This window comes from Amblyomma americanum, chromosome 1 (assembly GCF_052857255.1).
Source record: "Amblyomma americanum isolate KBUSLIRL-KWMA chromosome 1, ASM5285725v1, whole genome shotgun sequence".
Lineage (NCBI taxonomy): Eukaryota > Metazoa > Arthropoda > Arachnida > Ixodida > Ixodidae > Amblyomma > Amblyomma americanum.
Genome location: NC_135497.1, coordinates 173,536,385 through 173,647,891, shown reverse-complemented (window position 1 = coordinate 173,647,891; position 111,507 = coordinate 173,536,385). Strand labels below are relative to the sequence as shown.

The window sequence follows — 111,507 nt, the reverse complement described above, 5'->3', positions numbered from 1 at the left end:
ATTCTTTTAACCCAATTTTATTTTATCAGAGTAGCCTGACGCATAAGCTTGCGTTCAATACGTTATTAGAGCGAAAGCTTCACTGGCTGCGAACGCGATTTAGGCTAACTGGTAATTGATCATTGTAATTTAAAGGCGCCAAAAGCCACACACACAGACACGGGGGAAAAGAACGAAGCAGTTGTGAAACCCGTTGGGAAAACCAGTTGTGAGTGCCGCTCTGTCCCTTTCTCTTTTCTCTCTCTCTGTCTGTCTTTCTGTCCCTCTCTCTCTCTCTCTCTCTCTCTCTCTCTGTGTGTGTGTGTGTGCGTGTGTGTGTGTGTACCACGCAATGCCGCTGTGGGGACTGAACCGGCCTTTAAGAAGCTTGCATAGTCTTCCTTTAGACCCCGCTACATTAATGGAATATAAAATAATATCTGTGCAATCTGCGGGTGATCACACGCAAGTGCAAGTTGAGTCACATGACTGTTCGGGGCTAAATTATGAACGTTTTAATTGTGCAGTCTTTCTTACTTTGTGCAAAAATACCCTGCCCTTGAAAGGAAGCTCTAAAATAATGCTGAGTTTGTAATCCCTGCATCTTGACAACGAATTATGTGAGTAAAAAAGATCATCCCACGCTGAACTGAAAAAAAAAAAAATCTCGCAGTGGATCACGCGTTGTCGACCCATTCGGGCCGATGCCAGTGGTCAGAAGAGTAAATAAAATTGTTGATTCGAATATTTTGCGCCACCGATGCATACTGTGCGCCTTCACGCGAAGTTTTTGTGCCGTCCCCAAGCTCGTTATCCACAACGAGAGCCGGAACAGCGTCTTGCAGCACGGTGCCAGCGCGCCGGCAGTCGTCGGAACCAGAAGGACCATGTAATTCTTTCCTTCCTCCATGAGAAGGCCCGAAGAGCGACGATGGCGGAAAGGTCACGTGACCAAACATGGCGGTGCGCATGCTGTCGGACTCTGCAAAATGGGATAGGGTTACCGTGGTGTGAAATGTCAATATTGGACAATTTTTCTCTTTGTTTCCACGAAAATGGTGTTGAGCAATAGAAATATCACAGTCCCTGTTCTAGGCCCTTAGAATAAAATTATTGAAGCTGTAAATTCTCTAAATATCGCGTTTTTGTCACCAAAAACGGCTCTCATAGCCTGAAATTCTGGACCAGCGTGTTTGTGAACACAAATTTTTCGCAAATCATAAGATTCCGCCGTAACGATAAAAATATCCTCATATCCCTTCTGGAATATTTGCGGATATTTATGATTTTCTGCTATTTCTTTCAAATACGCATCCCTTTGGTTTCATATGGCAGTCTTAACTACTCGGTGCCACAGCAGGACAAATTTAAATGCAAGATTCTACTACGCATCGGAAGATTCGACTACTCCCATCAATGTGTTCATAACAGTATCTTACAATATACCACAGTTGTTTCACAATTAAAAGTTCATGTTCAAGAAAGGTGGACTTGAGAGAGCGAGAGAGTAAAGTTCTATGACTGGAAAGGCAGACAGGTCGTTTCCCTATACGCCCATTGTTTGTTTATATATACTGGAAACGACTTCAGAATAAACGTTAGGCAGGGCATCGAGACCCGCTGCCTTCTACGTGTGCGGCAGATCACCTAGAACCGAAATCCTGCGGAAAATTCTTGCACGTTATCTATACGAGTATTTACACGAAAAAAAGCGACTTCTCCCATAGAAGCGCCGCAGGCCGCAAGGCTTAACGACGGTTGCTACGCGCTTTTCCAAATTCCTGATAGCGTCACATTGTTCACGGCAAGACCAACCAAAAAAACTGTACTTCATTGCGTAGCGCCACGGAAGCAAAATAGTGGCGCGAGCTGTGCTAGTCTCACACGGGCACTAGCGGACGACTAGGTAACAAGTTCCACAGCGCCTTGTTCTGTCAAGTGACTTTCCGAAATCGTTCATTACAAACGTTTATTGCAATCTGTGCCATATATAACATCGCTTTCTACTATGGAAGACATAGGTGAGGTGGGTGTAGACGCCTTATTAGCCGCTGCACCTTCACATTAATTGGCTATGGACAAAAACCCGCCGCGGTGGCTCAGTGGTTAGGGCGCTCGACTACTGATCCGGAGTTCCCGGGTTCGAACCCAACCGCGGCGGCTGCATTTTTATGGAGGAAAAACGCTAAGGCGCCCGTGTGCTGTGCGATGTCAGTGCACGTTAAAGATCCCCAGCTGGTCGAAAGTATTAAGCAGCCCTCCACTACGGCACCTCTTTCTTCCTTTCTTCTCTCACTCCCTCCCTTATCCCTTCCCATACGGCGCGGTTCAGGTGTCCAACGATATATGAGACAGATACTGTGCCATTTCCTTTCCCCCAAAACCTATTATTATTATTATTATTATTATTATTATTATTATTATTATTATTATTATTATTATTATTATTATTATTATTATTATTATTATTATTATTGACAAAAAGCGCCTTCCGGCTGCGCGAGGGCGACGAATTTACGCAGCTAATAAAGCCACTCAAGGAAGTGCTTTGCAGCAGCGCAGAAAGGGAAGAACAGATGCGATCAAAAAAAAAAAAGGGGGGGACGGGGGGGGGGGGGGGGGGCAGGCGCCGCCAACGTACAAAAAAAAAAAAATCAGGCGCATAAAGGTTAAGTGCCTCTATGATAAAAAAAGAAGCCTCATGCACTGACCATGAGAGCGGGAGCATATACATTCGTCGTTGCTGCAACTGAAGTGGCTCCGGAGGTGACGGTTACGTCCCTCTAAGTTATCGAATTACAATTAAGAAAAAAAGAGGATAAAGTTAGAAGTGAATTGCGTGGATAAAAAAAAAAATTCTCACCGGCACAAGGACTTTTTACTCGCGTTTTTCTGATGGCGCTGCGCAGGTGTATGGCTGGCAAATGTCGTACTTGGACAAAGAAGAAACTTTCAACAACGACAGACAGACAGACAGACAGACAGACAGACAGTAGCACGCCCTGATATCGGAGCGTTTGACAGCGTTGTTACCTGAAACCTACCTAACTACTAACGCCTGGTTTTAAATTGACTGTGCTAATTTCATTGTCTTCCAAGCCAAGCTACTCTCTCGCTCTGCTCTACCAATCCTACAATCCCATCTCCTCAAAAATAACACCCAATCGTTCATGTTTGTAAATCTCAAAGCATCTACAACCTGGGAGATGAGCCGAGCAGGCCACTTCGATGCGCGCACCCTACGGCCACCGCATCGAGAGGCCCTGCTGAGCGTGGAGACGCAGCGCCATCTCTTAGAAAATATTCGTACTACGAATTCACAATCTCGTGTTTGCATCGTTCGATAGATGGCGCCTAATTCTTTTAAACAGGCTTTAGAGACAAGCGTCTTTTGTCCTTATGTTTCATGATAGAGCGGCGAGATTCCAATATAGAGTACGCCGCGATTGGATAGGATTTTTTCTGGCGCTCATAAAATAAAATCCCGGCACTTCCTTCCCTGAACGCATGACTAAACCCCTATCAACTACATGACTTTGCACCGTCCGTTCTGGCAGTCTTCCTAAGCGGCTGCATTATACCGCGAGTGCGCCGCCTTGCATGCGTTGTAACTGAGTGCATGGCAAGACAGGAGCAGATTAGTGGGTTACCCCGTTCCGCATGTTCATGACCGCATTGCGGTCAGACTGAAACTCTGAACCATGCCGTTTTTCAATGCCCAGTCGCGCGCAATTTCTGGCGCTTGGTAGCGCGCATGTTCCAGGTGCGCAAGCGGTGGCAGAGTCGCGATTTTTTTGTTGAATTAATAATGTGTGTGGGTGCTTATGTACTCTGGAAAAGGAGGGAACTTGCTATCTTGTGGGGACGCCCGCAGAAAGCAATGTTCCCTTTACTGTACCGCCTTAGAACTTTGATGCTGAAACACTTGAATGAAGAACTCGTCGTGTTGGTGTCAACAAGGTTCATTGTTGTTAGCGATAGACGTGTGTCCACGCCCATCCTTCCGTATTAGGAAGTTTGGCGAGCGTTGCTCATTCTTTCCTTCCTTGTATTCCACATAAGCGCATAATGAAGCGGCTTTAAGCCAGCTCGTTTAGAAACCACGAATTGTTCTCTGAAATGTCATTTGCATATATGTAATACCTGCACATTGATGGCTCATTGTGATGCCCTTGGAAACCAGACCACTTGTGTAAAGAGTCCTTGGCACTGTAGATATTTTCGGAAAATAAAGTTCTCTTAACAGGGTCATCCCGTTCCTCCATGCGAGATATTTTACAATGAGAAAGCATGCTGAACTCTTTTTTTTTACGAAAGAAGCCGAAGAGAATACATGGTTGAAATTAACCCTCCCCCTCCTCCACCCGCCCCCTCTAAAAGGGACCTATAAATCCGCCCCTGCGGCGTGGTCGATAGCTCAGTAGGTACAACTGTGCAGACCCTTATATACTAAGGCACTTCTCCCGCTAGTTGTTATCCACAACGTGTTCATACCTTAAGGTTACGAACATAAAAGAGATTTAGTCATGAAATCCGTACACACATTTGCATCAGCCCACTGTTGAGGAGCAGGAGGCATTTTGAGTGCCATATAACAGCTACCACTTCTGTTAAATACAGCCTATGCAGGGTTCCTTATTCTAGCAGGAGGTGGAGCTGAAAAAAGAGCCTACTTTATTATTGATCCAAGACGTGAATTGGTCTTATAGGTGAACTGGTCCTTTATAAGTAAATTGGTCCCAACAGTAAATTGGTCCTATATGTGAATTGGTTGAATAGCTGCATTGGGTTCGACGACCTACAGGCCATTAGCAGTTTTGGTCACTGGGCTGCCTCAGGACGCACCACCAAAACAACGACATAGGCAGAGGTTTTGAAAGATCCATATTCTTCATTGGTTAATTATCCATGCCTTTGACAACTACGATCAGCACAGGAATAATTTTTTAGATGATTCGTCGCCTTGTCAATCCTCAGGGGCGCTCCGCCTCCAAATCAGGCAATGCCTGAAGGAATCTGCATGAAAAAAGACATCTTCATAAAATGTAGTTTTATTGTTAATTTCTAAAGCAGCCACTCAGATAACAATCGCACATTTGTTGACAATCCAGATAGTAAAAAGCAAAACGCGATACTCAAGCCCTTCCCTTCAAGGTGCTTGGCGCTATGTGATGCCTTGATGTGAAACCTTTCACTCTGTGGAACAAATGGACCACTCGCAAGCACTCTCAGAGCATGCACATTTCACAACGTGCACATTGTACGAAATGCGACGGACGCCTACGATTTTCATTCATTGAGCACCGATGACACCATGCCTCAGAACAGACAGCGAGTGCGTGGCCTTCGCCTAAAGTGACTTGTGGGAACCATTGGTGTTATCAGTGCGGTTATAGGGACATCCGGACCTGGCTGCTCAATGGAGCAGGCCTTTATGTTTGAAATGTTGCTTGTGACACAGAGCATGCAATGCCCTACAGTAGCAGTCCTCCATTGATCAACGGACACTGGAAGCCATTGCCTACATGGTCTTGAGCTTGGGTCGGCATTAATAAGGCCATTAAAGTGGTATACCTTATGGTATATATCGAACTCGAAGGGGAGTGTAAAATAGTTGGATATATCGAAATTCGATATATAAAAACAAACAGTAGATAGGCTTATCTGTGACCTAGAAACAACAATACATTGCACCCACGCCACTGATGCCGTTCTTGCAGTGACGTGCCACCCGCCGGCATTCTGGCTGCGCACCCGTCGCTGGGCGTTGCGAATTTGCTATGCCTAATTTGCTCCGCATCGAAGGCGCAGTGGGCGGCAGTTTGAAGCTAGACAGTGTTTATCATAACAGGTCTAATCCCGTTACCAGTATACTATTAACTGAATAATCAGTCAATAATATTTAGGTACAGCCAGCTTCGGCAACTACCCCTGAAGCGCAGCGAGCCAAGCACTGCAGGCGAGGTTCGCCGCAAGGCTTTAGTTAGTTAGGTTTGCTTCACCGCATGACATTGCTGTGGCGCGGAAATCGAGCACAAGAGGCCAAAGGCCACCCTCTAGCCCTTCACGCGTTCCCTTCGTCACGCGGTTTCAAAGCGCGGCCAGCAGGTTTCCAAAGCCGCGCAGTCGACCCATCTCAGCGCTCGAAAAATGATTGAAAAGTTCTATTAGGAGAAGCGTCACTTGCAGGGGAACAGCACGCAGCTCGATATATCGAACGACTTGTGAAGTTGGAGTTCGATCTACTCCGCGACTTTCCTATACTTCTGCATGGGATTTGTAATGGGATACTCTGTGCGTTCGATATAGCCAATAATTAGAAATATCCGGGTTCGACTTATCCGGACATGACTGTAAAGCCAAAATAATCCTGTAGAACAAGTACAGATATTCTATTAGACCAATACAAATCTATATTAGAAAATTTCCTAGGGATACGTATATGAGTTGACCCGACCAAGACGGACAACCTCACGTTTTCTAGTGTGGTCTGAGCTTGCATTCGCGCGTACCGCGAGCTCCTAGCTTCGGCAGTGACCCGGTCAACAGAAAGGCAGCTAGTGGAATTTCGCATCAGATGCATTGCCACTAAAATGAACCGGCTGTAAAAAATTTGCGCTGTAATTCCTGTAGCGCCTGGACTACCCTTCAGCAGGAATGCATGCGTGCTGCGTCGTGTATCGTTGCCATCGGGTCATGCCGCCATGTTGACACTAAGCTTGGTCAGTCAATACACCACTGACATGTCCACCGGTGAAGCTGCCTTCGCCGGCGACTGTACAAGGGCTTGTGAAGACTTGGCTGCACTGCATGTAGGCTGTAGACGCCACTGTATATAATGTTCATCGCTTCTAGGCTCTCGGCCGCTGCTTGTGAAGGAGATCCTGCTGCCACTTCGTCTGTGCAGAAGCTATGGCATGCAGTCGCTTCATTCAGGCGTTCGTGTCACCAAATTTCGCCGCGAACGCATCTTCACTCATCTTTTTTCATCCGGCGCAGGTTTCTCTCTACCACGGTTAATAGCGTCAATCTTGCGTTTGTGTCTCTTGGCTACGTTTCTTGTTCTGTTTTGCTACTTTTCTGCATGAAGCCGTCATGGTGCGGATCAATGTTTCTGGCGCAAGGGCAGCTTTGTCCAAAGAGAGAGATGGCACAAGGTGTTTTTTGTCGACACAATATGGGGTGTAGTCGAAAAACGTTCTGGGAAATGAGTCAACTGAATTGAAAGTATTTGAAATCTATTAGTTTTTAATACGTCTCCGTGAATACCTCTTAACATCGAAAGCAAATCAAGATTTCTGAGAGTAGTTTTTTTTTTTTTTTTGCTGAAGTTCGACAGGGCGTACTAAAGAACGATCACCCTGAAGTTCCTTCAGTAAATTCGGTACATCAACGGCGAAACGACAGAATAGGTTTTTATCCTTGATTTGTCTGCTTCAAGAAAATGTTTAACCCTTTAACGCGTAGTGTCGCGAATTGGCGACCTACCATTGGCACGCCGTAATTATGGAGCATGCATACAAAGTTTGGTGCGAACATGCTCTCAGTAGCCAGCGCTTTGCAATGAAAATGAAATGCTTAACGTTATTGTGAGGAGGCCGTGAGAAGAAAAAGGGACGCGATTGTGCGACTTCCAGCCAGCGCTCAGGAAATCGCCGTCTCTTATCCTCTGTTAACTCTTCTGAGAAAAATAGGCAGGCATACCTTGGATAAAAAGTTCTCTACTGGCCTGGGCCTCGGCGTTGGGTCGGGGACTTCGAGTTGGCCTTCCTCACAACTTGAACAAGCTACACTAATGTACCAAATACCAACTGTTGCTAATTGGCGACATACCAATTGCTTAAATTTTAGCGGGCCTTATAAAATTTTCATATTGGCTTTTCAATTGTGGGGCTTAACGTCCCGAAGAGGCACATGGGCTATGTGTTGAGGGCTCACTGTTAACTTAGACCAGCAGGGGTTCTTAAACGGGCGCTTACATCGCACAGCACACGGGCGTCTTTTGCGCTTCGCTTCAATCGAAACGCGGCAGTCGCTGCTGGGTCTGAACCAAGGTCTCCTGCTCAGCAGCCGAGCGCACTGACCACACAGCTTTCGAATGTGGGCGCATTAGCTGAAGCAATGCGGGAGTATAATAATTTTTCTTTCTGATTTCTTCACAAATCGGACATTAAAGGGTTAATAGGGAGAAAGACGTCAATAACACTCCTCACTCCATCAGTTATCTGCAATATCAAATGACGTGACACAGCTCTCTGTCCCAACTGTCCGGAGATTTGGACAGATAAGAAAAAATTCTATACATAAGTAACGCTGCCAACACTTGCTCTTATTTTCATCACCCTTCCCATTTCTTCTGGAGTGCTTGGCTGATGACCATCGGGCCTCAGCGGAGCAAGCATTCTTTTTTCCTTCTCTTCAGTGCCAGCCTGAAGTAATTCAATAAGCACGTACCCAGAGCTACTCAAGCACGTACCCCGTTCTCAAACACGTACCCTAGCGTTTTTCGCGCCGTTTGCATAACAATCAACTGTTACCAACTCGCTCTACTCCTACAGCAGGCTATGCATTCTACTCAGGGACACTTGTAAGGACTGGAAGGTGAAAAGTTTTAGACGAAGAATACCGTACCGACAGAATACGAGGGCTTCTATGAGATCGGTGGACAGTTGCGACGAGCATATCGAATATCTGCAATATTTACTTGAATAATGAAAATTAGGATAAAATACGTGCGCCCACTGCCCAGTGTAATGCTACTGGAGCTTACACGTTTATTTCTTTAATAAAGAAAGAAAAATATTTCAGCAGTTCCTTCGCTTGCCACCAGTGTATTTTATCGGTGCCCTCAAGCTAGGCACGCGGGAACTCTGCTGCAGTTCAGTTATTACTTTCCGGGTCCCGTAGAATATCTGTTACGGGTCCCAATTGGACTTATTTTTGGAAATGTGGCGGTAAGTTTGAAGGTTGCTTCACTTCCGCCACCGGTTGGCCCGGTATTGCACTGCCTCCAGGTTCGGCCTCGATCTTTATACCGCGCGTCTTTACTATCCTGTCTTTCTAGCCCATCTTTCAACTCTCCTACTATCTGCACGTGGTAGCGATTGTGGCTCGGCTTGAGCCAGTGGGCAGGCCTGTGCACTTTCCTTTTCTTTCTTCCTGGCAACAACAGACAGACAGAGGCAAGTCAAATGTCAGCGCCCTCCGCACACGCGCTGTAATACCCTCTACGACCGAAGTCCACACACCATCCCATATTCCAGCACAGTCTTAGGTCACGCCTAAAATGCGCATCTGTGCACACCACTGCAAAGGTATCGCACATGTAATACGTGTCCGAGGAGACCCCACAAAAAAGTAACGGCTCTTCGAGTAATTAAGAGCAGCCCCACACATGGAGGCGCACTCACGAAAAACGTTTAAATTAAGCTTCGAGCAGGCTGCGTTCATCAGCTAAGTAGAGTGTGATGTCATCTGCATAAGCGGTGACACGTACTGCCTCACTGCCTGGCAAAATCAGATCCCTAATAAGGGAGTGGCGATTGACTGCCAAGAGGAAAGGCTCTAATGCTAAGACAAACAAAGGAGGGGAGAGCGGACAACCTTGACGGACACCGCGGCCAGCATCAAATGCGGCACTTTCCAAGTCATCGAGGAACACAGTGTTTGAAATATCCCTGTACAGTATATATGGTCCACTGTTAAAGGGAACATGCGGTCGCGTGTCGTTCGCCTTCCACGAGGCGCTGCTGCTGAAAACCGGGAAGAACGCCGCGCTGATTATGGACCGCAGTTTTTTTCGGCATTCTGTCCCCTTGCATGGATCTCACTTTTCACACCCACAACGCATCGATTACCTCTTCTCGCTGCTGAATTGGCTTCTTCCATTCTGTGGTCGCGTTTCTTGCGAAATAAGCAACATTTTGTCCGGACTAGATTATCCATGCGTGAGTGCCTTGTTTCATATGCCACTCAACGTGTACAGTACGCGCTGAGTACGCCCAACATCACAACGTTACGTCCTCCAAGAAAATACACATATAGATCTTTAAAGAATAAGTTTACCAAATTAGAATTCTCAGGCGAAGTGCGTTAAGCGTGCAGTCGAACGGCAGCACGCATCCAAGCGTATCGTATACGTGACATGATGGTCTCGCAGATGTAGGCGGTTCAAAACAAGAACGGCAACGCCGCTAGAACGCGTGCTGGTGTACGAAAAGAAAGTATCTATGCCAAACCTAGGCTTAAATTCCAATTGCGTCTGCCAAGTCTGCAGCCTTAAGGTTACCGCCAATAAACCCGTTCTGTGCCGCGAGGGTTACCTCATGCTTTTGCAGTGAGCGCTACAACATATGACGGCTGAGTTGGCACTCTATAGTTATTTTGTTTTAGCCTGGCTGCAAGAAAATCATTTTTGATGCCATCGGCAGCAGTGCACTTCACGTTTGCATCAAACTGATAATAAGAATTCGCCTACAGCACACGGGCGCCTTAGTGTTTCGCCTCGATGGAGGCAAAACTCTAAGGCGCCCGTGTGCTGTGCGATGTCAGCCCTCCACTACGGCACCTCTTTCTTCTCTCAGTCCCTCCTTTACCCCCTTCCTTTACGGCGCGGTTCAGGTGTCCACAAAGATATGCGAGACAGTTGCGACGCCATTTCCTTTCCTCAAAAACCAATTTTCAGTTTTTATTCCCAAGCCCTCCACTACGGCAACTCTTTGCTTCTTTCACTCGCTGCTTGGTGGTGGTAGTGGTTTTATTAAAAATAATAGTAAAAAGGAAGGAAAAGATTTTTGCTAGCCCCGGCATCTGCCACCGATACTGAAGCACCTGAGCTGGGGCAGCGGAAATAAAGGATAGCAGGCAGAATGAAGAAATGAAATGAAAGAGGTGAGGGGACAGGAAGAGAGGATAGGGGGAGAAGTAATATGTACAAACTATTTACGCAATAAGAAATGTAACAAACAAACAGACAGACAGACAGAGAGACATACAGTTCAGTTAATTGCGTTGAGAATGTTGACGGTAAAGCTACAGTGTTTTATTGTAGTGTGATAGCAAATTTTATTCCTTTATGTATACTACAGCTCTCTTGGACTATTGCAAGAGTTGGTTTCGGAACTGTTAAATGGGTTGTGCTTTATTGTAGTGTGACAGCAAATTTTATTCTTTTATCTATACTACAGCTCTCTTGGGCTATTGCAAGAGTTGGTTTGGGGACTGTTAAATGCGGTATCAGGGCAGCGATGCGTTTTACAGTAGTTAAAATCAGTATCACCAGGCAAATTATCCCAAGTTCTATTGGCTTGGCAAGAAACTGCTTGAAAGTGTTAGCACGGAAAACTAAGAGGCGGTGCCGTGGTAATCGGGATTCTTTTGTGTGGTCGGTTTAGCGGGAATCGTGTAGCGGTCTACAGAGTGCCGACAGGAGGAGTTTATATTACCGCCTATCCCGCCTCGCTCCCAGTTGTCTGCTAGAGCCGTTCATATCACGCGCGCAGACGGCCCGGTCACACGGCGGAGGAAGCTCCGCCGCATATGGATTCTTTACGCGAAAATATAAGTAAAAACAACCCCCTCCCTATGAGCGCGCGCCTTCCGCGCTATTGGCTAGCGTCGCCATCTGGTGTATGCCGAAAAAATTATTTTTGGGTTCTCTAAGGCGCGCTATTTGGATTTTGTGCACAGGCGCATCTCCGTGCGCCATAGAATTCATATCAGTGCGCACAGACATGTAGTACTGCGAATCTTGTGCTGAATTCGATTTCGACTGCATTCATTTCGCCACTTTATACCAGGTATGTGGCGTCAGGTATGGCGAAGTCTGCTGTGCGCCATGAGTGTGTAGAACGCTTTTTCGTGGGGTAGGGGGAGGAGGAGTAAAGTTGTTCCAAGGGGAATTATCTTGAGAGGGAAGCATGTTAAGCTCCTTCTTGGAGAACACTGTGGGAATGTCTGGGAATGGGTATTGGGTTCAACACAGAATTATTGCTTGAGCCTCACATTATAAATTTGAAGTCTACCGTTTCTCCGAGATGGACGTAAAGAGAAGTCCAGGCCGGAATGATGGTTACAATTCGTCAACTGCTTATACCGTCGAGGAAACCTCACAACACGCGCCCCTCACAAACGAAAAAAATTGAAACGTGCCGAGCTTCATTTAGGGGTTTCAGCTCACCTTGGATAAGGATGCCATCTGTCGTACAAACAAAGAACCAAGTGTCTAGTGCTCTTTTTGTTGACGCTAAGTGGCGCAACCATATGTTGCGCGATAGGTTGGCGATTGTTTATTATGATATACTTCTTAGTGTGCTGCAATATATGCGCATGCATACAACTCACTAAATGTATGTGCGGGAAAACGTGTGCATATGTGCGTGTGGTTTTATACGTTCTAAATTCAGCAGTCGGCAAAAGCGCAATGGCTCTCTTTAATGCCATGTGGCGCCACCTTGTCATAGCTTTCTGACTCGCATCGGTGGGGAAGACCGTCAACGTACACATGTCTATCTACTGTGAGGAGCTTTTGGGTGACAGCTCATGTGCGCACCGCGATGACGCGCTAACAGCCATATTTACACGGATCAGCACCAGTCACCTGAGGCGTACGGGAAGTTTTATTTCAAGTAAATTCATTTGACAGCCCAAAGGTGGCGCGATAGTTCTTGGCTCATCAAATTTTGGTGAAACGAATGGGCCGTTTTTGAAATGTGTAGCGGGCAAGGAGTTTTGCATCTCGTAACATTTGAAAAATGCGTCCATTGTAGCAGCCTTTGCAGATGACTCTGACTGGTTGGGCATCGTCATCCTGGTTCCTATGAAAATGATAGCGTCAGTTCCGAAAGAGCCTGCTGTAGGCGGAAGAATAGCAGTCATGATCTGTGTGCGTGTTCAAAGGAGCGCTGAATACTGATGCACGTTTGTTTCATGCTACGCTGTTAGTATGCTACCATTTGATTTTTCTCCGGAGAGGAAGGACAACGTTGCGTTTGGTCAGCGCCTCTTGCGTTGCAGCGCAGTCAAGCGTACAGTCAGCGACAAAAGTGTTCCGCGAACGAACCTGACAGCTCCACTATTAGCCGGCGGCAAGACACCACACTTGTGGAGGTTAAAGTAAAAATTTTGTACGTTCTCCTCCAGAAGTGTAGTCGCCGGCTTCGTTTACGGAGCACGCGGTCCAGATGCTTTTGTGCGCGACTGTACACGGACTCTGACAGTTACTACAGACGCAACGGGCAGGCACAATGGTATCTATAATCGGCTGCATAGCTGACTGTGCAAACCGTAACTGCTGCGCAGATTATTGTTCCGTTTTGAACTTGAGCATGCAGGATCGCTAGTTCCACCTTATAGCCATACAGACATATTCAGCCACGGAGACTAACCCAATCTTTCTTGCGCTGAGTGTGCACACGTGCAAGAGTCGCCATCATCTACCTCATGGTTCAAAACAGTGTAATTAAACGAGTGTCCCGATCTCGTTGTTGAGGGCCGTGTGCAGATTGCTACATTTCGAAGCGAAAAAATAAGAGGGCGCTGCTAACAACAGGATTTAGAAGGTTTTAAAAGCGATTAACAGAGAATATATCTGTTCTCGTGTTTTAGAACAATGTCGAGCGTAATTAGCCTTTGACTTTCGCAAAGAAGAAGTGTGTAAGGTTTTAAACATGACAACCAGTGTGGTCGTAGAATGGAAGTCTAGACGAGTAAGTGGCCTTTAATAATGAAGTCATCAATGTTCTTGCATTGCCAGGAGAGCATCTTACTTGACTGACCAGCATCCGTGTGGAATTGCCCACGTTATGCGAAACGAGACAGCAGCTGCTCTACTGACCAACCAAGAATATGTATCATATGCAAACGGCACTGCTTCCTGGGGTCACGGTGGTACCTGGGGTACCTGTCTACCCACAAAACCTCCCATAAAACTCACCGATTTACGTGCACGTGCTGTGTCGTCAAGGTATCACGATGTGTGGATAGCTGGTCTATTGGTGGTTTGTAAACTCTACGACACTAGCTTGCAGAAAGTTTTTAGATATGCAGACGACTAGCTTGTGGCAATTACCATGACAGAGGCTTAGGATAGAGGTGTTATCGTGAAGAGCGTTCTTGGTATTTTTTCTTGTAACACTCCAGCGGCGTCAAGTTCACGGCTGAACTCCTGTGGAAAGGCTGAATCCAGTTCCCCGATGTACAAGCCACGGTCAAACAAACAAATTCTTAACAAATGATGAGTAACGACAGGTTCAGCGGGTGAGCACGAACACACTGTCCAACTAGAACACATGCTGACTCATTCAATAACAAACTTCCATACGAATAATGGGAGCGTATCTTGACCAAGACGGAAAGGTTACACTTACAACATGGCTCAGGAAAAAAAGGTACTAATTCAAGACCCTCCGGCGCCTTATCAGCAGAATGACCCGTCTTCAGTGGGTCGCAAGGGAAAAGGAGACCCGCCACCTGGTTACAGCTATTCTTAGCTCACGCATTACGTATGGATACAGTTTCCACGTCATCACAATAAAACAATGTGACAACCTTAAGTAGCTAAATGACAAGCCATCCGCAGTCACGAACCTGCCGAAGCACACACCTCTCAAAGCTTTACGCACACAGTGGTATTCATCTGCTCTCGGAGGTTGCTGAACAGATGAATCGCGCCCAAGGGACCGGCTGAACTGCACCCCAGATGAACGTTATGTCTTGGAATAACTTCATGGTGCACCTGAGAAGTCTGCCCTTCAAATGATTGCGTTCGTCCTCCATGGGCCCCTACAGATGTGCTCACAGATAGGAGACCATTGGTACGAAATATGTGTCCAAGATGTGGCAACGCGGAGTGGCCTAAGCGCTTCAATATAGGCGCAAAGTCGTAGCATACTGCACAAACCATCGGCTACTACCACTGTCACATATGATGATGTGGAAAAAGCTGAACTCCCCACATACGGGAAGACTAATACCAGCGACAATGCAGTTCCCAAGCATGTCCGCACAGTGGTGTAGGTCGATACCACACGTCTCAGGGTTATCCTCATCATCAGCCAGACTACGCCCACTGCAGGGAAAAAGTCTCTCCCATGTCTCTTCAATTAACCCTGTAGATTGCCAGCTAACATTCAGATCGTCTTCCTCATCTAAAGCCGAATATCTGTTCTGCACCGATATCATGAATTCGTCTACTTTCTCTCTTACCGCTTCTTTGTTAATGGACTTCCGCTTCGCTAGCTTCTTCCGTTCCCTCTTCGTCTAAGCTAATTCTAGACCTTACCATTCTGTGGTCGCTACAACGAACCTTCCCGAGGACCTCAACATCCTGCACTATACCAGGGTGAGCGCATAATATGAAGTTTATTTCATTTTTAGTCTCACCATTAGAGCTCTTCCAGGTCCACTCCCTGTTCTCTCGTTTCCTGAATATTGTATTTATGATCCGTAACATATTTCTCTCTGCGAACTCAGCTACTCAAGCTACTTTGCAAAATTCTGATAGATTGGAATTCTCCTCGGTGGTACGCATCGCCTAGTTCCTTGCGCAAGACAATCCGCTGCCGTGTTACCAGCGGCTCTTATGTGAGAACGCAGTCACCTGGAGCACGTCGTAGGTCCTTTAGGCTCGAATTCCGTTGTCCAGGTTAACGATCAACATCTGAATTTGTTCAAGGGAGCCCCATATTTGAAACGTCCTAACGCTGAATTACAGACAGCGAGATTCACAACGCCTTGAGGTTAACACAAAAAGAGCCGCTTAAGAGCCGTTGCAATGGCTGCAGATTCTGCCGCTGTAAAGTCATTCTCTGAAGTTGACTTGCCCAGGACATCCCGAGGCCAGGGATCACAGATGAAACAGAGCGTGATTTGTCTGTTTTGTTCGCTGAGCCATCGGTTTACACTTGCGGATTACCTCCATAGTCATTTCTGCGATGCTTAGCACCGGAAAGCTGCCCCCCCCCCCCCCCCGTGCGCGGCTTTGAGCGTATATATATGCCTGAGCATAGCGTAGGCGTGGAATGACTACGTGACACTTTGTTTTCTTATGTCCATGGAGGATTCCACCGACGCTTTTTCGTCGTAGAAGATCACCCTAAGCGCGGAGAGTGCGAGGGGCAGCAAAGAAGTGACTTTTAGTTCTAGTCCACAGCCTAAGTCCATGTCAAAAGAATTCTGCAGTTCATCTGTTTGTCACATTTCAACACTTGAAGCTGCGGCAAAGGACGACAACATCTACAATAAGTCAATCTTCCGAAAATGCTGGTTCAAGTCAAATCGCTAATATTCAATCTTCGGCCGGTTTCTTGGTGGCTCTTACTAGCCACTTCATGGAAAGCTCTGAAGGCACTAGTCGACAGCAGCCGTTTGCGCTAAGTCTGATATATTGTATAGGTCTCTGTGGTAGTGTTAGGAAGTAAGGAAGGAAGGAAGGAAGGAAGGAAGGAAGGAAGGAAGGAAGGAAGGAAGGAAGGAAGGAAGGAAGGAAGGAAGGAAGGCCTCAGACTTTGCTCGCTGCGTTGTCCTTAAGTTGAGCTGAACCCTTTTCGCTGGCGTCCACGTTTCTTCCCCCTAGGTGAGTGCCGGTAAAATACAGCTATTGTATACTTTTCTCTTCGGGGATATTGGTAAACTGCGATTCATGACCTGAGAGAAAAATGACATATGCGCTCCACTCCATTCTTATTCTTCTAGTTATTTCCATCTCATGAACCTCATCAGCGGTCACTACCTGCCCTATGTAGACGTGTTCCCTTACCACTTCCAGCAGCCCGCTGCCAATTGTGAACTGCTGTTTCCTTGCTAGTCTGTTGAACATTACATTGGTTTTCTGCATGTTTTTTTAGGCCCACCGTCCTGCTCTGCTTTGATCACTGATCATGCTTTGCAATTCATCTCCTGAGTGACTCAGTAAGACAATGACATTGACGACGATGATGATGATGATGACATTGTCACACTTTAGATATGTGCAAAGTTTGTTAAGGGGTGCTTCCATGCACCAACCAATTCAAGTGTCTCTGCATACTGTTGAGCGTAGGGCTAACATTTTTACGTTAATATAATAGGAGAAGTTCTGTCAGCTTTCCTCAGTGGCTGCATCTCATGCTCAGCCTGCTTCTCTACTACTTGCAGCAAGCTGCAGTACTACATGGCGTCGAAAGTAAAGTCTTCGTAATACTAATGCCATGTTATTGTCACTCCAGCTTTCTCGATCAGGCCTGCCTGGAGAAAGAGCACTAAGAACAAACCAATCACTGGACAATGGTTTTCACAATTTAAGTGCCGTCTAGTGGCAAGCTCAGCAGCCTCGCTCTCAGAGGTGACCAGCCCCATGCGACACAAATCAGAATGGCATAAAAAGTTTACTTTGAAATTTATTCAAAGCTCTCTACTCATCTTCTACCTGACGGAATCCAAATGCGGCCCTCTGAGAGACGACGGCGGTGGCAGTGCCGAAGACTGCCCGGCATGAGTAGGTACCTGTGCAGCTTTCAAGCGCTGCCAAGTATTGTCGGGTGTTCGGGCGTGTGCCGTAGCCTCGCCGCCAAAACGGAGCAACAATTTTGCTTTCATTTTCACAGCAACAAGGGAAAAGGCTCTCAAACTTGGAAGTTTAGCTCTCATCTGAAGAGGCTGCCGTAAACGCTGCAGTTATTGCGAGAAAACGTACAACAGTGATCATGTCTCTGTTGTTACACGCGACAGCGAGTGGAGCACTCGGTCCTTATTAGCTTTTTAGTGAAGATGCACCATAAAGGCACGAGGAAGTTTTTTCTTCTATTTTATTGACACAAAACAGGAAGACACATGAAAGAGAAAGCGGAAAATTGCGGAAACTCAAGAGTCCACCGCTTGTTGCTACGCCCTGCCTTCAGAAGGAAGAAAAAAGAGAAGGGAAGACCTTGATGCTACGCCTGTTGTTCAAGCGTTAGTAGAGAAGTGCAGTAAAAAAAATAAATCCGTAAGGACTAAGAGTGATGATGAGTGAAAGGTCAAGAAAATCAAAAAGCGATGAAACGCTCATGTAACGAGCGTGGAGGTGGTGCAGCTATCGCCGAAGACACGAAATGAAAGCACAAGTGAGCCCAGATGCAAAATGCAAACTAGAATAGGCTGAACTGGTGAAGGGTCTAGAGTGTTTCGCCGCATGTTTGTCTTGCTCCCAGGTTCCGCTTTCACAGCCTTGTCTTCGCTGACACCAGCCACCCACCATATTGAACACTGTAGAGCCGCACTAGTCACAACAGTGCATGTGGCCATGCCTGATCGTTACTACACGCAATCCTACACTGGCATGCTTCCCGAACAATGTCCGTGGAGGAATAAAAAATGTCACACAAAAGGTACTTGGTCAAAGACAAGGGACAAGGCGCAGTTCAACGCACACACTCTTTAAAAATGGTATCCTTAGCAAATGGGTTCCAGGTGGGTTCCGTCGTGGGTGCAACGTCCCGCCCTCGTGCAGGCAGCCTCGACGGAGCCATGCTGTGCGCTGTTCTACCTCTCACTTCTGCCTTGGAGCAGCGCAGCACACTTGGTAGCGGCTGGTCCATATCTGTCGTTACTTGACTAGCGCTCCAGTGCTATAGGCACCTTTTCGCTCAGTGTCTGACATTTCTTGCTTGGCAGACGCAGAGAACACGGCGGTGACAACGAAGTTGATGGAAACGGCGCGTGTGTTACGCGGTCTGGCATCCATTCCCGGCTCACCAATTCAATGCGCACCGCAACTTGGGCCAGAGACAGCAGGGCCTCCACGTTGGGCTTGCGGGCGCCGGCCTGCGCTGGGAGGAGGGCGCCGCCGCCGCTCTGGCTGTATACGCCTCCGTCGTCTACTCCGGGGGCCGAGATGTAGCCGCCTTTTTCTAGGCATTCCGCTTAAGGCTGCTGCTGCTGTTGGGGCACGAAAGGTCATGGACGGGCACGCTCATGCCCGGATGAACAGTAGATCTCTGCGATGGTCATCTGTAGGCCCAGGCAGCTGATGACGATGACCTGGGCCCACGCTGCTGGCTTCACGCTGCCCTCCCTGGCGATGGTGGCCAGCCAAGGCGCACTGCACCCCCGCGGCGCCGCACCGGACACCAGCGGCGGAGGTGGCGGGGCCCCACCACGGCCCCCACCTCCGCACCCCGGCTTCGAATGCCGCGTCGTTGCTGTTGTTGTTGCGTCAAATACGATGACACATACCCATGGTGGGGAAATGGCCAGGGTTTGGTGCAGATCCGAACAGGAAAACACTCATCCAGGTTTATCTCAAGCGGCTCATTAATATAGAGGAAACTGAGAGAAAAAGAAAATCGCAAATTTTCAGAGATCTTGAGGAAATCGGAATGACGCGTCAGGGCTCCGGTGGCTCTGCGATGCACGTCCGCTCAATCTACGGCAACTTCTTTGCGGCGCTGCCACTGTCGGTGACGCATACCAACGAAGAACTTTCGTGCCAGTGGTACCACGTCATGCTGGAATCAATTAATTTTCATTAGTAGTTGCGCACATCATCGCCATCATGGTGCAGATTTGGCGTAGAGGCAGCGCTGTGCGATCTTGCTTTTCGGTGTTCAGTACTATTTTTCTAGAAGTTCCACTGAAGCGCGGTGGACCTGCAAAGAGAGTGGCTGCGCTCAGTTCTTTTTTTTTTTTTTGAAGCGGTAGCTTCACTACTTGAGGTAACGGGCTGAGATCGCCGTGCACTTCCCATGACCTTCAAGGTTCAGCCAAGAACAAGGCTTCAGTTTATAAGTTTGGACAACCAGTGAACGGTGAATGGTCAGACCAATGGTCAAGCCATTGCAAAGGCCAAAGGTCGAGATCGAGGTCAAAGGTGAAGGTCGTTTCGAGGTCAAGTCGGGGCATCACGGTCGACAAGGTCGAGCCAAGGTCAACCAAAATCGGGTCACGTGACCGACTCTTGGCTCGCCGAGGAGCCGAAACGCGGCGTTTACGTGATAGGGCGGGACGTCGCGCCCTCCTCGACCGAGTGCATAAAGAGAGGAGCGTCGCCGCGCCTAGAAACGAACTCGACATGCGGTGTTCACGTGCTAGGCCGTGACGTTACGCCTTCAGGCGAGCATAAGAAATTAACGGTGCTTTATCTTTGGTTAGACCGGGGGAGAAGCGGTAGCTTCCCGATATTTTAGCCTGGCAAAGACCAAAGAAAAGAGCAAAGCATAGCATAACAAGACTTTGTCAGGCAAAGCCATCGTGAAGCTACCGCTTCTCCCTCGGTTTAACCAAAGCTAAACCACCCTTAATTTTTTTAAACGAGATTTATTGCCTCAAGGCATCAATGGGCGAAGGTGTGATGAAGAATGCAGTAATGATTAAAGTAATGGAAAGCGGTTAGCTGATTTTATGAAGTCCAGTAGTGAGCGATGGTATGGTCCCTGCGTCCAGGCGCAGTTTCTTAACATAAAAAGACTAGCACTTCAGACAAGAACTGAGAACGAAAAGGAGTCAAAACGCATGCTTCTCTTTCTTAGTAGTCGTTTGAAGCACTGGTCATTTGATATTAAGATGGACTACCAACTAGCCCAGCTTACCGCCTTGAGCGCAGTTTCTTTTCTTTTTGCATCGACTGTTTTCCATACAAAAATCAAGAATGAAATATGTGTGAGGGAGATTAGCTCTGATTTTACCTTCGTTGCTGTCGTAATCGCTTCATTGTGGTTTACCCACACTGCAACTTCACAGTTGCCCCGGGTACCAACTGAGCATTCGTTGATAATTATTTTCGCCATTGTGCATAAACTTCACTGAAACCGGCCCCTTCTCTCCGCAATGAGACTTTTATCGTTCGTTTTGTCACGACGAACTTGTCCTATGAGTAAAATATAGAGTTCATCCTCTAAGAGTTCTGCCACCCACCAACCGCACTAGTAAGAGCGATGACGGCGTGGTGTAATAAAAGCGCTATAACACATTACACACATTACAGTTGAAAGTAACGGCTCTTCGAGTAATTAAGAGCAGCCCCACACATGGAGGCGTACTCACGAAAAACGTTTAAATTAAGCTTCGAGCAGGCTGCGTTCATCAGCTAAGTAGAGTGTGATGTCATCTGCATAAGCGGTGACACGTACTGCCTCACTGCCTGGCAAAATCAGATCCCTAATAAGGGAGTGGCGATTGACTGCCAAGAGGAAAGGCTCTAATGCTAAGACAAACAAAGGAGGGGAGAGCGGACAACCTTGACGGACACCGCGGCCAGCATCAAATGCGGCACTTTCCAAGCCATCGAGGAACAGAGTGTTTGAAATATCCCTGTACAGTATATATGGTCCACTGTTAAAGGGAACATGCGGTCGCGTGTCGTTCGCCTTCCACGAGGCGCTGCTGCTGAAAACCGGGAAGAACGCCGCGCTGATTATGGACCGCAGTTTTTTTCGGCATTCTGTCCCCTTGCATGGATCTCACTTTTCACACCCACAACGCATCGATTACCTCTTCTCGCTGCTGAATTGGCTTCTTCCATTCTGTGGTCGCGTTTCTTGCGAAATAAGCAACATTTTGTCCGGACTAGATTATCCATGTATGTGTGCCTTGTTTCATACGCCACTCAACGTGTACAGTACGCGTTGAGTACGCCCAACATCACAACTTTACGTTCTCCAAGAAAATACACATACAGATCTTTAAAGAATAAGTTTACCAAATTAGAATTCTCAGGCGAAGTGCGTTAAGCGTGCAGTCGAACGGCAGCACGCATCCAAGCGTATCGTATACGTGACATGATGGTCTCGCAGATGTAGGCGGTTCAAAACAAGAACGGCAACGCCGCTAGAACGCGTGCTGGTGTACGAAAAGAAAGTATCTATGCCAAACCTAGGCTTAAATTCCAATTGCGTCTACGCCATGTCTGCAGCCTTAAGGTTACCGCTAATAAACCCGTTCTGTGCCGTGTGGGTTACCTCATGCTTTTGCAGTGAGCGCTACAACATATGTAGGCTGAGTTGGCATTCTATAGTTATTTTGTTTTAGCCTGGCTGCAAGAAAATCATTTCTGACCCATCGGCAGCAGTGTACTTCACGTCTGCATTAAACTGATAATAAGAATTCGCCTACAGCACACGGGCGCCTTAGTGTTTCGCCTCGATGGAGGCAAAACTCTAAGGCGCCCGTGTGCTGTGCGATGTCAGCCCTCCACTACGGCACCTCTTTCTTCTCTCAGTCCCTCCTTTACCCCTTCCTTTACGGCGCGGTTCGGGTGTCCACAGAGATATGCGAGACAGTTGCGACGCCATTTCCTTTCCTCAAAAACCAATTTTCAGTTTTTATTCCCAAGCCCTCCACTACGGCAACTCTTTGCTTCTTTCACTCGCTGCTTGGTGGTGGTAGTGGTTTTATTAAAAATAATAGTAAAAAGGAAGGAAAAGATTTTTGCTAGCCCCGGCATCTGCCACCGATACTGAAGCACCTGAGCTGGGGCAGCGGAAATAAAGGATAGCAGGCAGAATGAAGAAATGAAATGAAAGAGGTGAGGGGACAGGAAGAGAGGATAGGGGGAGAAGTAATATGTACAAACTATTTACGCAATAAGAAATGTAACAAACAAACAGACAGACAGACAGAGAGACATACACACAGTTCAGTTAATTGCGTTGAGAATGTTGACGGTAAAGCTACAGTGTTTTATTGTAGTGTGACAGCAAATTTTATTCCTTTATGTATTATACTACAGCTCTCTTGGACTATTACAAGAGTTGGTTTCGGAACTGTTAAATGGATTGTGCTTTATTGTAGTGTGACAGCAAATTTTATTCTCTTATCTATACTACAGCTCTCTTGGGCTATTGCAAGAGTTGGTTTGGGGACTGTTAAATGCGGTATCAGGGCAGCGATGCGTTTTACAGTAGTTAAAATCAGTATCACCAGTCAAATTATCCCAAGTTCTATTGGCTTGGCAAGAAACTGCTTGAAAGTGTTAGCACGGAAAACTAAGAGGCGGTGCCGTGGTAATCGGGATTCTTTTGTGTGGTCGGTTTAGCGGGAATCGTGTAGCGGTCTACAGAATGCCGACAGGAGGAGTTTATATTACCGCCTATCCCGCCTCGCTCCCAGTTGTCTGCTAGAGCCGTTCATATCACGCGCGCAGACGGCCCGGTCACACGGCGGAGGAAGCTCCGCCGCATATGGATTCTTTACGCGAAAATATAAGTAAAAACAACCCCCTCCCTATGAGCGCGCGCCTTCCGCGCTATTGGCTAGCGTCGCCATCTGGTGTATGCCGAAAAAATTATTTTTGGGTTCTCTAAGGCGCGCTATTTGGATTTTGTGCACAGGCGCATCTCCGTGCGCCATAGAATTCATATCAGTGCGCACAGACATGTAGTACTGCGAATCTTGTGCTGAATTCGATTTCGACTGCATTCATTTCGCCACTTTATACCAGGTATGTGGCGTCAGGTATGGCGAAGTCTGCTGTGCGCCATGAGTGTGTAGAACGCTTTTTCGTGGGGTAGGGGGAGGAGGAGTAAAGTTGTTCCAAGGGGAATTATCTTGAGAGGGAAGCATGTTAAGCTCCTTCTTGGAGAACACTGTGGGAATGTCTGGGAATGGGTATTGGGTTCAACACAGAATTATTGCTTGAGCCTCACATTATAAATTTGAAGTCTACCGTTTCTCCGAGATGGACGTAAAGAGAAGTCCAGGCCGGAATGATGGTTACAATTCGCCAACTGCTTATACCGTCGAGGAAACCTCACAACACGCGCCCCTCACAAACGAAAAAAATTTAAACGTGCCGAGCTTCATTTAGGGGTTTCAGCTCACCTTGGATAAGGGTGCCATCTGTCGTACAAACAAGGAACCAAGTGTCTAGTGCTCTTTTTGTTGACGCTAAGTGGCGCAACCATATGTTGCGCGATAGGTTGGCGATTGTTTATTATGATATACTTCTTAGTGTGCTGCAATATATGCGCATGCATACACCTCAATAAATGTATGTGCGGTGTGGAGTTCGCTGACCATTCCGCGAACTCGTTGGCCTTGTGTTCGCAAGGATGGCCGCGCCAGCAGGGTCGGAAGTCCCCAACAAAGGGGCCCGTCCCATCCCTGCCGCCCCTTTGTGCAGCGGACGTCCTCGTTTACGCCGCGCCGTCACGGGGATGACCCGCCGGGAAAAACGCGAACCAAGTACAGCTAACGACATGTGGTTGTTAAGGGGTTGACGAGGTTTCGGGGGCGCACGAGATATTAGCCGAGTGACCGGAAACCCACTATTCCTGTAATGACTGTCTACTTCCCTTAACGACTGTGTTCTCTTTGTTGCTGTCAACAACCTGAGTCATCGCCTCGTCGGCACATGTTTCTAGCGTCTGTGGTGCCGTGGGTGGCGTGGGAACGGAAGTCGCATTTGTGTTGTTTGCGTAGTTATTTGAAACCTCCTTCCCAAATGTTTTAATCAGACCTTTTTCCCCAATCTCTGATCAGTGGGCGGACCTTATTTTCCTTTCCCTAACCACTGATTGGCGAGATGGGTCGTTGGTTATCTTATTGGTTGCTGTCCCCGCTAAGGGCGGAGACAGAGGGTTTAAAACCAAGCGCTCTGGGTTGAGCGGGGGCTGAATTCGTCTGATCCACGATTTAGTCATGTAAATAGTTTTCTCCTTGCTTTGTTTCTTCTCGTTTTTTTACTTATGTTGTAAATAAATAGTTAACCTTCTCCTTTCCTTGAGTAATGTGAATGTTTGCGAGTAGAACCACCGGGTCCTCAAGAAACCCCGATTTCATCAAGTAGTTTCCTCACTTCGCCACTGGAAGGGGGAAACTCAACTTGCGGGAAAACGTGTGCATATGTGCGTGTGGTTTTATACGTTCTAAATTCAGCAGTCGGCAAAAGCGCAATGGCTCTCTTTAATGCCATGTGGCGCCACCTTGTCATAGCTTTCTGACTCACATCGGTGGGGAAGACCGTCAACATACACATGTCTATCTACTGTGAGGGGATTTTGGGTGACAGCTCATGTACGCACCGCGATGACGCGCTAACAGCCATATTTACACGGATCAGCACCAGTCACCTGAGGCGTACGGGAAGTTTTATTTCAAGTAAATTCATTTGACAGCCCAAAGGTGGCGCGATAGTTCTTGGCTCACCAAATTTTGGTGAAACGAATGGGTCGTTTTTGAAATGTGTAGCGGGCAAGGAGTTTTGCATCTCGTAACATTTGAAAAATGCGTCCATTGTAGCAGCCTTTGCAGATGACTCTGACTGGTTGGGCATCGTCATCCTGGTTCCTATGAAAATGATAGCGTCAGTTCCGAAAGAGCCTGCTGTAGGCGGAAGAATAGCAGTCATGATCTGTGTGCGTGTTCAAAGGAGCGCTGAATACTGATGCACGTTTGTTTCATGCTACGCTGTTAGTATGCTACCATTTGATTTTTCTCCGGAGAGGAAGGACAACGTTTCGTTTGGTCAGCGCCTCTTGCGTTGCAGCGCAGTCAAGCGTACAGTCAGCGACAAAAGTGTTCCGCGAACGAACCTGACAGCTCCACTATTAGCCGGCGGCAAGACACCACACTTGTGGAGGTTAAAGTAAAAATTTTGTACGTTCTCCTCCAGAAGTGTAGTCGCCGGCTTCGTTTACGGAGCACGCGGTCCAGATGCTTTTGTGCGCGACGGTACACGGACTCTGACAGTTACTACAGACGCAACGGGCAGGCACAATGGTATCTATAATCGGCTGCATAGCTGACTGTGCAAACCGTAACTGCTGCGCAGATTATTGTTCCGTTTTGAACTTGAGCACGCAGGATCGCTAGTTCCACCTTATAGCCATACAGACATATTCAGCCACGGAGACTAACCCAATCTTTCTTGCGCTGAGTGTGCACACGTGCAAGAGTCGCCATCATCTACCTCATGGTTCAAAACAGTGTAATTAAACGAGTGTCCCGATCTCGTTGTTGAGGGCCGTGTGCAGATTGCTACATTTCGAAGCGAAAAAATAAGGGGGCGCTGCTAACAACAGGATTTAGAAGGTTTTAAAAGCGATTAACAGAGAATATATCTGTTCTCGTGTTTTAGAACAATGTCGAGCGCAGTTAGCCTTTGACTTTCGCAAAGAAGAAGTGTGTAAGGTTTTAAACATGACAACCAGTGTGGTCGTAGAATGGAAGTCTAGACGAGTAAGTGGCATTTAATAATGAAGTCATCAATGTTCTTGCATTGCCAGGAGAGCATCTTACTTGACGCGTTAACAGAATGAATTAGTCTTTAGTTAGTGCAGTAACTTCAAGAATAAAACGCCAGAGCTGCAGTCAGGGTGCCTGATCAAATTCGACCTCGTCGACTTCTTAATGTGATTAAAGAATTAAGTTGGGCTAGTTGGTGCTTTTGATCCACTGACTGCGACATATTACCGGCGTTAAAAAACACACAAACACACATTGGCGTCTGTCCTGTGTGTTTCTGCTCTCTGTCCTTTGCGTGGTGTTTTTCTTCTAAAACGCTGGTAATATGTCGCAGTCTGTGGCTCTTCTTAACGTGCCCGGAAACTTCAGTGCACGGCTGTTTTTGCATTTCGGCCTGACTGACTGCTGCCGTCACGGTGGAGAATCGAGGCTACGAGCTGGTGCTAAACAGCAGACTACTGCAATTACTGAGCCATCTTGGTGGACGTGCACGAAAAATCGACAGAGTGCCTCAAAATACTTTTTCTCGTCGGCCCGCGTGGCTTTTTAAAAAGCCCAGGGTGCAAGCATTGCTCCACTTTCGGGGCAATAATATGCTAGTAGTTTAAACAGTGAAACGGGCATTCATTCAGGATCTGGCATTTAGAATAGTGCCTTCTGTTTTGATGAGAGCGAAGGAGAGGGAAGCAATATCTGTTTTATTGAGGATGCCATGTTCGGTGCTTCAGAGGTGACGGCGAGGAGTGGGTATCGGCTGCTCATTTATCGGCTGCGCTCCGATAAATGAGCAGGCTCCGAACCACTCTCCTGACCAGCCGGGAGATCCTTGCAGAAAAACTGATCCGTCTAAACCGCATGAGCATGACCATGAAGGTGTTCCCGAACAAGCGGTAGCTCAGGAAGTCCAAGGAACTGCCGATCCCGTAGAGAATGGGGCAACAGGAACCAAAGCGAAGGGTTCGATATTAACACCTGCTTCGACTTGTTGGGAGGAGTTCACTAAGGTTGATAGGAAAGCACTTATTGCCGAGCAGAAAAACGACCCATCGTTAAGAGCTCTAAGCAATTAGGTGAGCGAGGGAGTCGCCAGAAAAAACATCAGCTTTCATGAGAAATCAGGCCTCAAAGAACTGCGACTCAAAGGGACGCGCATATGAGCAACTCCTGGTGCCTGAGAAGTACCGGCGGCAGCTTATAGAGCTCGCACACGGAAATTCATGGGCGGGCCACCTGGGCATAAAGAAAACAAAAGCTAGATTAGCCCTCGAATATTACTGGCCTCGCTGCTGGAAAGACGTGGAACAGCTTGTTAGATCTTGCGACACCTGCCAGCGGGTCGGTAAGTCGACGGATAAATGGAAAGCACCCATGACACTAGTTCCCATAATAAAGAGCCCTTTCGGCGTCTTGTAATAGATACTGTCGGCCCACTCCCAGCGTCCAAATCTGGCTGTCGCTACATTCTGACCTCACTTTGCGTGGCAACCAAACTTCCCGAGGCCATTCCCTTGAAGGAGCTAAGTTCCGCATGTGTCGTAGACGCCCTTTTGTCAATTTTCTCTCGCGTAGGGTTCCCTGCAGAGATACAGAGCGATAACGGGAGCATGTTCACAATCTACTTGACAACAACGTTCTTTGAACGGTGTGGAATTAAAATAATCCGCAGTTCCATTCACCACCCTCAGTCAAATCCAGTCGAGCGTATGCACTCAGTGCTAAAGCGGATACTTACGTCTCTGTATTTTGAGCATAAGAGAGATTGGGAAGGCTGCATTTCAGCAGCACTCTTTGCAATGAGATCCGTCCCCCACGAAAGCACAGGATTTAGCCCCGCTGAACTAGTCTACGGGCGTGACTTGAGGACCCCACTGCGCATGATAATGGAGTCATGGGAGGGTTACGAAGAGGATCCCTGTGTAGTGGAATACGTCTTGAAACTACTGGAAAGACTTGCGAAAACCAGAGACCTCGTGGAAGCAAATGTCAGAGCAGCGCAGTCACTGTCTAAAGTGTACTACGACAAATCGGCACGCAAGCGCACCTTTCAACCTGGTGACCAGGTGATGTTGCTGCGTCCGTCAAAAAGGAACAAGCTTGAGGTGCAATGGGAAGGGCCAGCTAAGGTGGTGTCCAAGCTTTCGGACACCAAATATGAGGTCAAATTTAAGAACAAACATAATCGGATAATCCACAGTAATTTGATGAAGCGTTATGTGCAGCGTCAGGCCATGGTTAACATGGCGCTGAACATGCCAGAGGAAGAGATCTCGGACATACCTTATGTCCCTCATGAGGACGAGCAAGCAGCGAATGAACTGCTAAATTCAATCGACAGAGAGCCACGTTTGACGAAAGTCAACGAGGAGACATAGAAAACGTCGTCCGCGACTTTGAGGCGGGGTTTTGAAACAAGCCAGGAAAAACAACCCTCATCGAACACGACATTCAGCTGTTCAGCGAACAGCCGATCAGGTAACATACCTAGAAGTACGTTTCCTTATTTCAGCCAAGGATAAATAAGAGCGAGTGGTGTAACGTACCTTGACTCTAGGTATTGGGGCGGGCAAAATTGAACGCCACGTCGGCCAAATCAAGTCACCTATTCCCGTACCGCGTGCCCTCTAAGCACCAACCTGATTTCATTTAGCGAATTTTTTTTTCCTATCCAAGTGCGCCTCGAGCGGGAGCACACGCCTTGGACAGGTGCCCTGTCAACACTACTCGTCGGGAGACACCATGTGTTCATTCAGGCAAAACATTTGATCTCTTCAAGTTTTAGTTGAAGTTTTTTGCTAAGTGCAGTTTTGGCCCTGAGTTTTGGTCTGGCGGGATGAGTGGGTTCCGAGGGCACGTGCTTTTGTCAGGTGTAGTTTGGCGTCTTTGTTCCCTTTTGGCTAGCATTGCAGAGAATTTCCCAAAACGGCCATCTGACGAGGGGAAGCGATGCCGAGCTTCGGCACTGAAGGTCATCAGAAGACTCCCAAAGAGCATCTGGTTCCTGGCACGCCCAGTCAGTCGAGCTACGTGCGAGCAGTTCATCTTCCGGGCGCAATATCTGGCGGCGGGGTGCTGTTGTGCTCGCGCTTCCTTCCTGCTGTGGAATTCAGCGAAGTGGGGCATGGGGAGGATTCCATGAAGACCACCGCGAGGGTGGGGGAGACGTGACTGCAGGACTGCCAGAGGGAACGACGACAATAGCGTCCCCACGTGTTCGAACAGGAATGCCGGAAGCAGCGACGATAGCGTCCCCACGTGTTCAACAGGAATGCCAGCGACGACCATAAGCGTATTCGTTCCGGTCCTCGCCACGACGAAGTGCGGTATCAGTGTGGTCCCGTTCAGTCACGCTGGATTTGAACAATTGCCCGAGTGCCGCACCTGCGACAGAGCCTCCGCGTTCCGGTCACCAGTACAAGCTCTTTCGACACCTGCGGGGAGACAGCCTCATTCCTGTGTCATGCAGGTGCCCTCCGGACGCACGTGCGCGGCCACCTGGAAGCCGTGGGGACGACAACGTGACAGAGTCCTGTTCCCTTTCCCTCGACCGAGCTGTGAAGAAGCATCAGGACCGCCCTGCCGTGGGTGGTACCATCAGTGCCATCGTGTGATTGGACATCATTCTTCGAACAGTATTCCCCAGCTAGGGATCTGGGGAATACGAAGAGTATTTAAGGAGCTGCTGGTTTGATGCCAGAGGAGGGCCCCCTTCTTGAGAGGTATCAGAGACTCCCGACTCCTAAGAAGCTCTCTTTACTGAGAAGCCCTCTCAGTTGCCCGTACTTGTACATAATGTAATTAGTCCTTGTATAAAGTTTTCCAAGTTTTCTTCCTCCGATCGTTCTCGTCTCATCTCCGGCCCAGTCACGCTACCAGAATCCCAACTACTGGTGGCAGCGGTAGGATGCTGCTGCACATAATACTGCACGTGTAGGAAAAAAAATCGAGAGATAAATTACGCTCCTCAACGTCTCGGGAATCGTGTGCGACAAATAGAATCGTTATATTTTCATGCGTTACGAAATTACGAAGGTGTGAGTGATGCCAATCGCAGAAAATGCGAAAGGTCAGAAAACGAACCGGTATAATTAACGTTTATTTTCTCGTTTTTGGCCTCTTCGCTTGCGCTTTGGTCGAAGAAATGCGGCCCTGAACTCAAAGAAAGCCTCAAAGGAATTACCTCAAAATTTTCGACGACACCGCATCTCGAAAGCGTACTTTATAAATGTCTACTGAATATTTTGCTATAATTTTCGTCACGAAACAGAACACCCCAGTGCTAAGATAGAAAATAATTCCAGAAATCAAAACTTTTCACCAAATCGACCAGTTTAACAAGGGGAGAAGTCGGCCTGGCTGGTGCGTGATCCTGCGGATAAAAACAGCGCTTAAACGGGACAGCTAGAGGAGAATAAGGACACGATCGACGCTGTCCCCATTTTTCGCACAGCACGACACCTACGTATGTCAGCAGATGGTGAGCGCACGTCTGCTCCGCCGAAAGATTGCCAGCGCATCCTCTCACTACTGTCCAGAAGCAAAATCATTCTGGCTAGAGCAGAGTGTCAAAAACTTCCTATTTTATTCAATGCCTAGCGTAGAAATCAACGGCAGAAACGCTTTCTGTTTACTACTAACCATATATACAATGCACAGTGGCAAACTATTTCTCTGAATACGCCGAACGTGGCCAACGCGAGCTCGTGTACTTCAAGAAATTACTAAGCTGTAAATATCAACCATTGCTGTGATGCGCAGAAACTGAAAACGCGCCTACAAGCCTTGAAAACCCGCGCTCAACACCTCTCCGCGACGACACTCCCTGGCCTTTTGCCTACCACGAGCCCGCTAGCGACTGCAGCGCCACCTAGTTTGTTTACAAACATGCAGGAGATCTATACGGTGGGCTTGCGTGGGAAAAAATTAAACGAATGATTCGCGAATGCGATATCAAATGAAGAGCGTTAGCTAAGTTGTTTTGACCTATGCTTTAGATAAATTTGGATATCAACGTGTACATCACGAAACGATGATTCATTTGGTACCATCTGCATCAGTCTGCGACCGCCTCTGATTACGTTTCAGATGAAGAAAGGTCGTCGGTACATATCCCTCACGCACACCAGGCTTCCACCCAACTAACAGTTTTGTACGCCGAATTGTGCCAATTCCACTGCTACCACTGCGAACCCTATGTGCCAAGGCGGGGGGGGGGGGGGGTGGGCAACAATTGTGTAACAAATGGTAACCCCAAGTGATACCTGTCTCGGCACCCGCTCCGATGGTACATATATATGGGAACGCCAGTACAGGGTATCCGGCGGCCGTGCAGGCTGGACGAGTGTGCGCGTGCATGGTCTCTTAGTGCATAGACAGACAGACAGACAGACAGAAAAACTTTATTGAGCAAATGAGTTTTAGACCCTGCTGGGTCCGTGGGCCACTGCGCGGTACCGCACTGCATCAAGTAGGTCATGTCGGGACATGACGTCGGCAGCCCGAGTCACCGCAGCAAGCTGCGATGTCGGGTCTGCAGACGTGAGCAGGACCTCCCAGTCCTCCCAGCTCGAGATGGGGTGCTGTCCCTGCGGGAGTGGGTCAGCAGGACAGCCGAAAAGGATGTGGGAGAGTGTGGCGTGAGGGTCACCGCATAGGGAGCATGCAGGGGATGTGCCACAATACTGGATAACAGCTGAGGAGATGACAGAGAGCGGCTCTGGAGGCGTCTGAAAGAGGATCTGTTGGGTGTGCGTAAAAGAGGGGTAAGCCGGACGGTCCAAACGGGGTATTTGCGTGAGCTCTGCAAAGGTCTGCGCCCGCTCCCTCGAGAATCCTGGATCGAGACTGTCCTGAGCCTGGCAAATCAAACCTCGGGCCAATTTATCGGCAGCCTCGTTTCCAGGGTTCCCAAAGTAAGCTCAGTGGAGTCACATTTGACTGACCTGGGGCGTTACGGCTATGATAACGAGGTTTAGCCGCCATTAGAAATATGAGAGCGGACTGAGAAACGGACGCGAAACGAGCAAATGTAAGTTTCAAGACCTAACGCTCTTAAAACGAGCGACCCGGAATACGTTCAGCTGTACATAGTAAGAACTTAGAGACCATGGCTCGTCTTTCTGAGAAAACGAGCCGTGCTCGCAGGTGTACTGGCGTTCAGGTGGAGCTCTCGAGATGTGACACCGAGGAATGAGTGGGCGCGATAACTCAAATGCATTTTACATTATATAACTGGAAGCCAGCTGTAAATTGTTATTATCGAAGAAAACATTCACCACATACACCTTGCCATTAAGGCGTGCCTTTGCATGCTGACAACGTTAGCGCATGATGTGCATAAGCAGACATGCGTGTCTCGTCAACGCGCTATGCGTGGTCGGGATTTTGCTAGGTTATTCCTGAAATGTCATTCATTTTCTTTCCAACCTCGACGAGGAGCGCCTAACCGACAACACGGCCGCTGGCCAGCGATGGTTGCTGGACCGGGTCGAGGCGATGGCCGACCCTTATTGCACTCCGGGTGTACAGTGCCCCGAGGCAGTGGAGCTTGAAAGAGTTTACATACATTCACAATGGCAACCAGTGGGAACGAAAGGTAAGAGCGATGAAAGTACAGAACACAGTGTCCATATCAGAACACAGAACACGAGAACAACACACAACTCAGAATTTGTCGCTATTTGCATGCTAGTCATTATTCATGAAAATTACGTACAAAGAACACAATGAAGCGAGCAGTCATAAGTATAAGGTATATATGTTGACTACACAGTGGGCTCAATAGGGCAGTGGTCACATATAGAGTGATTGACAGCAAAAGCATACACAACGTGCTTAGGAGACTATTTACATACATACAGTGAATAAATGTGAATGGATCTGCTGTAAACGTCGGACAATTATACAGACTAAAGGAAGGGACAGACATGATGTGGTAAATGCGCCTTGAGCGACGAGATGTACACTGTGTGATCGTAATAAGAGATAGTGCACAAAAAGTTTCATTTAATTACACCAACTAGGCGGGGCGAAAGACGGCCCTTACGCGCCCGTGCGAAGCGGACGCGAAATGGCAGGACCGCTGGCTTAGGAGCACTGGCTACCCAAGAAAAGCAGCCCTTCGGAAAGGAAGGTTAGGAGCTGCCATGAAGACGCCTCGTGACCGGAGAAAAACATCGCGGCGACGGCGTTCTGACGCAACAGCCTCACAGCGATTGCGCCAGATTAGAAAGGCACCAGCTACTATCAGCAGACGCGCAGAGTTGCCGCGAGGGCAACGCTGCTCGCAAAAAAGCCGTTCTCGCAGGGACGGCTACATCGTAGACTAGAGCCTTCTAAAGACTGCACGGCGGCGACGGCGCCATGGCTACTGACGGTGACGCCCCTCGCTTGAAACGCGCAGGAACGTCACAGACGGGTCCTAGAGGGATTGCAGCAACAATACAACTGCGTAGTGCCACCTTAGCCGGTGTCTAGCGGCAATGATAAATTTTAAGGCCAAAGCCTTGTTTTGGCTCGTGAGTGGCGTGGGTAGAGGTTGTAGACGGAAGCTCTCCGCCCGAACTTTCAATCATAAGCTGTGTGGTAAATAAAACACAAATGTTAAATTTAGTTTATTAAGCAACAACCCTGAAGCAACGCACAAGTAATGAAATAAACCACAAATAAAAATCAAACAATGAATAATATTACCTAAATTTAAGTAAATTTCATAATAAAAAGTAAAAAAAAATCTGAAACAAATGAGGAGGCTTAAGCTTCGTCTTGCAGCATTGCCAAGGGGTCCACGGTACGCCGTCACCCGTTCGGCTCGACGACGGCGCGTGGCGACGGCCGTCGACGTCGTAGTAGTATTCGTCGGCACTGCACGTCGGAAATATTCTTTCTCTTATAGCGTTTATTCTGATCCCTGTGAGGTAATGTAGGGAGCGACCATCACCTCCTAGTGATCCGAATAAACGCCGTAAGGGTAGGAACATTTCCGACGTGCGGTGCCGACGACTACTACAACTACTGCTGCGACGCCGACGGCTTTTCGTCCGAACGAGCTCCATGCGCTCTCGTGTAATAAAAAAACAAAACAAAAATGACAGAAAATAGATACTGAAAAATTAAGGAAGAATGAGGACAGGGAAAGGCTTTCGCTTTTGCGCTCTTTAGCATACTTATGTGCAACCATTGTAATCTTTATTAAACGCATTACTCTCAGGACGACTGTCTCCGGACTAGTCTCCGGGAGGACGGCTACAGCGAAGTCTAGAGCCTTCGAAGGAGTGCACGGCGCCATGGCTACTGACGGGGACGCCCCTCGTGTGAAACACGGAGAAACAGCACTGAGGGATCCGACAGGGATTCTAGCAACAATTCAACTCGGTAGTGCCACTGTAGGCGGTGTCTAGCGACAAAGAGAAATTTTATTAAACAGGTTGGTCTCAGGGGCATTTGCCCCTCTGTAACAAAACGATACAACAAGAGCTACTGGCGTCCCCTAAGGGCCGCAAACAATATTAGATCCAAATCCCCAAGACTCAGCGTTTATTTAGTTCAAAGCAGATACTGACTGACTGACTGATGTTTCTGAGAGAAAGAAGGAAAAGGAAAGAGCACGGGCCTGCCTACTGGCTCAAGCCGAGCCACGCTCGCTGCCGCGTGCTGAAAGTTGGAGGGGTAAAGGATAGGAGAGCGAAGAGTGAAAGAAAAGACGTGCCGCGCTAATTTGCCCCGGGCCGATCCCGGAGGCAGTGCAATACCGGGCCGACCCGTGCCAGAGTGTTTCAAGCCAAGCACTCCGCCATATTGCAAAAATAAGTTTAATATCTTAAAGGGAAGCTGAAGCACTTTTCGAAAAAAATGAGTTCTCTATGTCATTTTATAGCTTTTAGTGCTCTGAAAAAGAATATCTCATTCAAAAAGAGCGGAAATAAACGGAAAAAGCTGTTTTTTAGAAGAAAACGGGCCCCATCGCCTCAGGGCGCCGAGCGAACGCCGCTCTTGCCCGCGACTGGCCGGGACTGTCGTGACGCCATCCACGGGGATTTCCGGCCGGCACCGACGGCGTTGCTGCTTAGCGCGTTGCTTCAGCTGGCTTCTAAGGACTACGTTTTGTAAATTATGGATAATTCAAGCTGTGTTGAACAGTTTGGACTTTCACCATGCCTGTTCGAGCCATCAGCAGCTTCAGAAAACGGCGGAACCAACGACGCCGCGGAGTGCGCCGGCAGCGAAAGTCAAGTCGCGACATTTTCACGTGTGGAAATTTCGACTGGATGGGTGGATGACAGCTTTTATTTCCACCGGAAATGGAGACCCCTTACTACTCACCGCCCCTGGCACGCAGGCCTGGAGGGCGGGGGTCGGAGCCTCCGTGACTAAAGGCTAACAAAGAGATTTTATCTCTTCGCGGCCTCAGCTGCCAGGCGGATTGGCCTGTTTCTGCGGAGCAGGTTCTTCGCTGCGCAGCAGGGCTTCCCAGCCTTCTCTGCTATCAATATCTTGGTGGACTCCGGGGTAGTCAGTGCATTCCCATATTCTCTGGTTCTGGTTAACTGTGGAACCACCGGACTGTCGGAACCTGGACGAGCGTGCGCAAACCTATTCCGAAATCGTTGAGAACTATAGACCAAACAGAAAACTGGTGCCACCGCCGGATAAGATGCTAAGCAATATAGAAGCGACCGCATGGCGGCGCCTGCAAGCCGGAAATTTCGTTAACCCAGTAGGGGGCTTTCACGTCCTACCAGGGTAACACGAAAACCAAATCTCGACTGATACGTATGTTTTGCGTAGGTGCATGCGCGTGCATATATTTTGTGTAGGTGCATCTGTTGCGCCCATCAGCATGAGGCCGGCATGATGAAGGAAAAATGATTGCTTTTAATGGCTGGAATGCTAGAACGTGTAATGGCATGGAGCCTAGAGGCACGTGACACCGGCACGAGGAGCGAGCTCAATTCGACCGAACTTCGACGTCGTTATCTTCGACGACTGGTGCTGCTCCTGCTGCGCAAGGCCGCTGCTGCTGCTACACATGCGCAAGTGGCAATAAAAAAAAGGAAATTGCGCCGAAACGTAGTTGTGTACCGCTGCTGCATAAAAATGCCTGGCCACCAATTTCTTTCCGGCTACAGTCTGTGTGTGTGTCTTCTCCTGGTCCTGCGTCTTTTTTTCGCTGTTTTTTTCTCTCTTGACCAACTTCTTGTAACGCCTGTAAACATGATCTAAATCAGATCACCAGCACGCTTACACGAGTCGCGCGAGGTAAAGCATTTGTTTGTTAATTTATTTATAGTTACTTGCCTAATTACTCCCGAAGGTCTGTTAGAACTACAAAAGAATGACAAACTGGATGAGTTGGAGTGGGTTCACTGCTGTACTGCAGCGCGAAGAGACGAAGCGACCTGGAGGAAGCTCCTGTGTGCGCTTTCATTCTGTCCCATGTTCGGGCTACTGTTCGACCATGAAACTTCTGCACTTACCCCGTGCGTTGTTTTTCGCATGCTGAACCAGCTTTTGAACAATAATTATGGCTGCGTTTCGGAGCTCGCAGTGCTGCTCATCAAAACTAGTGTGCTGCGAGATATAGCTGCTGCTGTTGCGTATCGAGATAACCAGCAGAATTACTTGTGTATGATGTACATGTATGCGTAACGCGGCTGACAACTTTTCCTTTCTCACTGAAGGACAAATTAGCATGAATTTTTGCGCCATTGCCGATCGTCAGCCATGACCATGCGCTCACGATTGCAAATGTTTGCTTTGCCCAAGTATACTAGGCTTATATAATCGCTTTTTTGTTCAGTTAGGTGCAGCTGCGTTTGCTGCGCGCTGATTAAAGATTAAGAGAATTGCTTGTGCTGCCATGAGGTGCAAGCAATCAGGAAAAGGATAAAGGCACGCAGTGCGTAACGAGCTCAAAAGAGTTCAAGACTGTGTGCGTCAAAGACAGTGCTGGAAGTGGCCTTGGCTCAGCATGGATGTAAATCAGCTGGAAAAGGCAGAGAGTTTACAAACAGGTAAGAAAGTAAAAGAACGAAAAGAGAAGTATTGATGCACATATTTTGTGCAGGCAGTTTCGGCATGCTGCGTACCACTAGATTGTCTGGTTAACGTGTAAGAGGCTGGGGGAGAACAATTAACCGACGGATTCTTCCAAGCTGTATGCTGAGCGCTGTTCGAAAGAAGTACCATGCCAAAACTGTTTTATATACAGACTTAAAGCATTACACGGAACGCCCGAGCGAGAGAAAGTAGACGGCACAGGCAGAAGATTACGTTGATCCGCAGCGAAGCAAGCGCAGCCGGATGGCCGGCCGACTCTCCGTGAATGGCGTCACTTCCGCCAGTTCTCCCTCTCGGCCGTTCCCCCACCCGGCGCTTCCGGAAGCGACGAGGACGGGCCGGCGGCGGGTTTTTAAGAAGCGATTGCAGCTCTGTTTGCAGACAGAATCGGGAAAAAAATTTACACACATGATTTTCAAGGTTTTTTCTTCCCAACCACAGCGTTTCATGCGATTTGAAAACCGTTTCAGCTTCCCTTTAAGTCTAAGGACCCGCTGCAGATATAGAAAGGGAAGTTTATTGTTCAGGGCAAAACAAACATAACAATGTATGCACACTCATGACTGATGGTACAAAAGATGCATACAGAGCGGGTGGCCAGACAAAAAAATAATACATTACATTGTGCTAACACGCTGTATGTACATGTCTCAAATCACGAAATAACAGGTGCAAAAGAAGAAACAGCCCTCCCGATGCCAACGAGGCCGGGGGGGGGGGGGGAGGGGGGTCGGCCTGGCTAATACCGTAGCACCGGTATAGCCAGCCGACCTTCTTGTACAACAAAGTGAGTGTGCCACCAACGCCTCCTCCGCAAGCTGTTGCGCGTGTGCACTTTGAACAAAGCAAGAATGGTTAGGCAGTGCAAAACTAATCACCAAATCCGCGCCACTGTTTGCACTACTGACGTTGTGTATGCTGTGCCTCTCAGCTGCGGTCTGGAATATATCGGCCAGACAGGTCAATGCTACAATGAAAGAGTGAGGCAGCACAAGATTGCGATAAAAATGGTTATGGGAGCCACATGGCCACTCACTGCAAAAGCTGCAAGTGTCGTCCAGGTTTTGAAAACACCAAGTTCATCGCAAGGTCTAAAGACAAATTAGAGCGTGAAATCATAGAAGCTTATTACATCAAGCAGAGGGGTCATATGTGCATAAGCAAGCCATCTATCTCGCTCTCAGAAGAAGAGATTAGGTTTCTCAGTGGATCATTATCAGAGTTCTAATCATTGCTTGATCCTTTTGTCACGTGTTCCTATGCTCTTTCACTACGTGTTTTTTGTTTTGCATCTATCTTTGCCTGCTGGTGTGGTTATTAAGCGGTTTTTTCCATGAATAAACTTAATTGGAAGTTGGCGCCTGTCCTGTCTTGAGTGTGCTTGTCTTCGTCTTTTTGCGCCTGTACGCTTTTTGCGTAAACCATGTCAAGCTACAACCAACTAGCTCAAATGAAAGTCTTGCTACCTCCTCCCAGTGGGGACTTCACAATACCCCCTTAATCGGATAACAAAGGAGACTGTGCTCAAGTTGGGAGCGGCTGTCCCCCTCGCGCTCATGTGTTGGGCATGAGCAGACACGATTTGGAACAAAATATGTCAGCGTGAACACGTGATCGCCGCTCCGCGAATAGTGTTACGAGCGGTGCGGGGAAAACAGTCGCGCAACTCTGCTCCCTGCGGGAGCATATATATGAACACTAAGGCGCTCTAGTGTTCCTGTATATGCTCCCGCAGGGAGCAGAGTTGCGCGAAGGTGCGCCACTTTGTTCCAAGCTGTGCGGGAAAGCAGCTCCTCGAGCGCACAGGCGCTGGGATCATGACGGGGCTGGCGTTGTAGAGCAGTTCGCTTTTTTTTAAAGATTAAAAACGGCGCCAGATTGCAGGCATCCTTTTTTCTTTTTACTGTCTCAGTGCTCAGGGATCGATGCTAAGCCCATCATACTTCGTTGAAAAAAACGCCAGAAAAATAATCTGATTTCCCGAAAATATACAGCATGACAGAAAGATCGCGGAATGACAGCGATAGCTCGCAGTACAGACATTAATGGCGCAGAAATGCTTGGAAATGAAAACCTGCATGAGTTGTGCGATAAAGAGAAGTTTGGTAATGCATCTCCCTGCAAAACCACATTGAAATACATTATTCTATAGGGTTGCGACCACCGATGTTGCACGAAGCTTGTGAAACCACGCTGCATACGATGTGAATGCGGGCAGTCTAAAACAATGCATTTTGCAAGCAAGTAAATCTAACCAACCAAAGGCACAAATATCGCAAACTCGCGCGCTTATCTTTCACAAAATATACGTACCATTTGTTGCTCTGACTTCTAGTCCTCCACTGCATTTTTCTTATGCCATGGTCATCTTTTCAAGCCCAACACATCACGTGCCGTACTTCTTTAACATCCGAAAGTTAGAGAAGCCTGCCTTAAGTCACTGCAGCTGAATTGTGGTATACGGGTTTCCAAGGATCTCGAAAAGTGATGTGTATCTCTTTCTGGTGCTGTTATTGACTCGTTTTTCCCTAAGCCCTATTGCGTTTTCTCTTGACCTACTTGAATTATATGTACCTTCTCGGCATTCTGAAACATCTTTGTTTTGGACGGCTCCATGCTTTTACTCAAGGAAAAAACTTATGTGAATATCCAATTTGCTTCCAAGTATTTCATTCTATTTTTGTTCCCCTCTCCTCCAGTGTAACATTCTTTTCAGTGGAAATTTAAGGGTATTCTTAACAAATAAAATAGCTAAATAGCCTATGCAAAGCTTGTTCACTGCGTAAAAAGCTTTGCCGCTTTCGTTACGGTTCTTGCAGTTTGGCGCACTGCACCCCGTCATAGTTGGAGGCTGCCGTCACTGCACACTATCAAAATATATACAACTGGAGCGCATGGAAAAGGCGGGAACACACCGCAGCCGACCGCACCGGACGCGTCCGATCACGATGGCAGCCGAGAGGGTGCTGGGGCTGGCGATGAACCGGCGTAGCGCCTGGAAAGTCGGCTTCTCCACTTCAAAATGGAACAAACGTCGTCAGCAGAATCACGTGACCTCCGCTCGGCGAATGGCGTCAAGAGCGGCGCGAGGAAAACAGTCGCGCAACTCTGCTCCCTGCGGGAGCATATACAGGAACACTAGCACGGACAGATATCGGCGCCTCGCCGAGGTTCGGCGGCGTCTCCTGCAGTGGGCATGCGTAGACCGGTTCTGTCGTATGTTAAGAGCGCCGACTTTGGGCGCGTGCACCAAAAAACGGCCCTTGGAGCACACTTGCAGAATATCGAGCGTCCTCTACAGTTTGCCAACAGAAAACCATCTCTCCTCATGCTAACCTCTTCAGTGAGCAGAGCAGGAAGCGAACACGCGGTTTGCAAGCGTGGGTTGCTGGTTGGAAGCAACCTTCCTGTAAGTCGGCAATTCTACATGTTGTCCATTCACTTCTGAGAAAATGAATGCTGCACGTCGGGAGTACCCTGTCTATAGATCTTTGTGTTTGGTTGCCTTAGGGTGCAGTGACGCGAGGCAGATGAGATCATGTGTCTTTGAAAAAGCGTTGTCCGCATTCTCAGTGCACGCGCTCGCGTTCCCCCGCTGAGAGGTATACGAGCACAGTGACATCACGACTAAATGAATAAAAGAATAGTGACGCCATGCGTACTCAAAGCAATATGAAAATAAATGGCAATAAAGAATAAGATATCTGCCGTTCTGCAGTGGTAAGCGAGTCTCATAATAAACTGCACATTTCCAAAAAAAATCTTTAATTTTAACCGAACGTTTCAGAGCCGACTCGGCTCCTTCATCAGGGGTGACTGTGGGCAGTAGCTAGCGTCTCTAAGTATGGAGGAGAGGAAGGGGTCAAAGGAACGAAAGCTGTGATGCGAAAGGAGTCGGGAAGGGGAAGGGGGTTAAGGCTGTTAGTCACGTTGTCGCACTGTGGGGAGGCTGTCAATGGCGACTTTTTTTTTTGTTGAAGTCCCTGGGCATACACTGGGAACAGGTTTCCTTTTGTGCGGTTGATGTTCGGGGTGGTTTGGATGTGCCAGGATTCCAGAAGGAGCCTTTTGTGGTAATTTGTTTCGTTTACTAGGATGCTGGTTTCTTCGAAGTTGATTCTGTGGTCTGAGTCCTCGGAATGTTCGGCTACATGATTGCAATCTCTTGCGAAGTTGCGGACGTCGTTTTTATGTTGCCGAATTCTTTCTTTGAGGTTTTTGGTTTCGCCGATGTAGCCTGCGTCGCAGTCGACGCAAGGAATTTTGTAGACAATGCCTTGGGCTCCTTCTCACCGCGGCCGGTCTTTATGAACAGGTAGGAAAAGCGCAACAGTGTTTGTGGGCTTGTGGGCTTGTGTGCTTGTGCACAACCTGAAGACCCCCTTTTTTCGGGAATCGGGCGATGGTTTCACTGACACCTCCGACATCAGGTAGAGTGACGTATTTTGGTATTGGCGTTGGTCTTCGTGCGTTGATTTCTTGACGCATGTGGTCGTGTTTTTGACGTCGAATGGTTTTTTGAATAAAGTTTTTTGGTTAGCCGTTCATGATGAGTTCTTTGAATATCGTGCGTTGTTCTTTTTTCTGTCAAGTTCTGTGCTTGTTGTGCAGATGAGACTGAGATGTGCAGTTTATTATAAGCCTTCAAACGCAACCAGACAGGAAAATCTGTCAAAATGTTTAGTTATTTAACCGAGCCTCCTGATCTTTGTGTTCTCCTTAGCGGTGTTCTTTTGTCTTTGATATAGTGGCTTTGGAGACTCGATGCACCGTGCTCGGCCCCTTTCGTCGCCAAATGATCTCTGGTGAAATGGACAGTTTGCTCCATTCAAGTCATTTCTTGACACACAAAGCGAAAACACGTGATTTTTGAAGCTGTCACCAATTACGTGGCCGCAGAAGGGTCTCGCTCATTCACAATGGTCTGCTTTATTTTGTACTGTACACAGGCCAGAACAACACAGTGCACTCACGTTGAATGACAAGGAACGAAGTAAAGGCTCTAAGGAAAAGCCTTTCAGCGTGCCGTCTTTTTCAGTGAGTGGCCACTCGATGATGCGGTTCCATCGAGCGGCCGCATTGATACCAACCGCTGCCTCCACACGCTAGTAGAACAACAGCGGGCTAAAGGGGGCGCATTTTTTATTGTGGCAGTGAGGCTTCAATTTTGGATTTTGAAGTGGTCTGTCTGTATGTATGAAATTTACTTGACCTGAAATAAAATAATCGGAAATGTTTTACTGCCGCGAGTGAGCTTCGAACCCGGGGCGGCGAGAACGGATCAGTTTTGCTGGTTACACCACTAGACAACTGCAACATCGCCGCAGCCGAAAATTCTGCGTCCTAAAATACCAGTCTCTTGCGCTGTGTTTTGGATATCATCGTCTTCATCAACTCATCCGTGCGCAACGGAGCCGAACACCGAAACAGCACTGTAAACCGAAGTGCTAGCACTCCTAATTGCATTTTGCGAAACCCCGCTAAATCATCCGAAATTTGCTTTTGTGCGACTCTTTACCTGTGCCATGCGCTGTGCTTTTAACAATGCTGGTGGAATTTCTTAGGTTGGTGGAAGGCATTAAAGAATTTAACTGATCTTCTGCAGAAACTTTGATGTCCTTTCTGGCAGATTATTGCTAGCGTGTGGAGAGACCCTTTGCCAGGACTGGCACATTAGCGGTTGTGTATATTTTTTATGACAGCCTGGAGACAAAAGTGCATCCATGACCGTTCTGGGCCGTTTTCACAGAGGCGCCGACTACGTCATGCTTCACACCGTAGGGGGCAGAAACACCGCACATTCAATAAGCAACCACGGACTGCGCTCCACGATTAGAGGAAAAATAAAACGAGGAAAAAATAAAGGCAGGGAAAGGCACAGCTGGAGACCCCTGTCCATTGTTCTTTTCTTCCTACCCCTTACCATCTGCAACTGGGTGCCCGTGTAACTCTTGAAAAAGAATTTCGCCCTACCTAAGCACCTGCTCACATCCTTGACCCTTCGCGTTACCGCCCCTCCCACTTCTTCACCGTTTGATGCTGCGATACGTGCGTCTTGTTCTCGTTGTCTTTGTGGAAGGAACACTGGCAAAAATTTTGCCCGAAGGGTAGAGGGAAATTCAAGGAAGTTTTGGTTGAGGCGATTCCAATTTCTTGGTTATTTATTTTAAAAACAAGCGACAACAGCAATTGTATATCGCTTTAAGCATGCGGCTCGAGGACGGTGTATGATTCGTTCCCCAGTGGCGCCGTTTAGACACTGGTTTCAAATGGGCACTAGTTCTCTAGAAGCCTGGCGCTTGGTTTCTTTGAGCTGAAGCGCTCGGAAAATGGTCTTTCACCTAACCTTGTGTTGAAGAAAACACTTCATCCCATTGCGCTTGGTGCGAGGTTGCCATTGCACTATTAAAACTCATCATCAGCAAAAGAAAACATTTCTAAGAAATGGATACCCAAGATTCTTCACTGGATGTATCCTCCAAAACCGAAAAGGATGCAACGAAAACAACTGTATATGCTTATATGCTAAGAACACGCCGGTGGCAAAATCGCGTATGCAGCTCGTACGCAGAAGGTGTCAACGAAACTTTGGCCAGTATTCTCTGAATGGAAGAGATGCAAACTGCACACAAGCCGGCCACCATTATCGGACGCCTCCTTTGCCCCTTCAAAGATTGTCATCCTAAAGATATAGCCTAAGGCGTGGTCATAATGCAATAGATACCTTTCTTCGAGTGCTTGGTGTCGTAGGCCGTGGAAACAAGTTATGGCACATTTAAAAGTCGCCGGATAGTGTTAATCTTTCCCTGGAAACGGCTCCCTCTCCTTACTCCCGCGGTTTGTGTGCTTATAAAGCCCCTGCAATTCCCCGGAGCCACACCTTGAAGAAGTAGCAGTTTACTAATCGGTTCAGAGACAACAACTGACGAAAATACAAAAAGGAAACTAAAAATGTTGCCGGCCCGGCGATTGCTATCTAATCTCTCAAGCACCAGAACTGCAACCGGCCGAATTAAAGGCAAATAGAGAGGATAGCGAGAAGTACACAGAAGGTTGACAGAAAAAAAATAATAAAAAACTGGGTAGGTTTGCACGCCATATGCAAAAAAAAAAAACTAATATGTTCGCGCCACTCGTGCGACAGTGCTTATAAGTACTGTTGCACATATTCGCAGCACAGTAAATTCAGTGCACATTCTGGGCCGCGAGCACGTAGCGTCCCTTCGCTAATCGCTCGTGCGAGCGGCACATTGCACAGGCGGGCTGGATGGAGCGCCCAGCCGCCGCGCTGGAGATAACCACTAAGCTTTGAAACGTCGTGTTATCGGACAATAACTTCTATTCATTTCTCAGCAAATTTAAATCATAATGTTTGACGGGGTTTGATTCTTGATTGCTGCTCTGGCTAACGGCGTAGTTACTAGCTTGCCGTACTGATGGCCCATTCCTCAGAATAGTTCCCAGCATGCCATTCTATAAAATCTTCGTTAGCGGTTCATAGTTTGCGTACACGGTTGACATAATTGCCGAAATTAGCATCGATTACAGCAATGGTAAAGCCCTTATCGACGGCGAACGATCGAAGCTGAGAGGCACTGTACCAACCTAGAAAAAAATGTTGTGAACTACTACACACTAATTTTTACATTGGACAAATCACCTACGGTCATATAACGCAGCATCAAGTTTGCTGCCTCTTATAGTGCAGCACTCAGTCACTTAAACGCGTCCGTGCTGCACTTTCACCACATCGACAAAACTCTCGAAGAGCTGTCTGGTATTGAGGCTAATAACTAGAGTGTTAAAATGTAGTCATTAATACACGATTTTAAATGTTCAGTGCACAGTGCAAGAACCATATACAAGTATCGGTTAGTGATCTCTAAGTATGAGCGTCCGGGAATTACGCATTTCACTGCTTTAACGAAAGTACCTGGAAGTTTCATTGCTTTGCAGTGCTAATGCGCGCGCAATTCCACTATCACCTATGCCCGTGTCGTGGGGTCACTGTATGCGCTTAACAAAATTTACCTGCCAAGCAAAAGAATCTCCTTATAATTTCCTCTAAATACCTCATAGTAGGCACGCGCTTTCTTGTAGCAGCTCATGGTCGTAGCCTCACTCCGATGGGGGAGCTTTTGATAAAAGTGCGCATTCGTACGGCGCGGCTCAATCTCCCAGAGAAACCTACCAAAACAGGGACACTATAGCAGGGCCACTGTAGCACGGACGTGAGCCTTGCCAACACACCGAGAGAGGGCGAAAAGCGTTTCTTGCCGGTGCGGGAGATTCGTAATCAGCAGAAAAACAGCGCAGGAAATCGTTTGCTCCACTCAAATGTAAAATGCTTTATATTTCTTTAAATGTAGGACCTTACGGTACCTGAAGCTCTGAGAGCTTGTCGATGTATTTAAATTAGGGCTTTGGGGAGCGATAAAGTGAAGTGAAGTGGGGTATATTTCGGGACCTCGCCATAGGCTCCATGCTATCGTAGCTCATTGCGCATGGTAAGCGCAATATGTAAGCTACATTGGTGAAACTCTATTTAAAGAAACTTTAAGAAGCATTCAACATATAGACGAGAGAGATAATCTCTAACTTTTATGCGCGACTAGGTAATAATTTTTATTTTTCATCGCCATTGAGTTACGCGCCGTCGCGCCGCTGGCTGTCGCGAGATGGCGACACCAGTTTTTCAAGGCGAATAATAATAATAATAATAATAATAATAATAATAATAATAATAATAATAATAATAATAATTGGTTTCTGGGGAAAGAAAATGGCGCAGTATCTGTCTCATATATCGTTGGACACCTGAACCGCGCCGTAAGGAAAGGAATAAAGGAAGGAGTGAAAGAAGAAAGGAATAGGTGCCGTAGTGGAGGGCTCCGGAATAATTTCGACCACCTGGGGATCTTTAACGTGCACTGACATTGCACAGCACACGGGCGCCTTAGCGTTTTTCCTCCATATAAACGCAGCCGCCGCGGTCGGGCTCGAACCCGGGAACTCCGGATCAGTAGTCGAGCGCCCTAACCACTGAGCCACCGCGGCGGGTCCAAGGCGCATGGGCCAGAATCCTGGGGATGACTAGAAGCCGGATTTACTGGGCGTAAAGCAGTAAATCAATTTCTTTCTGTTTTAATTTGCTCCTTCAAATGTGCAAAAATTTTAAAGACATGGTTTGACTCGAGCGACCTGTAAGGCCACTATGGTTGACGCTTGGAGTCTGCGGCACGCCTAGCGAACAAAAAAGAAAAATTTTCTGGAACACACCCGAAGGCGCATGCTTCCGCTATAACCCTTCCAACTTAACACCGTCTCTTCAAACCGCTCTTTACCTTCGCTGCACAGCTGGCCTCCATATGCAAGGTCGTCCTAGTGGGAAATGTTAACGTTTCTCACGCCAACTGCGGCTATCCGCGATCCCGAGCCGCGTCCTACAATCCTTCATCTCTCAGCATCACTTCACTATTAAGACCCCGGACACCCCTACACAGGCCGGTACATGCGCCCAACGTACCACCACATCAAACCTATCTCTTTTTCATGACCGCGCACTAAGATCACCAGGCAAAACCCCGATACCCGTCTCATAAGTGATCGCTTCATCCCCCTACTTACTTTTTGACCTCTCCTGTTCCATTAAAGTCCCCCCTCCCTCCTCCTCCTACTTACTTTTCCTCTAAACATGCACCCGTAAAACTACAGCCCACCACACCAGTTGGGACTCATTCCACAAAATTCCAACTTAATTCACTACTTGTTGCTTTTCCTACCCTGACTGGGTAGGAGGTGATGGACTCATACGGCCCGAAACGCCGCAACCAAAACGGAGCGCACATCGGCCCCTGTACCTTCACCTCATCCGTATGGAAACGCCGCAAACGGCTCCTTAGGTGGCTTAGTCAGCAACCTCACAGCTTCCACCTCAAAAGCCTTCTCGACTCCCTCCACGCAAGATCACCCAACAACACCGTGCGCCACTCTACCTCTAATTGGAACCAAGCATGCGATCATATTAATGGCACATTTGACCAGAAGCCAACCTGTCCTTCGCTCCCAACTTGGTCGTCAACCCCCTTCCACCCTACCCTCGATAAATTCATCTCAGACCTATAAATCCCACCGCCTCTTCGCATCCAGCACCCGGCATAGGCCGGCCCACCCTACCCTGACCTAGACCGTCCCTTCACCCTTTTTGAGGTAGACCTTGTGGTGGCACGGAATTTCAAATCTCCAGCCCCAGTAGAAGACAAGGTCACGTATACCCTCTTACGTAACCTCCCCGAACCCGCTAAAGAAGACCTCTTATACCACATCAACCAACATTGGTCGAAGGGCTCACTTCCAATGGAGTAGAAGACCTGCACCATTGTTCTGATCCCCAAACCCGGCAAGCCATCTAACCACGGCAACCTTCGTCTTGACTTTTTGTGTCGGAAAGACGGTGGAAAAGATGGTTCTGGGGACCGATTCCAAGAGCATTTAGACGTCGTTGCTTCTCAGCCGCATACTCAAATTGGCTTCCGTCCGAACGGCTCCACCCAAAACCTTTTCGTAATCCTCCTATGCAGTTTTCTCTGCGCCCCCCACTTTCTGCCCCCACGTGTTGTTTACGGTTGATGCTTTGATGCCTTATTGAGGATCATATACTCGATGATCATATACTCGACTGTATCCAATAAACCGCATGCGGCCACAGTTCCTTCACCTATTTTTTCAATTTTCTGCAGGGCTCATAGCCCACGTCCTCTTGCATGATCCCGTCACCCCTCCTATTCCACTCAATCGTGGCATACCGCAGAGCGCAGTGCTATGTCTAATCCTATTAAATCTCGGCATGGCCCCGTTAGCGCATTCATTTCCAGAAGATCCCCCATCTCCACTACATCATGTATGCCGATGGCATCACCCTCTGGTGCACCCACGGGTCGCCCGGAGAGGTGATGGACTCTGTAGCAGTGCTTAAACACCACCACCTTCTTGTTCCTCTCTAAACCTGGCCTCCAACCTGCCCCTGAAAATGAATTCTCCTTGCTCCAACCCTCTATCAACGTTCGGTTCAGTCCACTATTTCCCTAGTTCTATCAACAACCAGCCCATACCGGGTAACATGTTGTAGGGTACCGGGTACGTATGCAACTCCACGCAAAGAACACCACCTCCACCATCACCCAGGTCATCAAATGCTGCCACTCCGTTACACAATTGGTCTGACGGCTTGTAAGACGACAGGCCGGCCTGCACGAAAATGAAGCTAGTCAAATGGCGCATGCCCTCGCTGTGAACAAAATTTCTTATTATATTCCGCATTATACGTTGACACAACAGCACACCAAGCTCACATCTGCACTCAACAGCCTGTACATGGCGACCCTGCACCTCCCTGTCAACGCCTCAAAGCAATGATTATACTGAACAAGTCTCATCCTCCCTACCCTATCCCTTAACCTCCACCGGGATCGCCAACTCGCTCGCATGTCCGGCCCCCTTCAGGGGCGCTGGATCCTGGCACAAACTGAAGTCCCACTCATCGACCTTCTACACTCCAAGTCCCGGCGTCTCCACTGCCCTCCAACCTGCGTATCGCCCTCGTGATGGGGGACGGTGACAAGCTCAGGCTCACCACCAATCTTCTCCCTTCTCCACATATATTGTGGCATATACAGATGCGTCCCACATACAGGAGCTCGGTTCCGCCACGTATGCCATATATACCACAGACTCATTCCCTCCTCAAAGCTAAACTTGTGGCTCCTACCTCAATCTTCCCAGTACTGTCACCTTCGAACTCCTCCTTATAATACACGCTATTCAGGCATTCTCTCAAATACATTGAGCTCGAGTGTTATTTATTGTATCAGCTTCGGTAGCTGAGCATTGAGTGTTCTGTCAGCTTTGGTAGCTGGGAGTGAAGTTTCTGTTTCTATTTTATGGATCTAATTCTGCATTATTGTTGAAGCGCTATAAAGTCCAGTTCATCTGTTCCTCCAGGTGTTTTCTGCCCGTCCATCGTCTGCTACCCATCTCACGCCAAATCAACGTGCACCTCAAAGTAGCGAGGTGGAGATGAAGAACCTATTCTTTAGTCGACACTCGTAAATAGGCATAGTCGTGATGCAACGGTTCTTGCGCGTAGTTTGGTTTGTGGCAGTAAGAAGATGCTGTGGCAATAAGAAGACGGCCGGCGGACATCAGTCACGCGTGTCTCCATAGCCTTGCTGAATGTCATCGGCATTTTCGGCGTCTTACCTCATCACCAAGGTAGCAGACACCGCTTGCATAGCGCACGCATCGAACGGCCTGCACCACACAGACACTCAAACACAAGACACATAATTGCAAGAACGCGCCGCTGTATAATGTAAGCACCGGCACAAGGCGTTGGCATACACAGCGGAGGATGCTTGTGCGGTAGTCAGTGTGCTATCTAGGATGGCGGATTTTGTCCGTTGGCTGAGCACGATCGTGGCCGTCGCGGACGTGTGGAGGGAACGGGCGCGGAACGGTGAGATATCAGGGTCAGTAGCTGCCGGGCCCCGTGGCTCACATAGGTGTGGTGTGAGTCATGGTAGTTGTGGTGGTGGTCTGCGGCACGCTGGGCCTGTGCCGCCTGCTCAGGCTGCGGTCGTTCTTGTAGCGGTTGTAAGAGCGCTTCAGCAGGCTCTGGATCTGCAACAGCGGTGAGCGGAGTGCCCTTGTACCGCGTGTATGTGATCACCGAACACGTGCACCATCGCGTATGTACTCACCTCGCTGTTGAGGTAGCAGAATATGAGGGAAACGAAAAAGCCCTGCGAGAAAGAGAACGGGACACAGAGATGAGATGAACAAAGAACGACACTCGCTTAAATATGCGGCGCTTTGCTTCAAGTTAAGAGGGTTCGCGTTCGCTAAATATTTCCAGTACTTAAATGTATTGAGCACACAAGAGAAGAGAAATGAGGTGCTCGTTAAGGCATACATAAAAGGGACAGTCTAATGACTTTTATCGGCCACATTTTTTAAGGCAATCGAAAGCTCCTTGCCTATATAAATGAAAACTCAAATGTGTGGCTCAGAAACACATGAGAACAATTTAGAACGAAGTTTTTTTTTATATGAGAATGTCGCTTCCCGTGCTAGTCAGCGTCTGTAAAGCATGACGCTACGATAGATCGATAATCATTAGCCTCTTTGCGTTGGGGTGGTGGCAAGTGCCACCTAACCATTAATTTTTCTGGAATTTTTCTTATTTCTCAACTACTCTCTTGACCTTCACCAATCCCTAGTCGTCTCTTGTTTCAACGTTTTGAAAATTGAGCATGTCCTCCCTATTTCGAAACCCCAGGGCTTCGCGGATTCTTACGGCAGCATCGTGCACTGACGGTCGGAAGGTCTTACACTGGATAAGAATATGCTCTGTAGTTTCCCTGTCTTGCATGCAGCAACAGAAAATGTCATCCGTGGTATAAAAGTTTTGCCGGTAGCACTTCGTCCTCAAGCACACAGCCATGGCCTCGAAAAGTAAGCCGCTCCATTTGTAATTGTGAAAAAAGTTTTTCCTTTTAATCTTAGATTTAGCCGTCCTGTAGAGCTCTGACGTCGGCTTATCCAGCATTTTCTTTTGCCAGTGAGTATTTTCTGAGGATCGTACTTTCTGTTTCAAGGAGATCTCACTATCGGTTTCTTCTCTTTGACGCTTGCATTTATTAGCGAGCCATCTATTTCTTCCCTCCATGAAGTATCGATACTGCATCGGTAAAGCACGTGAGAATTTTTGCCGCCCCATCGCTTATCAATCACATGTCTTAATCGTTCTTCAAACTGCACCTTACTTTTTGCCTCACGCGCTTAGGATGTTGACCGCCCGAACACGACGACTGACCGCTGCCTAGGCTGTAGGCAATGACAGTAATGAGCCTTACATTAACTGAGATACATGGGTTTCATTGAAAGCATAGTTGACAGCACCAAGTGGTTTTTAAAGTACTATCAATAAAATACGGCTGGTGATATCTATCGCGGATACTAGAAACCGTTTTTTTTTTGCTGGTAGCATTTCCAATGGCGGCGCCTGTCAGCATAGTGTCAGTCTGCCTTTTCAAAACATTTTAAAAGATGATGCGAGAGCAAGGTTAAACTTGCGAAGAACAGTTACTATAGATGCAAGCGAAGAAAAAAAGCGTCTGAAGTTTCTTCCATCCAAAGTAACCCTCTGCATTCTACTAGGTCCTAATCATCCTGAGGAAGAAAGGATCACAAGTGGGCTTTACCGAACGAGGCGGATTTAAGTCGTTTGATGGCGGAACGAATCACTGACCCGTCAAAAGCAACGGTTTCGTCCAAGACCCTTTTTCCCAAGCATTTCACCCATGGGAAAGCCGAGCACCAGGACGGCCGGTGTGTAACCGGTGGCACTAGGGATCGAACCCCGCACCTCCCTCATGCTAGACGGATACCCAAACCACTAGGTCACTATAGTCGGATACAACCCAATAACAAAGCGGCAGATGCCCATCAAAGCAGCCCCTTCTGCCAATGGTGTCGACCGAGTCCCATGGCGTCGTGGTTAATCCCCTTGGACCTGCTAGCGTGACATCGCAGGAGGATGATGGAAGATGAAACGGGATGAACCACGGCTTAATCGGATAACCGCGACGTCATGAGGATCGGTCGACGCCATTGGTTGGAGGATCTCCTTTGAGGGGCATCTGCTGCTCCGTTCTTGAGTTGTATCCGACAAAAGTATATCCACTCCAGGCGACATAGCCCGACTACAAGGATAGCAAAATCAGGCTGTAGCCCGATTTTGCATACTTAAAATATAATTTCCTGCCAAACTCGCGAGTTCTGCCTTCAAGTTTGTCATCATAGGGAAAGATCTACAAGGGTGTACTAATATAATTGTATTGGTCTCCGGCACTAGACTGTCCCTTTAAGCATAGAACTGAGTTGGTGGTTATGCTTTTTCCTGAGTACAAGCAGATTAGTGGCGAGGAAAGTGCAGTTGTTCGGCTATGACTTATAGAGCCGCACTCTTACGTTACGGTTCAAGACACCGTAATTGTGAATGTTGCTCACCGGTGAAGGAGCGTGCTCGCTCAGAACTTTGCGACGAATTCACGCTGGTGGCTGTGATTTAACTGTTTCCAAAATCGACCACAGATGGCACTTTAATAATTTTCGCAGCAGCAGTTCTTTGTGCTTGGATTACATTCTTAAAAAAATTAATGTCCTAAACAAGAAGCGCATCGACAATCTCTAAATGCATAGCAATTGAATACGTTTACTTCATAAAAACATTGGTTCGCAGTAAATTTTATTTGATTCTCTCACTTTCCGGCGTAGTATCGTTAAATACCTGCAAGCCAACGATGCCCCATTCGGCGTAGAGCTTCTTGAGGTACGCGCTGCATGATGATGGGCTCACAAATGTGGTCAACACGAAGTGGACCCCAAAGACAGGAATCAGTATCACGACAGCGCGCAGTATCTTCCTGAAAATGAGAGGGAACACAATACGACCACCAACTGAAGGCACGCAGAGGACCGCAGCGACCCGACGTTCGCGAACGAACGCCTTCTTCACCGTAGCCGTCACTACGAGCTGCGTGCTTCAAAAGCCGCTCAAGATGCACTCCACAGTAAAGTCTTCCTCGTATCCTCGTGCATTTGAAACGACGATGCAATGGGCCGGTCAAGCGCACACAAAGCTTGCAGTCGATGCGATTGCTTCCGTTAGGGCCAGCAGCACTTAGCAATGTACAGTGCTTACGGAGCGAATACCGGAACAACCAGTACCATTTAATACTAAATGCAAGCCTGAAGTGGCGGTTGTTTTTGCCGACGGTAATATGCCTTAGCAGGATACAACTTTAACAAAAACCAGTTGGTGACAATCGGCCGTAGTTAGCGACGTCCTATATTACTCCGCTGACCAATCAAAACAGTAAACGAAATCAGCTTTTTAATGTTTGACTATATCGAACAAGCCAGCGACATCAAAATCCTTGAGGTAATAATTTAGTCTTGTGATGAGCTCTTTGCTTCTGTAACAAGAAAATCTTTAACAACGGGCTACTTTTTTGTCGCGGTGAGATTCTGTGCGATGGGCCTGAATGTGGCGGAGCTTTACCGCAGCTTAGGTTGTATCCGACTATAATAAGTTGTTGTTGGCCTCGCATCATGAATGGCTTTTTGTTTTCATTGCATGTGTACATTTCTGTGAAGGTTTGCATAATTATTATTGTTTTACTCCTAGGTTATATTTTCATTGCAGATGCTATGTAAATATCGAAAATTTGTGTGTGTGATTCAGAAGGTGTCAATAATGTATTTTATGTGTGTTTCTTTTGCTTACTGTCAGCTGCAGTTCCTTGGGGGCAGCTTTTACTTGCAGCTTCATACATCTCTTTGATGGAAGTAAACTATTTTGATTGATTGATTGATTGATGCACACCGCAGATCTTTGTTTTCCTCCAAGAACAAGCTAACACGTCTGCCCACAGCGTAAACATTGCAGCGGTGTTTCCTTAGTTTTAAACAAAAAGGAGGCTACTTTATCGCCATCGCACAAGCTATGGTACCTAGCATAAGCTGTCGTACTGCTCATGGATAACCACTCTGTAGTGTGCAGCCTTCAGCATGCTTTTCTCACGAATACACCACACTCCCTAGTGTGGGGTCCGTATACCCACACTTGTCCACGGACACAGCAACTTCCCAAGAGCGTACAGCCCGCAACATCCCACATGGACGGCCATGCTGTCTACCTGTCTACCTGCAAAACAACTAGCTCTTTCTGGGGCAAGCTGCTCACCGTTTTGTGGGAGGCTCTCTTGCCCTCAAGAACATGGAGCCGGACATGAGTTGTTTAAATAACTGCTTTTCTTTCTTTCTCTCAGATTTAATTTTCCTTTTTTTTTGTGTGGCTTGTGCGCGCACAAAACGGCTCAAGGATTAATTTTACTCACAGGTTACAAGGTTGAAACATTACGTCAAGGAGGGGTATAGAAACTGCAGGTAACTGCATGGTGTGTAGCATCACGTTAGTGTCATAGTATCCATCATTAAATTTTTGTTGGTATAACAGAGTCCTTGCGGAACAGAAAACCGACTACTTGGCGATCGCCTGTTTCAAGAAGCCCTGTCTCGGCTTCGTTCAGGCTTCATGCGCAGGGGCAGATTTGAGGGGTAAGGAAAGGGCGACCGCCCCCAACCCTGTTACTCGGCAGAATAAGTACATTGGCTCCCTTCGGAAAAAGTCTGAGAATTGCATGGTGGAAATGGAATGACCTTCTCCAAAAATCCGCCCCTTGTCATGCCTCAGTATTCAGCCACTGGAGCAGTTTTTTTTTTTCAGGCGCATCGACCGAGACACCTACTAAGCAAATGTGGCTGGACGCAGGCCATACCGAATGCAGATGCCACCACCGTTTACCGTTTTGTACTATAAACGATCGGTTCGCCCAGAAGCAAGACTGTACAAGTGTCGGCTGTGCCTTGCCAGCTAATTGCACGCTTGCTGAAGGAAATATGTCTTCTTTTCTGAAGGGCAGAACCTGCTACGTCGAACGACAGGTCCTCCCCAAAAATTTAGGGCGTAGAGGCTTCTCAAAGTAATTTTTTGTCGCCTGCATAGTGTTACTTCAAGAGTACAACAGAACAAAAGGCGTGCAGGGGTACGAGAGGAGGTACACAAGTTTAGTCGAGGATATCGGCACTTTCAGCCAATGGTGGCATAGCTACATGCCGCTTCGCCTATACTTCGAGTGCCCCTGAGCTGCCGTGTCCTGGCTTACCGAAAGTCAGCGTGTTATATGCCAAGTTCTCTGCTTTTGAATTGGCCACAACACTGCCTTGCATTTCATTAGTAACGGATGTGGTTGGTACCTGCCACGAACAGATGTTTACATGTCATGGCCAAAAAGCTGTTATTGATTCCTTGGACGCACTTAAAAATAAGTTATACATCTCCGTATATGTTCTGTCCAGTTGCTGTTTTATTAGCTGCTGGATTATACTAACAAGCAGCACGTCCTTGCCTTTCGCAACACAAGTGACGCCGTGCATATAGTCTGATGAGGTCAGCTAATAGCCGCTTCTTCACGAATGAAAAAGAAAACAAAAGTCATTACACCTCACGGATTTTTATCGCTATTTCTTTTTGAGAGAGGCAGAGTAACGAAAACCTAAATGGATGTCCAGTTTTTATTTAATTCAAGGGGAACAGTTGTTGGTTGTTGGGGAAACGAAATGGCGCAGTATCTGTCTCACATCTCGGCGGATACCTGAACCGCGCCGTAAGGGAAGAGATAAACTAGGGAGTGAAAGAAGAAAGGAAGAGAGAGGTGCCGTAGTGGAGGGCTCCGGATTAATTTCGACCACCTGGGGATCTTTAACGTGCACTGACATCGCACAGCACAGCAGCCTCCATCGAAACACGGCCGCCGCGGTCAGGTTAGAACACGGGAGAGAGAGAGAGTAAACATTATTGTTCCAATTGAGAGGTTTGGTTGCGTGCCCGGAGACTGCCGATGTCTTCCAGGCTGAGCGTGGTTGGCGCCCCTAGTCCAAGGCACCACTGTCCCTGGCCATCCGGCATGCGTGGCTCACTAGGTCCCTTTGGACTTTAAGCTGGCTGTGGGAACTTCGGATCAGTACCCGAGAGCCCTAACCACTTAGCCACCGCGGCGGGTAAGAGGAACAGTAGATCACGTTCGCGCAACGCTTCAAGAATTTCAGCCAAAAGCAGGGCTGTGTACTGTACCTGAAATTTTCAGTGTCGTTGACGTTTCGCTGCCGCAGCTTGGTTACCAAAATGTAGATGACGTGAACCATGAAAAAAATATTAACCTGGGCAAAAAATGAAAGAAATGGATGAGAAATAACGGGAAGGAAAACGCATGCAGAGAAATCTGCGGTTAGTACCGAGAGACCAACCAGGTCAACCGGGTAGTTTGAGAACGATAGGCTGACATGGGAAAACAAAGAAGAGCTACTGGGTAATGCTTCTTACTTTTTGCGAAAAGTGTTAGCAGCTAAATGCGTTTTATGTAAAGCTCGATAAGCATTCTGTGCTGCCGGAACGCAGGACTTGTCACGCGGAGCGCTCAGCGCAACCATCGGCGCCAGAAGGTCAGAATAGAATAGAATGAACACAGAGTGGATGCAGATGAGGGTCATTACGCGTGCCACATGGAAATATCAGGGTAAGAAACAATCATTACAGGCCAGAAGCTGCGTGCTACTTTCCTTAGCGCCTCCCCCTCCCATGCTACCGCAGGACCTGTTGCATGGGTGGGGCCAGGCGGTGTACTGTGCGTGTGCAGCCGGCGTCCAGTAAACCGGTTTACTTCTGCACTATAGTACATCTACGCTATGCTAAAGGCCTCTATTATCGGGAAAAATAAAACGTAAGCCCTGGTACCGTCACCTCAAAACTGCCCTGAAACACCTTTTTGTCTACATTCGCCCTGACAGATTTTTTGCGCAAGAAGCCTGTAATGGCGAATGGAGTATCTGACCAACTAGCCCTACAACAACATTTGCTAAACCTTTTTGTCGCTTACCTGAAATGCCATGGTGGGGCGTCTTACAATTTACCCTTACGGAACAACAAGAACGGAGCCATTGAACATATTTATCTGGCTTTTGCTGTTTCCCTCATCCGTTCCCCCTTGCTTCGCGACTTCGAGAGCGACCTCCCGCCTGCAAAAGCCGGGTCCAGCCACGCCGGTGCCCGTGGTCGCGTCGCTGCCTTGAGCGGCTACTTCGCGCTCCGTTTGTGAGCGCTGCGCGGCGCCCCGCTAACTTGGTCGTGATTCCCGCGGTGACGCACTCCAGCTAACGCGGCTTCAGTGTCGCTTTAAAAATATAATCGAATTTTTCGCGCGCCTGCAAAAAGAATAGCAAAAATGGAAACCAAAGGCTATACGCGATATTACAAAACAGTAAGTAGTCTCCTCAGCTTCGCACTGTGTTCTCAATGCGAGCGCAACTTACAGCGAGGCAAGCCAGGATGGGGCCGGTGAATGTGTAATCGTAGACTACGATGTTTCTCCAGCACCTGTAAGGGAGGAAGCATAGAAGTGGTTTTTAGTTCAGCCAATTTGAGTGCACTGAGAATGCTCAAGGGGCTGCTTTGTTAGTCGAACACAAAAAGTATTGAAGAGTATCAAAATGGTTGCTAAAAGCCAGCCGACCAGAAAAGAGAAAATTAGATACCAGCAGGCAAGTATAGACACCCAAGGGCTCGGAAAATAATGCGACTCGAGAAATTTAAACCTGAAGAAATTTCGAACAAGGTGCAGACGCACCTAGGGCTACAAAGCTTCCGTTAGTTTATAAAACGCAGAAATTGAGAGAGCTAGCGCTTGGCGACTCCTGTAGAGGCTCGGATGGACTGCTGCGCGTGGCGTAGATCTATTTTGTACATTCTGACGCGATTTGTGCGTGACCAGTTCAGGTTGAACCTACTCAGATTCAAGTGCTCACACGCAGTTTAGTTTTACAAGAAGACTGAATGAAATACATGAGATTACCTTGATGAATGGTTCCTCGATTCTAAATCTCGATTTTTATTGCAGAATAAGCAAGTGAGCACAAAAAAATGCCGGACGATTTAGCGTGGTTAGGCCAAATGCGAATTACGTGGGCTAGCACTTCGGTTCTTCACTTCAGCTTCGGTTCGAGGCGTGGTATTTCAAGTTTAAGCAGGCTTCAGACAAAGATCGGGGAAATCGGACTTAACCTCCGCCTTAGGCCCGTTTTACATGCATGGGATTTTCTCCTGCGACGCTGCGAATTCTGTCGGCCTGCGACTAGGAAAAGACGTCGGTCTAGCCGCAGATAGCTTGTGATGGAGTTCCGTACGGTAGGTATTCAGTCGCAGCGTCGGTGTGTTCGCTCTGCGACTGACCAATGGGGAGCGCCAAACCGGCGTGCGACGTGGGGTCATGTGGGAGCTATTGCCGCAGTGTAAGCAGAACTGTTTATTCTAATCAAAACATACGAAATATGTCCTTGAATCTAAATATAAGCTGGTCATATAACATCATCAACACATTCCGTGTAACGTTTCTGTCGCGTTTAATAATGGACTGCCTATACAAACATAAAAAAAACATTGCCTGTTCCTCCGACCGAATTCGCTGTATCGGTGTTGCATGTGAAATCAGTGACGGAATATCGCACTGCGGCCTCACCAACTACACCGAATATTTTCGGTCCATTCGCAGCATGTGAAATGGGCGTTAAGGGTATGACGCGATAGCGATAATCAGTTAATGCCCAAATATGCGGTATTGGTCATTCTCTATTTTAAGGCGGAAGCCTTTAATGACTCATGCTCGCGTCTGTCCGTCCGCCTGTCCGTTACGCTCTCCAAATCGATAAGAAAAAGGAAAAAATTTGTGCACGATGGGATTCGTACCACCATTCTTCCGTTCCGTAGCCGAGCATGCTAACGACTACGCTAGTTCTTGCCAAAGGTTATGTAGTTCTCCTTGTCTAGGACGCTGGAGAGTGTTTGCAGAAAGGCGTCGAATCAGACGGATGCCTCCCAAACGCCCTCCAATGTCTCCAGCATTTACGATTCACAAACAATTGCGTACTGAATTAACATCTTAGCCACACATCAGTGACACAAGCAGCAACACCGCGCTAAAGGCTTTCGCCTCACCGCACTTTAGGTCAACAAAGCGCCTCCCTGAATTTTTACTTTCATAGATCGGTGGGTGAGGGCACAAACGTGGGTTAATGACATCGTAGTCGAAATCGAGAGGAAGAAATGGGCTTGGGCAGGGCATGTACTGCGAAGGCAAGACAGCCTCTGGTCCTTAAGGGTAACTGAGTGGATTCCAAGAGAAGGCAAGCGTAGCAGGGGGCGGCAGAAAGTTAGGTTGGCGGATGAGATCGAGAAGTTTTCAGGCACACGGTGGGCACAGCAGCGGGCAAAGTACAGGGTTAATTGGAGAGACATGGGAGAGGCCTTTGCCCTGCAGTGGGTGTAGTCAGGCTGGTGATGATTATGAGATCGCTGGAAGTCCTCATACCACCACTCCTGGTGCAATGGTGCAGCAGTTAAGCTATGCTCCACTGCCCTGCGGTGGCAGGTGCTGCCACCGGTGGGGCTTGTGAGACCCAGGTTGCTCTTGCCGAACAGCTTCTCGCGACCAATCATCCAATCATTAAATTAACTTCCACCTGCCACGGTTGGCAGCTCTTTATCTTGGATGGGCCGGACAAACCGACAATTGCGATATCGGCGAGTGGGGTGGAGCTTATTGGTCTTGTTTGGCTGAAATGAAAGCGAAATGTTTTTTGTTGATCGTACCTGTATGTTATATTTGACTTGCTAACACTCAGACTTACCTTGCAGCCCATTACTGTTAGCCATGCCAACATGACCCTGCCGCGCAAGGCAGACGGCTTTTCCCACAATGAATACCACTGGAATCTTGCCCACTAACATTTATTATACGATGTCTCGGGTCACAGTAAAGCGTGCGAAATACAAACGCCGACTTTTACGACACTTTCGTACCAAAGTTATTGCCTCGCGCGAAAAAAAAAGCAGTCGGTGATTTCCGGAGAATCTTGATTCCAGTTTCTGGTCTCAGTGGATGGTTATTTAAACTGTATTTAGTATTCATTTTGAAGGCCTTGTTTTGCTGTACATTTAAGCTGTGGCAACACGTGAGAGGATTTGCAGGTAATAAAATTGGTTTTGTAAATTCTGCGTTTTTGCAAACATTCACTGTAAGATTGCGACCATTGGGGCCTTGCAACACGCTCTAAAAATCCGCGCTTGAGGTTGTACGTTACCATTGCAGTGATCCGCCATGCTAGCCAATCCTAGCCCTTCGGTCCCCCCTCCACCCTTTTTTAGTGCTGGCTAATCACTACAGCAATTTATGAAACGCACCTACACATAGCAGAGGTTTCGAGGACCTCGTCCCTGGTATAGCACCTCCTTTTTACATCATGATAGACCACGTGAAACTGTAGTTCAGAGCATTGGTACAAAAACAGGGATTTGTGTGCATGTTTGTAAAAACTGATCCCAACGCACTTGTTCCACGCATTTGTACAACTGTATTCTTGGTTTCCTGTCGCATTTGCTGGTGCGACCACATGCCTGCTTATAAACAGGCAAGACGTCCTGCCATATTTTCTATGGTCGAGCAAGAGGCGACCGCTCACCTGTCGTCAGACTGCGTGGCGCGAAGTGAGCTGTAAATGGTGACAAGTACGGCTGGCAGCCCTGCAGGAAAAGGTAAAAAAAAAGAATGCGTTGAAGAGGCATGACGAGAAGGCAACGAATTTCGCCGCAGACTCGACGACTTCGCCTCTGCTTGTACACTTGTACAACGGTCCGATTTATACGAGGGAGCACCCAAAAGAAACCGAGCTAAATTTTTGGTGGGCATAGATTTCGTAATATCGCGTTTTGCCGCTAGGAGCTCATAGAGCGAACATTCCAGAGTCAATAAGCCGAGTGACGTCGCTGAAGAAGGTCAGACTAGTTTCGGTAGAGATTATAGTAACAACTGTTTTGTGTGGGTGTCGCTTTTGCCATGGCTGATTTTCGAGAACAGCGTGCGGCGGTGAAATTCTGCTTCTTGTTTGCAAAAAGTAGAACAAGCTTTTGAAATGTTAAAAACGGCGTACAAGGACGATGCTATGGGTAGAACTCAAGTGTTTGAGTGGTTTTCCGGTTTCAAAAATTGTGAAATTTCAATTGATGACCAATCTCGTTCTGGTTGTCCTTCCACGGCCCGAACAGATGGAAATGTTGAAAAAATTCGTGCAGTCACCAACGAAGATCGACGACGGACCACTGAAGAAAATAAGAAGCTGTCGAGAGTGATTTGGAGTTCAATGCAGCGAATTTTGACTGAATATTTGGAAATCAAAAGGGTGGCTGCCAAATCCGCGCCATGATTCTGACTGATGAACAAAAATTAGGCAGCGTAGAAGCATGCTGTGCTTTGAAAGAAGACTCTTGAAATGATCCAAACTTTTTGTCAAAAATTATAACAAGTGACGAGACTTGCATGGTGCCATGCTTACGATCCTGTTTCAAAGCAACAATCAAGCCAGTGGAAGACTTCAAGTTCGCCTCGCCCCAAGAAAGCTCGTCAGGTGAAATCAAACCTCAGAACAATGCTGATTTGTTTTTTCGATGTGAGAGGAGTCGTCCATTTAGAGTTTCCTCCGCAGGGTCAGACAATTAACCAGGCTTTCTACTTGAAAGTTTTTAAAAGATTGCACAACAGCGTGCGGCGAATGTGGCCTGATTTGTGGCAGTTGGATGACTGGTCTTTCCATCATGACAATGCCCCTGCTCACACAGCCCTGTCTGTACGCCAATTCTTGACCAAAAATGGTATGACCCCTGTTCCTCACCCCCCATACTCACCCGACCTGCCCCGTGCGACTTTTTTTTTCTAGAATGAAAAGACACATGAAAGGACAGCGTCTTGCTAATGTTGTTGAGGGGTAGAAAAAACGACCGAGGCGCTGTCAAGCATCACAAAAAGATGAATTTAAACAATGTTTTGAAAAATGTAATGAAAGATTAGACAAGTGTATTAGTGCAAGTGGAGAGTACTTTGAAGGGGATTGGAAGTATGTGCTTAAAATGTGAATGAATAAGCTTGGTTTCTTTTGGGAACCCCTCGTATAGGCAGGAAAATGCGGTAACATCTGCTCAATTTATGGTCTCCTCGCGTGCCGCTTTCGCTGTGATCACGTGATGGGCCGAATTGGGCTAGATTATAACGCATAAGGCCCCTGGCCGAACCCGGTAGCTAACATTTTTCTTCGGCCAGGACAGTCACGAGCCTTGGAATTAACGGGCCGGGTTCGGGAGGGCAAGCCATGGCGGTGGCTGCCGCAAGCCGCAAAATTTGGCCCCTGCAGTGGTCTTACGCTGCACGTCTCCGCGCGCCATTCGCGGAAGTTTGCACGCGTGCCGCTCACCCCAGCCGAAAACGTAGCAGAACTTGAGATTCATTTGTTTGGAGAAGGCCAGGGCTACGAGGCGGTGCAGGTAGCAGCCTTCGCAGAGCATCCAGGTGTACTGGCTCACCATGAAGTAGCGGTTCAGCACCGACAGCAGCTTGCACCACCACTGCGTCAAGGCGCCGAGGAGAACGCGTGACTACGGGTGCCGTGGTTTAGTTTCCTACTCTTTCAGTTGCAGCACGGAAACGTACGCAGAATGCGCACGCTTACGCAAGTTGCATATACTTAAAATGTGAAATTAGCAAATTATTCTGCTCGTGTCGTCGCATGGAACCATTTTATGAAAGGCACAGTTATTATTAACGATTGAATCCAGGATTCTTCTGTTTGTTCCGCCAGAAATCTGCGCCAAATCTCGACAGATTTTTCACCTACGAGGATTGACTGAAAAATTCTAAGCACAACATGGAAATGTTTAAAACCTTGGGTTGAAACCATAAGTATAACACTTTTTTGTTTTTTATAGGTCATTTAAATGAAGCAGGTGACAAATTTCAAGAATGGAGAAAATTGGAAACAGAGCTGTGATCATCAACTTATAAAAAAAAAAGAATTCCTTCCATGGAGATCATCGAGGACATGGTGGTAACGTAGGGAATGAACTCTCCTTTACATGTAACATTTAAAAAATGGGCTGCCATTTTCAAGCGTGGTAACGAGCAGCTTGAAGACGAACCCCGTGCTTGTCGACGATTCACAGCAACTTCCCAAGAAACTTTGATAAAATTCTTGATAAAATTGTGAGTGATCGGTGCATCACTACCAGAAAAATAGTAGAGGCGTCGATGATATCCCAGAAGGAGTTCATCATATTATTCATAAGCACAATATTTTATGTTTCAACAAATTTTCATCACGTTGGGTCCCAAAGCTGTTGACATCTGACCAAAAACGTCAACGAGAGCAAATATATTAAACATTTTTGAACACGTTCAAAGCGAACCCTCATTTTTTTATAGCGCGGTTTATTACTGTGGATGAAACGTGGGTTGACCACCTCAACCAGTATATAAGCAGTCCATGAAGGCAAACCATGAAGGCAACTCCAAAGAAAGCAAAGGTCGACAAATCTGCAGGCAAAATGATGGCCTCAGTATTCTGGGATTCTAAATTTATGCTATTGACAGAATATCTTAGAAAAAGGTCATACGGGAACTCGACAATACTATCCAGCCCTTCTGGAAAAACTGAAGAATGTCATGAAGCAAAAAATTAAAGGAATGCCGAGAAAAGGGTTGTTGCATGCCGGTAATGCCCCCGCTCATTCATAACATGTAGGGTGGCAAAAGTGTATCATTGTGTCTTTCATCTTGTTAAGCAGCCCCCATTATCATCTGTCTTGGCCCCCTCGGAAATTTATCTTTTCCCCGAACTGGAAAAAAAATACCTTTCAGGAACCAGATTTGCCGCCGCTCATGACGTCATTAATGCTGTGAAGGACTATTTAGATATGCAGAAAGAAACCTTCTACTTGGAGGGAATGAAAAGCTTTCAGCTAAGATTAATTAAGTCCGTGACGGTTAATGGGGGTTAGGCAGGAAAATAGGCAGTAAATTGTATTCCTACCTCTTATATTTATTGGTTGGGCTTACAACTTTTCAGTCAACCCGCGTACAGAAGGAACTCCTCCGGCGCCGCACACGTGCTCTCACAGGCTATATCGTTGAAAAGCGCACTATCTTACAATTGGAGTGTTATTGATTTTGTATCGATTGGAAGTTGGGCCATAAACGAACAAGGCGCGGTAATTGTGCGTTGATGGCGCAAGGTTTATAATGAAAAGATAGTACGTTTCAGACACACGTTCTGCATAATACAGTCGACGACGACTGCAGTTTTTTCTTGTCTTTTACTTTGGGGGTACTCAAGGCAGCAGGGTGAAAAAAAAGGAAGAAAAACGACGATAGCAACAAATGATGACGCTGCATTTTCTACATTATGCACACCGTCACTTCCGAATGGCCCTTCCAACCATGTCGGCTTCTCAAGGTCCAATCGAACTATAGCTCTAGTACCGAAATTAATCACGCTGTCTCTGATTAGACTTCTTACGTTATACCTGCCTCTTTCACAAGCATGTGGCTCACATGCTGGTGGGCAGAGTTTATGAGCGGCAGCTCATCCCTGGATTTGTACGCAGTCTACCTTTTAGTACTCGACAAAACAATCTTAATAAAAAGTTTGCGCCTGTCGCAGGCACATGAACACACCGTATTCAAGTGAGTAAGGTTCTTGGTGTACTTGGTCGGCTTGACGTCATCCAGTGTGAAGACTGAATGGTCGATGATGTACATAACTCCACACATCATGACCGCAAAGCAGAGATGCTTGTGGATTGTTATCCGGGGTACCTGTAACGACCTAAAACATTTTTTTTTCTTTTAAACGAAATCGGTTTGAGCGACAGGAAAACGGTGAATGTTGTTATAGGAACTGTAAAAAGGAGCGGCAAAGCACTTACTTATGACAGTGTTGAAGAAAGACCACATTATACCTTTTCGTCTAGCTGGTCATTCCAAAGGCTATTGAGATGTTACTGTTTTCTACCGTTATCTCGTACACAAATGACAGACAAAAAAGTGTGTACCTACAATCTGCGCTGTAAACTGCGGTGGTGCGAAAGCATTTTTCTTTCTAAACATGCTTCATAGCATGATTCCGCTCCAGCTATGATGATCGCCTGAATGGCATTGAGACTCTAATTTATGGGTAAGTTTGAATGAATTTTCACGTTCCGAAAGCAACACGGTGGACTATGACGCTTGCGTTATGGAGAGCCCCCGATTAGTCTTGTCCACCTTGGGTTCTCTCACATGTACCACATGTACGCCAGCAAATTTGCGTTTAGCCGTCATAGAAATGTGAGCGCCTTTGCAGAAGTCGAACCCTACAGCTCATGCTTAATAACCGAGCGCCGTATCCGTGCACTGAACCCGTGCGGGAATTCACAATGTCACGATTAAACCCCAAAAAGTGCTAGGGCCGTGAAAATGTTTTCGATAGTTGAATAGGTGCTAATATGTTGTTTAATTATTTAGGTAATGTTTAGAGGCACCCTAGAAATGCTAATCACGTTCTTACATGCTTTTTCTTTTTAACGTTTTTGTGCTGCATTATACCCAGTCCGATATAACAGTATTTCAGCCCACAATGTGGAGGTGCACAGTGAAGTGCGCAGAGGCACGGTGTTAAAGCACTAAGTCGAACCTCGCTCTAACAAAACGGTTTATAACGAAATGATGGATATAACGCAGGAGTGACTATTCCCCTTGGAGGCTCCCATATAAACCCACGAATATGACATCCAGTTTGAAATGATTTAGGAAAAAGCTGAGATCACTTGTATTCGAAGCATTTGAGAGTCCCTTTCAAATGCTTTTCAGTTAGCCTTTGGTCTGTTGTTCCCATCCACCACAAGACGCGCTGTTATGCAGCGAAGTGCTCTAGCAAGCGTGCTTGTGGGTCGTGCGGAAAGGCCAAACAAAACGGCGGTACGGCCGCATATCGCCGCCGCATGCCTTCTTTCATAGCAGCCCTTATCGGCGTACCGCTTTCAAAGCGGGGCTAAATTTTCGGGAGCTGGCATATTCGGTTAGTTTACCAATATTCGGCCGCGTCGGGGACACTCACTGAATGCACATTCGTGGCAAACTGAACGATAGCTAAGGGTTCGTTTGTATACAGTGGCGTGTAAGCCAGCTCGCAAATGACAGTTGCGGCCAAGGTCATCTACGGCTGTAACGAAGCAAGGGCTATAACGAAGCGACTGCGGGGCCCATTCGACTAGGCTATGTCGAACCTCGTCATAACAAATCTGGATATAACGAACTAATGGATAAAACGAAGTAATCAGAATTCCTTTTGAAAATGTTTGTAGACATCAATGTATGAAAGATATCGTTTTAACGAAGCGAAAGTTTTCTTGAAGTGGATATAACAAACCTGTTTTACTTGAAAACGATGATTTATAGTGACTACTTGACACCGATTAAGTCGGTTTCAGACGGCCCGCGATACTACAAAACATGCGGTTGCCGAGTAAATTCAAAACTCGCGCGCCGAGAGGCTCCCTTCTCGCTTTTCTCTCTCTTTTTTTTCTGTCCTTCTCTCAACTCCGCTGTATTCTACGCGCCTTGTCAGGCAGCCGCCCGTTTCACATGTTTTCTGTGCGCTGGTTGAGAGAAGCGACATGAAGACAGTGAAGGCAAGCGGATGGCCATTTCACTCGAGAAGAAGGCGGAGTGTTGAAGAGAGTGGTGGAAGACTTTTTTTATGCGAAATTTATTGCCCCAGGGCATCAATGATGGGTGAAGGCGTGATGAATGATGTAGTAGAGATTAAATTAATAGAAAAGGGTTAGCTGATTTGATGTAGTCCAGTAGAGAACGATGGTGCGGTCCCTGCGTCCAGGCAATCTAGGAAGCAGGGTTGCTTGGTGAATGACCTGCTACCATCAGGTACCGGATCCTTGTAGGCTTGAGAGCTGGGCAATCCGCCAGTAAGTGATGTATGCCGGTTTCAATGTCCTCGTGTTTACATATCGGACACCCTGGCCGAGGAAACAAATCTCGGTACTGAGGCTTCGGCGTTGCCCTGAGCAACAAGCAAGCCATCACCGATACTGTGACGAGTGGAATCAAATGTGATAGAAAGAAACTGTCAGCCCCATCGTTCGAAGCTGCAGAAGAAGCCATATTCAGAAAAAAAGCCAGAGATTTCGCTTGTATTTTGTGGCAGGAGAAATTTGTTGTAAGCGCAAGATGGTTACAGCGTTTCCAGGAACGCCACGACGTAATCGGCAAGGTTGTCAGTGGTGAATCTAACTCTATTGACCGGCAAACTGCAGTAGCAAGTGTTCAAATCACCACTGGACCGCTGCTATAAAAGAACAGCGCGGGTGGCTTAATGTACGCGGACGAGACGGCACTCTTCATGCATGAGAAGGCCCTCGGATTTCGAGGTGAACGCTACCAATGGGACAAGCTGAGCAAGGTCCGTGTACCGGGCTGCTTTGCGCTAACATCGAAAGGTCAGAAAAGATGCCCACTCTTGTGATCGGCAAAAAAGGAAAACAGAAGCTTGAGGTAAAACACGTTTCCAACCGCAAGGCCGGGCCGGCTGACGCGAGAAATTTTTGCGCAGTGGCTCGAGCATGGGATGAACGGCTGAGCAAACAGGGCCGAAGGAGGTAACGTGCCTCGCTCTGGACAACTACGCCGCCCACCACACTACTGGGGTTCTCCGCAACATAGAGCTGCGCTTCCTTCCGATGAACTAACTGTACAGGAAGAAGCAATATGAAAGGGAACACGCAAGCGCGTGGCCGCCGCACTGCGCCAAGCGCTGCCGTCGGCAGTCGATGAGATTCGGCGCCAAAGGCGCTTGCGCAGTGAGTACGGCCAGCAACTTTTCCCGCGCATGTGCCTGGAGCCGCCCATTCTCGCCGGCTACCGAGGGCAGCGTTTGGCGAAGCGCAGCGGCCACGCACTCGCGTGTTGGCGTGTTCACCTGTACCTCTGTCGTGCAACCGTTGGACCAAGGAGTCATCATGACATTTAAAGCGGGCTGCCGAAAACGTGTCATCGACCAAGTTTTGATAATTCAGGACATGCAGTGCGAGATGAAAATCGACTCAGACGCGGCAATCGAGGTGCTCCAGGCTGCATGAATAGATGTTTCGGCAAATACTATTGCCAACTGCTTCGACACGCCTCATTTTGCACCGTCAGTGGTTGGGACGAGCCAGGCGGCTTGGACCACGTTGCCAGTGGAGATTCCTTACTCGATCAAGACACGGAAACTACGTGAAACGCTGTTCGTGCCGCCGTTGTTGTGCCCAAGAACGAAATGTTCGACTTCGTAGCCGACGCTGCTGCCGTCTCAACGGAAGAGCTAACAGCGGAAGAAAATGTGCGCGCTGCGGCCGGCCTTAATGAGGACACCGACGAATGTGCTGCGGCGGACTATGGCGAGCCTGACGTTCGAGGCCCCGGAACACCGACGTCCGCGCAAACACTGGATGCGGTCGACTTACAGCGCCGCTTCTGTGGTGCACACGATGACGACTATAGGATGGGAGGAAAATTGCTGCTGCCATAGAGAAAATGGCCCTTCGAGTGAAGAAGCCTTGCAGAGGACGATGATGGATTACTTTGCTGCGAAATGTGACTGAGCCAACGTGTTTTTTTGTTTTTGTGAAACAAACTGCTGAGCGGCAAGCACGAAGACGTCTCGCTTTTCAGTTATCCTAGCAACGAACAACTCGATTTAAGGGATATCATAAGGAACAGTGGAACAGCGGTGTCTCCTTTTCTAAACAGACAATTCAGTAACAGAAGTGGCAGTATTCTTGAAATACTATATACTTCGTGTGTGTGTGTGTGTGGGGGGGGGGCTCTATCTTTCAGCTGCGCATGCAGAAACTAGTGGATATCTATCATAGTAAACGACACAAGATGGGAGATATGCCGGAAATTTTCAGCAAATGGGGCTGCCGTGCCTCCGCAGCGGCCAGAGAGCTTGTCTGGAAGTCGCCCGGAGGTCCCAATAACGCGCGAAGTTGTTTGGCTATTAGTCAAGCTATTCTGAGATACACGAGACCGTGCAGTAGCGGTACACAGTGTGCGACCTTCTTATTTGCGAGTGCACTGCGGACTTGAAGCAGAGATGAAGTCGACCCACGCCACGATGCAGTACCGGAAACTCTGCAGGGCGCATGCACTATACATCCAGGACCACGCCTAGAAAGAGACGCGGGTTAATAGACATCGAAGGTTGTCCTTCGAGACAGAGCCGGGCAATCTTATAATTTCTTTCGGGCGCAAGGTAGCATAGCAGCATCCTTTTCTCTCCTCATTGCCTTCATCATTCTTATCACCACCACCATCATCCATCACGGCCGTATTTCTCGCAGTGAAGTCCTAGTAATGCCTTTGTCGCATTCTAGAGCTAATGGTGGACACAAGCCTGAACATAGGGGCGGGAAGTTTCCTGTGCGAAAACCACACTGGCCGCCCCTCCCCCTCTCCAGCCACCCCCGCCTGACTTTCGGAGGCGCTAAAGGGGCTCTGAAAGGGGCTCTAATAAAGTTGCAGTATGTCTGGGGTGTTAAAGGACGCCGCTTCATGAATAACCTCCAAGCAGATTTTTTTTTATACGCTTTGTGGAAGCTGCGTTATCTGTAGTCAAAATTTGAATTTCAGTGTCTTTGAGCCTGTCCCTCTCCTCTCGTCACTTTTTGCACGCTGAAAGGCCGGCGCTCCTCCTCCGGCCCCACCACCGGGGGCGGAGCTTCCTGACCCGCCGGAGCTACGCCGATTGCTGGCCGCGGCCATGGTAGCTGCCTGACGTCTGAAAGAATGTAACCAGTAGCTATCTCTGAACAGGTATACGCAGGAGCGTGCGACAGAGAGGGCTGTGAGAGCATGAAAAAGTCGCCGGAAAGGGCTCGCCAACTTTCACGCGTGATTGTGGGTTCTCTGCTGCGTGTAGGTGCATATTATTTGGTTCAAGTGTTCATGATAACAGAATGCAGTGACTGAGCGAGTTGATGTGCTCTCCTCGTAGGGTGTTTCAGAGCCCCTTTAAGCTAAGAGGTGGTTGTAATTCTGCTACGTCGAATTCGCACACTAAATTCCTATGGCATAACAATTCAACCGAATACTTCCAAACCAAGACAAAAATATCTCCAAACATTTTATTGGTAAAATCCGTCGATTCCGAACGCTGTGAATTTTTACGCACGCACGCGCACGCACACAAATCTAGTGAATTTAATAAAAGAGGGAGTTTGCAAATGAGGAAAAAGTAGTATTGCATTTCTCTTACTGCACAGTTCTTATTGTTTTTACGAAAGTCGTGAGCAGGACTTTGATCTGCGTGCACGGTAATGCTCGGCTGTATAAGTTACTAGCGCTGCTGGCCGTTCGAGCAGCAATGCTTTCAGGCCTGTTTGGGGGGGGGGGGGGGGGAGGTATAAAGAAGGGAAAGGCGTGCGCTAAGCGCCTTACTCTGGGTGGACACCTGAAACACGCCATGAAGAAATTGATGCGGGGAGTATACAACGGAAAGAGAGAAAGAAGTGCAGGTAACATACTTTCACGTAAGATCCATACCGTCCATAACTCTGTTTCTCCACTAATTTCACTGTATTGAAGACAGAATGCGAGCGACGTTTTCTAGACTTGTGTGCTTGGCTTGCGAGCACTTGCGATGCTTGTAGAAGCATTGTAAAGCCATTGTTCTAGAATGATCGGTTTATACGGTCAACAAAATACTAGTTAAACGTCCACCGCACGCTCCAACATGTAACCTGACGCCCCTGATTTTTCTCTGGAACGCCAGCTCACATTTTCTTGTAACTGCGTAGTTGACGCCCGATGCTATCCGTTACCCTAAAAATTATAATTCCGCAGTCAAAATTATCAACGATCCTTTACCCAATTCATAATTTATCCCTATTGTGGTTGGTCAGCATTGTCTTTGATATCTTAGACGGCGATACACACAGCTTGCTAACTACAGTACAATATTGTCTCGCGTTCCCGATTCATACGATTTCCCTGTTCATACACTCGAAATTGCGGGCCATAAAAATGTACCATAGAGTTACACTGTTTTATGTTTAATATATTACCGGATAATACGATTTTCCGCCAAGTACGTTCAAAATTTCACCGATTCTGATCGTATGATAGGTTTAGTGTTTATTCGAACGTGCGCGAACATAAAAGCGGGCCAAGCTTGGGGGCACGCGACGTCTGCAGAAGCCCAGCGGCAGTTAGCCACCAAGATTTTCTTTTTTTTTGCAATGCATAAATGCAATGGGGCAAAGTATCCCCCCTCCCCCCACCCCAAAAAAAGAGAGACGACAATGCGCGAGAGCCGGTGGACCCTCGGAGTAGGCGACCCTGGGAGCGCGGGCCTCATTCTGAGGCCTGAGCCCTGGCTAAGCCCGAGGCCCAAAGCTCGAGCCTGGACAGACCCACGGTCTTAAGCCCGGGGCCAGCCAGGACCCGCTGAGATATCACTCTGCCATCGTGCACTCTAATGAGCCCGGTTTGCCCATCCAAGCTCGGCGTAAGGCCCGCCCGACCCGGGCCGGGCCCGTTCCTGCAGCAGCGCAGGAGGTAAATTGATCAATGTGTGCAAGTAGACTCCTACTATACAAGCAAAGAAGTGGTGGGCAAAGGCACTCACATCGCAATAACGCTTCAAAAAATTGGTTTGGTAAACACAAAATGAGAGAAGATTAGGCGGATCACCGCTCGGCTTTTTGAACAGTGATCTCGTCTGTGACTAGCTCCGAAGTTCAGAGAGTAAAGTGAAAAGGGTTGGATGTACATAAAAAATTACTTTGTAGTGCCTCTGCATTTTTAATCGGCACCAACACCAACTCGCCCATTCGGCCGTCCTTCTACCACTTTTTACGGCCCGTGAAAACCTCCTCGCAGCCTAGCAATTATATTTGTGATTTTTTAATGAACTAGATTTCGCGGGTTCAATTCATGGCCGCACTGACCGCGTTTCAATGAATACGAAAAGTAAAATCGCCTGTTTTTTGCGTAGTACTTATTACAAAACGCGAAGTGTCTTAAACCCCGCTGGCGTTTAAATGTAGTGCAGATTGTTTTTGGGAGGTGAAGACACATAATCTAACGCGATCTTGGAACAAACGGCTGCCCGTCGAGCAGTGTGAAGGTCCTTCTCCAGCGGTTTCTATGAAGCTTCACATGTCCAGTTATGAGCGGTAACACAGAACCGAGAAGATGCGGAGCGCTTTTTGGTAGAACCAACGGCGTCTGCTCTTTGGTAGCTGCAAGAGCTAAAACCAGCGGTGCTCTGCACATTAGTAAGCGAACGCACTCATGTAAATCAGCCCTCTGTCCGGGTTTACAACGCTACACAAAGGACACCGCAGTAGTGCAGCCCGCTGCTGGATTTTGTGCTCTAGAATCTGCGAGAGCGGTCTTTCGCTTCTGTCGTTCAATCGCTGTGCAGTGCCATTTAAATTATCTTGTATTGTGCAACGCGCCCGAGGAGCGTGCGCGTCCGGAGCTACTTGGACGTTTCACTGTTACGCGACGCTGATTCAGCTCAGTCTAGAAATGACATAGTTAAGCTTCCTCTCATTCAATGTCAACGAAAAGTCTATTCCAGCGATATTTTATCGCCGGGATTCTTTAATATCCGTGACGCTCCAGGCAGCAGGCCAGAAAATAATAATAAAAAACCTGTATCATTTGTAATTTTTATCGCGTGACGAAAATGCAACTATAGCTGACGCCAAACAAATTAGCAAATAAGCGTTGAAGAGTCTTTTAACACGAAAGCGCTACTTCAGCAGCAAAGCTGAAAAAACCCGAGGTATACATGAAGCTTCAACCTTTCACCTTTGACGGAAAGACAGCTACGGAGACCTTGCGCAGCTGCTCCGTCAACACGCGGAAAGCTTATGACTGTGTCCCACAAGCCATTCTCACTTAGCTACATCGCATGAAGGCGACAGGGCGTATTCTACGCTTCGTTCAAAAATTTCTTTGCGACCGCAGGATGCAAGTCCGCCTTGGAAAGACATTTAGCAGCGTAAGGACAATATATCGAGGAGTGCCGTAAGGAAGTGTGCTATCGCCGTTGTTTAATATTGCCATGGCAGCTCTGCTGGACGCCCTGCCATGTGGCCGTACACCACTGCGAATGTACATTTACGCTGACGACATCTGCATGTGGGTATTGGGTTGCCAGCATAAGCGTCTAGAGGTGACAGCGCAGCGCGCTCTTTCTGCAATACAGACCAATTTGGTCTCGTTTGGTGTCTCCTTGTCAGCAGAGAAGTCTTCCTTCGTGCTCTTCCCGGACGAAAGACGTCGCTGCACGCGCTTACACCTACGAATGCAAGGAACCCAGATTCGTCAGACATGCCACGCAAGGCTTCCGGGCGTCACCCTCGACTCACTTCTGACTTACAAGAGAGCGGTGGTGAGCAGTTTCCTCGCTGCAAAGGCTAAACGCAGTGAAACGTTTCGCAGGTGCGAAGTGGGGAAACGCAGCGGTTAGTCAACTGCCACAGTGGCTTTTCTGCAGTGAGCACGTGCAATGGGACGAAGCATAAAAAAAAAACGACGACGACGACGAAGTGGTTCGAGCTACTATCGCCCTTGCCGCCGCCGGCCTGTTTACGTTGGTAAGTTTATTTCCCGCTAAGGGCAATGCAAATATGATAGACGACTACAGGCACCAAAAAAATCTTTTCAAATTTCGTGCCAACAATCGCTAAACCACATTTACAGGAATTGGAAGTGTCAGTAAATGCCTTTATACTTCATTCTTAGTAACATTTTTCAAAATCTTTGTGGTTTTGAATTATACGCTTTCCTGATAATATGTTTTCCCCCGCATTTTTAAGAAAATGTACCAGTCAAGTACTGCTTTATAAGCGTTGACGTCGGAGGAAAACGATGGCCGAGCATTATATATACATAAAAAAATTCACCGCCTATCTCGTCGTCGAGAGTAGAGGTTAAGCATGAAATGCCGTGCAGGGAAGGCATACCGTACTCTTGGGTGGGTCATAAGACACTGATAGCTGCACGCGAGTCTCGGGGAATGTACGTCCCTCATCAGCCGCTTTTTCTTCCTTAGCTTTTTTTCGCAAGCAACGGCGTGCCGCGCCTTCTTTGCTGCTTTTTATTTATGGCGACCCGTTCGACCAACGCTCGCCACGAGCCGTAGAAGAGGGGATGGCGCCAGCATGGGCTGCACAGAACGCTGAAATTTTCGCCTCCGCCGACCACCGCGTCGAAGAACAATAAATTAGAGCTCGTTCTTGACAAGGCTAATGGATGGTGCCACGGAACCTGTGTGCCAGGGTTCGCGCGCATTACGAAATGACGGCAACTCACGTGGCGCTGTCGCCTAGCTTTTCAAGTGCCACCAGGGCTGCGCGTGCGTCTCTCGGGCTGCAGGGCAGAACTTGGCTCTTTCGCGCCGCACGCTGGCTTTTACCACCACGGGGCCATGTAGACCCTGTTGCTAACGCATGCGCTGCTCCGACGGCAGCGCAGCACGTAAGCACTAGGGGGTGAACTGAAAGTTTCGCCAAAGTTCATGTAAGTTCACTTCCGTGTTCTCCCTCCGTCCTTGCGCCGAGGTCACCCGCGGCGCGCCGACAGCAGGAGTTAAAAGCATTTCATGCTTAATAGAGAAATTGGGAAATCAATCGTTACAGAGCGCGGCCCCTGGATAAACCCCTGTTTGAAGAAAAATCCAAAGGCGGCCGCGTAGGGAACTGCCGCCATGCGTCAGGCAGGATAACTTTACATACAGCGTGCTTATCGCGCTGCTAGGGACGAGGCGACGTTTACGAGGGCGTGCAGCCGCGACGGCCTTTTATCGCCGATTCGGGCCGCGACGTCGACCACAGATAAGCTGGGTGCAGTAGGGCACACTCCTTTACTGGGACGTCGTCCTTCTCGTTTCTTTTGAGAAGTGAAGCCCATCATCTTCGCTGGCTGCAGCGTGCCACGTCTTATCTCCAGGCGGTCCTCCCACTTGTTTGCTCCCGCGGGCATTAAAAATCAATTTCTGACAACCGACGACGCGATACGAAGGCCTCTCGACCGGCACTGTCAAGGTTGGGCGAAGCTGCTCGAAGCAGGACAATAGGGCACAGAAGCTGAGCACGTACCGCCATTGTTGCTACACTGAGCATGCACCTCGCGCGGTGTATACTTACGCTACGGTGGTCGCGTCGACGAATTGGAAGCAAAGATACTAAGCTTCGACCTTTGGAAGCAGCTTCTGGAGACGAACGAGTGCTTAGGACGGTGCGAGGCATTTCTGTTCCGTTGAAGACACCACGATTGTACAGATGCATGGCCAGCTAAGGATGTGCGCTGTCGAATACCGCTTGATGCATATACTGCCAATATAAACGAGCACGGAAAAAAGCGTTTCCAGTGAAGGTACTGTGCTAGACATGTTTCAGAAGCGTCTATGCGGAGTTCAATAAATCCTGCTCGCCCGAAACAAGCACAATATCGCTCATGTTTGGCTTAATTTTTTATCACCCTGACGAACATGAGTCACAGGCTGCATCATTTATCGTTTTTGAAACAAGAGCTTTACTTTCCTCTCACACACCTCCCGCAAGCAAAGTGAATTTCTGAAATCTCATTGAAGAACACTGAGATTAGCAAACGAAAGGTGAGAACCTTCGAAACGTCGTAAATTCTGCACTTGTTCCAAATACCTCGCTTCTGTACCACGATATAACGGAAAAGGACACGTAAAGGCCGGATGCCGTCTCACTCCAACAACCAGCGCCTCGCCTCGACTATTTGCCACAGCCTCTGTCGCGGTACTAAAATTACTCAGTAACGACAAGACAGACTTACTTGTACCAGTTGAAGATGACAAGCGCCGGTATCAGCGACAACACGGAGAGCGTGAAGAGTCCAATCGAGTAGTGGTACACGCCGATGTACTCCTGCAGTCACAGGAAGGAGCAGCTGGCACGCATGGATATTTTCAATTCAACTACGTAATTTCACTTCTCGAACAGAAAGACCAACATTCCACAGAAAACGTACCAGAGTACGGGGGATCTAAACCTCATGCCCTGTAAAGGCGGGAAGTAAGAGTAGCTTGCGGGCTTTCACATATCATCCCGCGTGACGGCTGCGATGCACGTTTCGGTCAGACTTCTGACGTGCAGAGAAGCCGTCACACACTTGTGAGCAAAGTACTCATGTACTGTTAGCAATTAGCTACTGCAAGCGCTGGCATAAAATCAATCAAGCATAGCAACAACCAAGAAAACATGCTGGAGAGCGAGAAATTCTACATGTATGGAGAAAGGCGAACGGCAGATGCTTAAAGCGCGAGGTACGCGCACCGCCAAGCGTTAACGCTTGTTGCATAAAACGCTGTTCTTCGTTAACGCTCGTGCGGTAAGTACGACACTAGGAGCTGAACAAAAAACGCCTTCACTAGCCCGCGAGCCTGCCGGCGTTCAAGGCGCCATCGGCTAACTGTAGCAAAGAAAGAAAGAAACCGAACTGGCCACAGACCCCACTGACCCACGGCTTGGGGGCACAGCTTGTGTAGAATGTCCGCTGCTGGTTCATCAGCCGGTACCAGGAGCCGTTTTCATGGCACCATCTGGTCGAGTAGTCTGCATCAGATCCGACAACGCAGTGCATCAACGAAGATGGGAGTCTGCACGTGGTTACTTTTAACGGGCCTGCCTATCGATACGAGTGTATTCATTCTCTTTCTTTCTTCCTTACTGCTCGACATGACGTTGGCCACACATGAACAGCAGGGTACCTAGCAACTTTGTCCGACTGTGTCACCGAGTTAAGTGATGATTTCTGCGACTAGTGTTCCCCTCGGCACGGCAGGTTTGAGAAACACGGCATACCGACTTCATAGCAAAGGACACGATACATCACCTTAGAGAGGTGAATGATAACTTTCACCAGCCATCATCCTTTCGGGCACCGAAAAGACTCTGGCTTTGTGCGAAGGCTTATGACCGGAGGCACGACTTACGTGAAAAAACAATGTACAGTGCTCGTCGACCGACTTTTACAGCTCTAGTTATTACAGGAGTGGCACGGCCCGCATTGGATGCATTCTCTGTGCAGTATACGACATCAAGCTAGAGACTGCTTACTAGACCCTTCTTTTCTTTCTCTCTCCACGGCCAGGCGTTACATTCTCGGTTTATTTGTACATGAAGATGTGCGCATACTTACACTCGCAGTGCGGCTTTGAATAGATGTAGAGCACCCGTGGGCAGACCTTTGAAACGTTCCGGTTGGCGTCAGTGTCTTCATAACACGTGAGGCCATCCCACGTTCGATTGCAGTAGACACCGTCTGAGAGGAAGACGAAGACAGATACATTGGCCCTGCTTCAGTGTGACAGTTTTTTCCCGAGTTAGCAAACGATAAGGCAAAGAAGTAGCCAGGTTACGATTTTGACACTGAAGCCGAACTACACGATACCTGTTATCTGCTTATCTCCTGACACTCTGTCTCCCTCTTTTTTTATGCCTTTTTATTCTTTTGGCTGCGGCTGTGTGATCTCACGGCGCGTGATGTCGTCAACGGATTTGCTCCGCATGGCTTCAAAACATTGTATACATGCTGCAAGCTGGTTCCATCAAAGGGATGATGTAGTGAGGAGCGCCACGGTTATCATTGTGTAACGCGAGATTCAGCGACAGCTGTTGAGGTATTTTCATTTCACAATATATCGAGGCAAATTGTTGGATAGCGACATGCATATATGTACAGCTGTTAAGACTCTTTTTTGTTTTCTACTGATGCTCGTTCTTCGACTAGCGCTGCTCTCCAGTCCACCCGTTCCAGGCTCCATAGCCGCTGAGCCTTCCCTCGGGCGACGCGTTTCGCAGCAGCCGCCACAGATGAACCGTGCTACATTCCTCCGTTCTGGTTTCTCTCTCCCTTCTTCCACGGTAACCACTCCTCGGATGGTTCCCGCGGCAGCCGCCTTCCGGTTGTTAATTCCTCGCTGTCCTCGCCATACCCTCCTCCACCTATGGTAAGCCCTTCTCCTTCCGCGGTATCCGCCCTTCCGATGGCTCCCATAGTAACCACCCTCCAGTTAAGGGGTATTCACACGGGCGATGTAATCCCTCTCTAAGTGACTGCGGCTGCGTACACATCACGTCTTCGAGAGTACTCGCGGCGACGCAGCTTCCGGTTTTGCTCCGGCAGCCGCCGCCGACCGTGGAGGGGACCGTTCGTTCGGCCGGTACGTTCAGTCCCTGTCTCACCGGGAGATGTGGCCTTCCGTGGCATGCGTCAGGTGCAGCCCGCTCCCGTCTTTCTTTTATTGGGTGTTCCCCCTCGGGTTTCTTTTATCTCCCCTTTTATCGTGCATATTCTGTTTCCCCCTTCGTCTTTTTTTTTTCGCCAGAATCCCGCAATGGGGCATTGTTTTGGCCCCTTACTTCCTTTTCGACCCTTCGCCCTCTGCCTCCGCAGCCCGGCCGCTTCGCTCGTCTCTCTCGGCGGCTCCCTGTTTCCCGTGTGAACAGTGAATCGAAGAGCAGGGGTGGACTTCGGCGGATCGGTGGCGTCGCTCACTGCTTCTCCACATCCATTCGCGCCGATATCCCCCGTGTGAATACCGCTGCACGCACTGCTACTACTACTACAGCTCCTTCTCCCCCTCCTCCTACTACTACTGCTGTTGCTACTACTGCTGCTGCTACTACTACTACTACTAGCCTCGGGATACGCAATGGTCTAGGATGCCGCCTGTTGTTGACCATAAGTTGCGGAACGGCGTGGCGTTAAAGCCACGTTATTAAGGACTTTTAGCACTACCAATACGGTGACGAGCTGCCGTTGGAACCGTTGCAGAGCTTGCTTGGCCGCGTTTTAGACATACCGCCCCAGTTGCCATAGTTACCGTATTTACCGCTTAAAGTCACGAAGCCGCACGTGGGAAATAGCCTATTGGATGGATTTCAGTCAATGGGGGTTCTTTAAAGAGTGCCCGCGCCGAAATGCGACAGCCACGGCTACGAATCAGTCCCGTGGCCTTGGTCAGCGACCGTCGAAGCCACTGGGCTACCGCGGCTTAAGTTCCTCAGTAGTCTATTGAAGGACTTTGACCGTGGCGGGTCGACACTGCAGCCTACAATAATGCTCCCGGGAAGTGGTGACGGAATACGTTCCATTGCGTTTGATAGTTGCAGTTATCCTGGCAACAAACTTCTTTATTATGGAAACTTTTCCATGTTAGGAGGCGGTCGAAGTTTCATCTTGCACTTCTGAAAATGCCTATAGCCCCTTTAAGAAGTCGCAGTCAGCTAGAAGCGGCGAGACGTCACAGGCCACAAGTGAGCACGTCGTACACTGTACGTGCAACAGAAACGAGCATACATGGGCAGAAGTGCGTTTTAAGCCTTAAACTTTACTGCAGTGAACAGACGCAAAAAAAAAACTGGCGCAACTCTCGGCCTGGTTGCCTTTAACTTATTTTTGTTTCCAGACTACAAAAGTGTCACTTATGGCGTGCAATCACCAGACAGATAATCTTATTCGCTGTTATTTTTTACCGGCTTTTATCTACACGAAATGCGTGAACAAAGCGCATCTATAACGCAAGCTTTAAAGGGACCATGAAATGATATTTACTGAAGTTAGGAGACGCGCACGAGCGGTCAGTATTCCATCACTCATCACCGCACCGCAAAAAAAATTAATCTAGCTTGAATAGCACCGAATATATTGGTGATTAAAAATGACGCTCCTCCTCCTCGTTACCATCAACTCATACACGCTGACGCGCCAAAACAGGTCGGGACTCACTGTAAAAACATTTTTACCGTTAAGGGTGCATTTCCGTGACTAACTCGCACCCTTGCACCCCCCAAAATGGTGCAAAGTATGCTTGTGACACCCATGGTAAGGGAGATTGTACAGGTGCACCCTTTCTCCGACAGCTTTACAATTTCATAGGTTTTGATTGCTTTAAAAGACGCTTTTGAAATCTTTTTGCGTGCCTCTTGAATGGAAGCTGAACATTCCCCAAGAAAAGTTGCCGGCGACCTAACTTTGCACTACAGTTACGGCATCCCCAGTTATATTTATAATACCCGATGTGTCTTTCACGGTGTTTCTGAACCTGTTTGCTATGAAGTCAAATTTGTGATGTCTGCATGATGTTCACGGCGTGATTTTTCTGAATATACTCAAAAAGAAAAAAAGAGCTTGTTAAATGAGGCCAACCCCAGCAAACCCGCTCACACGGTAGCACAATGCTCTAATGTGCCACGTATTTTTGCCAAAGAAACAAACAGGTATAAGCGTAATTGCAATGAATCATACAAAGCTACTGAGCTGACAGAGTCCAACACAGAAGTCCCCAGTGCTGCGTGCAATACTTACTTGCCATGGCGCGTACACTTTCTCCATGTTTATACATGTCATTTCAGCGAGCCCCTATTTGGGGTCAATGAGGCTTAGCATTTCAGCTAAAATAATTCAGTTAATTATCACATTATGGGGGCGCAAATCTCAGTCATAGCTGTTCGTATCAAGGCTGCAGCCGACGCTTAATGGAGAGCTAACATCATTTTGAAAGCACACTTGATTGAACTATACTGCAACGTTGTTCAACAAGTCAAAGAACACCCGTACACCCTTGCACCCGAAGGAGCTACAATACCCTTACAGCCGTGCACCTTTGAAGGGTGCATGGGCGCATTAAAGGTGCTAACGTGCTTAACGCACTTAAAAAAAAACTAGAAAAATAAAGGTGCGGAAAGGGTGCCGTCATTTGCATTACACTTTTAAGGGTGCAATTTGTTTTACTCTGTGCACCCCTCCGCACCCCATCCCGCCCACTCCACCTGGGCACACTAAAAGAGAAGGTTCACCCAATTCTCACGGACGCCATTAGGGTAGGTGCGGCTAAGAACACGTGGTGAGGTGTCGCCGTAATCGGTTGCGAGCTACTGCGAGTGAGCAGCAATTAAAAAAAAATGTAATTTATAGGGTCCGCGCGCAGCGCTTTAAGATTTGACTCGAACAATAAGACCACCTCTACCGATCTGTTTCGTTAGAATATGATCATCAAAATAATTTCAGTGTCCCTTTAACGTTATCTGAAAACTGCACTGGCATTTGTGAAGTATGGAAGATCGGGCGTGATGTTATCATGCTTCTTAGCACGCAGACAGGACGTAGCGGCACACTGCCCCATGTGACATGTATATAACAGCGAACGAGGCATGCTATCAGGTTCGGAGTGGGTAGTGGTGCCCCCGCCCCAGAAATCAAGCACCCAGTCCTCTCTCCTTGTAGTGCTCTTTGGGCGAAAACCGGTAGCTACTTCTACAACACCGGTGGCACACCGCTCGCGTACCTTTCGCTTTTCCTTGCGATGTTTGAAGTCAAAGCCCGTACTGCGGAACGACGTCTCATACAGCCGTTGTACAATGAGGGCTGTAAAGCGCGTTCTCGACAAGCTGCAACGGGCGTAGCCCTCTCGTTTGGTTAAGCCGTCTGCTAGCACCGCGATCAGCACGAAAAGGCTAGCGCATCGCAATGATTATGATTTCGGCAGCAGTTTTTAGTATATCGACAAAGGCTGCTCTTGCCGCAGGCGATGAGCTTCTTTTGTGAGCAAAGATTGAAGGCACAGCTATGACGTGCAACGTTTAGAAAGATTATCGGATAACCCAGGACCGGTAAGCTTCTTGATAGTAATCATCGTCGCTGATATGGGGGCCAGAACAAACAATGGGTGATTTGGACAAGTTAAGTCTGTGCCACTTCGGTGCGGCGGCCCACTGTACCGCTAGGAAGTACACCGCTTGGGCTGGACCAGCCGACCGGCGCACAAAACGGCAGCATACCGAGCTCAACATTCCGTTTCGTTTCGTGAAGGTTTATGCTCCGTGCCTGTCTTCGTAAAGTGAGAACGCTGTACAGAGGGGCGTCATTTGCTGAAGTGCTCGGTTAAATGCCAACAGGAAGCAAGCAAAGTAGCGAGGCCCGAGTCTCTGCTGACACTAACGATGACGTGATTTCAGCCACTGTTTAAGAATACATTTAAGTGTTGACACTCCATTCAACGGCGCGACCAGATCTTGTTCGCTGCTCCTCGTGTTTCTTTTGAACGAGGACAGATAGAGCCACGCGATGTAGGGTAGGCCAGATTGGATCCTCGAGGTCACCCCTTCATGGCGGTCACCTAGGGCGAAAGTGGCCTAACGACTACAGGAAAGCCTAATAAAGGTTATTCCTCCTCCTCCTCCTTGTCAAGTCTCCGAGCTGCGGAGGCCGTACTGCAGGTGTTGCGGGATCGGTCAGTGGCGGGGTGTGTACGTATGTTTAAGTGCGGCAATGCACATAGGGATTGAAATTGATGTCGACAGCGAGACATTTTACGCTATTTCGAGTTACACTTGCTGGAATTGCATGAATGGGCGGAAGAGTAGCGAGGACACGACCTTGTGGCCGGAGCTCGTTTTCAAAATACATTCATTGCAAGGCTTTTTCTTTCATCTGCACGACTGCTGAGAGCATGGATTAATATACCGCCTCTTAAAGGAATACGGCGGAGAACTCTATGAAATTTTTTTAGGTTATTAAAATACGATAGTTCATCATTTTGTAGCTTTGTTGCCGTTTGTACGGCAGCGAAAGGAGATCGCTAAGAGATTGGGATTCGAAGTAGTAGTAGTAAGTAGTTTTATTAAAATAATAATAAAAAAGACAGGAAAAGATTTTTGCTAGCCCCGGAATCTGCCATCGATACTGAAGAACCTGAGCTGGGCCAGCGGAAATAATGGATAGCAGGCAGAATGGAGAACTGAAATGAAAGAGGTGAGGGGACAGGAAAAGAAGGATTCGAAGTTGAAAAACTTTAGCCTGCCACTCTGATTCAAACTTGGCACACTCTGCCGGCAGAATAGTCCAAAAATTGAACGGTGACTCTGTGACTGCTGGCGGCGAGCGGTGCAGCCTAGCAGCAGCAGAATGAAAACTACCTCCGGGCCGCACATTGAAGTCCTCAATCACCCGTCGTTGCTTAGTTTGCGTTTTCACCAGCGCTACGATGGATCCCGTTCCCGATTCCGACAACGAAGTTCTAGCTAAGAACTGCGGCCTGCTCTTCAGCGACCTCAACCCCACACAGCGGCGATGCTTTTGAAGGCTGATGCAGCGGGACTGGCAGAATAGTGCAACCGCAAAGGAGTCGGCAGCGTCGGCAGCTGCGCTTGACTTGCTGTCGACGATGTCGCTGTCACCGCCGAGCCACCGTCACGACTGACGATTAGAGACTGGTACGTACGGACATATTAAATTAATAATAGTCCTCGTAGCGCTGGCTATGCAGCCCAGCGTATTGATACGTTGACGAAGCGAACACGACGAAAGGTGCGTTTGCTAACTTGGAGGCGCGTGCAACATTAGCTATGCACCCGTGCTATCCTAGTCGCATGAACTTCATCCGAGGAGCACTTAGAGGGGCACTTGGAGGTCCTCTGCTGCTCTGCACTTTAAATCGAGGCGCGTCAAAAATGAACCCATTGGACCACAGATTTTTGACGGAAGTCCGCCGAAGATCCGAGTGTGTACGTCCCAAACGGGGCACCAATGGTGCCACAGTCGGATATATTTTTTGGCGTCCAGTTTGCTTGCTCCAGCAGAAGTCCTGCAGAGGTTGGTTCATGGACTGGTGCAGTATTCTGAACCTGACATCTTATAGACATCCGGTGTAGGGCAGGATAAGCATGAATTTATTCGCAGGAAGTAGAGTTCATTTTGCCAACAGTTGAAATGTCTACTTAACATGTCGCTGCGGGCATTCAGCCATCACCTGCTAAGCCTGTCGAGCTCATGTAAAAGCTAACAGGTTTATATAAATTGGTGTCAAGGCAAAAGTAGTTTGCTTGATACCAGTGCATATAAAGGAAGATTACAACTTCACGACCAGGCCATTCAAAACTGCAATCCAGTTGAACTGGTGTGCAGCGAGCTGTTAAGGTTCACTTACAAATAGATCTCCACGACTAGTAGTTTCTATGGCTGCATGCCCACAGCCTGCAGCAGCGATATACGGGCTTAGTTCTAATTTGAACAAAGCATGTGCATCCCCTGGATGCCCTATATCTAAACAGGCTATCCTGTGGTCATATCACTGATGTCTGCACTGAGTTTGCCCCGATTTTGAACTTGCCTTGGATGTCAGAATATTCTTTTTAGACGCTCGTGGGACGCCCTCACGGACACCAATTCTTTTGCCCGGGACCATCCGGCGGATGCGCGTAGTAGGTCCTGTGGACCTTGGCAGATGTCCTGCAGAGATCTGAACAATCATCTTCGGACATTATCCAGATGTCCGTCGGAGATCTGTGGTCCAATGGGAAATTACGTGGGCACGCAAAGCGCATAGCCGCGAAGCATCAAAACATACTGAAACTCAGCTGGCCATCTGTTGCACTGCCAACTATAATGTTTCTTTGGCTTCCAAAATTCAGGTTTTCTTTTTCCGTCTTCCTAGCGTGATCAAAGTGCACTAGCGGTTTAAAAACAAAACTTACATACTTCAATATCAATCATACGCGTAACCTTCAAATACTTTTTTCAGCCTCAGAGATTCGTGGATTTTTCTGCTATTTCGTCATCACGCTTGTACTTGCCAGATTGGACTGTGGTGGCGATACTTGTATTTTAGTTTTTGCTCTTCTTTTGCCTTAGAACTTTGTTTTGAGTAAGAGTGGCCTTTTGGTGGTTAGAAGCTGGTATTCTATCGATACAAGCAAACTTAAAATTTCTCCTCAGTGTCCCTTTAAAGATAAACCATCGGCGTACACTCCCACGTTTTGGCCAAAGAGCCTATACGCTTACATCCAAAGATTGCTTGATCAATGTTATCAGCCGACGCTGTGGTGATATGAAGCCCACCGTGCAAAAATGATGGTTAACATCGGCGTCCTGGGTTTTTTGATGTGCATAGAAATCTCAAGGGCGTTCAGTAGGCATTTCGCCCGCATCACGAATACTGCCTCCAAAGCCGGAAATCGGCCCAGCGCTCTCGTGCTCGGTAGCAGAACTCCGCCGCCATACGTGCGAGCGCTGAGAGCGAAAGGAATTCCTTCAATGCAACACTTTAAAGCTTACAACGCTTTAGTGGCTAGTTTAGTGCACTTTTAGCTAAGCAGCGCGAAAATGATTAGCAAAAATGCCCCTGGCGTTCCACCCGCCGAGCTAATCTTTTACGCCGACACCGACGATGCAGAGCGGCTGGCGATCTCAAGGAAAGCTAGACCGGCATGAACGTGAAAAGATATAATACTTGAGGCTATAAACTGGGCTTTGTTTCGATGAATTGCAGTGCGCCTGCTAAAGTGACTATATTGCCCTTAATAATGTTCTTCCACAAATTGCTCCACCGTTCATTCGAAAGTCGTGAAAATTATGCACCTGCTATTAGTTATAAACGTTGCCGCCATATTTTCTGCCTTTCCTACCAGCGTGTTTTGTGGCACCAAAATGCACAGTGGGTGCAAAATGCTGGAGGCCATGAGATCACCGACCGAAACTATTTGCCGCGCTATCGCGGCATCTCGCGCCATCTATCGTGTCTACGTAGGAGGCTTTTTTCGAAACTGAAGAGTGATACAGTTAGTAGCACCACTTGCTTTGCTTGCTTACGTCGTGACCTCCATACTTTTGAAACCAGGATAGCTCAGTGGTCGGAGCGCTCGACTGCTGTGCCGTAGGATCACTGGTTCAATCCCGTTTCGATATGCGAAAGGCGCCCGTGTGCAGTGCGATGTCGGCGCACATTAAATAATCCCAAGTAGTTTGAATTGAATGGGAGCTCTCCACCGCGGCTTCCGTCATACAGCCCATGTAAACTGCACAATTATCATTTATTAATCAGCTACGGCATGAATAGCGATTCTGTGCGACAAACAGCCTTGCTGGGAGATGTGATTTCCTGTATTCACAAGATTAGGCACGAAACACATTTAGTCGCAGCTTGATGGGGCAACTTTAGGGTAGCCAGAAGGCCAGAACGGAGCAGCAGTTCTGACAATCACTGCATCCGTCTCGACTACGTAGGCTTCTCAGAAACATGCATCCGCTCAATGCCGAACTGATAACCACACAACATGCATGCACGCCGTATATATAAAGCCCTACAAAGTGCGGGTCGAGTTGAATATTCGAGAGAAAGAGCGACTTTTGAGAAGGAAAAGCGTGAATAATTATTTGCTTTCTCCCTGGACGTTTCCTCACTCCCTCAAAAAGTGGACTCGACTCTATTTCTGTCGGATTCATGTAACGCCGCTATGGATTTTCGGTTGCAGTACCCTATCTGTTCTAGGGATTTCCCTGCGCCACAGGTCCAGGCAAAGACGCCGCGGTGGCTCTGTGGTTATGGTGCTCGGCTGCTGGATCGAAAGACACGGGTTCAATCCCGGCCGCGGCGATCGCACTTAAAAGACTTTCATTTGAGCTAGTTGGTTGTAGATTGACATGGTTTACGCAAAAAAGCGTATAGTTCAGTGTCTTCGCGCCTTCCCCTGTCCTCTCGTGAATCTTTACACTCTGAAAAGTTGGCGCTCTTCCGCCGGCCCCATCGCCGGCGCGCGCGGAAATTCATGGGGGGCGGGGGGGGGGGGGGGCGTAGCTTTCTGACGCTTCGGTGTGACGCGCCTGGCTGGCTGCGGATGGTAGCTGCGTGACGTCTGAAAGAATCTGACCATCCAACAACCACCTCTTAATCGACTTGCGCAGAAGCATGAAACGGAGGAGGGCACGAATATGAAAAAGTAGCCGGAAAGGGCTCGCCAACTTTCGCGTGCGATTGTGGGTTTGCTGCAGCGTGTAGAAGTGTTATTTGGCTGAGGCGTTCATGACAACACAAAGGAGTGATTTAGCAATTTTATGTACCCTTCTGGGAAGGTGTTTCAGGGCCCCTTTAACTATTACAGTTAGGCGTCTGGTTGCAATCATGGATTTATAGCCGGCCTTTAGTAATAGCCATATCAGTTTTTGTAATTTCGATTATAACACGATTACCCTCAATGCTCTGGCTCACCAAATTTGACTATCTGGCGCCAAAAGACGCGCGCATTTGATAAGCCCGCGCGCGGAGCAACGCCCTCCAGCACAGCCCAGCAGTAGGGCGGCAGAGAGTCAGGCGAGCGGTTGAGATTAGGAAGTTCGCCGGGATACTTTGCCCTTATAAAGCTGACGCAGGACAGGGTTAATTTGGAGATCAATAAAAGAGGTCTTTGTCCTGCAGTGGACGTAGTTGGGCTGATGCTGATGATGACATGGCGTAAAGCACACCCGAAATGCGTAAAGAGCGCCACGACAGCATTGCCCGTAACAAGCAAGATAACTCCAGTGAAAGGACAGGCGGACTCACCCGTCCTGCGCGGTGCGTACCGCATGTACTGACAGCAAGCGATGGCTTCTCGGACGCAGTTTGCCCAGAGACGCCCGATAGCTTTGGTGCGGAAGGCCCGAAAGAGCGGGCTGTTCTCGTCGTCGATGTCCGGCAGGTGGCAGTCCGCTTCGTTCGCATTTTGCGTGTCCGTGCAGTTCAAGCAGATCTTGGGATAATAGCGGGTTTTGTAGCACACCCTGCGAGGTCGCGGCCCATAACACCTTTGCTTAGGTTTCGTATAAAGCCATACGCTACAATATACACCTAAATAAGAGGAATTTTCTAGTGAAGGGGGAGGGGTGAAGATGAGCTCGTGGAGGGATAAGGACCCCGCACATAGCGCCGTCAACGCCTAAACGGTATACACGATTCTTTGTTTTTTTTTCTGCACTTAAATTGATCTGAAGGTCATGGAAGAACACGAAGCGAACTAAGAGTGCTACTTCAACTACAACGCTGAAACCTGGCCATACCACACGCCCCTTCAGATTCCGGCCTCATCGAAATGCATTGTGGAGTCAAGAGTTTGACGGAAGCCGGTCTAGTCGAGATGGCAGGGTAATCCACACTTTAGGTGAGCACGGAAGCGTGTGGCCGTGCAGTTTTGCAGCACTGGATCGACGCGCTACAGCGCTCGAGCGCTGCAGCGAGTGCTGTGCTCGAGCGCTGCAGCAGACGACGCGGAGCACCGCCTCCTCTGCGCCACTTCGCTTCGATGCGCAGCCACGAAGGACGCACTGGCACGCTGCGTAGCGCGGCCACGCGCTGCCGTGTTCACCCCAAGAGTGGAGGACCTTGTAAGTGACGAAAAATATGCGGCACCGACCAAAAGGAAGATGGAATGACGTTTCAACTCCCCCACAGGATACTTGCAATTTTTCTCCTGCTAATTTTTCATTCTATAGTTTGCCTTTCACCTGATTTTTCTGCTTGCTGCTGTCTTGCGAATTTTATGGATTCCGTGGGACGTCAACTCGCCCGTATTGCGCTACGTCCGACCCCTGGTACACAGAACAGAGCTGCGATTCTATACATTCCAGGTATCAGCCGCCGCGGTGGCTGAGTGGTTACGGCACTCGGCTGCCGGCCCGAAAGGCGCGGGTTCGATCCCAGCCGCGGCGGTCGAATTTCGATGGAGGCGAAATTGTAGAGGCCCGTGTACTGTGCGATGTCAGTGCACGTTAAAGAACCCCAGGTGGTCGAAATTTCCGGAGCCCTTCACTACAGCGACCCACATAGCCTGAGTTGCTTTGGGACGTTAAACCCAGATGAACATTCCAGGTATCAGAGAAACGCTGGCGCATTGCTATGACGTGCAGGCTGTATATGTGCCAGCCCGCAAGCTGAGGACAAATTAAAGAAGGAAAAATTCCCAGGCCTCGTATACAGGCAATCCCATGTGCTGATTTGCGCGTCTGTGTATATCGGCCAGTTATGGAACATTAAAAGAGAAAGAATATTGAGGGAATGCAACAACGACGAGAGGAATCAGCGTGTGCATTAGAACGCGTTGGCCGAACATTCGATATCTGCCAGCCACAATATCTACTGCAGACAGCCACGTGTGCTTGCAAAAGAAAAGAACACAGCATCACGGCTCTATCTCGAGCCGTTGGTTATTCAGAAGACAGCGCATGCACTAAATCTAAACGATGGATATCTGCCCCCAGTGTACGAAAGAGGTCTGGGTTCCGCAAGATGTACGCAGGATGAGCAAGACTTCTGTGGAGAAGCCGAAACTTAATTTCATCTTTATTTCTATTGTTTATTTTTTGTCACTAAATTCATTGTACGTCGCCCTGAGCAGTCCCTGTCAAAAACATACAGCGCACCGGTTTCGAGTTCTTGTAGAACACCTGAAAGTGCAATTCTGCCGATTTCGAGACATTTTTTTAACGCTGTCGATGAAAGGCGAACGACACTACAGGGGCTTAGAAGCAGACCGGTGGGCTACGTATTTTTAACGAAGACTGTCTATTCCCTTACGCCATGCAGAGCGCGGTAAACGGCTGAGCGTGGCGAATGGGTAAGCACGCGGAGTCCGAGGGTAATCGGTGTGAACAGGTCGAGCATGCAGCAGCTGGCCACATACCGGTCGGAAAACAACAGACAGCGCGACAAAGATCTCGCGATATTTTTGGCGAATACATGCATAGGATGTTTCTCACAAGCTGAAACTTGATGGGACACACCGCACCCAGCAGGGAGCGGTCCTTCAGACTGTAGGATTGATTCACAATAGGTGACATTTTCAGGTTCTAGTGCACACGGGTTGCAGCGCCGTTACCGTACCCAAGCAGCACAATTGGCCCAACATTGGAACTGTATTGGCAAAGCTGGGCCTGCAAAAGACCAGGATGGGACCATCCTGTTGCAATATTGGGCCGATGACTTGTGCTGCTTGGGTACTGCTGCACTTCACGACTAGTGAAATGGTGCACGAGGCTATCACCAAACGCTATCAGCTACATCCATCATACTTTCGTTCCCTTATAATGCGTCAGAAGGCATCGCATGTCCATGCTATGTGATCAGAGGTGCACTCATGTCACTACTGTAAGGACTTCATCATAACCATTATTTTTGTTGCACAGCCTTTGTCAAAAGTATACAGCCCAAGGGATCTGCTTCTGAGCCCTGCAGCGCAGCTCCCCTTGCATACTCAGGGACCCTAATCTCACGATGGAGGGAGGAATTGAAATCCTCAACCCTCCAAAGCTTATAGGACTGTCAAATATGCTCAGTAGCCCCGCTACCCGGCTTGGAAGCATACCCCCTGTCCTGTATATTTTTGACAAAGACTGTACGTGAACAAAGTCAGGGAGGGAAGCTTGAGTCCACTGACCAACGTCAGCGTGTGAGGGCTGAGGGTTCCCTTCCTTCCCATGTTTGTGCTTCGAGAGCCGTCTTTCTTCCACATTTCTACTGCGGAACTCCGTTGTGAACACTCTGTTTTTAATTTCTTTCTTTTTTTTAGAGTTGGGGGGGGGGGCATATCATCTCATATATAATGTTGGCACTATGAATTCATGCGTCTACCTGACCGTTGCCCCTCAAACAGCATATTTGATTTGGTTTTGGCTCTGCTATCTAAATACATCGAAGAAAAACATCGGCTTGTTCAGCAACCGCTGCAATGCTTTCGGCGAAATCTTTCCATTCGGAAGACTTCACATGCTGTTTTTTTTTCTCTTATTGCGTTTAAATTTAAGAAATGCAGACATTGCGTGAATATGAGCTGTTTATTTCCTGTAATATGCCGCCATAACGAAATTTCTAAGTTTTTCGAAAGTTCTACGGATCGTTTTGTTACCGGGGCAGAGTATTATCAATATTTTGCGGTTAAGTATTTGCAATAGTTTCTTAATATGTCTGCTGTTAACTCCAGCGCCAAATTATTTGCAATATTTCAGTTTAGGGGACGAATTTTCATTTTTCAATAAACAACATTTTCATCTAGAATGGGATAAGCGGTTTCTGAGCGAGATCATTCATGAGCTTCCATGTTTATCAGATTAGAGAATCGGAGAAAGATATTTTGTCTTAAAGATGAGTGCAATTTTTTTACGACCGAACTTTATGCTTGGCAACGTCTTTTAGATAGTTTTACGTTGTTGGTCACACACCCGCCCTCACATCTCTCCTGACAGGCTAGGGCTAATTGTTTTCTCAATGTTTCCTTGCCTGACAGCCATGCATTCAGTCGAAAAACGGCTGAGGGGTAGGGGTCGCAAACCAGGATTGTTTGTGTAAGAATATTTAGGGCGCGGGAGGGCCAATTGCTACTGCTACCTACTGCCAACAGTCTTCCGACGCTTAGTTGCAGATATTCGCTCATAATGTGCTCCAGTTACCGCTACTTTTTTAATTGCGCGTAGATTCATCTTCGTGGTGTGCAGAAATTTCATTTTTTGTTCAAACGTATTTCTGGTGATTTGAGCCAAGTTCAATGCGGCGCTACGAATTTAAAGCGAACCAGCTGCCTCTCACAGCCCGAAATACATTACTGTTGCAGAACCTTCCATCAGTGAATTTTCAGTGTCTGCAGCCAAAGAATAAACTGTACGCAGTTGTTCTGTCGGAGATATGTCTCATGTTTTCGCGGAGTGCACGTTTGTCCACACACGAGGCGATACGCAGGTTGCTCTCGCTGCTTTCTTCTGCATTCAATGCATGTACATCGGAACACCGCGGAGGCGCTGACGGCAGAGGCAAAAGCGATAAGACGCTAATGCGAAAGCACTTGAGCTCAAGAGACTGTACTCCAAATGGTTTGTACCGAGTGACGTGAGCAAGGTTCCAATTGCTCCAGAAAGCCTCTCTTTCTGTATCGCAGCTGCGCAAGAAGGCACCTGCCTTCTTGCACAATCCCGCCCTTCTGGGAGAGGATCTGATAGCCATTACAGAAACCTTCCTGCTTCCTTAACACCTGACTTCGGGCTCGCTTATTCGAAAGGACAGTCAGGCTGCCTACAAAGCCATGCTCAACACTGTTCTTCCCGCCCACCTACACAGAGCACTGACACCACTCCAAACTCCAACCAACCTCCTGTACAATCAGGGTCATCATTCAGTGCACTCCGTGTGACAAGCGACAATATGCCAGGTTCATTTATCCCAGGGCGCGACAAATATGACTCTTTAATAAAACATCGAAACCACAGATACGTTACTTCGTGTCAGCTTACCTGCACTAATATGGAAGCTACAGCTGGCACCAGCAAATCAGGGGCCGGATTCTTAACGCTCTTCCTAGGTAAGGTCAATTCGTGACTGATGAGGACGTGACTTGAGCCATCGTGGTATCCCTGAGCACGATATTCCAAATGCCGGTCAATCACAGAGCTCACAGGCAGCACTTAACCGTTCGTGTTGTCGTCTTTAACTCTTTGTCAGTCTAAGCAGCACGCGTCTTGCATGTACTCACAGAGCATCGTAACGCGCGAAAAGTTTCGAGCATGTGGCCCCTGATACGCTGACCCCAGCCTAAACCTATATTTCGGTGCCGCAAATTGTAAGACATCCTGTGTTCAGGTGCCCAGGACGGGCCGAAAGATGACATGCGTGGCCGCGGACTCACTTCTTTTGGTACTCCTCACGGAGGCCGTTGGTGTACATGTAGCACTCCACAGCGGCCTTCTTGGTGAACTCGTCCACGGTGTACGGGTCCCCGCGGAATGTGCACGTCTCATTCTCCACGTGCCTCTCGCTGCGCGCGCCCTCCGGCGCGTGAGCCAGGTGGCGCCCCTGAAACTCCAGCGCCGCACCTGGCAGCACCTGCATGTGTCGACGGGACTGTGTCCCTCCACCTGTGCGGCTGTGTGTCTCGGACAAAGACGCGTCACACTTTCCCAAGGTTCACGGGGCAGGTACAGATTACCTCGAGGCATTTCCATAAAGCACGAATTGCGTCGGCTGGAAGCGTACCCATAAGCCACGCAGGAAAGAGCTCGCTGAGCGTCGTGTATATGCATCACTGACTCACAAACGTAACCTTATGTGTCGAAAATAACATGCTTTTAGCTATTGCAGTCTACAATGGTTCTGCACGTAGCCAACATGACGTGCCTTTTCGACTCGGTACCAGCATGACATGGCCCGATCGCTTGCCCAGCTTATGTCACTTGATTTTGCGATGACTTATTTACACTCGCTGGCCACAAACACAAGATGACCAACCGTGGCTTCCAAAGTATCAAAGGCGACCGCATCGCGACCTTCACACATCTATGCCGGTAATCGGACCACAAATTAAGGTGCGCTGCGGCAGCGGAGTTTTGTGTTATGTAGCATGTACTACGTGTCAACAAATAGCATTGTGTTTGCCTCGTGCACATGCCTCGATGCATGTAAATTCCTCAGTGCACTTGGCACTTGTGCAGCGCACACGCGCTCATGCGGTACTCACGAGGAGCAGCAACTGGCAGGCGAACGCGAAGATGAGACAGTAGGCCCACCAGCGTGACGAGTGGTAAGACATGTCGAGACAGACAAACGGCGGGTCGGCCGAGGCAGCTGAACGTCAAGGCAGGTGGAGCCATCATGGCCATGCCGTTCTCTGCTGAAGGGTTGTCATGGCCGCCTTCACCGCTCGGCGTTGATCCACGCTGTGCACTTACGGCGCCTTGGCCACTCGTAGAACCGACTGGCAAGGTTGGCCGGCTGAGAAGTTGGGTGGGAGAGTGCCTCTGTACCCGGAAGACAAAGAGATCGAAGGAGCAAATACATTGTATTGTCTGAGGTTAGAGACCATGCACACATTACAGTAGTATGAATGGCCGTGGTGGCTACAAAATGGAACACAAGACCCCTGAGAGTCAGTTCCGAGGCTTGTGTGTCAGCGCATGACACTGGTTCAGTGCCGCTTTTATAAAACACACACAGAAGAACAGTTTTCTTGAATATCGATACATCGCAGCTATCTCTATTTGTTGTGGCATGGATATTTCCATCCGTGTAGCTACCGCTTTAGTCTGACTGCTGCCGTCACATGGTTCGAGCTGTAGAACACGCGCCTTTCCCGTTTTTGCCTCTGTCGTTGCGAACTATTTGTCTGAGTAATGCTGTGCCTTTAAAGTGCCCCAGTCTGGATTTCAAACTTTTATGTTGCCATTACCTGTAGATTGGCTCGCGAAACAGCTCAGCATATCGGTAGCGCAAGACCGCTGCAATTTACGGTTGAAGAAGGTCTGACGGTTAACATAGTCGCTATTGCACCTGCACGTCTCACGACTTCTCTGCAGCTGTCAAGCAATGCTGTCATATATAGTGTAATACAAGTACATTCCCGACGGTGCAGTGTCGACATGTACAAACATTTACAACCTCAACTCTCCTAAATTGAAATTGGATGCCGGTGGCACCCAAAGAAGATGGGGGTACCCTCATTGTGACGTTTTTCGCTGAGAGGTAACGATGCAGTGAGGGAATGGCGTGGCATACGGTGTCAAGATGGCGTGGTATAGAGACGGAAACAAAAACAAAATAGACACAGATAAACACGGCCTGAAAAGCAAACAAACAGAAGTGAGAACTTAACACTGCTTGTAGTCGGAGGCAACGGACCTATCTCTTAGCTAAAACCTTGAGGATCCCTCCTGCGATATGCTGAAATCGGAAAAGGCACCAGATTGTGGGCTCTACCCGGCGGGCTTTCATCCGGCTCTCGTGCTGCAATGTGTCTACTGTCTGCAGCACCGCGCACTTCGACTGTGCGCGAGTCTTGCCTCGGCGGCGCTGAAGCGGTGAATTCACAAAAAACATTGGAGGAAGCAGCCGTGCTGACGAGTCGATTTTGTCCCAATACGCACCTCTCGGAACGTGCTGGTATAGTTTTATAATAACGTCTCTGGGATGACGTCACCAATCGCATTGGGAGCGCGAGCAATACAAGCGGCCGCACCGAAAGCGCCTTTCTCTTTAAAAATTGAGGCTAAACGTTCAGGAATGTCTCGACATCAACTTGCTAGCGGGTTTAAGTTAAACTATATTGAGTGGTAGTTGAAATTTTATTGACCCAACTCAATACATACTTCTACCAAAATATAACAAAATTGTTTTATGTGTAAAAATAATAAAATTCCCTACATGTCAATTTTATAACCTTTTTGAGACAACGCATATAATATGATGTTCCACAGTGCTTATAACTACCACAACATATGCAATTTTCACGCAACTTGTCACTTAAACGTGATCGCGTACCTCTAGCATTTTGGCTTTTTTGGTTTTTGAGGAACAGAAATGACGCAGTAACTGTCTCACTTATCTCGGCGGACACCCGAACCGAGCCTTAAGGAAAGGGATAAAGGAGGGAGTGAAAGAAGAAAGGAAGAAAGAGGTGCCGTAGTGGAGGTCTCCGGAATAATTTCGACCACCTGGGGATCTTTAACGTGCACTGACATCGCACAGCACACGGGCGCTTTTTGAAGTATGCAATGCAGCAAAGTACTTGCCCCTTCAAATACTTTCTAAGAGGAGTCCATTTCCACGTTTCAACTAATGCGCCTGTGTGCCTAAATTTACTATTTTTATTCTCTGTAAAAGCACAGGTGAAAATAAACAAATAAACTTTAATTCTGCTATATAGACCATGTTGAGTTCAACCAACCAAATTTTGTTTAGTAGGTATTGAGCAGGCTCAACATACATTGGGTGTATGTTGGTTTCCAGTTGGTTCAACACGAGCTCAACAATGCGTCAACTGAAGCTCAAAAGACATTTTTGCAACATATGCGCCACTTGTACTGAAACGTAGAAGTCACATTTATTACCAGAACCGCCAAATGTGAGAAAACACCGTTGTCACCACTCTTGAAGAAGCAAGTAACGAGGTTGTTCAAATGGTATCATAACACAGCTACACCGGTACATTAACCGACAGACCACGGAGCTTTTTTAGTGGGGGAATGTCTTCGATTTTATTTTTATTTTTTATTCATTGTTATATATTTAAATATTCATTCAGTTTTTACATATTTATGAAAAACTTATATTGACTTGGGCAGCTTTATAAACATGCATACACGGGAAGTGACTGACTGCATTACAAAAGTATGCGCGCAGTATGTTTTAATTCTGCTAATCGTGCTCATGAATAGGGGTTAGCCAATCACTGACTTCTGTTGGGACATGATTCGTTTAGGTTACTCAAACGAAAACCTTTAAGACTGACTATATGAAACCAATTTGTATAGCTCAGCCACACTGTGCTTTACAATGATAACGTCGTAGACTTGAAGCGTTCGTCAGAAACCTGACCTGAGCGCAAACAGTAGTTAACTGGAGGGGCACTACTCCCTATGCAGATTTTTTTTGTTTTGGGGTGGGGGGCGACCGCCCCTATGCCCCCCTCCCTCTTTTCCAGAGTCGCTGCGCTAGCCTCACTCAAATCCTGCGCTCATGCTTACATACCGGCTATGAAGGGTGTAGCAAAAGGAGACACGTCTGTAATTAAATTATTGCAATGACAGTACAATAATTACATTACGTTTTTGGCAATCTGTACTGTAATGAAGTACTTTTATCACTTAATGATTTCATTATATAATGCACTACTTTTGGGAAGTAATTTGGCAGGGAATGTAATAAATTACTTTCGTAATTAATTTTATTGATATACACCACTGCTATTTGTGTCGGCAATGCTTTGGTTTTTCGTCTGTCGGGCCGGGAATCTCGAAAGCAGGAACGACGCGCGAAAAGCCCGGGCCAGCAAGCGAGAGAAGTTGCACTCGGGGAAGAGTGGCTATGTGCGCGTATGGCGGGTGGTGGTGGAAACATTTATTGCCAAGCATTACAGAGGGGGGGGGGGGAACCCCTAGCATGGCATGAGGCAACCGTTAGGGTTCTGCCCTTACAGCAAAGGACAGTCCTTGGAGGGCTATCCGCTTCAGGCCGTCGGTGATTATCTGGCGCTGGTCAGCAGCAGCGGAGCTGGCCAGGAGAGTCTCCCAGTATGACTCCGCCGTGGTTGGGGATGGAGGGTGTGGGAAGGTAGGACATGTGAGGAGGGCATGAAGGAAGTCTTCCGGTTTCCCGCAGAGCTTACAAGAAGAAAGGAATTGATCGGGGTAGCGGGCATGAAGGAGAGTAGGGCAAGGAGCAGTTCGGGTCTGGAGTCGGCGCCAGTGGGAGGCCTGGGTTAAGGTTAGGGAGGGAGCCGGCGGTGCGTAAACGCGCCGGGTATCCCGGTAGTAGGTAAGAATATTTTTGAACGTAAGCAGACGCTCCTGGAATGACGGAGGAGGTCCAACTCCGGCCCGGAAAGTGAGATCTCGGGCGAGGGAGTGGACCTCCTCGTTACCCGGGAGGCCTGCGTGAGCGGGGGTCCAGATAAGGGTTACGGGGTGGGTGGGGTGCCAGAAGCTTAGAAGCCGAGCCGCGGTGCAGGATATCAGGCCTTTGGCGAAATTGGATAGGGCGGATTTTGAGTCGGAGAGAATTTTGGTCGCAGGGGTGGAGATGAGAGCGAGTGCAATGGCCACTTCCTCTGCAATTTCCGATAAGTCTGTGATGACGGATGTGCGCGTATACTTTAGCCGTGTCGTGGCCAATGTTCGTGGACGGGTTCGGGTCAGGAACGACGCGGCCGGGGATGGGTTAGCTAGAGCCGGAGGATGCTGAAGAAGACTGTACAGTTTATTTTACATATTTACAGCAGTAAGATTCCGCACGTGAGAGCACGCGAGAAAAGACGAGGAGTAAGCACGTGAGTAGTACTCTACTGCCACACACGTAGTCCGGCTGCTTAAATGCAGTTCGAGGTCCCGAGATCCCTAGCCGGGGAATCTCTACGCTTGATCAGTGTCAAATCAAGGGGTCATTCAAGATGACTTGGGGAGCCGCCCACTGCAGTACGCGGTACCGGAGGCCTCTCACAGCATTTACGGTGGTGAGGGCCCGCACTCGAGGTTAACAACTCGCGGACAACTTTGAAGAGCGTTAGCTCTACGTTTCGAGATTTCGTGCGGTCTGCTACAGCCTTGATCACAGCGCCATCTGTGGCAGCAACTACTCATCACCTTTCGAGATTTCGTGAAGTCTCCTACCACCCTGAGATCAAAGCGCCTTTTGTGGCTGAAACTAGAAAACATCGCATCTCGCATTGAGACTAGTAGCGCCATCTACAATAGCATTGTAGAAACGACCATCTGCCACATGCCAATGATGACGTCACGGTCCAATATGGTGGATAGAGGTGGAACTATGTGAGTATGACGTCGAGACAAAATGGCGGCATAGTTTCGGTTTCTTGAATCTAAGATGGCGGCCATTAAAATTCGTTGTGCCCTCTCAACCCTTTCTCTCCCCTCTCACCAAAAAATATAAAACGGGTAGGAACTGTCGCGTTACGGGACCGCTATGCACATATACATTCGTTCCGCTATATATACTCCGACAACAACGGGCACCCGTCCGGGGGCAGTTGTATACCGAATTGTATGCCTGTCAAAGGACACACCTATCCTGCGACATTCGTTGTGCTACGTCAATGTTCCCGCGAAGTGATCTTGGGCATGGATTTTCTTAATGAGCATCAGGCGATCATCGACCTGCGATCCACGCTGATCACGCTTTCCACGGATGAGGCCATCCCTTCGAAGAGAACTCTGAAAAACCACGTTGCCCTCAGTGTCCTGGAGGAAGAAGTGAGCGTCCCACCCCGTTCAAGCGTTATCGTGTCCGTAGGCGCCACGAAAGCCATTAACGCTGAAGCCATCATCGATGGGAACATGCAGTCGCGTCTAGACCGAGGAATCAGCATCGCAAGAGGCATCGCACATTTCCACTATGGCCAGGCTGAAGTACTGCTAAATAACTTCAGCGAAGAATACCGGCACATCAACAGAGGAACGACGATTCTTTCTTTGACGAAATATCCGACGTACGAGACTCCTTCGCCCTCTTCGACCCATCCGCAGAAGATTCGCCTGACCAAGAGAACTCGCCCACTTTCGACATCAACTAGGCCCTGCCCCGGAGCAAACAAGACCACATCCGCAATCTGCTTCGAAACTACAGCGAATGTTTTCCGTCATCGCCGAATGTCCGACAAGCGCCAATTGCAAAGCATCGCATTATAACTGACCAGCACGCCCGACTTCTCCGTCAAAGCCCCTACCGTGTGTCGCCGCGAGAACGACAAGCTATCCGGGACCAAGTGGAAGAAATGCTTCGCGACGACGTCATCCAGCCTTCAAACAGTCCATGGGCGCACCGATTGTTCTAGTGAGAAAGAAAGACAGCGCACATCGATTCTGCGTTGATTCCCGCCGCTTGAACAACATAACAAAGAAGGACGTCTACCCCCTCTCCCGCATCGACGATACACTGGACCGGCTCTGCTCAAGTATTTCGCATCGATGTACCTCAAGAACGGCTACTGGCAAATTGAGGTCGATGAAAGAGATCGCGAGAAGACCGCATTCATCACTCCGGATGGCCTCTTCGAGATCAAGGTGATGCCATTTGTTCTGTGTTCCGCACCAGCGACGTTTCAGCGAGTAATGGATACAGTGCTGGCAGGTCTGAAGTGGAAAATTTGTCTGGTATATTTAGATGACGTCGTTTTCTTCGCTTCGAACTTTGAAGAGCTCCTCAAACGACTTCGAACAGTACTGGACGCCATCAAATCATCTGGCCTAACCTTGAAAGCAGAAAAGTGTCACTTTGCCTACGAAGAGCTGCTGTTTCCATGCCACATCGTTAGCAAGCAGGGAGTACGCCCAGACCGGCGGAAAGCAGCTGCTATTGCACAGTTTCCACCTTCGGCCGATAAGAAAGCAGTGCGCAGATTCCCCGGACTGTGCATATTACCGACGATTCGTGAACAAATTTTCGCGCATCGCCGAGCCCATGACCCAACTGACGAAGGCAGACGTGCCATTTAAATGGCAAGCGCCGCAAGCAGAAGCCTTCATAGAACTCCAGCGTCGTTTACAGTCCCCCTTGATCCTCGCGCATTTTGATGAAAACGCCGATACTGAAGTTCATACCGACGCAAGCAGCGTGGGCCTAGGCTCCGTCCTCGTTCAAAAAGCGACGGGCTGGAGAAAGTCATCGCATACTCTGGCCGTTGCCTTTCCAAGGCCAAGGCAAGCTATTCGACAACTGAGAAGGAGTGCCTTGTTATCATCTGGGCTACGTCGAAATTCCGCCCCTACCTCTACGAACGACCGCTCAAGGTGGTCAGCGATCACCACGCGCTGTGCTGGCTTGCCAATTTGAAGGACCCCTCTGACCGCCTCGCTCGATGGAGACTGCGCCTCCAGGAGTTTGATCTCACCGTCGTTTACAAGTCCGGACGCAAGCACTCTGACGCCGATTGCCTCTCACGAGCCCCTGTAGATGAACCGCCGCCGGACACCAATAAGGACGCCTTCCTGGGACCCATCAGCCCCAGCTCTTTTGCACAGCAGCAACGCTCGGACCCCGACCTGAAACGCCTCATCGAGTACTTGGAAGGCAAGGTTTCTTCACCTCCCGCTTCATTCAAGTGAGGATTGTCTTCCTTCTGTGTACAGAATGATCTCCTCGTGAAGAAGAACTTTGCAGCGAACAAAACACCCAACCTCCTTGTTGCACCTGCGTGTCTCCGCGAAGAAGTTCTACAGGCTTCACACAACGAGCCGACAGCTGGACATCTCGGGTTTTCTCGCACCCTCCGCCGCATTCAAGACAAGTATTACTGGCCCCGACTATACGCCGATGTCGCACATTATGTGAAAACCTACCGAGATTGTCAGCGACGAAAGACTCCTCCAACCCGTCCAGCAGGATTTCTGAACCCCATTGAACCCCCCTCAAGGCCATTTCAGCAGATCGGCATAGACTTGCTTGGACCTTTCCCAAAGTCAACGTCTGCAAATAAGTGGATCATCGTAGCGACTTACTACCTAACCCGCTGCGCCGAAGCAAAAGCCCTACCGATCAGAACAGCCGCAGAAGCCGCCAAATTTTTCTTCTGCGACACGGCGCCCCCGATGTGCTCATTACGGACAGAGGAACAGCATTCACGGCGGCGGAACTAAAGCAGGCCATCCTACGTTACAGCGAAACGAGCCACCGGAGGACTATTGCCTGCCATCCACAGACCAACGGACTGACCGAGCGCCTGAACAAAACCATTTCTGATATGCTCGCCATGTATGTCGATGCCGAACACCAGACCTGGGACGTCATCCTGCCTTACGTCGTCTTAGCCTACAACACCGCAGTGCAGGAGACCATGCACCCAGATGACGCCTTTAAGGCTCGTCCGTGGCAGAGAGGCCACGACCCCGCTATATAGACGCCATGCTTCCCAACGTTACCGAAGAAGAGAACGTCGACGTCGCCGCCTACCTTCAACGGGCAGAAGAAGCCCGAAGTCTTGCCCGATTAGGGATCAAAGACCAGCAGCGGACCGACGCCAGACGCTACAACCTGCGAATACGCAACGCGTAATACAAGGCAGGAGATAAAGTCTGGGTTTGGACGCCCATTCGCTACCGAGGATTGAGTGAAAAGCTTTCGCGCGGTGGAATTTAGATGGAGGCGAAATTCTAGAGGCCCGTGTACTGTGCGATGTCAGTGCACGTTAAAGAGCCCCAGGTGGTCGAAATTCCCGGAGCCCTTCACTACGACGTCTCTCATAGCCTGAGTCACTTTGGGACGTTAAACCCCCATAAACCATAAACCAAACCAAATAGAGAGTTTTGTTTAGACACAATTTTCACAGCCTTTCTGCTCTCCGGAGTGCAGCCACCACTTCGTGACAATATATCGCAGCCGGCGCTGTGAGAAACTTACCCCCGGAGACGGCGCACTACGTTCAGTGCGGAGACGCTTCAATCTAAGGAAAGCGCGAGAGAAGATCGGATACGTAAACGCTTACATTCCATTCTGTTGTAGTCATGCAGAAACCCTCCATGTCCGCGGAATCGTCGACAGGTTCGGTAACGGCAGTAATCATGCACGAGTGGACGGAAGGCTTGGCAGCTATTACACGTGAAAACGCGCTCTCTGCGCTTTCCTATACTATCAGACGTATTTTTAAGAAACATCGAACTGGCGTGCTGCGGCTTAATTTTTCGACAGCACTGTGCGTAAGATGACGGCTTGCTTAAACGCCGCCGAGAACGATCGCCAACGTTCAGGAGGAACGACTCGCTTCGCGACTGAAAGTTTCCCCTTTATGACGAGGCCTCTGAAGCATCTAAAGTGCGTAGGCGGCGCGGTAGGGTTTAATGCTTATCTTCGTAGCAGTCTTATCTGACAATCTTTTGTGTGGCTCTCTTGGAAAAGAAGGGGCACGTGAATTCTTTGCGCAATAACGGTGGTAGCAAGTGCCGTGCATAGTTGGTGTAGGCTCGAAGGCAACCACAACGTAGGGCTTCCCGTGGTAGCATCGTGGCGTCGTTTTTTCCCTTCATTCCCGAGTTTGTAACCGCGTTGGCACCTCGCCCTAGTCACGATTCGGGTATTTGCCGACTCGCGACCTTGTAGAGCACGAATTTGAAAAAAAAGAAAGAGCAAGTCGACATATATGCGAGTAAATACGCTTTAATCTCTCCCAACTGAGACGGCTTAAATGTCTTGTTGGCAAGGGCATATCACACTGATCAAAAGGCACGCAATGTCATCTACAATTCCATAAATCGTGCCACTCACTCAGTTATTTTTACTGGCAACTGCTAGAAGCCGAAAATCAACCCTAATGACATTTAAGCAGCACTATGTGCCATCATCTAGGTACACGCGCCGCTTACTTGCAAAATCGTGTTGCCTCTGCCACTAATGGGTTTCACAAGAAGCACTATCGACACGGAAACGGGCGCCAGCAGCGCCGATAACGATAGCTTCGCCCTCCGCGCAGTCTCCGGTGTTTGCAGAATGAGCAGCATAGTACGCGATAAGCGATTCCACCACCCAAGGGGCCATCGCTTGTGTCTCAATCAATTATGCACTTGAAGGACCCGAAAGAAAAGAAGCCTGAGTGTCACATTCTTTGTCGCGGTGGCACCGGAAACACGTTTGAAATGACCCAGGCGCTTTCCGTCGCAGTTACTGCATTATTTGCAGAAAGAAGTGGCATCCTCTTATCTTCCAAGTCCAACAGCATTATACTCCACTCTGCAACCGATTTTTTTCTTCCCCCTCTTTCGTCGAAGGCTCATCACTAAGGTACGGTGTTGGCGCAGCGTCGATGCGCTGTTTATATTTTATTTAGGCACCTGGAATGCAAACAGCAAAAAAAAAGAGACCGGTTAAGCTATGGCTTGACGCGGTTGATACTGCGAGTTGTGGTAAGGGATGTATGCTCTGTGTCTGTTTTGGCTGTTGAGTTTTTGTGTTATACAGGCATTATATATACTGGGAGTAAATGCGCATGGCTTCTTCTCCTCCTTCGAGGATGTCACGAAGAGACGGATTACACTGACAGTTATCCGGATGATGTCCCTTAACACCATCACAGCGCCGTGGGTCACCGGTGGGTCCCAGCATACATTCATGTTGTGGGGCACGAATACTGAATGGCGCGATGAGGCCGTGGGACAGATCAAGTTTTTCAAAAAGACTGCGAGAAACACTCATGCTACTGCATTCTATTGTCGGTTCAAATAAGTTGTATTCACCGGATGCTCACTGCAGGGCTACGCCGCACCGAAGTCAACTGATTTATAGGTGGTCGGCCGGTGGGCCACCGGTGGGCCACGAGGCTGCCGCAGTGAACGCGTTCAACCTCCTCTCGCTGTAAAAAAAAAAACACTTCCACATTCCCCCTCACCCTTCCTGGGTGAAAAGGCGAGAGTGTAATAGCGGTACTAACCCCTCCCAAACAAACCCCAAGAAATTATTGGGCGCGAGGACATATTGGGGCGCCATATCTCGGCAGAGCCAGCGTGACGCTGGAAAGGCGGTCACGCGTGTCGCTCTATTTTTTTTATGAAAACGTTATTTATTACCTCAGGGCCTAAGAGGAGTTGGGAAGGTAAAAAGACAAAGAAAAGAGTGGGTGCGTGGGTGTTACATGATGGAGAAAAGGTGGGCCGATCTAATGAAGGCGAGGAGGGAGCGCTGATGCGGCCCCTGCGTCCAAGCAATATATGAGGACGGGTTGTCCGGCGGGATATCCGCTGCTGCCAGGTGGCGAATACGCGTTGGCTTCAGCGCCGGGCAAACCCACAACAAATGGTGAATATCACCCTCAGTATCTTGCGAGTTGCAGACAGGACATCCTGAGCGGGGATTTAAGTGGCGAAAGTGAGACCACATCCGAGTGACGGCAACCCCGACCCGGATCCTTCGGAGCACAACCTCCTCTGCACGGGTAAGAGCGCGGGGGAGGGTTATCACACATGGAGGGACGAGAGCACGTGTGCGGCGCCGGAGGTGTTTCTTTCTTGTGAGGAGGGTAGCATCATCCACACTGAGGAATGGAGGCATTGGTGAGGATCGGCTATAGCCAAGCGGGTTGCAGAATCTGCAGATCTTTGTGAACTCAGCAGGTCACGTGGGACCCACTCAGTTGGAATGGCTTGCGGGATGCGAGCCGCCAGACGATGTATATTCTGGCAGATTTCTGGGCTGCGACTGACGCGTCGGAGTAGACGTGTTGCTTGAAGGGCGTCAGTGCGGATGACAAAGTGGGCTCTAGGAAGCAAGTTAACTGCGGCTACATGGCGAAGCGCGTCATGTATACAAACCAGCCCAGCACAGAAGGAAGAAGGAGGTTCCGCGAATCGAAACCTGGCCGTCTTGTTAAGTACAGGCTTGCAGGGACAGTAAACTGCAGTCGTTGTCTCACAGCCCTGGATGCCGGCATCTGCATATATAACGATTGAGCCGCGGGGTAGGTGGATATCTTGTTCTGCGATTCGCTCGCGAAGGAATGATGCCGCATAAGATGAGGTTGGTCAACGAAGATCGGTAGGTTTGTTGTCGCTCAGCTGGACAAAGTCCCATGGAGAAAGAACTGAGGGTGGCGGCGACAGTATAGTGTGGAATAAGTCCGGAGTGCTCGCGATGAGTGCAAAAGGGGGGCTTGAAGGCTACGAGCATCACTGTGCTGCGGCACAAGCTCATCAAGTGCGTTAATCTGAGCATTCTCCTGAAGTGCCACGATCTGTGTAATGCAGGGAAGGCAAGTAATGGTTCTCATTGCCTCTCGATTGACGGCTTCCAGATGATCCCACTGAGCCGTGGTTAAGTGTTGGAACTGTGTTTGGTAAACGAGGCGCGGTTGCAAAACCACTCTCACCAAATGTCGTGCGACATGGGAGCGAGCGTCACCGGTTTTGGGAGCAACACGTCTTATAAGGCCCAAAGCCGGCAACGCCAGCTTTTGGCCTGAGAAAGCCAGGGCGTTCCGGGCCAATGGATCGACAAACCCAGAATTTTCAATATCGAACATTCTTGAAGTGGGGTTCCTGATAGTTCGAGACGGATTGCCGTTGCAGCGCGTTTACGGCGTCCCCAGCGGTTGGCTACTGACGTGGACGTAGTTTTTCTCGCGGAAAGCTGTAGGCCGGCAGACATAGCATAATTGGTGGCAATATTTAAGGCTGACTGTAGGGCCGCCGCTTGAGTCAGCAGGCCGTGGTGAGTGCTCCACAGCGTGATATCATCAGCTCTTCGGTTTTGGAATGCGTCTCAGGCCGTTTACTTTTCGTGTTTATGGCTTTGTGGTTCTGTTTGCACTCTATCTACGGCATTAAATCGACTTTTTCGGCAACAGAGCACCTCAGAAAATATAAGAGCTGTCGCCCAATAACACGATGATTTTCGTCCGCCGCTAAAACGGTGCAGCGACCAACATTCCCCAGGCGCCAATCAGCGCATGTGTTGCCGCCGTTATGGAAAACACTGAAGCTGCTGCGCCCGTGGTCATAAGTAAGCCATCACCAGGTCACTAAATCCTGGTGAAAAGACCTGTGTGGAAGGTGTGGAGTTGGGCTTCTATTGACGCAGTACAGTTTCAGTTTGTGCTCGTGTATGCGGCGCCATTCTACTACTCCCTTGAATCATTTTAGAGTAGGGTAGTGGGGACGATAGCAGGTCTTGCACGATACAGCGCATAATGATTAAACTGTGGAGATGAGTTGCAGCCAGCTCCTTCGGCGTCGGCTGCTGCCCATTAAAGTTTCGCGTAAACTCCTTTAAAAAAATGTTGCTCCCTGAACTGCTTGCGGCACGTATACCAACAGTGTGCACTCGCGTTTTCATCAGCTCTCAGCGTAAATAACTGTGCAGCTTCCCAACTTTCACATCGAAAGTGGGGCTTGCAGCGAGCTTCGTCGCGTACGTCTGGAATTGGGGCATTATAAACCACCGTGTAGAGACATAAACAACGTGCCGCTGTTACCGCGAGGACCCATGATCAAAGCGGGGAACGCAGGAACACGCTGACAGGGAAAAATAAAGGGAACAATGCGACTTTGTTTTTAAAACACTGACTTTCTTTCGGCCGCCCTTTGCTCCCGCAGGTCCCCTAGCATCAGGAGTCACGTGATCCCACCTGCGGTGTAAGATACACACTAGCGCCGGTCGCTCCAGTGCTAGAGCTCTTGCCCACGATGCGCATGTGTGCCAGACCCACGGATAGCCGTCCCTTTGATTAGCAGCTGTGCGCCAAGGTTGAACATGATCCCGGAATAAATTCGTCATGACGTCATCATGACGTCATCGAAGGTACCAGCACATTTCTAACGTATAAACGCTTGCTTTCAAAAAAAAAAAATCAACGTCAATGAAAGCAAAGGCCTCCGAGCTTTGTTTGGTAGCATTCCACTATGCAATGCAGGGTGTGGTTGGCGGCAGCGGATATTTAAAATTTTAGCATCCGTGATGTCGCATCGAGCTTCTCCGCACTCTTTTAATGCTGTGAGGAGAAGCCTAAAATTAATCGTCGATTAAGTCACTATTTTAAACGCTAGCGCAAAAACACTTGCCATGATTTACCCGCAGCCTATATAGATTTGAATCCTTCAATAGTGCGCAATTCTCAATAAGCGGTGCTGTTGCTCTTTAAGGATTAAACGATTACATCTATATATTTACGCGACATTCAGTGACCGCGATGCCGTGTTTAACGCAATGTACTATTTAGTGTGCTAGATACGGAACCACTTATTAAAGTTATAACTCAGGAATTCCAAACGTTAATTGCTTTTTTTAGCGGCTGCGAAGAGCTGAGTAAAGGAACGGCACACGCTGATCTGAGGGATAAGAACATCTGAGAAGGAGATACTGTAGAAGCTTGGGCAAGTTGGTGTGACATTGTTTTTCAGCAGCGCAGGGGACAAAGGACGAGACAAGTGCACAGACACGGCGCTGAACTTACATCTGGTTTTTATTGAGGAGATTTCCACTTCTTGAATACAGTGGCAACCAATCTCAAATGAAAAAGACATACACAAAATACAGACTGGCGATAATGACAATTCCTGAGCACAGGGCTACAGTGGCACAAGACCAGCTGCGTGTATTTTGTGTATCTGTCTTTTTCCTATGAGATTGTTTGCCACTGTATTTAAGAAGGGGAAATCGCCTCAATAAAAACCAGTTGTAAGTTCAGCGCCGTGTCTGTGCACTTGTCTCGTCCTTTGTCCCCTGCGCTGCTGAAAAAAAAAAAAATCTGAGAAGGAGCAAGAAAAATAAATAATAATAATTGGTTTTTGGGGAAAGGAAATGGCGCAGTATCTGTCTCAAATAACACCTATTTTCGAAACGGCTGGAAACGCAGGTGACCGTGACTCGACTGACGCGCCTGGGAGCACTAGCACCTGTGACAAACACAAGCTGTGAAGCACAATGAGGCCCGCTCCTATCGACAACGCCTCGACTTTAGGGGTTGTTTCAGGCGTGGTCGCAACCATTGCCGCGTGCTGATCGGTCATGGGAGAAGCTGCCAGGCACGGTTGTTCCCTGACCCGGAATTATTTATCGGCGCTTCCACCATCTCTGCTTGCCACTCTATTCAGTACTTTGATCCATCCCTGCTCACTTGACGTAGTTCGAGATGTGGCCGTTTAATAACACTGCTTGCGGCTCACGAAGCGGCTAGCAGTGCCCTCTTGAGTGTTCGACAGAACTGCTCCTTACCACTGAGCAGCAAAGGTAGCTGACAACGCCTGTAGGTATATACTGAGTTCATGAAGTCCAGTGTGTGACGAAATCACGCCTGGCTGGCACCAGTTGTATTAAAAGATGGCACTTCGGTTTCCAACGTGGTTATTACGATGAGGTGATAACCTTATTGTGAACAAAGCTCCTGTGTTGGGAGCCGAAACGTTATCTTCTAACACAACACTGTCAGCGTCCTCGTTGTTCCAAATGTTTTCGCGCCAGCCAGGCGGGGTTTTGTCACACAGTAGCTTAGAGCAGCAAAGACTCCGACCATTTGTTTTACAAGATCACGTTTTGGCTCCCGACGCAGGAGCCTTGTTCACAGTGAAGTCCCCATTGTGAACAAGGCTCCCGTATTGGAAGCCGGAACATGGTCTTTTAAAAAAATAGTCGGCGTCCTGGTTGTTCAAAGCCACTGTGTTGACAGATAAATGAGTTTTAGTTAGTGGGGCTTGCGAGTGAGTAGTTGAACTAAGCAATTTTACCAATATTTTATGCAACTCTGTACAGCTCTTTTCGAGAGTTCAGCAGGTTTTGTCACGGCTCTGTAGTAGACATATCTGTGCGAGTTTTGCTCGCATGAATAGCATGTGGCAGAAGTAGGGTTTTGAATACAAACTTACAACACACAAAGAACATGTTCAATTATTTCATCACTCATTTTAATTTGTTTCCGTTATCCAGAACCAAAGTATATTCTAACGACTTGAGTAATACATGTAGTTTTGCTAACAGTATCATGTTTCTACCGAAACTGCTTGCAAACACGGAAATTATCGAAAATACTTTCAAGGCTGACGGTGGGGTGGCATATCATCCCTGAGTGCAACTAACGGTTTAATTCACCTACCGATCAAAACCTTCTCGATCTTATTTTCAAGCAGCTCAATTTCGTTAAAAATCTGGTCGGGTCAAGATTCCGTAAATGCTTAAAAACTGGCCTTTTGTTAAACTGGTACTAGTAAACTTTTCTTCCTTCCTTTGCAATCGAACTCTGAGCACTGGTGAGTTATTTAACCTTGCCCCTTTTACTTTCAGTTCCTTTTAGGTAGTAATATAAGTATTCCCAAATGCATCTAATCTGAACATGCTGCTAGTGTGCGTTAAATTTTTGCTCAATATATCAACGCTTTTTTGCACTGCAGGCGTCATGTTCATTTTGCCACTCTTGTGAAATGTAAGAATATCCGCCGCCGCAATTTCCTGTAGGGGGACGCAGCGCTGGTCTAATCTACTTTGAGTTCTTAATTAAGTCTTCAACCTTGCAGTGATGTTCAAAAGTGGTGAGCGAAGAATAAGTACGAAAAAAGGACATTAGAAAACGGATACAATTGTAAAAGTGACGGTTGGTGTATCTTACGTCACCATTTATTTAGAGCACAGAGGCAGACAAGCCCTTTTTTAAGTATGTCACGTTGAGCTCGCGTTTACCGTCAAAGTGAAATAAAGTTATCTCTTCTGCACATCTTTCCGTAAAGTATTATCTATGCAGTGAATTCATGACTGCTGGGGAAAATTACGAGTTAGCTCGCAAGCCTTACTACAGACAAGCAATAGTTTACACTAGGCGGCTGGGCCGGGGTTTCCTTACTAAAAACAAATTTTTCCACTAAAAAGAACCTTAAGCCTATCTAATGATTTCACATAAAATATTGGTACAAGTGGAGGAGATTCGTGTTGCAATTAAGTGCCCTGTAGAAGTATTGACAGGGGCATAATAGGTCACACATATTTCACTTTTAACCTCCGTCAGTTTTTTTCCATCTCTGGCCACGAAAAGAAGACTTATTTTGTGTTGTAATGAAAAATGCTGCTTTAAAATATAAGCCTGTAACCGCACCTACAGATTACAAAAACAATGTTGATATTCTTTACTGAAGCTCTCACCTTGCGCTTTAGTGTACAGTGGTAAGTTCTCGTTAGTTTCTTTTGTGTGTTTGTTAGAGGGCCGACGTAGGGGTGCGCGTGTTTACTTAACGGCGAGCCAGCCTCTCTCTCTGACGCTATACAGAAGCGTGACCGGAAGGATGTCTATTCATCAGCACCCGGGGTCGTTACAAAGCTAAGAGCTGATAGGCTCGTAAACAGGATGCTAAAGTCTATCTGCTTAGCAGTTCCACTCGACTTTGGCACCGGCGGTGCAAAAGGGCCACCTTGCGTGTTGACGCGAACACTGTATTACGCTAGTAAAGTCCCACGCACAACGTGCCCGGTGCAGGGTGGCGGCTATGGTGCGTCCGTGCCCGTGCACGTGAGCTTCAGGATCACTTCTTTGCAATCCGCCTTGGCATTAAACCGAGAAAAGTCTTGGCAAAAGTGGCCAGAAGAAACGAAAACAATAATGCGGTTCCAAGAGCAATGTTCGCACCAAAGTCTCTCAATTTGCCGCTTCAGAAATGCCATGGGCACTTTACTCATGGTCAGGCATCACATGCGTGCGACACCGCCTTCTTTGAATGCGAGCATATATACGCACTCACCGTCTATGTCCTGGCTTCTCCTGTGGTTCGCTGCAGCCAGGCAGGGCCTTGCTCTAGATCACCTTTTCTTGTCCAAAGGCGCGGCGAAGCAAGGTAGGCTATAACATCTTCAATGACCAATTCTTTACAGCAACGGATTGAGTTGGTCCCGTGGTCGTTACGACAGAACCTGCCAGAGATTCGACCTTACTTCGGGTTTTCTTCGACCTCCGTGGAGCTTAGCGGGCCCTCCCTCGGCCGCCGGGCTCGACAGCAGCACGACTGCGGGAGTGGGGCGACTGCCGGAAGGCGCGCGCAGCCCTGTGTGGCGTCGGGGGCCCCGAGGTGAGCGCAGAGCGGCGGTCAGCTTGCTGCAAGTGGGGCAAGACTAGCGCGAGAAGGCCAGTGGGAGTCGGGGAACGCCGTGTGGAGGCTCCCACGCTGCTGCAGGTGCGAGACCAGCTTCTGGCGTCCTTGCTGGGCTCGGCCGGATTCCCCCCCGAGACAAGCACCTTGCCACGCACTGCGATAAGCTCGCGCCCTACGATAGCGCGCCGATAGAGGTACGGCGCCGGGCCGGTACGTACCTGTGTCTTGCAACTCTTAAGACCGATAAGAGGCGGTGTTTTAGCACCAACGCGACATTCACCGCCGGGACGGCGTATCAAGAGCCCTGACGCACAGTCGCGAATTACGTGCTTGCTTCTCATGTAGAGTAGAGACACAAGAGCAGCATCTTCTATTTCGAAAACCACGTAAGCGTACTGAGACGTCGCAGTCTTAGAGGTTGACCTAAAAAACTGCAGCTTGCGGCACGACGTGAGAAATGCATTGCGTGCATGCCATGGAATCCGTTGCTCAGCGCTTGTGTTGATCTTCATCGAAACAGTGGCAGTCATTATTTAACAACCTGATATGATGTCGGAATTTGAGCCACTTTGGAGAACTAAAGCAAGAATTGTGGCACTGCGGTTGCTGCTTTCCAGTAGTGCAGAAGCAGGGAAGCGGCGGCACTGATAAGGTCATTGTAAACTTATTTCTTGAACATGTATGTCATATGCCTGCAATATTATTAAATATTAGAGTGAGCATACTCATCCTCGAAGAGTATCGCAATTGTGAGCTTTAATGGAGTTCAGAAATTTGGCTATAAACGAGTTCAAACCATTGCCTTTACTTACCCTCAAGATCAAACAGATATGCTTGAATTTAAGGTACAAAAGCTCGTGTAGTATTCACTCTTTAGCAAAGGAGTGCATAGCAAAAAGACATCCACGCATTTTCCCAA

At 48.3% G+C, this 111,507-nt stretch overlaps 1 protein-coding gene across 7 annotated transcripts; it reads right to left on the bottom strand.

Moving 5' to 3' along the window:
* Positions 1-37,700: 37,700 nt before the first annotated feature.
* Positions 37,701-110,697, bottom strand: LOC144114205 (calcitonin gene-related peptide type 1 receptor-like). 7 transcript variants are annotated; one of them, XM_077647792.1, is made up of 16 exons: positions 110,241-110,694; positions 100,996-101,076; positions 93,059-93,338; positions 92,231-92,427; positions 87,130-87,347; positions 76,950-77,072; positions 76,260-76,363; positions 75,585-75,676; positions 64,401-64,551; positions 62,146-62,296; positions 60,364-60,424; positions 57,163-57,226; positions 55,928-56,013; positions 52,520-52,655; positions 49,929-49,970; positions 37,706-49,848 (listed from the first exon to the last, which is right to left on the bottom strand). In XM_077647792.1, exons 3-16 carry the CDS (start codon positions 93,128-93,130, stop codon positions 49,723-49,725), a joined length of 1,623 nt encoding a protein of 540 aa, XP_077503918.1. In that variant the 5' UTR covers positions 93,131-93,338; positions 100,996-101,076; positions 110,241-110,694; the 3' UTR covers positions 37,706-49,722. The 7 variants fall into 7 exon arrangements, with proteins under 7 accessions (XP_077503924.1, XP_077503922.1, XP_077503921.1 ...); XM_077647794.1 differs by lacking the exon at positions 100,996-101,076 and having other exon boundaries at positions 37,705-49,848; positions 76,269-76,363; XM_077647791.1 differs by lacking the exon at positions 100,996-101,076.
* Positions 110,698-111,507: the final 810 nt, after the last annotated feature.

What these genes read in the sequence shown, in the direction of transcription:
- LOC144114205 (XM_077647792.1), bottom strand. Translation starts at nt 93,130, where the DNA reads ATGTCTTACCACTCGTCACGCTGGTGGGCCTACTGTCTCATCTTCGCG. An exon ending in GTCATCTTCAACTGGTACAA is followed by an intron (nt 64,552 to 75,584) that starts GTAAGTCTGTCT and finishes AAAATGTTTTAG; the next exon opens with GTCGTTACAGGTACCCCGGA. An exon ending in GCCACGCAGTCTGACGACAG is followed by an intron (nt 57,227 to 60,363) that starts GTGAGCGGTCGC and finishes CCTCCCTTACAG; the next exon opens with GTGCTGGAGAAACATCGTAG.